General features: G+C 44.5%; 5 protein-coding genes across 10 annotated transcripts; 3 read left to right on the top strand and 2 right to left on the bottom strand.

Moving 5' to 3' along the window:
- Positions 1 to 15,879: 15,879 nt before the first annotated feature.
- Positions 15,880 to 37,623, top strand: THSD1 (thrombospondin type 1 domain containing 1). Its single transcript, XM_082305151.1, has 4 exons — positions 15,880 to 15,951; positions 21,380 to 22,345; positions 30,657 to 30,815; positions 35,022 to 37,623. Exons 1-4 carry the CDS (start codon positions 15,894 to 15,896, stop codon positions 36,395 to 36,397), a joined length of 2,559 nt encoding a protein of 852 aa, XP_082161277.1. The 5' UTR covers positions 15,880 to 15,893; the 3' UTR covers positions 36,398 to 37,623.
- Positions 37,624 to 39,109: 1,486 nt separating this feature from the next.
- LOC309600683 (fibrinogen-like protein 1) lies at positions 39,110 to 50,862 on the bottom strand. Its single transcript, XM_082333191.1, has 8 exons — positions 50,801 to 50,862; positions 49,381 to 49,465; positions 47,815 to 48,025; positions 46,559 to 46,718; positions 44,259 to 44,356; positions 44,088 to 44,176; positions 42,496 to 42,686; positions 39,110 to 41,437 (listed from the first exon to the last, which is right to left on the bottom strand). The coding sequence occupies exons 2-8, from the start codon at positions 49,453 to 49,455 to the stop codon at positions 41,248 to 41,250; spliced, it is 1,014 nt and encodes a 337-aa protein (XP_082189317.1). The 5' UTR covers positions 49,456 to 49,465; positions 50,801 to 50,862; the 3' UTR covers positions 39,110 to 41,247.
- Positions 50,863 to 58,294: 7,432 nt separating this feature from the next.
- LOC309601355 (phosphatidylinositol 3,4,5-trisphosphate 3-phosphatase TPTE2-like) lies at positions 58,295 to 78,300 on the top strand. 2 transcript variants are annotated; one of them, XM_082334305.1, is made up of 19 exons: positions 58,295 to 58,315; positions 59,126 to 59,194; positions 61,241 to 61,318; positions 63,633 to 63,680; positions 64,404 to 64,565; positions 64,981 to 65,100; positions 67,912 to 68,011; positions 68,847 to 68,910; positions 69,442 to 69,506; positions 70,098 to 70,158; positions 71,082 to 71,163; positions 71,246 to 71,334; positions 72,612 to 72,673; positions 73,642 to 73,722; positions 74,783 to 74,888; positions 75,549 to 75,646; positions 76,025 to 76,120; positions 76,596 to 76,666; positions 78,170 to 78,300. In XM_082334305.1, the coding sequence occupies exons 2-19, from the start codon at positions 59,145 to 59,147 to the stop codon at positions 78,270 to 78,272; spliced, it is 1,536 nt and encodes a 511-aa protein (XP_082190431.1). In that variant the 5' UTR covers positions 58,295 to 58,315; positions 59,126 to 59,144; the 3' UTR covers positions 78,273 to 78,300. The 2 variants fall into 2 exon arrangements, with proteins under 2 accessions (XP_082190431.1, XP_082190432.1); XM_082334306.1 differs by lacking the exon at positions 58,295 to 58,315 and adding an exon at positions 58,895 to 58,901.
- Positions 78,301 to 81,065: 2,765 nt separating this feature from the next.
- Positions 81,066 to 97,817, bottom strand: SLC25A15 (solute carrier family 25 member 15). 5 transcript variants are annotated; one of them, XM_082304198.1, is made up of 9 exons: positions 97,801 to 97,817; positions 96,771 to 96,882; positions 94,853 to 94,980; positions 90,738 to 90,996; positions 89,616 to 89,699; positions 86,001 to 86,138; positions 85,511 to 85,680; positions 84,326 to 84,484; positions 81,066 to 83,429 (listed from the first exon to the last, which is right to left on the bottom strand). In XM_082304198.1, exons 3-9 carry the CDS (start codon positions 94,905 to 94,907, stop codon positions 83,305 to 83,307), a joined length of 990 nt encoding a protein of 329 aa, XP_082160324.1. In that variant the 5' UTR covers positions 94,908 to 94,980; positions 96,771 to 96,882; positions 97,801 to 97,817; the 3' UTR covers positions 81,066 to 83,304. The 5 variants fall into 5 exon arrangements, with proteins under 5 accessions (XP_082160324.1, XP_082160325.1, XP_082160322.1 ...); XM_082304199.1 differs by lacking the exon at positions 97,801 to 97,817 and adding an exon at positions 97,532 to 97,642 and having other exon boundaries at positions 94,853 to 94,977; positions 96,767 to 96,882; XM_082304196.1 differs by lacking the exon at positions 97,801 to 97,817 and adding an exon at positions 97,532 to 97,642.
- Positions 97,818 to 104,154: 6,337 nt separating this feature from the next.
- On the top strand, positions 104,155 to 127,423 carry MRPS31 (mitochondrial ribosomal protein S31). Its single transcript, XM_082304867.1, has 7 exons — positions 104,155 to 104,294; positions 106,297 to 106,572; positions 107,240 to 107,398; positions 113,012 to 113,158; positions 116,268 to 116,341; positions 120,671 to 120,814; positions 126,021 to 127,423. Exons 1-7 carry the CDS (start codon positions 104,164 to 104,166, stop codon positions 126,230 to 126,232), a joined length of 1,143 nt encoding a protein of 380 aa, XP_082160993.1. The 5' UTR covers positions 104,155 to 104,163; the 3' UTR covers positions 126,233 to 127,423.
- The last annotated feature ends 5,696 nt before the right edge of the window (positions 127,424 to 133,119 follow it).

Raw genomic sequence — 133,119 nt, 5'->3', positions numbered from 1 at the left:
ACGAGGGAACCAGTCTGAGTCCGAGCCAAGCATATATCCTGTGCTAGCGTTGGAAAGGCGTTCGACACGTTCCCATGTGTTTTCCCAGCTGAAAGACGACAGAAATCATGTGTCCGATACCATACTGAGAGCCAGCTCTTAGGCGAACAAATGGAGTGACGTGTTTGTCATGGGTGTGTGGTATCGTGGTAGTACATCACGCTGTCCTAAACTGTCATTGCCCAGTCCTGTTTTCATTGGTGCTACCAGCAAAAAACCTATTGACTATCGAAGCAGGATTATAGGAGAGAGGAAAATACAGGAGTTGTCATTCTCACAGATCATTCTAGTTTAATACAGAAGGTGCCTATATGAACCTTTCATGTTTTGATTACTCCTAGAATATTTGTATCATGATCATGAACGTTATCTCATTTTGCCAGGGCTGCCCAATTATACAGTCCTTTGAACAGAGGTTTGTAACAGAGGTCTGTTCAAAAAGCGCTTGGTTTTTTATGCAGCAGTCTTAAATGATGATTATGTTTTTCATTTGAAAACACAGGCCCTTTTATACCTCGGACAGGAAAAGAACACTGCTCAAGGAATCTGTACATCTTTTCCATTTCTCCTTTGCCTTTGTTTTCAGGGAAATTATATTCCGCCTATGGAAACAGGGATCTAATATGAACCATATTTCAGAAGTGCAAACATTTTTTTCTTTCTCTGAAAGATACGCATGTATGTATGTGTATTTGGAAGTCTTCAGAAGTGTATCTTTAATAATCACTACTGGCTGCATATTGATTAGCTAAACTCTTCGATGCTCAGTTCTTCTAACAGGACTTTTACAATTTGTCCAAAGGGCCAGACTGTGCTTCTTGTAAAATCAGTGGCAGTATTGTCACCGAATTCATGAGGACAGTAGCGGGAGACAGCGGGAGCCTGCTCCCGACAGCAGAAGTTCCTGCTTCCTCAAGCCTGGGAGGCTCTCGTTTGCAACCAGACAGTTCTTTCAAAATACACACTGCAGGAATGGCTGACTCAAAATTACTTGTGGATTTGATATGAAATTGTCGTTTTCTTTGGGAGGAACCCCCTCTCTCGTGTTTGGTTGTTTTTTGTTTTTTTTTTTTTTCTGAGCTAGATTGACAAATCTGACAATTACGTTGCTTCTCCCATTCTTCCAGTTCCCATTCCATCCTAATTCTCGGTGCTTCAGGCATTCACATGAAATGCAAGACTGTCTAGTTCCAGGTCATCTTCTGCTGGGAAGACTTCAACTACCATTTTGGTCTCCCAAGAATGAGCTGCAAGTACTGACGCTAAGAGGATATTTTGGGCATGTCTGTTGGCAACATTAATCTTTTTTTTAAAGGAAGTACTTCAATACTCTTTGGAGCAGAGGCCCTAGTGCCATACCTCCCAGGTAGCTGTCCTGGCCAACAGGCTTGAGAGTCGTTTTTCTTTAGAATGGTTTCAGAATAAAAGTATTATTCAAATATTAAAAAAACACCAAAACACAAAAACTTCAGGAGTGAGAGAGAAACCCCAGTTTCAGAAAACCCCGTAGCCGCCTAGTTAGCACACACTCGTGAGAGGGAGACCCGATAGAAACCACCCTGCTTCATATCCCTGCTCCAAACCAAAGACCAGGTAGGATCTTGGGTCTCCTGCTTTCCCGCTGAACTGTGAACGCCGTGACTTCAGATTCCCACTGATGACAGAGCGCGTTGAACCCTGCTGTGCCATGCTCATGGCAGTGCTGGACAGCAAGTTCAAGGTCAAAGCGGCTGGTACTGCTGGAATAGTCGCAGCACTTTTGTGAATCTAGTCCCACTCTGAGCATAAGGCTCAAACTCTTTAGACTTTGTTTTCTTCAAAGTATGTTATGTACTTGGAGGGTTTCACTTAGCTGATGATGAATTATCATCAAAATGATCTCAGGGAGTAAGTAAAGGAGGGGACTGATACAATCTAAATGCTGTTTCACTGTATTTTTGAAGTCAACAGTCAAACAAATCGGTGCTCCTGTGTCCCTTGCTTCATACATGCAGAACACTCCCAGAAACTCAAAGACAGGACTTGTTATTTTATTTTAACCAAAAAAATTGCAGGAGGATACATGCTGTGTGAAGTACTCGCTTTTTGCAAGGAACAATAAAGGCAGGACAGTTGCACAGAATAAATTTGTGTCTGTTGCTGGTATGGCATTTGTACTGTGGCTATTTAATGATTCACTTCATGTAGGCAGAGTTCTTTCCAAATGTTGCCTAAATATAACAGTATTTGACACGGTATATGAGAAATGTCTTGTTTTTTCAGCCAATTGAGCAATTGTATGTGTGTGGCACGATTCCCCCGAGTTTCACTTCACATCAGATGGAGAATTTGAGGTGTGTCCTTAAATTGCAAAGATACTCTGGTTTGATCCACCCATCAAACGAGAATGGCAAAACTCCCACCGACTTCAAACCCAACCTTTGTTATAATTATCAAACGTTGATTAGTTAACAGCTCTGAAAATGGGTGTATTGAGTATGGCTGAGCTCTGACCGCAAGAAGGAAGAGCTTAAAAGACGCTCTGGAATAAGATCACAAAATGTTTTGGTCTCTTGAGTAGAAATACCAAGCTAGGCACAACTGTTGCAAAGTGACTATTTCTGATCTTTCTGCATTCCTATTGTTTTTTCCACAGTGTTTTGGGAAAGCCCGAGATAAGGATATTTTTTTTTCCACTGGGACTCTAATCTATTTATAGGTTACAAGGCCAGAAGAGACTATTATGACCACCTCGCTTGACCTCTTGGGTAACAGAAGCTGTAGGACTTCCCTTGCTTGATTTGCGTTTGAAGTAGAACTCCTCTTTCAGGAACAACAAGAGACCGCAACTTCTGGGAAATCCCACTGCAGCTCTTGGCAAATTATTCCAATGACTATTACCTGCTGTAAAAATGTTTTCAGTGTACATAATCAGAGTTTGTTTAGCTGCAGCTTGTAGCCACTGGACCTTATATTTAATAAGTCCTCTACTAAGGGTGAGTTCCCTTCGTGCCAGGTGTCCTGGAATGTGACTGTTTCTTAAACAGATAAATCATTTGGAGTCCTTCTGCCTGCCTCATTGTCCTATTTTCTGCTCTTCCCAAGGTTTTCCATAGTTACCTAATAATCACCTTAAATTGTGAACACCAGCACTGGACCAAGAAAAGCTATTGCAAAAGTACTAACTGCAGAGGTAATTTGTTTCTCTGCTTTTTATACTCCCAGCCATCACATACAGACTGCGTGCCCACGCTATCAAACGTGGTTGAACCTATGTCCGTGCTCAGTTCACTCCCCATCCACGTAGCTCAGATGCGAATGCGACTTAAGACGTCAGGCTTCTGCTGGACTCTCATTCCCGTGGTATCTTAAGAAAGAGGGAAAGCGGGGCTTGAGGGTGGTCTCCTGTAAAACCGCACTAGGCTAAGTGCACTGCAGCCCGGTTTCCGGGTGGGTGTCCAAAGCTAGACTTCTCCTAAGCACAGTATAAAAACTATGAGCCTGAACCACGCTGGGGTTATTAACCGACAGTGTAGATGGAAAGGCTCAGGGCTCCATCTGATTAAGCCGGCCCTGCAGCTTCCAGATGCTTTTCTGCAGATTTGCTTCCTCAGGGGCCGTCCTCCGTGCTATGGTCGTGCGATTATTTCTCACAGTGACAGGTGAATTTCACTTGGTCATCTCTTTATTTTGGTAAGATATCGATGGCCACTACCCTCTCCCCAGTTTTCCTCTAAGTTTCGTGTTTCCTGGTGGCAATTTGATCGAGGTCATATTTCTCGTGCTTGGTCATAATGCTTTCAGGTGGGATAGTGGCAAAAGACTTGTAGAAGTAAGGTAACATCTTTCTCTGCTCAAAACCTGTGGGCAGCAGCACGAACCAGCTGATGTGACAGTGGGAGCTCAAGATCAGCTAACAACTCACTATGATCTCCAGATCTTTGTAAAGTAATGAGTAACCCAGGAGGGAGCTGCACATCCTATAAAGCATGTCCTGCAGTCTTTGTTCCTAGATATGTAATTTTATGGGAGCTATATTAAAATACATATTGTATGCTAAAGCCCAGCTTACTCAGAGATTGCTCAGTGGTAGTGACCTGTCTTCAGGACTTACCATTCTCCTAATTTGTGTGTTGTCTGAAAACTTGAGCAGTGGTGATGTTACATCCTCTTTTAGGTCTCTGATAAAAGTTTTAAATTGCTAAATCCTAATCCATGCTTAAATCTTTTGGTAAATACATCCTGCATGAAGATGACACGTTAAAAGGACATTTTGAGACCAATTAGTCAACGTTTAATCCTTTTAATGCATGCTGTGCTAATTTTGCAGAAGTGTCCTTGGTGGAAATGTCAGGGGTTACCAAACCAAACATTCTACGGAAATGTAAAGTATTATTACATTAGAACATTCCTACCTTTACTCACCAAACTTGTAACTTTATCTAAAATACATTTTCCACCAACCTTTGTCAAGTGGCATTGGTGATGGTACTCTCCGTTTTTATTACCAGCTTTTCCATCCCTGTGTCTGGAATCAGGGTAAGGCTGAGAGGTCTGTCTCAGCCAGGGCTGCTCTCACTTTACAAACCAACCGAACCAATAAAACCCCACACATGAGTCTGAAACCTCCACAGCATCTCCAGGCTAACTGACTGGAAAAAACAGTATTACAAATTGTTGGATGCAAGTTTATCCAGAGCTGCTGATTTTAAGTTGTTTAACCGGAGCTGCTCTTATTTTACATTCTCAGACTTGCATTGGAACAGAAAGTAGTTTGTTACCATCCTGGAATATGGCTCTATCATGTTTTCCACCCCAAAACAGAATGGAAATATTTATCAAGCATCTGTGTTTCTTTTGCATTCCAATTGACAGGTCAAATTTTTCACATGCAGTAGATCAGTAGAATAGCTACCATTCTTTTGTTTCAAATATATATTAATATCAGAAAAATCTTTGTCACTCGACATCACTGGCTGCAGATCTCATCTTCTTTTAAGTTCTTTACCAGTTTTATGCTCTGATTTCTACCAGTTCCTGACAATTTTACCTTTGTCTACTTATTTTTATTAATTTAAATGCCGTCTGTAAATTACTCGTATTCTTGTCAGCTCTCCAGTCAAGACTATAGGTTTTTTTCAGCCAGTGCAACATTTCTTTTTTTTTCATAGCTTGAGAAATTTTCTTTAACAATGCAGAGGTGTCGTTTCCAAAATGACACGTTTCAGTTTCTTCTTGTTTCCAGCTTTCTGAAGTTTTCCCCTAAACCACCAGGTATTTATATTACTGTTTCAGCCCTCACCTTCTTCATCCGTAACAGATTACTAGCTTGTATCCCAGCCAGCACTACTTCGGGGGGGTTTCACAATTAATTCTTCTTTGCCAGTGCAGATGAGGGCAAATAGAGATTTCTCTTGCTTGCACGCTTCTCTTTCTGAGTCAGGATATTATTACTGCTCCCGTTAGGAAGCTTGAGGTCATTTTAATATCAGCAAGAGGAGACTTTTAGCATATTTTGCACAGAGAGAAATCACACACGATGTCGCATCTCTTCCCCCTACGCAGAGCAGAGAGAGAATTCGGTAGCCGGCCATGCTGCTTTCACACCTGGTGGTCTGTAGACAATATGTGCTACTCCACGATCTTGGTTTTATGCCAATGGAAAAAAAAAAAGACATTTTCTTCCCAACGCAACTGTGCTGGCAGGGCAGAGAGAGCCACAAACCAACACACCACCTTATGCCCACTGAAAACCACCAACACAGCCAGTCTGGTGGCGGTGCCCTGCCTATAAATACCCTTAATTTGCTTTGGGTGAAATCAGGCAGATCGGTTTCAGCTGATGGCTGGAGTCAATGTGGCTGCTCTGGCCTGGCTAAGCAGGGGGCAGCTGCCGCAGCCTCCGACACCGCCCATCACTACGCGTGCAAGTGTTTTCTGCACAGCTGCCAGCAGCTGGAAAACAGGCAATCCCGTTTTTACAGGCCAGGATGGTTTTCCCTGCCTGACCTTCCTGTCACGGCTGCCTTTAACGTTCTAGCCACGCGGGCCACCTCAGCACAGCGGCTAGCTGGGGTCTGCGCTCAGGTGGGATCCGTCTGCACGCTCCCCGCTTGTTTATCATACTGGCGGCTGGTGCTACTGATCAGCAATTAAAGGTCACTCTCTCTTCGTATCTTCAGTGTTTAAATTCATTTTGTTCTCAACATTACGGTTGTGGGCTAAATGAGTATTTGTCTGGTCCCTCCTTCTCCTGTCCCTTCTGTTATTAGTTTCTCACTCTCCAGGGAGACCCACTTAAATGGCAAGGAACCCGGCATTTCATCCGCCGCTAGCCAGATGCCTCAGAGACCAGCTCCACTGAAGTATTTTAATGAAAAATATGTTCCTGATGAAATTTGGATGGCACGTTAACAAAGACAGATCTTAGTCCTTAGCATCACAGCAGGTGTGTTATGTGCAAACATAATCCAGTGTGCTTCAAAGGGTTTAATAATGTAGCCTGTGTATTTATCCTGTGCCCATCCTCCTGTTAGCTGGGGCCTTTACAATTTCTATCATGTAATCATAGGGGCTGACTTGTGTTCTTTAATCACTATTTTTTGGACTGTGTCCCCTTTTGGATATGTTGACACAAAGGCGAGATGGGTCTAAAAGAAGGCACGGAGGGGGAGCACAGTGACCTGAGCTGCAGTCGTCGTTTTGTTTCTGGCTTTACAATTTGAGCATAATCTGAGTCAATCCGTTTACTCTGGCAGAAAAATGAAGACAAAGCCTTTTTCATCAGGAGTGGGAAACAAAAAGACCAAAGATCACTCATAACTCATAAAATACTCTAAGGCCATTGGATCAAAGGCACTATAATAAGTGCAAAATGCTGTGATATGAGTAAAACATCTTTCCACATGCTCCAGACTCTTTCCTGCTGTGTGGATTTCTTCACTTTCTCCTCTGTATTTGAATGGAGGAATGACATTTTTTTCTTAGTGATTAAATTTTTAAGAAGTTGTGGTCATAGAGGAAAAAAAGCCTGGCAAAACACTCACCGATATAAGATTTTTCAGATGTTAAATGTAGGCAGCAAGGGAGACGGGAGTTTCAGTCCCGGGACTTCAGCAGATGTTTCGAAGCAGGGAGCCGTTCACCACACACTTCCTCTCCTCTGAACTTCCCCATCATCTGTAATCCCCTTGCAGTATTATCTTCTTTATTACCACACACGATTTATCACCTGTTTCATTCAGACAAAACCTAGTGCCACGACACCTCCACTTGTGTCAGCTGGCACCTTAAGCGATCAGTGTGAAAGGAGCTTCTGCCATGGCCGCCTACCTCTGCGCCTTAGCACCTCCACAGCCGCACTGCCCGGAGCCGAATCCTTGCTGCCAGACGAGTCACGCCGACCAGGACCAGGCACGGGAAACTCCATGGCATTCAAAGGAAGGGCTGAGCTACGTCACCACGAGACATGGAAGATATCCTGTAGCCGCGAGTGTCTGATGGCAAAATGCAGTGATCTTCACTGATTAGACTGGACGCACACGTGTGTGTATCCCTTCTCCTCCAAAACATCAAACAAATTCTTACAGACACCAAAAAGACAGCCAAGTTAAAAAAACTGCACACACCTCTATTAAAACAAAACAGGAGAATATTAGGAATGTGGATTGTTCAAATTAAAATGTTTAAAACCAGCCTAGAAAATCTTCGTGACACATAAATACTTCACTCTTTGCTGTCCGGAATACAGTCCGAGTTCCTCAGCAAGTGTTTATCTTGCTTTCCTGAAGGTCTTGACAGTACTCCAGATGGCAGTGCGCCTGTGAAGCCTTAACCACCGCAGACCCCGGCGAGCACATGGAAAAGGGTTTTAGCGCAGGCTGATCAGAGCCGAGTGAAAGTGGGAAGGCAGGTGACGACGAGGGGACAGGGCGGGTGGCAGCCCTCATCTGCCGCTCAGGCTCGGCATTCACGTGGGGCAGGGATACTCAAGTTGCGTGGAAGCTGTATTTTCTTGGTCATGATGAAAGTGAACTGGGAGCAACATTTTGGTTTAATTTTGGACACCAAAAGCTGACAGTTACTTCCTCTCGGGCCTTTACGTTGTGCCCACGCTTATTGTAGATGAATGAGGGAAAGCAGGAAGATTCTTTACATGTAACATCAGTCGATTTAAATGCTCCTTGAAATCCTTTTGTATCTTTGTGGGCGTGCGGGTATCCATCGGTCTGTATTTAAACCACAGACTCCACAATAGGGAAATAAATTTAACCGTGGTTTGAGATAAATGGACGAGTCTGTTGCATAAAAACAGATGGAAACTTTTCTTTTAAAGAAGTCTCTCCGCAAAAGGATCGTTTTATCCTGTCACAAGAGTCCCTGAATATTATCCATAAGCACTAGGCATGACAAATACCCATGCATACATGAACTTTGGCTGCAGATGGGAGCGTTAAGGAGCCATGGCTGCTCTTCCCTGCTGATGAGGTTGTTTGATGCCCTGTCTCCACCACTGCAAGTTGACTCTGGAAAGCAGCCCCCCGCTGCTTTCTTCACAAGACGGTGACCAGCACCGATGGCCGGCTCGGACACACAACCTTGTGCGTGGATGGATGCCTTTACCAGCGCCCAGCAGGAGGGGACCCGTTTTGTGGTGAGGACTCCCTACTGAGCAGAAAGGAAGCTCGCGGAGAGGTGCAACAGGTGGAGACAGCCACGCATCTGCGGAGACATGGTGGCTTGGGCAGGTCCGAAAGCCTGGCCCGCGTCCCGAGTGTCGCCTCAACTCGCGTGGCGGCTCTCCAGCTTCTTCCCGACCCAAGGGCAGCCCGTGACCATTCACGCTGGGGCCATGCACACCGCACCGCGCCGCGAAGAGAAACGTCGGAGGCCAGGGGCCGGCAGGGCCCTCACCGGGGCCGGCCGCCGGCCCTGCGCGGCGGCTGAGCCCGGGGCGTTCCCGCCTCCGCGGGCTGCCGCGGCCGCCTCCCTCCCGGAGGCCCCTCTCCCGCGGGGGCCGCCGCACCCCGGCGGCGGGCGGGCGGGCGGGCGGGCGTGTGAGGGCGGCGCGGCCCCGGCGGGACGGGGCTGGGCAGGGCTGGGCTGGGCAGGGCAGGGCAGCGCCTCGGCTCGCCGCGCCTCGCCGCCAGGGGCGCGGGCTCCCCTCGCACGGCGTCCGCCGCCGCCGCCCCGCGCCCCGCTGACAGCCGCCCTGACAGCCGCGCCGCGCCGCCATTTAACCCTCCCCCCGCCGCCGGCCGGGCCGGGCCGGACGCTGCCGCCGCCGGCGGAGGTGAGCGAGCGAGCGCCCGCCCGCCGCCGAGGAGCAGCAGCCCCGGCGGCGTTTCCTCCGCGGGAAGGATCGCGCTTCAGCCCCGTCCCGCCGGCGGCGCCGGAGCGGCGGCCGCTCCGCCCGCGCAGAGCCGCGGGCAGCGGCGCGGAGGTGAGCGCGGGTCGGGCGGAGGGGGAGCGGCGTCCCCTGCCCCGCGGCCCGGCCGGGGCTTCACCCCGGCGCCGGGGCGGGCGCGGCGGCCGGGGGATCCCGGGCCTCGCCGAGGCGCCGTCCGCGGGGCGCGGGTGGGTTGCCCCGCCGCGGCGGCTGCCTCGCCTCGCCGCGGGTGGCGGGGGGGAGCGGCGGGGAGCCCCGGGCCGGGCTGGGGAGCCCCGGGCAGCCCCAGGCTGGCAGCAGGCGGGGTGGCGTCCAGCGGCACGGAGCCCGGTGGGCGCAGGCTGGGGACAGCCCCCAGGTCGCCTCCGCGGGGTGCTGACAGCACCGTGCTGTGCTTGCCGGAACGCCTGGTTATTCCGGTTCTGGGTTTGTATCCGTCCCTGGCGAAGGTTTTTGGCTGTGGTCGCCGCTCCCCTGGAGGCAGGGACCGTCCCGCCCGGGAGCCCCGGTCTCGGCAGCCCCGAAGCGCCGGCAGCTGACGCGCGGAGGAGCTGTGGTGGTTTCGTCCCTGGGAGCCTGTCATACCTGGGAGTAATTTTAGCGCTTCGCAGTCTGTTCGGTGATTTCTACTTCGTGTCGGTCGCTAGACGAAACCATGTGTGTCTACGACAAAATCGGTGTAAAGCGCCGGGGACGGCTTCCCAGTTGCCCTTTTAATACTGATACTTCGTGATGTTTCAGACCTGCTTCTCAAATATATTTCTAATTATTTCAGCTGTGCAATATATATTCCCCATACTGTGATCTTTAAGATAAAACTTCACTAAAAGGGGAATTCCAGAAACAGTGAACAATATATATATATATATATATATTTTAAAAAATCTAGAGGGGAAAGGGAAGAATGGATGACTGCATTCCATCCCTTATGAGATAAGGGGTGATCTAATGTATTTCATTCTTTGCATTCATTATTTATTATTGCTTGGACACTTTCCCAAATCTCCTTATGCTTAATAAACTTATTTTCACTGTACATTTTCCAAAGTAAATCTCATCCATATATTCAGTCTACCGTAGCCCTTAGGTTTCAAAGGATGGATGTTGCTGGCCAGCTACCTTGTGAATTGCTGAGTTGGTATCAAAAGGAGCTGAGAAATCCCAGGGTTTTGTGAGATCAGACCCCAAATGTTGATGAAAATAGGCTTTACCAGCTAATTATTGTTTTTTTTCCTTGCACACAGAGAATCTGGTGCTGTCGGTTTCAGCCTAGTGAATTTAGATGCATAATTTTAATAAAGCCATTATCTGATAACAATGTAAAATTGTCTGATGTGTAAATAAGAATGAAAGATGCCTTTGAGGATGACAGCTCTAGCCCCCTGCTGTGGCAGACATCACATACATACTTTTCTTGCTAAACTCAGTATCTTCCGAGAAGGGGCATATTTTTGACCCTGACCACTCTGACTGGTCAGCAGTGATTAGATTTTGATAAAATGTGGTGCACAGCTGAGGTGCTCCCTCTTTAATGTCGAAGGGAGAGGATTATATGGGAAGTTCTGAAATTCCCAGCAGGTGGTAACGCTTCAATAGCTGCCTAATCCCACATTGCAATAAGCGAATGCCAGTTGAAAATAATTAATCTCTTTCCTGCCATACAGATAAAATATCGTAAATTTGCGGAAATGTTGCAGATAGGTACACATTTCTTTTTGCTGTTCATGCTGCTTGGTATCCCTCAAGTGAAATGTAGGGAGGATTTAGGGACTTTCAGGCTTTTCCATCTCTAGCCTATTTTACTGTCAGTCTCTCATGCATAACCAGAATTGTGCAAATTTCGGGTTGCAAATATGACTGAAAAATGTTTACTAATGGACAGCTATTAAGGAAACTGTTTTTCATCTGGGATTTTTTCCCCCCCCTTTACATTCTGGCAACATTTTGCTTATTTTAAATTCCAGCAGACAACTTTATTTTTCTGACAGCATCACTCCAGACCCTGGCTGGTTCCCTGGGTCCATTGAGGTGGCTGGGGTACATGCCACTGCTCGGAGCGGTGCTCGGGGGGAGGCGAGCTGGCTCCAAGAGGATCAGTCCTCAACCTGACCCCCGCCACTTACTCCTTCCTCCAGCCCTTCTCCCTCCTCACCCTCACGTGTGCCCCGAGTCGTGGGGGGTCCTGTGCCGTGGCTGGGTCCACCTGCACCTGGAGCTGCGGGGTCTGGGGGACAAGGAGGGAGCAGGGCTGCGCTCAGGGGAGAGATGAGCGAGGACAGGCCTCTTCTCGATTCCTGAAGGAGGATGGAGCTGGGGCAGGGGAGGGCTCAGCTCTCACGGGGGATTTGCGAAGAAGAAGAGGACTGCGGGTACCCGTGATGAAAGACGGGATCCATCAGTGGCACTCCCCTTAGCGTGAATGAGGCTCCAGAGCACAGAGGTTTCGAGTGCCCTGAGTTTGTGTTCTCATTAAACTCAGTGCTTGGTCATGGAGCAGCTGATTAATTCCTGATGGCCCTTTCTTAACTGCAGGGCTCATTTGCCTCTCATCTCCCTTGTGAAGGGGGAGTAGCTGCTGGATGCTGTACTGTTGCAGCTGATGAAGCTGGTGACTGGTTAGGTGTGCTAAATCGGCAGGTGACAGCACTCGGGACGGGTGGCTGGGTTGTGAGATGTCTTGTCTGCTCTGTGGCCTTGGATGCTGCTGCAAAAAGTACTGGGAGTCACAAATCCAGCTGGCTTGTGGTTTGGTGTTTTGGGTTGGTTTTTTGGTGGTTTTTGTAAAACCAAAATGGTCACAAAATACGTTATGATTTTAACAACATAGAGAAATAGGGACGTTATTTGAAGAGACGAACATATGTAACTCTAATAGTGTATATATAATCTGTTCCGTTACTTATTTGCAAAAAATACTGTAAATAAAGCTGTGAATTGCATCTTTGGTTCTTGCATGGTTGCTGACACTGTAGTAGTGCCTGTAAGCCTCGCAGCTCATGGTGGATTCATTCTCATAATACCCGTACCAGACAGTGAGGTGCTATTTCCAGCGGAGAGCTATGACACAGGAAAACTAAGTGATGTGACCAAGATCGCACAGGAAATCTGTTGCAGAGCAGGGACTTGAAGTTTTCCTGTGTCATTTGTGTTACACACAAGCCTCTTGGTCTTCATTTCCAAGGCCCTTTATGGCTTACCCCCTCCTCATCTGTCATTTCCAATTCCCTTTGGAGAGGAAGTCTTGCACTTCCAAGCAGCCCATTACACCGTCTCTTGGAAGAAGAAAGCATCTTTTTATGTTGCTGTGCTTCTGCTGCCTCTCACACAATAGGGCCTCAGTCCGTGCTTGTCCACAAGAGCAATAAATTAAAAAAGCTAATTATTCAAAGTCGGATAGCCTTCTCTGTTCGATCATTTTTCATCTCATTAAGTTAATGAACTTGAGGTAGAAGATCTCACTAGAGTAGAAACCACTTAAGATGTACTGTCTGCCTTGAAAAGCAAAATTTCATATGAGTATAAAAAGTGGAAAAATAATAGAGTGGGGGGCAGGAGGCAAAGATGTGGAGATTTTTGAAGACGACCTAAAAATGAGAAGAAATGTAGAAAGAAGTTGGCTTAGAGAAGACTGATGGGAGAAGCCTGAACTGAGCGTAGAGGTCAGCGTGAGGCCTGTCCAAAACCGAGGTGAGGCGAAAGGAGGGAAAAGTGAAGGAGGCGAGAGGAACAAACCTGTGGGGAAAGAGGAGAAGGAGGGGGGGCAATACTACACCAGAAACGGGCCGGCAGTTCTTGCATTCAAAGTTGCTATTAGAATTGAGCTAGCAAAGGCACAAAAGCTCAGGGAGACCTCATGGAGGCACTTTAATCAGAGCAAAGGTAGGGCCGTATTGCAGCTGGTAGCCTAAGGTCGCTCTGTGTGAGGTGGGAGGGCTCCCGCTGCAACGCAGTGGTGGCAGAGGCTGGCGGAGAGTGCCGTAGCCCCGGGCTAGGCTTCCAGAGGTACCTGATCTCACTAATTGGAAGTTAGTTTTGGTACCGTTTCAAATACTCCGGTTCTAGCCTGGGTGTTGCCCGTGCTGCACGCTGGAGTCTTTTCCCAAGCGAGCCAAGATAACGCAGAGGGAAGGGCGAGAGGGAAGGAGGTTTTGGGCTGGCGAATGGTCGGTGTTACTGAAACACCCCAGGGCCCTGGCGCTGGGCTCCATCCGTGGGCTTGGTTAGGAAGAGTCCCTGTCCTGAAAAGTCTGTGCTGTAAATACAGAGCAGCAGAGATGGGGTGGGAAAGAGGAGGGCAGATTAATGCTGCAGTTTGCTGATGTCGTAAGCCTGGCGACGGCAGGGATAGGAACAGAAGTCGGGTCTCCCGTGCCTCCCGCCGGCACCCTGTCTCGTGAACCACGCTGCTTTTGCCTGGGTCGGGCCGACGCGCAGGAATCGAGATGCACGGTGACCATCTCGACTGAGAGCGTTCTCCCACGCAGGCTTTTTTCTTTCTTCCCGAGGATTTGTTCTCCCTTCCGTAGCTTTGTTTCCTCTCTGCAGTGTGTTGCTTGTTAGACTGAGATTAGGATTATTTGGATTTCACCTGTCTGAATGTGACTCTCTGAAAGAAGTATTTGTAAAAGCCGTTTGAAAAATACCCAGCTAGGAAAGCTCAAAATGGAAAAGACCCGCTAAATCGTCCAGCACTATCACGGTTGTGGTCCGCAAAGCATTTTTTCCCCTCTTTATTTCAGAGCAGTTTACAGCAACGCCGCGTAACTTCTGCTGTTATGCTAGAGGCCACGGCATCTATTGCAATTTTTTTTTTTTTTTTTTAAATGAAACCTGCTTTTTCTTCCTTGGACCGCGTTGATTCTGTGTTTCGATTACCCAATTAATAATCAGTAATGATAGATGAAAAGAACGATGTCCCTGACGCGATGCCGTGGCTGCTGCCGGTAGCCAGGGGCAGTTGCGGAGCGGCCACCCCGGAGGCGGGCTGGCTCTCCACCGCCTTCAGCTAGCAGCCCGCCCCTGTCTTGAGGCATAAGGTTTGTCTTCCTGTAATTTACGGCGTATCAAGTGAAATTGTGGGTGGGTGTGGTATCGCTGTCCCTATCTAATTCTTTCTGGAGCCTTGTCAAGTTCGTGGGCCGGATGATGATTATTCCCTTCAGATATGTACAGCTATTATTGTAATGGGCTTTTACTAAGCAAAGCCACGCTGTTAGTCTTTTCTTAGAAATTATTCTCTCCAGCCGCTTGGCACAGAGAACAGTTTAAAAAGCTTTCAAATAACACGTCTGCTGTCTCTTAGTTCAACAAGTCTAGCAATGTAATTGTTGAGATATCTCATTTGTGATTCCTAAAGACATACCTGATCTTTGCCGTACCTCCTTCCTACATTTTACCTTTATGCTCTGCAGTTTTTTTCGCTCATAACTTCTGCCTGCTCCAGTGCCAGATTTCTCTCATAAAATTAGGTTGTAAACTTTATGGAACAAGAACTTTCTTGCACGTTTGCGTGACGGTGAGCACAGTAAGACCGACTTGCTGGCGCTCCTATGCAATACAAAAGAGCAATTCTTGTATCTTGAGAATGGTTCTCTTGAGCTAGATCTTCTCTTTTTAGATCCTCCCTTACTTCTGTTTCTGAAGCAAACTGTTGGTTTTGCTGCTATCATTGTGCTTCCAATCTGTTTTATGTGATTGTTATGAGACTCATAAAGACTAGTTTAAAGCACGTGGACATAAAATTGTGAAACTTGCCAAAAGGAACTCTATTTTTTTGTTGGCTTAACCAAGGCTGCAGAGAATGTAAACTTAAAAAATTATGGAGGAAAAAGTGGAAGTTAGCACCTTCTCCATCTGATCAGTCTGAATGACTTAAAAGGTAGTTATACATCTTCTATAAATCTAGTAAGATAACTAAATATATTACTAGGCCTGAATAACAGGGCAGTTTGAGGACCAAAATGGTAGTTTTCTACTGAGTCTCTTTCATGCTTGAAAGCAGTTGACAGTAAGTGATATGAATTGTGTAGCAGCAATAAATCTCCAATATTGATATGTGCTGAGATCAGAGTTACGTTTTATATTAAATACTTGTTATTTCCCTATCATGCGTCTTGATCTTAATATAAGACATGCACAGCAGCGGTTGCTGCAGTGCAAAGGTAAATTGTTGTGACCTGTCTTTGTTGTTTTGGCTCAGCAGCTGACGTTTCAAGAGGGAAAATTTATTGTACAGTACGTTGTAGTTGTGCTTGTTCAGATCCATTGATACCGTATTAGTAATTGTTAAGTAAATGGGAGAAAAGTGTTAATTAGTAGTGTATTTTTTTTACTTAATAGTGGCATGTCTTCCTTCTTGTATTTTATGAAGCAAACTCAACACAGCTGTAATTTTTTGACTTTCAGGTGTTCTTGGAAATAAGTGCCTGCACTTTGGAGCTGAAGAAGGACATGAGGAGTAAAAAGACCCAGGATCTCACTGGTCAGAATGAAACAGATGTTGAAAGATTTTTCAAATCTATTGTTAGTAGTGCTCTGTGACTACGGTGAGTATTAGAGCTATCGAGGGAAAACTGTGAGGTGTGTGTTCACAAGGTCGTTTTGGATGGTGCTGTGTCCAGGTGATCTGTTGAAATCAGATGCCACAGAAGCTACCACTGATATCCACAAAATATAGTCTAGATCTTATGCAATATTTAGGTGGAAAATGCAGCTTGCATAAAATGCCCCTGTCGATCAGAGTGGCAGGAACCTTTCCTGCTGTAAATTTGCTCAGAGAAATAAACAAGATAAAGGAACAGATTTCCGTGGGCATCATCGAGGGACTGGCTGTGTTAGAAGCAGTAACTGGAACTCTGCTCTCTTGTAAGACTCATATTTCATAATATTTAATCAATGTCATGGACGATAGACCTGTTTCAGGTATCCATACCAGGATGGGGAGAACTGTGCCGTGCAACTACCTGCTTCTCTCCATTAACTATAAAAGGAACCTATGGTGGTTGGCTGAGATGTAAGCATCTACCGTGCCGGCAACCTCCTAGGATTGAGTGAGCCCCCATCTGATGGACCTAAGCTGCCACTTAGAGAACAGCAGAGGTGTTCTTTCCTCTGACCATATAAGAAGCCAAAGGATGGTATTCATACTCAATCAATCAATTTTAGTCATGTAAAATTAGGCAGCTAGTCAGAGGCAATCAATCAGTCTTGTTTCAGCAGTCCACGCACAAATCAGCACATATTGAAAGCAGCTTCAACCCATCTGGAATCTGAGATGTGTGGAATGAGAAAGCACTTCCTTCTCACCATCAGCTGCCAAGAAGGGAGGTTAGACATCTAAGTTCAAGTTAGACAACTGTAAGATGGCTACAGGCTGAGGGGCATCCTGTGAATGGCGTCTTATCTTTTCCAAGACTGTACTAAGTAGAAAGTAGATTTGCAAAGGGAATTAATCCCTTATTGCACAGTGAATTACAAATTTTGAAAATGGGACTCTTAATTCCTAAATAATACATATGTTTTCAAAAATTACATTCCTAATTTAAAAGCGGGTGTTGTTCTGACAGCTGCAGTACATTGTCAAACCATGCTAACGGGTTAATCCATGCACTGCTGAAATGTCTATAGCATGGAAAATTGGAAAAAGGTTTGTTTAGTCCCCACTTATGGAATGATCTGCGGTAGCAGGTAGTTTACACACCAAATGCCTGAAGATGTCTTACAAAGGAGAGAAATGGACCAAAAATGGATGCAGTTTGCTTTCTTTGTATGAGTGAGAAAAATCTGTAATGACTGAATGCTAAGTATGCTCAGCTACTCATGCCTCTGTGCTTGCTCCATCTCTGCTCTAGAACAAGGGGTCACTAGAACATGTAAAGAACCTAGAATTGCCATCTTTTAGATGAACTTAATTCCAGTAGAAGTGGAGACACTTGTCTATGGCTTTTAGTACCAGTTCTTTTAATAAGACGTTAAATAGCCAACTTAGGAACACTGCACTGAGTGGGGAACACAGTGAAGGCACGTATTAAATTCACTTAACCCAAGAATTGAGGTGAATGATTGCAATATCCACTGGTTCTTGGTGAGCCAGTCCTGTAGGCATTCACAACTAGTTGACTCAGAGGTAAAAACTATTATTCCTGAACTTTGTAGAGTGTGACACAGTAGGTAATTACAAGGTGCAGTTAAAGAGCTAAATCCCTGCTGCAATCTTTAGGTGCGTCATCATCGTTTGCCTTATTTCCAGTTAAAGAGTAGTCCGTAATTCATAAAATGACTTCCACACAGTTCTGCATATACACATTTGAGTATCATCACATGTGTACATAGTTTTTAGATAACTATTTCATTCATACTTCTCTGTTTCAGACCAAGGCTATTTTTTAAGTGATCCAGTATGCTCTGGAAAATTACTGTAATGCTAAAAAAAGCCCTAACATACAACAAAACAGTATTCTCATTTCTTATCAGTTTTTCTGATGTGTTTGTTCTTAGCTTTGTGCTACTGGTGCACAAATCAAGTTGGCTTAAACAACAGCAGCACAACCCAAGTTGGCTTAAACACAATTAAAAATAAATAAATATCAGAATAGCACCCTGAAATAATTCTTCTCGCACTTCAGTGAAAACGAGGATTTTCCCTTTGATGTTTCTAAGCGTGAGTTCTTGCAAAGACTCCTTTGGCAGGTTGTTGGTGCCCCAGCCAGGCTCCATTCAACGGGAGACCATTGTAGTGACAACCAAAAATATACAAATGCATTGAAAGCTGCCACTGACTGGCTGTCCAGACAACTGGGACCAAGTTTTGGCATGTGTCACAGTCATGCGCACACAGTAGGCTGGAGGGCAGCTGAAGGAGCTTGCAGTGGAAGGTGGCTACTTCTGACTGGTGCCTTTTGGAGCATCGTGAAAAACTGCTATGTGGGCTGTCCAACAGTGCAGAGTTCTTGTGTTATTAACCAAAGGTGGAGGAAAGGATGCTGTGAGCTGGGGTGCGCCAGCTAGAGCTGTGCAATGCTGTAACGGCAGCCTCCAGTAATGCTCACTTTCCTCACTTCCCAAGTGATCTGCATTAGGGTTGATGGGAGCTACATGGCAGTCCCCTGGCCTCTCTCCAGTGCTCCCACAAACGTACACAGTGATGTTAATTCTTCTCGTCTGAGCCATTCCAAATAAAAATAGTGCAAGAGTCAAGACAGTTGTAAAAGAGAGTAAGGACAATAGAGCAGTAGGTACAAACATCAATGCTTTTCATAACTATGACCTGAATGTTTTTGCTGTAAGTTTAAAGCTTGATGTTGAAATTTCTTATGCTGGGTTTTTGCCATGGTCTGATTTCTTTTTCCCTTATAATGTTTCAACTAAGTTGAATCTAGCCGATTTCTTTGTAGAGAAATGTATCATTTTGTCCATGTTCAAAGGAACAAAAACCCAGCAACTTGCAACCATTTCAGTGGGAAACTCTAACGCAGCTGTGGGAACTTCATGTTTGTTAGAGTGCTCACGGTGGCCTGGGACATGCTTTCTGCTGTCCTTACGAAGATTTGCCCAGACTGGTCCAGATCTAAGTCCTTGCAGGTGAGTTAGTGATGAAGTTCTCTGAAGGGTCGAGTGTGCCCGGACTCCTGCTGGCTCCTCTTGCCAGCCCCGCGCAGTACTGTGTGTGCTCCAGCCCAGGGCAGCAGAGTTCCCCCACATTTGTAATACCGGGCACTAGAGTTGCTTGTCCTGTGCTCTCTGCTGTCATGCTAGCAGTGAGCAAGAAAGGTGGGAACTTGCTGGAGTTAATTGCAGGCCCAAGGAACAGGAGAAGGTAGAAGAGCTGTAAAGCAAAGAGACGAGGCCAGGAGTTTGGAGAACCATGGTAACGGTAATGGAGTTAGGTTAGTATCCAAGAGATATTGACTGTAGGTGATGGTAGGAACAGGCCTGGAAAATAGGGGCAGGCACAGATGACAGAACCAAAACGTGAAGAGCAAGGAGAATGTGTTGCTGAGCAATTCATAGAGAGCCATTTTTCACAGGCGTTCAGGGTCTGTTTCCTACTCTCTGAGTGTCTGAGTGGAGATCAGGTTTGCTGGGGTGCCATGTGCTCACCACAGCTGGGATCAATGGGATCCTGCTTTGGATGTCTGAAGGACCAGTGTATTTAAAATCAGGTCCTGGGTTTCTTAGGGCATCCGCAATTAGTTGATACTTGACAGTTTTCACCTTTGTGCCTGGGCCTTGGTTCCTAACACACTAAGCAAGAACAGTGACATCCTCTCATCTTTTGGGGATATTGGAAGGATAAACTCATTAATATTTCTAATGCACTAATATACTATGATAAGAGCACAATAGAAGAGTCTGTGGGGGAAATGAATAATTCTGTGTTATCAGGATGGATTTTGGATGGTGTGCAGTCAATAATACATGGGACCACCCATGGAAGAATGAGAACACAAGAGCCCTCTGGTAACGAGCACCATCCATCTGCCAAATGAAGCAGCGTCTTGTGGAAATGCAAATTAAAGACTGAGTAATAGTACATACATGTAAGAGTATATGCATGATTTATATGTGTAAGGCTGTGCGTGCCACCTTCATTCAGACTTTATGGATGTGGTTGGAGCTGGTTATTTTAAAGGCATGTTATAGCTGGTGGAGAGTAATAGGCTCCTTTAGTGCACAGTGCACCTCACCCTGATGTACATGTCTATAGCTGGTCAGATGAATTTCTTCCTGAAAATCTTCCCTGCTGACAAGAAAGTGAATCCAAGGTGACTAACTCAAATTGAAGCTTAGAATGGTAGTCGTCTAATATTATGTGAGATGAGTCCTACTACTCCTGGCTGCTGAGTGCTTACCTTGGCAGTTGCAGTGTTTTTCCAGCAACGCTTTCTTTGAGGTAATCTTAAGACATGTGTAACAGATTGAACAAGTCAAAGTACTGTTAGTTGATACTACTTATGAAAGGATTGCTTTAACTGAAGTTTTACACTTCCGTAGCACCTTCCAGCCAAGACTCAGAAGCCTTTTCCCAGACAATGAATTAAATAAAGATGTCTCACAGCACATTCTGTATCTGGAATAGATGTATGCAGTTCCCATTTTTCAGATAACCTTTCTATGTCTGAAATGCTTAAGTTTCAAGCAATGCAGAAAAGCTAGCTGAGCTGAGAATGGAAATGTGATCTTCCCAATCCATTGCTTTAGATATCATCTATCCCCACTAGTTACAACACGTCTCAGGATAATTTGGCAACTTGCACAAACATGGTCATGCAAGAAGTGCATTTAAAAAGACTGCGCCATTTATAATGAAATGATGTCGTTTAGACATGTTGCACCACATCTGAGACAAGAAAAGTGCTGCAGTCACCATCACTGTTATTTTCAGCTCTTTCACTCAAGTGTCTCTGTGATGCAAATGAGCAAAATGAAAGATTCATAAGACAGAGCAAGAGAAGAGGCTTCAAAAAGCATCATGCAGACTTCCTATTTTATTTAATTTGAGGGACATTTTTCATGTTTCTGTATTAAGAAACTACTGTCCTTTTTTTGCTAAATTATAGCTGAAGTAAGTGGAACAACAGCTGGCCACTGTGAAGTGGACTTTAAGAATCTGTAAGTGAAAGAGGTTGAGAAGTTTGAGAATCTATCCTGATAAATAAAGTTTTCTGTGAATCTTTTGGGGGGTTGTTTTTGTTTTGTTTTGTTTTAAAACCTTGTTTTTAACCTTCCTGAACACGTTACTGCAGTGGACTTTGAGCTACTCCAGACCATGTCCCTGCACAAAGGAGAGGTGGTGAGCTTTAATTGCTGTAACTAGGACCCTTTTTTTTTTTTGTGAACTGGTTCACTTTAAAAAGTTGGAGAACTACTTCTTAAATAGCCACTTTATAAATCTTTGTTTTCTTCCATAAGGTAGATAAACAATCAGTTGTCTCTTTGGTTACTAATACTGTTGTGAAACTGTTTTCCTTTCAGTTCTCGGGGAAGCGGAGTATCTCCTGTTGGAGCGCCCAGGTCATGTAGCCTTCAGCAATGACACAGTGTCTGTGGAGTATCAGTACTATAGTGGTGGTAATGTGACAGCAGAGCATCTGTCCATCGTGTTGCTGGATGCCAGCACCAACGAGATAATTGCAAGAAAACAGCTTCCAGCAAATCAGTCCCAGGGGATGGTAGAGTTTGAGTGCTTCCACTTCAAGAGTGCTGGGAACTTCTTGTTCAAAATGGTCTCTCCCAGCGATAACGGCAGTGCTGCCCAGTGGAGCAGAAGCAGCATGTCCACCCTCCATGTGGAATGGCCTGTATTTCACATTGATTTGAACAAGAGTTCGGAGGTGCTTGGGAGCTCCCTTCAGGTTGGACTTTTTACAAATGAGCAGTTGTGTGCCATGAATGAGACAGTGGTTTCACTGGATGTGATATTCACCAGCACCCTTTATGAATTCGGAAGAGTAAGCTCTAATGAGACTCTGGGCATTAGAACTAGCAAAGGAATCTCACTCTCTAGGTCCCAGTGGGTAGAGTTTGATTGCCCACCCGTTGGTCAAGAAACATACATCACGGTGTTACTGAAATCGTTAGAAACACATTCCATCATTGCCTCCATAGGACCCATAGATCTCCTCCACAAATTTGGATACAGACTGGTTGTGGCACCAGAAGCAACATGCAAAACTTGGGTTCAGGTCTTCGTAGTCTCTCCACCGTGCACTTCTGTCAGCGGAAAAATTGTCGTCTATAAAGAGGCTCTCAAGCATCCTAGTCAAAGAACAACTTGGCTGTATGAAAACACCCTTCACCCAGGAGACAACAGGACAGAATTTAACTGCACTTTGTTTGATGTGGGGAAGAACAAATACTGCTTTGACCTCTTTAATTTCTCAAACCGAAGCCATTTCCCAACAAGAGTTAAGGAGTGTATGATGATCCAAAGGAATATGGGTTTGTACTGATATTTGTCCTCTTTTAGCCAAAATCAGCACTTTTCCCAGCCAGCATGGGTAATGATAAATAGGTTTGATTGTGGTGTCCCCTATTGAATAGCTACTTTTTGGGTCTCCTACACCAGACTAAATAGTTGTAATGTCATATGCGGATGGGAACAAGATGTTACGTACTACTGTCATGTAGAGGCATACACAAGGACATTTGGTAGCAAATGCCACTGTGGTAGCTTAAAACTGCACTAAGTTAACACTAAGTACCAACCAAAACCGTTTGGGCATTCTGAATGATGTATCTATCTAGTCGAGGTAAAACTGAAACTTGGCCCTCCCAGTGAGGTAAGAAGCTACTGCAGTAGATCTAGCCCATTGGAGACACTAAAGGTAGGATTAGTCTTACCTACGTTTAAGGGTCTCAAAGCCAAGGGCCTAACATTAAGTAGTTGTCTAGCTTTTTAGTCAAGAGAGACAGGCATTTCACAAGGGTGATTCATGGGTATAGCAGATACATGGTTGTCTTTTTCTCTAGCCCATTTGCTGTAGGAGTTTAGAATCCTACCTGTTAGATACACAAATTTTGGTGAGATGAAGCAGGATTTGGCCATAGCGAAAGACACTGTCGTGTCACTTGGACAGCTTGCAGGTTTGTCAAGCAGCCTTTCAAGACATGGCTCTGCTGCTGCTTAAAACAGACCAGGGTGCATTTTCTGACCCATGAGGCCACCTGGCAGATCATGGGTCACATTTGTATAGCTAAACTTTTCCTCTCAGAAAAGATTAGAATCATACAAACTGCCAACTAGGGACGGTCTGCGGTCCATATAGTCCTTTGGGCCATGACCAGGCATGGTCTGGGAGAGTGCTGGTTGGCAGAAGCCAAAACCATGTCCAGGAGCATGAATGATCATGGTTAAGGAGTGATCACAGTTAAGTATGATCACAAGACACAGCTTGAGCCCATTCCTCAGCCCTGTTTAAGGAATATCTATACGTTCTATTTATATCTATACATCTTATGCAAATGTAGCTTCAGAGGTGGTAGTCCGTGTTTTCACAGAGTCTACAAATCACAGTAGCATGGCAGAGGAAGCAGATGACCCAAATGTCCTTCTCATCCCTCATTTGTGGAAGGCAACCACAGTGAGGAACGGGCTGTATGTGCACGGGGGGATTGGGGTGGGGTTGGGTTAGGTTATGTTCCCTACACCCTGGAACGGAAAAGTAAATGCTGTCATTTGGAGCAGGCTTGTGTCCATACATAATGAATTAGTCTTTCCCATGTAAACACTTCAAAGGTTTTGGGTTGAAAGGTTTGAGGTGTACACCATTTTCTACACCTCCCCACACTGGTCTCCCTGAAAAGGTAGTGCAGGAACTTGAGCCAAAAAAGGGTCATTGTGCTTCATGGGCAGGTCTCTGAGTGGGGTCATCAGGAGACCAGGAGTGTGGGACATGTTCCGTAGCACACGGTCCAGACACAGCCTACGTTAATTAGGTTCCTAGTGTCATGTGGTCTTACTTTGTACTATTGCATAAATTCTAAAACTGTTAGCTCTTTTAATTAAGACTCTGTACTAAAAATGACCTCTATTTTCACCATATGCCAAACTTGGTACATAGTTCTTCTCTTCATCTTAACTTCCCATCTGCATTCTCTGTTGGCACTCTCTCTCTTCGTTTGGCATAAGAAAGTCTATCTAAAAATGAAAGCATGTTATTTTCTTAATGGAGATAATTCTCAAGGAAAAAGGAAGAGAGAGTTTGAATTCTTTCTCTGTGCTTGGGTGGTATGTTACACTGATGCGATCTAGATAATTACCCTGAGAGATGAATACCTAGGATATGACATAGATATGTTTCTGTGCCCAGTATTTGACTGTTTTAATTGATGAGATCCACCTTAAGCACTGACTCCCTGCAATCTGCTTTGTTTCCTTGGGTTCCCCGATAGACCATCCTTACGACCGCAGTCGAAAGAATCAGGCTATGCCTGAGAAGAAGAGAGTTAAGTCAATAGCTGCCAAGTTAGAAGTGTCAAATCTACAAAGCCGATGAAAGCAAACCCACACCGCGTAGCCGTAAATAAAATGTCAACCTGAAATTAATTAGACTGCAGCACATCTGACTTTGTGCCTGTATCCGCGAGACTTCAAAGCCCGCAGGCAGCGTTTGAAAGGAGCCGGGCGTTCTGGGAGGGGCGCATCAGCCTGAAGCCACGACAGGCAGAGTGAACCTGCGCTGCCTGCGATGGCCGTCCGCCTCCCGGCTGTTTCGGAAAGCCCTCTCTTGGGCTCAGGAGCGTCTCTCACCCTGCTGCAGGGCACCGTGCACAGACCCGGATCGCTGATAGCTGTTCGCGTAAAATGTGCGGTTGCTGCACAACAGACGCCTCTCCACAAGTCACTTATTTTCTGCTTTGGACTTCCTGAACTCACTCAGTTTAAGGCAAGGAGAGGTGATAAATCCTCTGGTCTGGGCTCCTGTGCAGCATGGGCCATCACTTTTCATCCAGTTACCCTGGTGTTGAGTCCCACAACTAGTCTTTGCATGCGACTGCCGCTTATCCTCCAGAGAGTTATCCAGTCTTTTGTTGAAGGCACCACAAAACAGAGACCCTTCTGGTAATTTCTCTCAATACTCTTCTCTGATTTTTTTTTTTCTTTTTTTTTTTTTTTTTTTAAGAAAAAAAGAGAAACTCTGTGTGTTTCATAATTAAAGCTTATCTAGCTTCATCCTCTAGTGACTCTCTCTTACTGTGCTGCTCTCTGCTAGAGGAGACAGCTGTTTCCTATCCACTGTCTTCCCCCTGCAAAGGTGTTTGCACATCCAGATCATCTCAGTCTTTCCCCATAATCTCAGTGTTCTTTTTAATAAACTGAGAAGATTAAGTCTTTAGTTGAAGGTATTTTCTTCAGGACTTGATCAGTTTTCTGGCTCTCATTTCTATTTTTTTAAACAATCCTTTTATTTGATGACAGGGTTACCAGCTTTGGGTGCTGTGTTCTGACATCCTCCTCACCAATGCCCCTTGAGCAGCTACTTACTGCTCTTCTGCTTTAATTTCCACAGATTGCATAAGCTAATTTTGCCTTAACTTTTACCTTGTAAATTCCTCTTTTTTTTTTTGCATATGACCTTTCAATATGTAGTCTACCATCCTGCAGGTACAATTCGTATTCCTTCTTCCTACATTTTACATTTTCCTGATTTACAATCTACTTTGCTCGAGTTATCCTAATTTACAAGTAATCTATGTTGCTCCATACAACTGCACTATCTACTTATGTCATCACAGGAGTGACATATTTTCTCAGTAATGGCTTTATATTTATTTTCGTGTCAACTAGGCAAGCATTGTACAGCACTGAGCCTTATATTAATCCTTTTGGAATCTCTCCAAATGCATTCCCACTCGGTGATGGTTTTCTGTTGACAATTGCATATCAAATCTGTCACTCAGCCAGTTCTTACTTCATTTAGCATGTGCTCTATTATTATGAAGCAGAGATATCGTCTTGTAAAAGATCAAAGCTCCTAAATCGTTAAAATTATCTTCATCCAAACCACAGAGGATGAGATAAAAGATTATTTTGCCACACCCATTTTCCATAGATCGGGCATCAGTTATATTCCTGACCCTTTGTCAATCCTGCTCTTTACTCCTCATCCCAGCCAGGCTTAGTGCAGCCTGCGGAACAGGAATCTGGCCTGTGTCTGGAATAGGAAGGAGGAGGCTCCCGGTGGGCTTGAGTGGGCCAGGACAGCAGCTCTTCCAGCCCAGGCCATCAGCTTCAGAATGAGTGTCGCAAAAAACCTTGTGCTATCTAAGACTGTGAATATATCTCTTAAAGGTGGCGAATATGTCTATTAAATGTGAGCCAGCGCTTGTGCAGGTTTCTGTAGACTCCAGCTGGAGAACCTGTGAAAAAATAACAGTGAGATGTGAGTCACTTCATTCATCAAAAAGTGGGGTGTTAACTGTTTCACACAGGTGACTTAGAGTCATTCAGCTAATTTTTCCCCTCTGTTTGATGGGATTATTTGAATGTCTGAGGTAGGAAGCTCTGTTAGATCATCTTACCCAGCAACAAGACTCATTGCAGGCTCATTCTTTTCAACGCTTTATCCTGTGCTTTGCACATCTGGGATTTAAGTGTCCCCAGCAGTGAGGCTTCTGTGCTCCTTAGGAGGATGTTCCATGTCCTAGCCTGTATCCCACTTGAAACATTCGGGATGAGACTGATAAAATTAATCAGTAATGCTACAGAGTAGAAATGGGCATATTTTCTTCATATTTCCAGTGTTAATTAACTTTCTTTTACAGTTCTTAGTTACGCTCCAGAGACCGGTTTCAACTTTGGTGTAACTCCCAGTGAAGTCTCTTGCATTTGCCGACAGCAGAGATGAATTTTGTTCATCTGACTTTTGCTAACTGTCAAAAAAAAGCTATTGGGAGGTCAGCAGGGCATAAGTGCAGCTGTTGCCAGCAAAGGGAAAGAGGAAGGTAGGGGATGACCTTCTGAAGGGAAAAATGGTCAGTAACGGAGGAGAGGACTAAGTGGAGTATCTAGGGGTTGGGCACAGATATACAACTTGCATCAAATTCTTGCTCCCTGAATAAGACTGTGTGAATCAGACCTGCCTATCTGAAGGAAGATCTGGGAACCAGTTAGCTCTATTGCCTGAATCTGTACCTGACTTGCATTTATTTAGAAACAGGCAGATGCAGGGGATCCGGGTATGCCAGGGCTGGTTTGTGCCCCATCCACTTCTTCTGTGTCAGTGAATGCTTCATGTCCCCCTCCCCCCCAGCATTTTAGGAATAAATCAGGTGTTACGGACTCACTGGGATAGCGCTTAGCTTCTGAAAAAAAATGTTTAGGCTGTGCCTCCGCAATTCTTAAAGATGCCTGTTTGTGAGGAAAAGACTGTAATTTGCCCAGGTGGAGTCTAGGTTTTCTTCCTTGAAAGGGATCCTCGTCCTTTCATTGTCCAAATTAGTAACCTGTTGGAGCATGCCACCGTTTCAGTGCACCCAGGCTTCATTTCCATGGAAATAGAGAAACACAGAACGGGTGAGAAAGAAGGGTGTTTTCCCAGGTCTTATCCAAACACCAGTACAATGTGTCTACACCCAATCTCAGGGCCTAAAAACTGATCTCAACTTCCACAAATACCCTGCAATCCCCCAGGCTAGCATAGGCGTTAACATGAGCCTGTAAATAATTAGTGATTTTGTCCCGTATCACTGGTCTTGTTGAAGTGCCTAGGACTATCATCACGTGCATCAGACTGAAAGGATGATGCTGAGCATCCCTCGCTGACTGCACTATTGGATAGCACTGCGTGCTCAAAGTCTTAGAAACACAGAACATTTGAGGGGAGATATTTATGCAAAGCAACAATTAACACAGTTAATTGCATTTATCTTTCATGTTGGCAGATCTGCCAACTGTCAGCTATTTCAAACTAACTCATCAGTTAGATGTCTTCACGTTGATAATTGATTCCTCAATTGTATGTGAAAAAATTCACACTTATTAAGAGCTAGTTCACAGTGCAGACCTTCTGGTTTTTCCCCCGGCACTCTGGATCTGTTTGTCTTAAATGGAGGTTAATCATTTCATTTCCTTGGGGGAGAATAAACTATGCTTCATTTTCTTTTACATTCTGGTAATTGCAGGAGGTTGCAGATCAAGTTGCAGGAGTTTAAATCTCCAGTCTTTCATGGAAGCTGGAGCGTTTTCCGCTCTCCTGCTGCTTAAGGCGCATATTCTTAGCCCCAAAGCTATGGATGCCAAGTGTTTTTGCTAAGGAACTCTGTGCCCTCAGCTGAAGCCGAAGTCAGTGAAAAATGCCCTAGAGCAATGGGCACATCATAGGTTTGACCTCAAAGTTAGAAAATTACTCATCCTATATGTTCTTGTACATTGAAGCCCACAGGCATCAACGCGGAGGCTGCTGAGCACCCTCCACTATCGCCAGCGTTAGCACTGGAGGCAACCAGAACCTTTCTGGGTCTGGCTCTATATCAGACTGTAGTTTACAGCAGTTTAAATGAGCAGGGAATGTGGAAAGAGGGAAATGAGCTAGCTCACGCACTGGAAATTATGGCAGGGACTCACCAAGCTGCTCACATGAAGCAGTCTGCGAGGAGGCGGGTGCCTCTCCAGCTAGCCTACCTCCCTCTGCCAGTGATGAGGGGCGCTGCTGGAGTTTTTAAGGATACTGATATGAAGAAAAGTGTCGTGAGATCCCCAAATACTGTAATACCATGAAGCGTTTTGGAGGAGGGATCAGTGGGCCCTTGACTGACTATTGATTATGGCCATTTTTCTTGCTGCCCTCATTAATAGCTCTGCTTGCTAGCTGATGTGATTTTGCAACTGTCCAGGGTCTGTACCTTTGAGGGACTTACCCCAACAAACTTCCCCAGTTCCCCCCTCCTTGGCATCCTCTGACTCCCTTTCCTCCCAACACCACACACCATCCAGTCTTGCTCCGTTTCGCACTTTACTGGGAACTGGCGTGGCTGCAAACTGGAGGAGGAGTTTGAAAGCTCAGCCTGCCTCTGGGCTCCTCTCCTGTGCTGTAGCAGCTCTCCAGCTCCAGAGGCAGAGGGGTGAAAGCAGAGAGGTGCACAAAGAGCACGAAGTGAAAGACAGCCTGGGATCGTGGATATCGCAATATTGTGGTAGAGGCAGTGGCAAATAGCCGAGGAGGTCACTTGGTTTTGTGTGGGCTTAAAACTGCAGCACCGCTGGGGTGTCTCGCCATGTCCATCTCTAGCCTGCATTAGGCGAGGCAGATGTTCTCGAACATGCATGCACACGGATGTGCCTGAGTATGTGCCCACACACGCTTCGCAGCCTTGGCTGACGGCACAAGGGTAAGCTCAAAACCTCCAGGCCTCATCCTGCAATGCAGGTGAGTACCTGCATGCGGGAGAGCAGCCCCGCTGGTTCTGTTACGCTGCTCACATTAACGTTATTCATATTGGCATGCTCACAAAAATTTGTAGGACAGGGCGCAAAGCAGTTAAAATTTCATGTTTATTAAAACACAGCTGTATTTATTTTTGTTTGAGACTTTTAAAAATAATAACACACTATGAACAATACAGCAACCAATATAACATGAAATCATAAAGCCATTTGCAGTCATGCAACACTGTCTAGTCCTTTAACATCATAAATTGTTCACTGCTCAGGAGCTCGGTGGCATGCTAGCAGCAAAGCAACAGTGTAAGAAAATTAAAGATCGAGACCTGTGTTGGCAGTAGCAGCACCATAAATTATTTGACAGAGCAAACTTTAGCAAATCTAATCTACATTTTGTGATTTAGCTGATTTTCCACTTTATCTGTGAGCGGTGAAATGGAGTAAGTGGTCTATTGTTTTTCTTTCTGGCACATTTCAAAGCCAGGTCACTGAGTCAACGGACCCATAGGAGGGTGCCCAGGGTATCTGTCCATAAAAGTTGCACCTGGACTCGTGCATTGGTTTGGAATTTAAAGTTGTGGTCCAGCTGTCAGATACGGGCAGGAACGGTCCCTTTCTCTCTCTGGGTTCTCGCTGCTGTAAAGTTTGAGTGTTGAACACTGCATGAGGATGTTGTCTAAGCAAAAGAGGAGTTCCATTATATATACTAAAAATGATAATATTTGAGGTAGCATTAGAACCCGAGCCTGCCTCCACTTAAAATAAATAAATGAACCTGCAAAATTTCATCTTGAGTTAATTGCCTAACCATAAGCAATAAAACAATAGGGACCTGTAAGCTGTCAAATGAATGATGCCATAACATGTTTGTGTGCTGAGAAGATAATAAAGAGAAAAACCAATACTGCTGTTTCATTAGGCCTTGTAGGCTTATCCTCCTTCCACAATCATATAAATCAGGAGTAACTACACTTAAGTCAATGAAGTTATCCTGCTGTAAAAGCACTATTTGTCAGGCAGGAATTGGATTAATATATAAATTACGAACCCGTTCCAAAGACTTGTGGCTTAATTTCCATTTGCTGTTGTTCCAGGCAGGTCCTGCCAGCCTCAGTTAACTGACTGACTGCTGTGTCGCTGGCTGGCACTGGAGTGAAAAAAGGAAAAAAAAAAAAGTGGGAGCATTGCCCTGGACTCTGATGGAAACAGGACCAGGTCCCTGGAAGCTTCTTGCTCATTTGGTGTTGCCATTTGCATTGTTTGGTTATTTATTACTGGTTTTCTTAAGTAAGAGAAGACATATGCGTGTGTCTTTAAAGGTAAGGAGGCAGACGTGTTTCTCATTGCTGTGAGCTTGTGTGTTTGCAGAAACGTGGAGCCCGTGGCAGCCCTGGAGCCCCTGCAGCGTCACCTGCGGGGACGGCGTCCGGGAGCGCTTCCGAGAGTGCCTCACCTCCTTGCCGGCAAAACCAGGCTGCGCTGGATCACCGAGGGAGACTTCCTTGTGTTCGCTGGAGGAGTGTTTGTGTACGTAGCTCTGCTGTCCTCTTCCCTGTGGTCGCGTGTGCGCCCTGGCAAAAGCAAAGGGCCTGTTATTAGAAGGGCTTTGTAAAAGGGAAGCATCCGATCTCTCCTTCAGTCACATTGATTTTGGAGGGGTGTCACATTCCTGCGGTTGATGGAGTAGGGCAGGAGCCTACATGCATTTGTGGGACAGCTGGAGATAGGGCTCCAAGGATTAAGAGGATTTCTGCATGCTGTGAGTGCCATGGTAGGGGTTTAAAATCTCCAGCATGGCCAGGGGGTGGGGATGGGCTGGAGGAGAGATCTCAGGGCAGCTAGACATGTTCATTATTGAAGGCCAAAGACTCCATGCAATGGAAACCTATTAAAAAGTGGAAACCAGTTAAAAGAGGACTGGTTCCAGCTGGGACCCGTGGTGTGGGGTTCCCATTCTGGGAGTTTTTTGAGGTGGCAGTGCCAGGTCGCCCCCTGCTCCAGCCTGCCACTGCTGTTTGCCGGTGACAGGGCAGGCTGGCTGATGCTGACGGTTGGCAAGTGGGTGCAGATACAGGAGACCTGAGCCTCCTGTAAGGCGAGAGGGGGTTACAGCAGCCTCATGGCCCCCAGTGAGGCTGGATGAGGCTGTGCCAGCACCACAATCGGGTGCTTGCAGCCAGCGTGAGGGACAGGTCCCTTTTAATGGGGTGATGGTGCTCAGTCCGTGCAAAACTTTTGCTTCTTGCAAACTCCCTGCTGAAAAGGAGGGTGCTGAGGTCTGTCTGCTCAGAAACTGGCTGATCTATAAGCTCCAATGCCTTCGTGTCCCACAGGTGCCACAGGTGGCAGGGACGGGGAGGGGAAGGTGCACAGGAACCATGCAGGCTCCTGGGGTCTCAGGCTGTAATTTAACAGATATTTTAAGCTATTACAAAGTGAGCAATGCCTTACCCCTTGCTTTGGCTGCTTCCATGCACTTCATTGTGCTGGCAAAAGTGGAGTGTGGAGAACTGAAATGGAGCCAGCTAAAAAATGGAAGGTTTGGGGATGTGGGGAAGTTGCTTATCACACGGCGATTGCAATGCTTGTAGCACTGAAAAGGGAAGGGCAGCAGAGGGGGAGAATGTGTCGCTGGAGCAGGAAGAGGGCAGGACTACTTTTTTGATGGAGGTGTTGGCTTGAACCAGCTTCAGGGTGTTTGTTGAATGAAAGCCTCAGAAGTACACAGGCAGGACTGAAATCTATTGTGGAGCACTGTAAGAAATGGGTTGGTATTGAAAAAAAGGTCGGGTGAAGGGAAAATATTAAAAATTACATTCCATCAGGCCAGGTATTGCATTTTGTCAGTGTTAGTGCAGCACTTGGGATATTTTAACACTTTGTTGTTAAGGTATCTAATGTTTTTAATGACTGGAGTGCTGGCTCTGTGGGTTTGCTTATTTCATAAAGCTGTGAGTGTAAGCACAGAGGAACAAGTTAGGAGCCCAGTAAAGCTAATGCCCTGCTCTGGGGCTAGTTGTCTTCTCTATGCCAAACTCTGTCAGACTGCTGCGGGCAGTGATGCCACCAGCAAAACGCAGTGGGGTAGTTGGTGTTTTTCTAAAGCTGATGCTGAGCCGTGCTATTCCGTGCTTCTTGTTACCTGCTGGAGGGGTATCTCTGTAAGCACAGTGTTTGGCTTGGCTCCTCATGGGCCAGTTTCACCCCACTCCTCTGGAGCTGAGAGAGCAGTCCCGGTGCACAGAGCTCCCCGGAGTGGGCTCTGCGCATGTGAAGCATGTGCTGGACACATGATTTGGGTGTGCACCTTGCTTTACACGCACAGAAGTGACAGGCCTCTCTGGTGCTTCTCGGAGGTGCCACTCTTTCTATGCAGGTGTGCAGCTGCATAAGGGTTATGGTGGTTTCCAGAGAGGTCACCTGTCCTGTGCATACACGGTGCACATGGCCGAGGCAGTCTGGTTGGAGTTACTGCCTGACAGTGCTCAGCAGCTCTGGACAATCCTCAAATTGCAGCAGGGTCTCTGGGTTAATGAAGAGGGTTTATATATAGAAAACCCAGATGCGCAGGAGACCTGCATCTGCACCCATTGCCGTGGGATCATCTGGAGAAACTACCTTGCTTCTCTCTTGCACATGGTTTCTAATCCTCCTGCTCCCACATCAGGCAGCTTCCTTACAGAATCACCTACATGATTTCATCTCATTGAATCTTAGGTTGCTCAAAAAGTGGCTTGGCACTGTGATCTTACAGTGTTCATCTGCTGTCTGATCTCAGGCTGGGAGTGTCATTCCTCCCCACCCCCCAACTGTCCGCACCTTTCTGAAGCAGGCAAGCTTTTTTTCAGCATAACTATGTCTGCAGTCATTAGTCCAGCAGATGGAGCAAATAGCTGAATAAATGAAACCAGCATGCAGTCTAGGGGCAGAGGTAGATGAGGTGGAGAGAAGCAAACCTAAGTGACTAAGTCTTGTTTCAAACCTCGCTCTTTGTTAGCTTTTAGCTTTCTACTCCAAATGATACAGCACGGTGTACATTCCAGATAGATAGAAAACAGAGTCTTTAGAAAATAGCTGTGAGACTGGGAGAAGGAATTGCTCTGCTGTGGTGGTTCTGAACAGGGCAAATGCTGGTCCTGCCTTCTGCCCTGGGGTCAGCATCTTCATTTCCCGCTCAGGCCCCCAGAAGGGCAGTGCTCCATGCTTTGGGCATGATGGTTTTGGCCTGGATGCAAGTTTTAGTGATCCTTCGAAAAAGATTCAGCAGGCAGTGGTCTTGTTCTTTACGCTGATGTCAAGCTCTCAGAGTGACGTGAAGCTCAAGGTTAATGCCATGGCAGGATTTTTCAAAAATCTTGGGGCTGCCAGGTAGCCCTGAGTCAAAGAAATGGGTCTCTTGCCCACCCAGCACCCTGCACATCTGTTATCATAGCAGCCTGAGACCTTCTGGCCTGTGTTCTTCAGTGCCTTTGTGCATCCTGCACACCGAATAGCTGTGCTACCAGCTCACTGTTGAATGAGTGTTCTTCTGGATTGCGGGAAGTACACGGTGTCTGCTTCTTGTTATTCTGCAGACGCATTGCCTATGGCTGGACAGGACAGTCACTGTGGTGCAGGCAGGAGCACCTGGCAAGTTTTACAGCAGACTGTCCATCATCCCGATGGAAGGCTCTGGGTTCTGGATAAAACTAGAGACTGGGAGAAGGTTGTTAAGTGGTTCAGTTCGAGCTCACAGCTTTATGGCCAGCTCTTGTCAACCACAACTGAGCAGCCTTGTCCTCCAACAGCATTTTCATGGCCTTATGAAGCTGATATTTGGCCACAAGAAGTTGGGAAGTGAGTGCTACCTGACACTAAAATTATCTGCTGGACCAATTCATCCATCAACCATGCTATATTCTGCTCAGGGCTGCCACTGAAATCCTGGAGACGTCATCCAAAAAAAGAACTATTAATCTCTCATTGGTTCAGCTGTCTGTAATGTGGTACAACGTGCAGGTGAGAGGTTTAAATAGGGCTGCGGAAAGCTCCTAGATGTTCACATTACAGGTTTGCAGGGTATTCTTTGCCATTTGAAGGCCCATCTCCAGTCTGCGACAGAAGAGTGTCAGTACCAGAATGCCAGGGGCTGCAGAGCAATGGCCTTCTTCTCAGTTAGGAGCCTGCTGTGAAGGGGAAGGTTTTGTCCTCCGGGGCTGTGATGACAGGCAGTGGTGGAAGAAGCACCCTGGGAGGACTGCTTAGGAAAGTTACACTGCTCCTGCTAGTGCTGCCTCCCTGCTCTTCAAACTCACTGCAATTCTCACACCCACTTAAGCTCTCCTAAAAATAATTTTAAAGTGATACCTGAAGTACTAGCCTGGATTGGGTTATTTTTACACCTTTCATGGCAGTTTTCACCAAGGGATCTTAATGTACTTCATGAAGGAGGGCAAATAATGTTATCCCATTTTACAGGTATTTAGGAGTGCCTTATGGAAATGGCAGAACAGGCAAAAGTAATGATTACATTTAAAAGGTCCATGGGAGCCTTGGTTTAAAGTAAGTAGATCTGTTTCTGCCAGTTTGAAGTGATCAGTAGGAAGTCTTCTACAGTAAGCAAATTTTAATTGCAGACAACTTCCTGTACTGTATTAATTGGTTATTTTTTCTTTGTATTGAAGTATCCATCCTAAAATAGCAAAATGCTGATGACAGTGCAACTCTGACAGATGTGTGTGCTCTTTCTTACAGCTATCAAGCCTCCCACCCCACCTTCTGTCCAGCCAGGAGAGGACCAGAAAGCAAATAATATCGTCACCATCACAGGTATCTCCCTATGCTTGTTCATCATCTTTGCCACCGTTCTCATCACCCTCTGGAGGAAGCTCTGCAGAGCTCAGAAGTGCAGCACCGCCGTCCGCCGAAACTCCGTCCATTCCCCCGGCTTCCGGAAGAACTCCGATGAAGAGAACATTTGCCAAGGCAACAAGCAGCGGGACAGCTTCGCAGAAGGAGGGGATGCCCCTGTTAACATTCCTCTGACCTACAGGCGAAGCCTCCAATTTGCCCAAGAAGGTGATGCCTCTGGAAGTGAGAGCTTCCAGCCAAACGCCCAAAAAATAATCCCTCCGATTTTCAGCTACCGCCTTGCACAGCAGCAGCTGAAAGAGATGAAGAAGAAAGGCCTGACTGAGACCACCAAGGTGTACCACGTCTCTCAGAATCCCCTCACGGACACGGTTGTTGGTGCCACCACGGTGCTTCCCCTGAGTGGGGAAAACCAAGAGGAGGCAGCAGCAAACAAATTTAGGATCAAATCTCCATTTCTGGACCAGCCAGCCAGTCAGCCCAAATTCCCAGGGGAAAGCTCTCACCCTAGGTTGGATTTTCCATTCTCACAGGCTAATCCTGCAATGAGCCCTACCCAAACCTTGATAAGAAGAGCTCATTTCAAGCACCAGGATAACAGAGGGGAGTTGTCCGAGAGGGGCTGTCACAGAAACCCGCAGTTTAGAAGAACAGCCAGTTTCCATGAAACTAAAAAGGCCAGGCCTTTCAGAGAGAGAAGCATGTCCACCCTCACCCCCCGACAGACTCCTCTCTACAACTCCAGGACCAGAATGTGGGACCAAGGTTTGGAGGACAGGACGCGGCCAAAATCGAGAAACGCTAATTCAACTTGTGAAAAGCTGGATCAGCCCCACAGCACTGTGCCGGGGTGTGAACCACAGGGCCACGGCCCAAAGTGCCACCACAGGGCAGGTCCCCCGGTGAAGAAGCTGGACCTGACCGCTGACCGCCAGCCTGCCAGTCAGGAGAAGGCAGCTGATAAGGCTGAGCCCAGCCGAAGTAAGAGGGGCCCTTCCCCTAACCCCAGAGGCACATGGCGGAAGGAAACGGGCTCAGCTGGCAAAGATAATTCCCAGAGAGGCCTAAGTGTAAGCCCTGCCCAGTACCGAAGGGACAAGTGCCAGAGCTTCCCCTTGGACCCTGAGTTTGCCTTTTATGATAATACTACTTTTGGCTTAACGGAGGCAGAGCAGCAGATGATTGACCTCCCTGGGTATTTTGGCTCAAATGAAGAGGATGAAACAAGTACTTTAAGCATTGAGAAGCTGGTGATCTGAGTGACTCATTGCAGCCCTGCAGGAGGGGCGTGCGCGGGAGAGGATCTGCAGGATCTGTTGGCTTCTGGTGGAAGGAGCAGCGGGAATCGCGTTACCTCCACATGGAGCAGGAGGGAATAATGCCCAAGTCTGGCTTGTGGGAACACATTCCTTTCTAATTACTGGAAAGTGCTTCCATATCATTATTTTTTGTCTGTATGTGTGTACAATACACACAAAATACCCTGGGAAAGCATGTGTTAGTGAAGGCGTGACGCAGGAATAGCCAATAGATTTTATTGCATAAAGCAGTCACGTTTCGTGCATCGTACATAATGAATGCCACTGATCTAGCCTTTCTCACCTTGTGGACCGTGTACTAGTAGATTATGATGTCCTAAAGCAACCATCTGTCCATGTGAATCATTTCCCATTTAGAAAACACAAACCTCAAGTTGTGAGCAGTTTTCATCGTTTTTTTGATAGTTGTTATTGAACTGTGTTAATTTGTTGTAATTGCTCAAATAAGTCATATAGTGGTGTTTCTTTTAGCTGGTTGCATGGAAGTGCAAACAATTGATGCTGAATACTTGGAGAGAATTTAAAATTGAGGGGGCATTTTTCATCATTCAAGACTGATATTTTCTTTCTGCCAATATTTATATCAAGAAAACACAGTAACTTACAAATATTTGCATTTGCAAAATGAGTAGAAGAGGGCATGCTCCTGGGAGGGCAAAGAAAATTGATGGTCAAATTTTAGCCCTCAGAAGCATTACTGGAGCATTCAAGTACCTGTAGAAGGCAGTGAGAGAACTGTTGAATCGCCCATCTGTTCTATGATCATCTTTGCCTTTGTGAAACATTTTCTTTTTTTGTGTGTAAATAAATTGACAATAATGCTACTACAGTAAGTTCAAAATAAATTATGAACAGAACCAGCGAACAACACATTTATTTGATGAATACCTGTTTTGCAGACAAAAAGAAAAAGTAAAATGGCTTGACAACATCTGGTGATTCCCGGATAATCTTATGGTGAAGTACAAAAGTGACATTGTGGTTTTTGTAATGCTTTAAAACCACAGATCACAAACTGGCAATTACACAGGACTGCAAGTATTCAGAGCTGGGTTGAAACCCCAGTTAACAACAGAAACAGAGCTCGGGCCAGTGAGAATGACTCAGAGACTTTGCTTGCCATTTGTTAGGGTAACCGTCTCTTCAGGGAGTTTGCAAAGACCAGGGGAGTGCTGTTGGGCAACAAGAAGAAAAGAGGAGGTGCTGCCCGTGGAGGATGGAGTGAGAGAAGGTAGGTTCAGGCAGAGGGCTGTCAGTCTTAAACCAACTCTCCCATAAGGACCCCAACCCTACATGCCCTTTAACCCACCTTGTGGGTGTGAAGGAAAAATTAGCATGTGCTTAGTTCTCCAGCAGTAGGCTGCTGTCTTTCTCAAAACTGGCTTTCTGAGTGGAAAGCCAGATTTCCCAATCCCACACTTTTTTTTTTTTCCTCTCCAAACCAACAGCCATTTTAAAGGGAGAGCAGCATTGCCGTGCGTTAGCCAGTTACCGATGGCACCCCACTGAAGTGTCCAAAGCGTGCACAGGTAACTTGACAGGCGCACAGCGGGAGGGCTTGCTGTGACCGCCTAGGAGGAGCCAGACGCTCAGCATTCGGCCGCCAGAGTCAAACCCCGCCGTTTGAAGGGCCTTTTTGATGGCTAGCATTTTGCAGCTGCTGCTGGAGTGCCGGATCTGACTCGCAGGGTGATGTGAGCTCCCTCTTTCCCAGGAGCTGCGCCAGCACGCTGTGTTGTCTGCGTTCAGCCCTTCGGCCCAGCACCGTGTTCGTACCAGCTACCCGTTCCCATAAGCTGTCATCCTGAAATGCTGTTTAAAGCATTCGAGAACATGTCCGTGCTTGAGGTGTGATCCAAAGCTAATCAACTGTAATGAGTCTTTAAATTGACTTAAATGAGCTGGAAATCAGACCTCTGAAGCAATTGCTGCTCAAGTTACTTACCACCCCTGTGCTAGGGTAAACTCCGTTGCGTGAAGCGTGTTCGCCCTGAAGCAGTGGTCTGTCAGCATTGGAGCTACAGTGCTACAATATCTATTTACAGCTTTGGTGAGCCCCTCAGCACGGGAGACCCTGGAGAAACAGGAGATCAAATGTACAGCACAGCAACGTTCAGCAAGCATTCCCCTAACCTTCAGTGGGAGTGAATTGAGCTTGGCGGTAGCACTCAGATCAAACAAGTACTCGGGCTAGTGGCATTTTACCCTGTTTATTAAGATAAAGAGGGTTCAGAAACACTTCCCGGGGTTTGCTGTGGGAGTTGCAGGGTCCTGCACAAAGCCCTGTGACCCCTGCATCTCCAGCGGGGTTCTCTGCACCGCAGGAGGGCAGAGGAGGGGGAGCCTTGCTCTAAGCCAGATGCTACTGCCTGCAACCTTGTCCCAATGTTGGGCTGCGTTCAGAACAGCTACTGTAATGCATTAGATGGACTTACGTACACCTTACATCTAAGACAGCAAAGTAGACCCCTTCCCTTCCAGCTTGTCAGATCTTGACCCCTTTTTCTCTCTCAGAGAGAAAAAAAAGCACCGTAACATATTGATCCTGGCTGAAGGCAGTCCAGCTATAATGCCTGCCTCTCCATATGGACACAGGGCAAAACAGGCTCGTACTCTGGACTTTTACATCGCTCACTGCTCACTCACTGGGGAACTGGCCTGGGTAGCAGTTGTCTCACTAAGCCCTGTTGGCTTTATCTCCAGCTTGATACTCCATTATCAGATGGGCTATCAGCTGCTCAGTGAACTGTCAACCACTAGTATTGTCCGTTTGGTGCTGTAGTTGATTTCCAGCACGCCGAGTTGAGTATCACCAGTCTGTCATCTATACCCTGCTTCCCTAGCCCTCTACTGAAGAATGGGGTTGAGCATTATCTGCCAGAAGTCATTAGCAAGACCTTATTTCATTCACATTTCTCTGTGTCTTCTGCTTACATGAAAATCGTCCTTACTGCCCTCAGCACTGCATTGGCGGCCACATGGTTATAACGTGTGCACAGTGATTCCTTATCTTCCTAACATGGAGGCAGAACCTTGCACTAAGGTTTTACCATTGTAAAATACAGAAGTAGTGATCGGAAAGGAAATAATAAGTGCTGGTTGTTCACACTCCTTTCTTCACCAGGGAAACCTCATTTCAGAGATGTAGGTGCAAGTTTTGTTCCACGTGGGTACGTGCCAACGCTTGGGAAGAGGGCAGCAGTGCAGTCTTGCCAGGGCCCAGGCTTTAGGAGCACGGCTCCCTGGAGTGCTGGCCCACTGCGCTCTGGTGTTCACGTTTGCAGTCACTGGGATGTCTAGGAAGAAGTGAGAACAGGGTTTACCTCTGGACAAAGCAGAGGAACCAAAACAAGGTTTACACTGAACCTTCACATGTCTCTGCATTGTCTCCAGGACAGCTTGAGCCATGGAAATTAAACTTACCTTGCAAACCCTCTAAACTACCCAGGACAGCGGGTGTAAAAGCACCAGAGCCAACACCAAAAGAATGAAATTCTCATATTACGAGCTTTCTCAAGATTTTCATCCATATTTCTGTTCAAGTTCCTACTGTTGAAAACCAGATACAAAGTGTTAAGTCCTACTCAGATGGTTTTATTTCACACTTTATGGATATATAATACAAATTACAATGTGTATGGATCTAAAAGCAAATAAATGGAAAAGAACTACCAGTTTAAAAAATGATTGTAATTCAGCAGAAAAATAGGCTCATTCTACAACATGGTAGTTAAGTGATTTGCATCAAGCTGATATTACTGTTCATTTTTAACTGTTGTTTAACAACTTGTGGAAAATAAATTTTCAGTATTCCATTTCTTTCAGTCATTTGTGTTGCTCTTTCATTTCACTCTGATGAGACAATGAAAGCAGTGTGCCTTATGGTTCAATCACTTTCCACTTTCTGATTCCCCTTCACTAACTCAAAGTCATCTGGTACATTACACGAGAACGTACAAATAAATCATGACTGCATTTTATGAACTACTAAGAATATCTGTGCTCATCTTAAATTTAGTAAAACCTGCCTAATTTTAATCTGGGACTTAAGTCTGGTCGGCAGCGTTGTCTTTGTCTGCATTAATGGGTCGCGGTGTGCTGTGGAAGTGGATCTGCAGCGGGAAGCTGTTGGCACTGAAACCCGCTGTCCGCACTGTCCGTGTTGTCGGGGTTCACTTTGACGTAGCCTTAGTCTGGATGCACGTTAGCAGGTGGAGCACGTCCATCCGCTGGTTTGGTTTCACACACTCCAGGAGCGCTGTGCAACTGAAGTGTGGCAACTGGGGACCATAGGGAGAGTCGCTTAAAAACATTCTCCTGATCATAGAGAAAAACATTCCCCTGATCACAAAGCACTAACGAAGGCACAGCAGATGAAGTCCAATTCCCCGTCACCTTGTTGTTTCTATTCTTACGTTCTCATAACTGAAGCACTGGCTGTTAAAATCAAGATGAGAAATATTTAGCCCTTGAAGAGTACAGATAGCTGAAAGAACATGCTTGATCATTCAAGGTCCAGAGAGGTTTTCATAAACACTCTCCAATGAAGTCCTGAAAATTGTTGAAAAAGAAAAACTCTGGTTTTTCCATGACTGACAACTGTATGTTTTCCATTAAATTGTTGGCTGGCTGTGCTCAAACAACTCGCAACGTTAGCTTCAGCTAGTAGAAACAGGTGCAGCTCCAGTTATCACGGTGCAGGTTTGGCGACTGGCAGCAGCAGAGGGCTGGCTATTAACTTCCACGATTCTTTTCATCCTGTACTTTTTTTCCTTCCAAAGCAGCAGGTTTCAGCTGCCCTGACTGTTCTCACCGTCGCCACTCTCACTGTCAACAAAGAACGGAGCCCTGATTTTCATGGCCGAGTACTTTAGCGAGTACCACATCCCACGCCACGTAGACCAAACCATGCCGTTGTCATGGGATCCATTGTACCTTCCTGTTCTGTAGTATCGTCCATTGAGGTTTACGGCATGGCACCTTGTAACCATGTAGGAGAGGGAAAAAAAAGGAGATTAGGCTTAGCATGGGAAGACATTGCATCGTTACAGTGAAGTACAATTTTCACACAACATACATTTAGAAGTACCAGGGTGGGATTCATTGACAGGTTCAGACACCTAGATGTATCTGTCTGTACTGAACTGCTTATCTAAAGTCCTCCAGCCTATGGAGATCTGGTTAATGCATTTAGTGGAACCCAGAGAAGTATCCTAAAGCAGACACCTTCGCTGGTCAGATTAATTCAACCTGTTGACTCCTTCAAGTGTATTAACTAGGGACATGATTCAGTTGCCTACACAGAGGGGTGTAGTGCCATTTGGTAGGCTCTAGCTCAAGTGTAGGCAGCTATGTATTGACACCTAAAAATGCAGATGTCTTTTAATTGAGGTAAATCCCACTATTGATGTACATTTTTGTAGCTCCACTGATTTCTATTTGTATGTGATGAGGGCCTGGTCAAAGAAGAGGCTTATCCTGCACTAAGGCAGATACAAACTGAGCGCGGTGTGTCCATGCTTCCAGGGCTGGTGAACCTGAATCCCTGTCTGTCGATGTGTGGGGTATGCCCAACTAGCAAACACACCATCAGGACTCTGAAGGGGTAGTTCACCCCCCAGACATGCTCCACAACAGAGAAATGCCTTTGTACACACTTCACCTTGCAGTGGCTACAATTGTCTTCTTTCCTGGGATATAACCCAAAGCACTTTTTAAGGGATTTTAATTGGGCTCTTTTCCTTCCAGGACATTCCCCCCTGTGCGTTTATTCTGACCCATTTGCTTAAAATGAATGCAACTTACCTGTGGCCCAGTTTCTTGAAATGAATGCAACTTACCTGCTTTGCTTCATAATGAAAGAAGCAGATTGCTTTCCTTCGAGGATCTGTAGGTGAACATCTTAGATTTGGCTGTGCGAGGTGGCAAACGCACACAGCAACCTCCCGCTGCTGTAAGGTAGGCAAGTCCTCTCGGCTGTATAGCTGTATAGCCACCCACACCCTACGCATCCGAGAGGAATCAACTGTTTTCCATACCTGTTAAACCACCAACCGCCCTTGTTTTCTAATGCACAGTTGCCTGCCAGGAAGCGATCGTGATCCTTGTCAGATGTGGTGAACTGCATCCCTCTGTGAGAGGCTGACCACTGATCTTCAAAATTGCTCCCACCAGACAGAGCGTCGCCAGCGTTACCAGAATAGGTGCCAAACCATAACCTGTAATTGTCCTGCAAGAATATGTGAAACATGTCTTTGATATCAGCTCTTTCTGCCATTTTTGAGATCAAATTTGCTCTGGCCATAGTATCCACTGTCAAAGGCAGTGTTGAAGTCCTCAACAGTTGACTGTTGAAGTCAAGGGTGACTTCTGGCCCCATGCTTTAATGATCCTAGTGTAGATCAATACGGGATTTAAACTTCCAGAAGGAACTGCTAATTACTCCTGCTGCTGCAAAGGGCTTCAGGCTTTATTGTCTTTCAATAACCATTTGATACACTAGACAACAAGCTGGAAGGCTCTTCCTAGCTCATCAAGAACAACTTGGCAGGAAACTATGCCAAATAGTTGCCTTCCTAAACTGATCAGTTGTTCAGCTAGAATAGCTCCTTAGGATTTTTGCTCCTCCAAGAACTAGAAGACATCCGATTACTAGCTAAATGGTCCTGTCCTGGTAGGAATACTTAGACGAATAGTTCCATTGTGCACAGCTAACAGATCTAAGAGACATTTGATATGAGATGGATGATTACTTTTGTGGTGTGGGCTTTTTCCTGTCATCATATTCCACTTTTGTTTATGAAAAATAGCAGTAAGGTATTAAAATGAAGCTGTTCAAATTTTTCATAAGAAAACTCTAATTGCAAACTGAACGTAACACGTACATTTCTGGAGCAGTGATGGAGTTGGAATTAGGACTGGTTCATGCAATGGAACTCGTGTCCTTGGGTATTCGGGCTACTTACAAGTGGTGTTCAGAAGGGCAAGCCTGCAAAGAACAGCACCTGCATTGAGCAGGACGCTGTCTAGAGCTAGAACGCAAACAAGAAAATACAGGGTTTTCTGTCCTTGGGCTTTCACTACTAAGTGTAGTGCCACAGGTACCTCTCTTCAAGATAGGAACTTACAACCGCTCTTTCAAAGCTTTGATTAGAGTTCAATGCCTAACTCAGTAAAGGTTTTTTTTCCTGGTGGTTGCCTTTTATATGACAGCCTGAAACACCCTCCTAGGAAGTAGGAGAACGGGGTTCAGTTTCCTTGCAGAGGTTCAAACCCTTATCTCCTCCCTCAGGGAAGACTCTTTTAACCATGAGGCCAGAGGCAAATGCACATGGGAACCCCTGTGCTCCGCGGTGAGAGCTGGCCTCCATGCAACAGCAGAGTTAGCAAGAGAGCACGCGTGATTCTGTGATCCGGTGGCTTGGGTGCTCATGAGGAAAAAGTCCCAGGCTTATATCCCTGCTCCCAGGGCTCTTTGTCAGTCAGCCAAACCAGGAATCCCAGGGAACCAGAGCAGGTATGTTTTGCAGAGCTGTAATTACAACCCTGATACTGAAGTCCGATGCTGCACATGCAGATGCCCCACCCTCACGGATAAAACAAACAAATCGCCACTCTCTCCATTTCTTACCTGCTCATTTGCAAGCTGGAAATTTTCATAGACTGCATAACGTCTTTCCCCATGCCAGTCCATCAGGTCAATCTTTAATGAGTTCTCTCCTAAACACAAAGCGGCGTCCTGTTAAATGAACTATATTGCATGCGAATTGGAAATAAATCTGTGGAGGGAAAATACTTGCACCTCTAGTGAGCAGGTCATAGATGTGGTCGTTGCCCAGCCAGTATTCATCATTCTTGCCCTGGAATTTCCCAAATCCCAGTTTGTAATCATCCCATTTCCTGCAGCGAGATACAAATATCAATTTCAGCATGTGAGGGAATTAGACAGTTTGTGAGACTTAGCTATGGTAACAAGTAAAACTTCAGCTGTATCTCTAGACATTGTTTTCTAAAAGTATCTGATTCATTGCAAGCTGAGCTGAGATTTGTCACTCTGCCTTAAAAGTAAATACAACTCACAGCTTACTTCTTCGCCTGCTAAACCTGTGCACACACATATATTGGGATCAATCCTTCAAACTGCCAGATGCAGCACGCGCAGAACGAAGTTGTCAGTTAGATGGAAAGGGAAAGCAGCAGCTGTCATATTGATCTTCAGCAAAGCATCGGATACTGTTCTTCAGCAAGTCATATGCATTCCTGGCTGGAAATTAATGTTGCAGTTTAAAATATGCTACAATCTTGGATGTAGGATGTGGTATAGTGAAGAATCAGAAACTGAACAGAAGCTGCAAACAAAAGCTTCCAGATCATAGAATCACAGAATCGTTAAGGTTGGAAAAGACCCTTAAGATCATCGAGTCCAACCATTAACGTAGCACTGCCAAGTCCACCACTAAACCATGTCCCTGAGCACCACGTCTACCCGTCTTTTAAATACCTCCAGGGATGGAGACTCAACCACTTCCCTGAGCAGCCTGTTCCAGTGCCTGACTGCCATTTCGGTGAAGAAGTTTTTCCTAATATCCAACCTAAACTTCCCCTGGCACAGCTTGAGGCCGTTTTCTCTCGTCCTATCGCTTGTTACTAGGGAGAAGAGACCAACCCCCACCTCGCTACAACCTCCTTTCAGGGAGTTGTAGAGAGCAATAAGGTCTCCCCTCAGCCTCCTCTCCTCCAGGCTAAACAACCCCAGCTCCCTCAGCCACTCCTCCTAAGACTTGTGCTCTAGACCCTTCACCAGCTTCGTTGCCCTCCTCTGGACACGCTCCAGCACCTTGATGTCCTTCTTGCAGTGAGGGGCCCAAAACTGAACACAGTACTCGAGGTGCGGCCTCACCAGTGCCAAGTACAGGGGGACGATCACTTCCCTGGTCCTGCTGGCCACACTATTCCTGATACAGGCCAGGATGCCATTGGCCCTCTTGGCCACCTGAGCACACTGCTGCAGATGAAGTTAAAAGGAAAATATCTGGGTCTGATTTGTGCTCCTGTTCCACTTAAATCTATTTTTGATTCATTGACTGCTCTCACCTCTGTGTTTTTGCAGGATCACTGTTCAGATGTGGCAACTTGTCTTTCAAAGATACACACTTATTTTTCATCAGCATTCTCTGGTTTCATCTTTGTAAGAGAAATCTCCTGCTGTTACTTTCTTCTCATCATTTCATTCTCTTAAAATCGCCTCTGTTGTTTATGTATTATCTTTGACATTCATATATACTTCCTGTGTATCAACATTTCCAGTTTTACTAACCCTGTGTTTATTCCCTCTCTCATGTCGTTATTAGGGATATTAGTTCTGTCTGACGTGTATACTAGTCAGTGCTCCTCTTCAGGATGTTTTTCATTCAGCTGTGCTGAGAGATGAACTACCATGGCTAGACAGCTCCCACTCTCTGGGCAAGCCAGCTTAGAGCCAGTTGAGGTAGCTTTGCAACAGACTGCACTCGCTGTAAGAGACACTAGACATGCCCTGAAATTGTGTGTGCTTTGATAGTGAATTAATCCACATGGGAATGTTTCTTCTTTACTGTGCTACCAGAGCATCTCTCTGCCTGGAGGTTTCCAAGTGAAAGTCACCTCTCTGGGATTTTTGCATAAAGAACAATCTGGACCAGTGGTTTGGCATCTTTTTGAATGATCTAAATAAGGAAATAAATGTTGCACCATGCTGAAAATTATTCCTGATATGAGAACAGGTAATATGTTCAATGGGTCTCAGTCTATGTGCTGGCAGCAGATACCTGCCAGTTTGGAGCCTTCAACAGTCTCCAATAATGATAAAACAAATATGCACACACGTACACACTTACTCAAATGCAGGAAGGCATGGAAAAGGTGTTATAGGTCCATTTTGAAAATGGCCTCCTGCTACCAATACGTACCCCCACATTGTCCTAATGCACAGAGTTATCATCATTAAAGCACAGTCTTGCATCTTCTGCTTCTCAAATGTTGGGTTTTGCCAGGCAGCAGGACGGGGGGTGGGAGCAGGAGGCCTAACTGCAAGCCCTGTTGCTGCAACCGTGGTGCACCTACCTGTTGAAATTCTCCTTGCCGTTACTCCGCCGCTGAATGACAGTCCAGCCCCCGCCGTCAGACATGTCACAGTATGCCAGGAAAGGCTCTCGGTCTGCTCTGGGCCTGATCCGGTAGTAGCCATTTTTGGTCTTCTTCCGATTATACAACGCAGAGCAATCTAGGCAGAACAGTATCGGTTTGTTAAACGGGGCAGGGGGAAAGCAAGGGGGTATGTGCAGCCAAGCGAAGACATCGCTGAGAGGCTGCATGGGACCAGGACACTTGGCCAGCCTGTGTAATAGCTCTGCAAGCCCTGCCAAAGCCAAAGCAAATGGTTCAGTCAGGTAGTAGCAATGCTGGTTTGCAAACTGCTGGGCCTGACAAAGAGGAGCAAGGCTTGAGAGCCTTTACAGCCATGCCCTCTGAGGGAGTCACTCCCACTTTTGGTGAGATACGGGATGGCTGCAGCTCAGGCTGGGGCTATAGCACAGGAGCAACGCAGGACCAGGACTGGCTCTGTCAGCAAGATCATTTGCAGGAAACTAATTTCCATGTGGAAGGTAACCTCAGCTGTACTTCAGATTGGATCAGGGCCCAAAATTTCTAAAATAAGAGGCTAAGTTCCTGCGACTAGCTCTACCAGGGCTGTATCAGGAGAGTGCCTTTCAGGACCTCAGTCCTTCACACTTTTAATGTAACACCCATGAAGGAGAAAATCTTGACCACAGGCCACAGTTCCAGTTATGACCATGTTCTCAAAGTGACACCAAAGAACAGAGTATGCACGCCTGCTACTGTGCCACAGAAGAGATGGAGGAGCCGAGGAACAGGGAGGCTGGGCTCCTCCAAGCCGTTTTCAGTGCCTGCTGCTGAGCCAGGCATTCTGGGCTCCCAAGTCATTTGGGGAAAAAGGGCTCAAAAGCAAGACCCATCTCTTCCTAAAGCAGATGTCCGATGGAAAATAGCTGAGGTGCCTGTTCCTCTCTGCACGAGAGTCCCAAGTGAAAAGCCCAGCTGCAGGTGTCTGCGTTGTACCCAGGCGGTAGCTGCCTAAAGCTGGGCCAGCTGACTCCAGCCCCAGGGAATGCCTGCTCGTACTGGGGCCACCAAGCTGCCCTACTCCTTCCTATGTATCTGACTGCATTTTAAAGCACAAGCCACTTTAAAAATTCTAAAACTTTTACCAGAAATAAAATATGACACATGGGACACTGCAGGGAGAAATAAACATTGTGGCAAGCTGAAATTTCCACATATGCTACTGCAAACCGTACCTTGGTCATAGACTATCAAATTTCCACTGGTTGTGGGTAAAAGCACCTCATGCTGCACGCTCCTGTTGCCTGAGAACAGCCCACTTTTTGTTCTATGGTAAGTGTTCTCCAGGATGTCCTTCAGCTGCAGTTCATATAAGTAAAGCAAGTCTTGAAGCTGTTTTAACCTTTGTCTTAATTTATTGTTGTCTAGGAGGCAGATATCTTTTTCCTATGGAGAAAATAAAACAAAAAAAACCCTCGCTTCAGTCAGTGGTAAGAACAGGGAGGCAGAAAGAGAAGGAGTATCTGTCTTCTCCTGATCCTGACATGTCACACCACCTCTGTGGATCAAGACGATCCGATGGTGGTCTCTGTCTAAGAGACACGAATAGTGCACAGCGCTGGCTGTTGCGTTGAACCCAGTGGAAAAGGGTTTTCTACAATGATCTTGCCACTGCTCAGAGCATCCCAGAAGATGATCAGATAGGCAGAAAATTACTTTGGACAAAAATAATTCGTCTCCACTCCCATTTAATGAAGTCAAAGGGAGTGTTTGCAGACTATGAAACTGCTCAGGTTAGTAAGAGGGGATGAAAACTGGCTCTTGCAATGCAGCCAGGCCAAACCAGCGAGGTTCCAGAAACATCTTCTTGTAAAACTGGAAGATAAAAGAGCTGATATTTGGTGCAAATCAGCGGAAAGCAGTGAGTCTACCAGGATCAGCAGAGTAACTTCAGAGCTGCATTGCCATAACTGAGACCAGAATCTGGGCCACACTGACTGGGATAAGCATTTCAGCAACAATCTAGTCTGTGACTGGTATTACTCCACTAAAAACATAACAAAACAGAGCAAAATCTCTTCCAACACAACCAAGCAAACCCATGCAATAAGAATCAGTTGTTATTTTTGCTCTAAGCAAGCTGGCTTGAGTGATACCAGGTCAGGACCAGTTCTAGGCATAAGCAAAATAAGCAGTTGCCCAGGACAGCAGACTGACAAGTGTGCTCAAACGTGGCCTCCCAGCTGCTTCTTCCTTCTCCTAGGCCTGTTGGTTTTCCTTCACAGAGGATTTCCAGGCTGGAGGCACACAGGGACCTGCTGCAGACAGCCCTGAGCTCGCCAAACTCTCCTTGCCAAGCTCTGTACCTCCTTGGGATGGCCCAAGAGTAATTCGCTCATCAGAAGAGTATAGATTGCCTCAGACTATGCCTACCACCTCTTCCCCTTCCTGCTTTTTAAATTGCAATGAATAAATGAAGGCAGTTTTCCCTGAGGGAATGGAGCAGAGTATTTCTTCCGTGGCCATAAAATCACTTTTTTTTTTTCTTTAAGGGGCTTTTGTCGTTGTTTTTAGTTCTTGGCAACCTCAGTCCAGCCATCCAGAGAGCTGCATATCCTCTAATGCCATGAAACTCCTGTATTATCAAGACAGCAACAGTGACCTTCCTTTAGCTGCAGGCAGACGCCTTTTTGCTGTCCTCTTGCAGGCCCACGTCCCTTTTGTGGGGGAGCACCTATCTCTACATGACTGGGAATGATAAATCATTGAGAGGTTGTACAGACACTGGCTGAGATACGCACCGAAAACCTGGGTGCAGGTGAGCTGAAGCCGACCAGGAGAAAGAGCAGCAGCAACCAGGGCATCATCACGCTCATTTCTTATCACCTGAAAAGAAGCATTGACAGGCCGCACTGGAGGTTTCTTTAGTTCCTCTCACAACTTAATCCCTCCTCACAATCACATTTAATTCCCCAGAAAATGCTGAAGGATTTGTTAAGGAGTTTGCTTGAAACTACAGGCAGGACAAAATCGGTGATGTTGATCCCTAAGATGCATGTTAGGGAGAAGCTGAAGCACCGGTGCAGTGTGCTGACAGGGGGACCGAGGTTTGGGTCCAAGCTCCTGCTTCCCTGGAGAAATAAACACCCGGCGTTACTCTCCAGCAGCCTCTGCCCCTTCTCCTGAGTGCCCACGCAGACGGGAGGTTACTCAGCAACAATGCCTCCTTGGAGCACTCCTTGCCAAAATGGTTGGCCAAACTGGTTGGCCAAAATCACACAGTCCTTATTCAGTCCAAACTCCCCAAAGTTAAGAGGAATTTTGCCTCCTGGTTGAGTGAGCGTAGGCATTGCCCCTCCTCGGTCCATGGACTGGTCTGTCAGGACAGGATTACCTTGGAGGCCGAGGGCAGAAGTGACACATGGGACAGAGCGGGCACGGGATAGTTTTTCCTTGGATTTCAGTGGAAAAGAGCTCTGCTGCCGACCTGCCCCAGCATGCAGATGGAGCATTGGTTGGAGAGTCTCAGCTAGAAAAAATGCTAAGCCACCACCACTGGGAACATGCAGCTGAACGTGAGCGAACAGTACAAATTGTTCGCAGTGTGCTTGCATGGTGCTTTAAAAAAAAAATCAGAAAGAATTTAAAAAATCTGTGAAATAGGCTAAACCCAACTCCCCCGCTTCACATCTGGAAGTGCTGCAGAAACTTGGCTACCCAGCTGTATGCTCTCAGCGACGTGCTTTGTTTCGGCTACGGCTCTATTAGCATCCCCGCAGCGGCTGATGCTAGGGCTGCTTCCAGAGCCGACAAAGCTGCCGCGACAGGGGAGCTGCCTGCCAAGCTGGGCAGGCAGGGCCCAAAGCGAGCCGAGAGAAGCAGCGCCCTGTGGAAGTCACCCATAAAGATGTCGCGCAGGCGGGTGGCCCAGCACACGGCATTTTTCCAGCTTGTAGAGAGAAGAGCTCCGTATTACAGCAGGGGACCCCCCAGCCCGTGAGCGCTGGTGCTCTTCATTCACACCGCCACGCAGCAGCCGTGCCGGTGGCTGCAGCACCGGCGCTGAGGTCAGAATCAGGCCCCATAGCACGTGGGTGGAGGCAAAAGGCTGACAGGAAGAATGGGTTTGAGCAATGGCTCCCGAAAACCAGACAGTGCAGACCGGAGGGAAAGAAAGCAACTTCACCTACGCCTTTATCAATGTGTATTAAATGCACATACCTGTAACTTGCCTTTCCTTCGGACGTCCTCCTGATAAGATTAATCTCCCTTAGAAGTCAACTGCAAAAGAAAGTGACCATAAACCTGGCTGCATTTCTAGAGGTTGATGAGATTTTCCTCTCCAGATGGCCCACATCAAGGGCGCAGACGAAGAACATTTCACAGCACTAGGCAGTTCCACCGAAAAGACAGTTGCAATTCCTCTCCTGAAAGAGTTCCCCAAACCCCGGCTTATCTGTTCTTACCCAATACTCATCCTGCTGCTTCCCAGTGAGGATAAATAACATTTAGGTTTCTATATCAGTAGTGGTCTCCAAAGGAGAGGGGCTCTGCTGGTTGTGCACCATTACCCACCTTATTTGACCAGCAAGCTCAACCAAGACTGACTTCTTTAAGTGTTTATATGAATCGCTCAGACTAATGCTCCCTGCGGGAGTTTTATCTCACGTTTAATACAGCCAGGCTCATTTCAGTAAGTCCTGCAAGGTGGAAATAACACAGCTTTTCCGTTCAGCATTCCTTTTGCTGTTTAATCTGGTTTATATGTAAAAGCACAGCACAGCTGTAATGCCAAAGGAGCTGCAAATCTGAAGCAAGAAGTGAACATGGGGGTATTAAGCAAGATTTGCTATTAGTCTGAAATCTCAGGAGGTTTGCAGTTGTGTAACTCTCCTCTGAGACGGATGATTAAGATTTGTTAGTTAACACAAACAAGGACATTTGTGGAAGAGAGAAAAAAAAAAACAAACCAAACAAACAGATGGGTGCCTCCCTTTGCGTTATGGCCAAGGAATTACAGATTAGTTTAAAGAAAACAGTGGGACTGTTCCATTTTACAGAGCTGTGTTTGGAGGAGAGACCGTGGGGCAAAAAGACAAGGCATACAAGCCTGTCATAAACTTCTGTATTACTCTCCAGGAAAGCAGGACTGTCCAGCTATTACCAAGTACAGCGATGCTGTTTATTTCTTAAAAACTGCATTCCTCTTCTCCCGCAAGAACCGCTGACCCATTTCACTGCCAAAGGATTATGTAAACAGTGCCTTTCTTCTCACTTGTTCTCTACCCCCAGTTTTAGGCTGGTTTTGGAAGCTGTGAGATTAAATGAGTAAAATGTCTCCTCTCCTCCTTAGTGGGTCCTCGGCCCTTTCTTCCACCCCTTCGGCCAGCGGCTGCAGCTGACAGCAGGGTGCTCAGGTACCACATTCCCGAGCACAGGGGGGCTGCACACCATCCCCTGGGGCTTTCATCCACAGCAGCCCCTTCCTTAACTGGAGCCAGCCAGCCAGTGCTTGAGGCGCTGCGCACCAATTTATGCTCTTGCCTTAATGGCCAACAACCTCCTTGACCGGCGAGCACCTGGGTGGGATCGACGACGGGCCTGGGTCTGCAGTGGCAGCGTTGGAGGGACGGTGTGGGCAGCATGGTCAGCCCCCGCAGCTGTCTGCAGGGTTGTACAGCCAGGAAGCATCGGGCCGCACGTATCTAACTCCTGCTGGTCCCCGGGTAGCAGGGGCGGTGGAGCTGCAGTCCCCGGTGGGACTCAGGCGTGTATGTTATGTGACTGCAGCTTTGCAGGAGCAGGACTCAAAGTCCATTTCTCCTTCAGGGACCCCCCAAACGCCTCTCAGAGCCAAGACACCTGGAGCACTCTCATGCTCTCGCGAGGACTCCACCAGTGCTAGCCTCACCAATGTCTGCATGTGAAAAACCCAGTCAGCCAGAATGTGTTTCTTGCATACCTGCTTCACAATGAACTTAATTTTCCCAGGCTAGATGAAGCTTTAGGAATATCTGAAGCACAAGAGAGGGATTGCCATGAGGTTGAGTTCACGTGAGATGGGGCTAGCAGGAGGGTGTGTTCATGTACTGCTCCGCTGGCCCAGAGCTAAAATAATCAAGTCATCTTAAAGAACGTGGACACTGTGTGATCACTGGTGTTGTTTCCTCACAGATGTTGAAGTCCCTAGGCAATGGGACTGTAAATGCTCTTCTTTTTTTTTTCCTGGAATACACATGCTTCACACATATACTGCAGTGCAAATTCCTGTTTAGTTACTTGGAAGGAGATCAAATTCCTTCTTCTTAAGATACTCAGTGATCTTGTCAGCAAATAATAACAGTTTCATTAACTAAAAACCTCCCCACCCTGCCCTCCTCCACCCTCCTTCCAGCAAAAGTACGTAGGTGCTGAATAACAGTCATAAAAAACTATTATTCAGACATTAAATGCACAGCCAGCACCGCAAGAATGCAAAATGGTGGTTAAACGTGAATGAAGAGAGTGGCTCTGGGGCGGCTCTGGACATTGCTGCAGTCACGGGGTTCTGGGCTCCCCCAGAAAGAATGGCCCGGGATGAAGACATGAAGATGACACCTGATGGACATTCACCCCCCCAGGGCCCAATGGAACATCACTGCAGCTGGAAGACAGTGGTGGCCTCTCAAAACTCTCCCAAGAGCAGTTCCTCATTGTTTGTTCTTAAAGGGGCAAGGGAAGAAATGAGGCAGACTGCTTCAGGCTCCAAAGGAGGTACAGAGACCTGAGGTTTTCACAGCAAGAGTCTGACTGCCTAGCTGTGCCCTAGGAAAATTCAGAGTAGTCTAGAGCCAGCTCCAAGCAATACAGGTCATTTGCACTGAATCCAGGTGCTTTATGCATTTGCCATTATATTTATACTTCTCTATCATGTCCCACCTTCCATGAACACCCCGCTCACTGGGAAAGACCCTGGACCAGGCTCCTTTGCAGGCACTGCAGGTGTGGAGGTACCAGGGGCCTGCAGGTTCTCCATGTGTGAGCTACTATACATCTTCTGTAGGAAACTGGGCTGCCAGTTTTTTTAAAACAAAGTTAATGTATGAGATCTGAAACAAATATTTTTTTTTTTTTTAAATCTAGCAAAAAAGGGTTTCATCAAAAGTAAGATAAATTTAAAAGATCAGGATAACATCAGCCACCATAGTTTCAATCTATGAAATAACCGAAACCAGCATATGCACATTAAAAGTCTGTGGTTTGTTAGCAAGGAGTAACCACAGAAATCCGTGTACAAAGAAGGAGTAATAGTGGCAGACCATGAAACATGCTAGATCTGAATGTTTTGATAACGTTCAAAGAGCAAAGACATAATTCAGCCTAACTAATGAGTCTGCATGCACCCTATGAGTATCTAATGGGTTGACACAACAAATGTAATTAGTTCATAAGTTCCTGAGGGCAAGCACAGGTCCGAGCGATCTCACTTACATGAGGAGTAGCTGTACCAAAGGGAATTAGTCACAAGGCCAGAGGGAGTATGTGGATTATCTGCGTGATCTTCTACCTACCTCAGGTCAGAGAACTCCCCTGACCTAATTCCCTCCCATTTGAACTAGAGCATCTCTTTGAGAAAGACATTTTGGTGTAAAATATTCAGCGTTGAAGAACGAGCCACAGACCTTAGCATGCTCTTCCTCTGCTTAATTACCCACATTGTTAATTATTATTGGTTTTTGTCCTGAGTGTGAATCTGCCAAGTCTCATCCTGCAGCCTTTTAATCTCATGATGCCTTACTCTGTGAAGGGGAAGAGCCCTCTGCTGCCAAAGTCTTTTTCCCTGCTTAAGGCTAGGTCCCAGCACATACAAGCCGTGTGCCTGCCCCTGCCTGGGAACCCAAACCCCGGTAGCTGCAAATTCTGCTCCTCGGGTGATTTTATTCAGGGTTGTTTAACGCAGAACGCGTACATAGAGGTGAGAAAAGCTGTAGGTGGTGTATGGCAGTGTGTGGTGGAGGTGGTCTCACTGGGCTTGGTGAGTGGGCTCCAGGGACGGCAATACTCTTCTGCCTAGATTCGGGATCCTGACCCACCCTCGGCAGGGACAAGCAGCAGAGATATGTGGCCAGGATAGTCCAGGGCACGCACAGGAGCAGAACTGCAGGTTCTGGGGGGATCTCTGTAGCCCAACAGAGAGGAGCCCAACCAATTTAATTGCCTCTAGGGTTAGGCAGCTGCTGAACAAGTACCTTTCTGTATCTAAATTTTGAAGCTTTAAGTCTGCTTACACCCTTTTTGGGGCACCTAGACCTTTTTCCAGATCCAGCCCTGACCGACTGTGGTTAAGTCACTCCTTATCTTTTCTTTCAGAAGACGGACAGTTTTGAGGTCCTTGACCCAGGCGTGATGAGACGCACTTCATGGCCTTTTAGTCACATCATGGCTTCTGGAGATGTGGTTACCAGGACTTGGGACCTGAGAGGACACAGGAGCCAAGTAAAGAGCTCAAGCAATATTTCTAACCCAACATCTTTCCCGTTTGTGGATCCAAGGATCTTGTTATTCATTTTGCCACAGAGCCACATGCCACAATCACCTGTGGCTGGCTACTCCCTGCCGCTGCTTCAGGACTTTCAGAGTTACGTGTTTTCATAATACAGTCACTGATGCTCCAAGAGTGACCTGCCATGGTGTTAACTCCCTGCAGTCAGGATGACTGTGATTTGCAACACATGAGAGCTTAGTTAAGAAATGCTTGCCAGCTTTTTGACATGTACACACATACCCCATGCAGGTGGCAAGTGCGTCTCAGTCAGTAGGACTGTAAGTAGGCCAAGGATTTATTTTAAAGATGTTGCATGGTCCTTCAGGTACCAAGGGCTGGAAAGCACCACCCTGAGGTCCTTTGTTCTGAGACTGACAGCGGATGTACGGAAACGCACGTTGCTCGCGCATCTGCATTTACCAGATGTTACAATTTACTCAGTGCTAAGCAGCCGTTCTTCTGTCTGACCACTTTTCCAACCTCTGTGTCAGCTGCAAACTTCATCACTCGCGATTTTTTCTGGGGCATGGTTTAAAAGAAAACAACGCAACATTACACAGCGTACAACAACACCCAATCCCTGCAGAACCTCTCCAGAAAGGAATTGCTGAAGGATGGTTCTCCTTTTAGTTATTTTAAGACTAATGTGCTGGGTTTTCACCAACGTGAACCAGATTGAGTTTATATTCTTCTACATTTTTAACCAAATGTGATTTTCTAGCCAGACAGCTGCTTACAGAAGCAACAAAATTATTTTATCAGTAAAATCTGTCATCTTTTTTTAGAACTACAAATTAGTTTGACAGGAATTATTTTCCCTAATCCCACATTGATTGGCATTTTATTATTATTATCACTAAGCTTCTTTAATATTTTATTAGTTGAAGCCTATATCTACTCTGCTCTCATCTGGGAGCAAAGCCAAGCTGACAGATCTATCATCATCAGGTCATCTGATCTACCTGCTTTTAATATTGGCAGAGAAATGATTTTTTCCCCACTTATCTCCATATTTCTGCTATCCCAAAACTTAATAAAATTATTTTTCTTGGCCTTCTCTCTTGAGAGTATCACATATAAATGAGCCATACCTACCGATTTTAAAATCCGTCAAGTTAAAAGATTCTGTTTACCACCCTCTCTGTTATTTTTGGAATGTAAAGTATGTCATCACCCCTCTGAGATATGCATACTTCATCCTGCTCTCTACCCAGTATGTAACTGGATTATTTACTGAACATTTCAATCTTTTCTGCATTTTGTTGACAATGCTGCTATTTTACACTGATGAATAATTGTCAGGGATCAGAACTGGATTCCGAGGGGTTTTTAAATGTCAGTATCATGAGTTAATGAGCAAAATATAATGAAAATTATTTACAAGTCTTGAATTTAAAAAACAGAGTATTTTCAATGCTTCCTTTTTATTTTTAGCTTTATGAACCTTGGATCTTGTTCCCATGCTTTTCTCGACCAGCTGAGAGCTAGAAATTTGATTTTATTCATAATGAAAAAATGGTGGGTTTAGTCATCTGACTCCAGAAGTTAAGGTTTTAAGAAAACAGATCAACCACGAGGAAACTCATGATGACGCATGAGAGCTGGCAAATCTACAGCATCACCAGTGCTCTGAGATTAGCAACACTGAAAGGAACAGTTACGGTGTTATCACTGGCAGTGCGGTGCCTACCTATTTGATGAAAAATGGGAAGAACTGTTTTTCCTTTTTAAGTGCATCTGCAGCCTCTAGAAAGCTGATTCATTTACGGCCCTGGCATTCAGTCTGAGTGCCAAACTGGAAGCCTCCCCGCCTCCAGCTCCCCCTTTGACTGGTTGTTACAGGTTGTTCTGTGAAAAGTCCACTTCGATACCCAAACTGTCTTCACACCTTGGTGCTTTCAGAGCCCCGTACAGGGGCAGCCGGACTTCTGTATTTCTACAGTCTTCTCCGATACGGTCCTCCCCGTGAAGGTGCTCCACAGGCATAAGCTCCTGCTGAGAGTAACTCACGGGATACTCACACGGCCCGCAGGACCAAGCCTGTACTAAATAAACCTGCACATGTAAACTTTTTCTCAGAACTAAGAGCAAATTAATGGAATGCTTCTTCTCATCATCCAGTTTAGTTTCCATCCATGTTTAGCTGCTTCTCGAATACGTAATTATCTGCATATACCAAACATATTTAGCTCATTATTTGCTACCACTGTCTGTACTAGCTACTCACCCATATATTTTTATATATGTCAGACTTGAAAGGGAAACTTTCTATGTCCTCTGCTGCCCAGAAATGCTCCCTATTCTCAGCATTCATCTTAAAGGTTTTATTTCTTTGGGGCAAGACGCCCAGGGGAAGGCTCCTGCCGGCTGTTAGGCGCACCTCCCCCGGCCGAGCCCCGGCCGCCGCCCCAAAAGCTCGCTCCGAGCTCCCCCTGCCGCCGGCCGCGCTGCGGCAAGGCCGGGCCGCGGCGCAGCCCCGGGCCGCCCCACGGCGCCCGCGCCCGGGGGCTGCTGGCCACTGGGCTCTTGGCAAGCGAGGAGGCCGGCGCGAAGCCGCCGCAGAGCAGAGGCTCACACGCCGTGTTCTGCCCTGCGCGCTCCGATGCTGCAAAAGCGTCAAGGCTCTCGCCATGTGTCGTGACAGACGCGTGCTCAGCGCGACGCGCCTCTGCCCTGGCTGGCGGCGGGGGCTGTCGCAGGCCGCGGGGGCCTGCCCGGCCCGCAGCCCCCGGCCTGCCCGCACCGACCCTGTCCCCCTCGCAGCCCCACAAGCCGCCATCCCGCGGGAAACGTACGAAGCGGCATCGAAGCGCAACGTCCACACCAGGCGAAGGGCCCAGGCTCGGGAGAAGGCGGCAGGCGCTGCTGGGGCGGGCCGGCCGCCGGCCTCCTCGCTCCTGCGGGCCTCTGCGGGCCCAGCGCGGCGTGACCCCGGGGGGGACGGGCAGGCCCTGGCCCGGCTGCCGGCCCGGCGGGCCCCGAGAGGCGCCCGGGGCCGCGGCGCCCCGCTGCCCACCCGCTGCCCACCGCCCGCTGCTGCTGCTGCTGCTGCTGCTGGCTGCGAGGCGACGGGCGGCGGCGGGGCCGTCGCCATGGCAGCGGGCCCGGCCCCGGCCCAGGTGCAGCCGTGCGGCGCCGCCGCGCCATTTAGCCGCGGCCCGGCGGGGGGCTGAGGCGCGTTCCCGCTCCGCGGCTCGGCCTCGCCTCGGCAGGTGAGCGGGAGCTCCGCGGGCCGGCCGGGGCGAGGGAAGGCGGGAGGGCCGGCGGAACGGCCCTCAGGAAGTTTAGCGCGACTTTCCGCTGAGCCCGCGGAGCGCCGGGGGCGGTGTCCGGGCTCGGCTGTGAGCCCGGCGGCAGGAGGTGGGCGGCCGCGCTGGGGTGAGGCGAGAGGGAGCTCCCGGGGGGCCGGGGCCGCCGCGGGCTGTCCCCGCTGGGGCTGCGGAGCCGCGGGCTCCGTGTGGCGGCCGCCGGGCCGGGGCTCGGCCTGCGGGGCCTCCGCCGGGAAGGGGTGCCGGCGGCTTGCCGACGCCGGGGCAGCGGGGAGGCTGCTGGCGGGGCCGTGCCCGCCGCGCCGTGGGAGCCGGTTCCCGCCCCGGGACTGCGAGGCTGTGCCCCAGGCAGGCCTGAGGGAGCAGGGGCGCAGGGGGACGAAGCGCGGGCCTCCCGTCGGAGCAGCCGGCGTGTGCCGGCAGCCCTCGGGCCCGCTCCCCGCGGCTTCCAGCCGGGGCTGCGCCCCTGCCAGCGGCGGCTCTTGTGTGCTTCATAGCTTGAAGCAGGGGAAAAGTGCTTCATCGTCAGGTAACGATGCTGTTTTAAAGTTATTGTCGCTGTGGCATATTAGGTATAGTTAAAAAAAACCTTCATCACACCACTGAGTGCACTGACTCTCGGCTAGCCTTATAGATAAAGATTGTGCTTTGTCAACCGTCTGCTGGTAACGGGTGAGGCTGCTATAGGATGCTGGTATTCACTGTTTATTGTACCGATCTCTCCGTAACTTGATGTGCTTCTTTTAAGAGCAGCAGAGCAACAACAGGCAAGATGACAACTGTGAGGTATGAACAAGGGGCAGAGCTGAAAGAAGCATCCGGGTGAGTGAAATCAACTGCACCAGCGTATGGGTTTGGGAATGGAGTATGCTGTGTGTGGTCCCCTGTCTAGAGTTTCTTAGTGCTTTAAATATAACAAAGAGAATAATGATGGAGCGCTTGAAGTTTATATAGGATATAGTCTTTGTATTCCCCCCTCAAAATGCTGTTGCCTGTGAGGAGTGATATCTTTGAGAGAAATGAGCTGTTGTGATTGACTTCTTAGAGGTAGTTAAGAACTAACTAAGAAGTACAGAGCACCTAGCCCTGGTATAACAAGCTCAAGGCAGTAAAGCCTCTTCTTTTCTAGACTCCAGAATCACTGTCAAGCTCTCTTGTAGAGCAAGATGCTCTTGCTCTGCTATCTTTAAAAGCTTCAAGTCTAAAGTTCAGAGTGTGTGGGGAGGAAATAGGTTTTTCTAGTATATCCTCATTTTCTTCTCTTCCACCCCGGTAGTCAAAGACTAGATGTAGTAGCTTGTGGCAGAGAGCTTGGTCTAGCTTGGATAACAAGTGGAGGCAGAGTGCTCAGCAAAACAAACTCCTTCTGAGGAAAGCATTATCTAAACTGAATTTTTGTGTGAGAGCACAGTGGAAACAGTGTACTCGGACTTGGCTTCTGTTTTCTTTTTGTGTTAAAGATTGGCTTCCTAACCCAAAACACTACTGTTGCTCATTCTTGTTTTGGCTTATTTTAATCGCAGTAGAGGATAAGAAGGTGACATTTGGTGCACTTCATGTGTCTACAAGTATAAGCAAGTGACCTGCAGCAAAACTGCTGTAGCAGCAGTAACCTGCTTTAATGATTGAAGCATTTCGGCTGTACATTAAGTGGAAACTCCCAAGTGAATATTCCATAAGAATAGCTGGGAAGCAAAGCTGAAAGGTGATATATTGCTAGAACTTTGGCTCAGTTTTAGGAACAAAGTGAGGGTACTGCTGTCTGGAGATACTGGAGCTGGAAAATTAGCTTTAAATACAAAAATTGTTGCGGAGGGGTCTGGGCTAGGAATCATTCCTCTTTTCAGCCTGATACTGAGTGCAGGTGGTGAACCATCAGTACTGATTGCTGACACTGTAGGAAATGAATCATTAAGCTTTTTGCTTAAAAGGGGATTAGTCTACACTGCAGAAACAGCACTGGTGCATGGGCCCATTGTGGAGGGTGAAGAATACTTGGATCCTCTGAGTGGTTACACTAACGCTTCAGCCATGCTAGAGTACCTCAGAACAACATGGAAACATCAATATTGAATACGTGTATGTAGTTGCTCCTGCTCAAGAAGCAGTGATGCCAGAGACAGAGCCACAGCAAACGCTGTGGCTGTGCTATTATGCAGCACTATTTCTGTGGTGAAGGCTGAATTAGAAGCTCCTGGATTTGGATGTTATGCTTTATTTTCTCTGAAGACGTCATGTGGCCTTCAAAGCTTCTCAGGTGGCTGAACAAAAATTTGATCTAAAGAGACCCTTTTAAGGAAGTTATGGCAAGCAGCCACTATCCCCAAAAAATGCTGTTCTAGCGCTAGCTCAGCTGCTGCTGCTCTGGTCTTCCAGTTTCCGGTCTGGTATCCTGCTCTGCACAAAAACATCTCTGTGCTATGGCTTTTCCTGGTGAAAATGTTCGTTTTCTGAACAAGTAGTTTACTGTAATAGCATTAATGTCTTTTGGACTCTCTGAAGCAATTTTGCATATGCCTGTTTCCAGCACTTCCAGAGTCTGGACTGGACTGTCAAGTCCTCAGCAGACTCTTGGATGCACTACTTCAAAGCCCTTTATGCTATTGCTGAACACATCTGTTCCCTTTCTCCCTCAAAAGAGAAACTTCTGAAAGATGGATTGCTAACAGGAACTTGGTCAGTACAAGCCAGGGGGTTCTGCTGTGCCAATGTATGGGAAGTCTGTCTTCCCCTGGTGCGATGGCCTAGGCTGCTGCTCACTGCTCAGCTGATTGATAGTTAATAGTCTTTTCTCTGGAACAGCGAAGGGTAGCAATGTATAGAGTTGACATCTGTATCAGTATGTGACTTGGGTTATTCCTTTGCCAGCTCTCCAACAGCAGAAGAGCCCACAGTAAAGATTGATGATGGTCGTGATGAGGATAATGAACCAGACAGCTGTTCCAGGTAAGCCAATGATATACTAAATGTGTTGCTTACCCCCAAAAGTGGAAACTTTAAGCCAAAATAAGAAGGCAGATGGCTTGCTGAAGTAGAGATAAGCCTGGTAAATTACTTGATATCGACATTTGTTCTAGTACATAATAAAGACAAGTAAGTTCAGGAAGCTTCTTTATGCCTCTAGAGATGAAAGCCCAACGCAAGAACTAGCTGCAAGTCCATCATATTATGGAGAATGTGTAGTCCAAACTGCTTTATTTAAATTTTCCCAAAGGAGTGAGTTTGGGGGAGCACAGAAGAACAAATGCTGATGAGAAAATGAGGTGAACAAGTATCTGAGGCAAATAATAAGCATCAGGCCCTTGTCAAGACTAAACTGAACTTGCTAGTGATTAAGTCTGTTCTTGAAGCAGTTATTTTCTAACAGTGTGTAGCTCTTGTCACCAGATTACTAACTCTTACAGCATTCTTAGTCAAGTCAGTGGCAAGTATTGTTTCTCTGTTTCTGCAGCTCAAGAACAGTAAGATTAAGCCTGTTATCTCTGTTCCTCTATGTGACAACGTGTCTTCCTAGAATTCAGAAGTTGGCATTTACTTAGCTTAAAGCCTTTGTGAAATGCATTTGTATGTGAGCAAATGTGCCACATTCTTTTCAACTGATTTAAGATGTTGGCAGGCCAAATTGGAGTGGTGTGTATATATTTCAGTCTTTAGTGTACCTAATAAAGGTACTTGTCCTTAGACTTTGTGTCTACTGTGTGTGTAGTCTTTGTGTACCTACTACATTTGCATTGTAGGATTGACTGGGCAAAGACATAGACCAATAAACTGTTAGTGTAATTATTGCAGTGCTTCCTTAGATAGTAGGTGTGCTAAATGCAAGGAGAACTTCTTATATGCTAGGCTGCCTTCAAGATGACTTGTTGTCACATTCTTGACTTCCATGGGAAAAGTGGGTACTACAACCTCAGTATCTCCTTCCTGCTTAAGGATGCAAATGTTTGCTGGCTAGACCTTGTTTCTTAGTTTAAAGTTTGAACTTACTGAATTAGCACACACTTCTCATTAAGCCCAGCAAGATGCTTCCTCATCACTTTCAAGATGCCCAGCCTTGTCTTAAACAGAGTTATTGAGGTGTTAAGGGTATGCACCAGGTGGAATGCAATGCTCAAGTTACCTTAGAAGAAACAAGTAGCTCAGACAAGATCAGTGGGGTGCAATATGCATTATTGAGCTGACAATACTTCCTGTAACAGTGGTATCTCTAAAGGTGGTGGGGAGGGGAAGTGTAGGAACTGTATGTAACAGGAAAGATAGGGGAGGTATGTGAACAATACAAAAGGAATTTACCAGTAGTTTTGTCAGTATGTCAGGACTTTTGGTAGGTCCTACTGTTAGTGATATACTTGGAGAAGGTGTTTTCCTTTAGGTGTCTAAGAAAAGACTTGGTGGTTACAGTAGTTAAGTAATCCCAAGATTACTTAACAGACTGGCAATATGTTTTTCAAACTGTCAAAACTTGGGGTTTGCAAATAATTGCTTCTACCTTAGTTCTTGGTGTAGCCTAAATAGACTTTCAGCTAGTAAGGTAGTTACACAAAGGCCTAGCTTTAAACCAAAAGGCTTAAAGCATACCAAAGAGGCAACAAATCTGTAACTGAAAACAGGAGCTGAAACCCTGCTAGGGCTGGAGATAATGCTCACCACTGGAAGAACTTCGCTTCAGTAATTCATTTTCTTAAAAGGCACTTGAGTCTTCAATCTGAAAGCCAAACCACCATTTCCTTTTAAAGGTAGAAGAGGGATTTGTCTTCCTCTATTACAAGAGCACAGAAGCAGTAGTGGTGCTATTAACAAGTGTAGGTTTTTCCAGGTCTGGGGAAAAAAAAAATCTTCTGATATAATAAGTTAATATCTTGAACAAGATACCCTAGAGATGTTTATCCTTTAATCTTCCTCTTGACCAATAGCTATTATATAAGCCCACTTTTTAAAGCTTATTACTGGGCATTAAGACAGACTTCTAGTGTCACTGGAATTGACACTGAATAGTGTCATGCATAAGTACGTACTGCTGTACTTCTAGGGTCTGTAACTGATGAATACTACTTCTAACAAGTGGTCAAAGTATTTCTTTCAAGTACTGTCTTAACCTGTATACTTCATGAATGCAACTGAATAATCACCTCTTAAAGAAATCAGTACTTTACAGAATTCTCAAACCAAAAGAATGTGAACAAAAGAATATAACAGTGCTTTTTGTGGCTAATATCAGTAGCAAAATGTCACTTGTCTTGATGCCAATTCTCTTCTCTTGCAGTGCAATTAGGAGAAAAATTTCCCCATTTGTGATGTCATTTGGATTCAGGTAAAAGATCGTGCTTGTAATGATATGGGCAAGGCAGAAATAGTCCTTATTTCTGGTGTAAGAACTTGGAGAATTCCTTGAACAACAGTGACTCCAGCCTGCTCTGTCTGGAAAGTACTGAATCCCCTATCACGCCCTGGAAGGCTGACTTGAGAAAAGTACTTTGATTGGGAAAGAAGTCTTAAACAGATATGACTACATTCTCCAAGGAGAGCTGAAAGTCAAAACTGTAAATGCCATTGACTTGGATAAAAGCTCTTTAATGGCTTACTCTAGGCTGTGGCAGCCTTTGAACAACCAGTTGGTCAGTTCTATGCAGTCTAGGTGCTGGAACAAGGCAAGCCATTAAAGATAGTTATTTTTAAGGGACTATACTAAGTCAGGAGTGGGAGGGAAGGTGAGCTGAAAGACAGCACTGACACTTGTGTGCCTTAAAGCATCCAGGTTTGCACTGCTTCTGGGTAGCTGGGGAATTATGGGTTAATAACTACAGCTGAGTCAGAGGTAAATATACCATTCCCCATGGATGATATACTCTGCGCAGATCACTTCAAAAATGCAATTTGAATCCTTCAGCTGCTTATACAAGCAGACCTCAATCTGTATATAAGAAAACATACTCTCACGGGAACAGCTTAAAACAAAAATCTGGGCTTGTGCTCTTCGGTCAATAAATGTCAGCAGTTCATTCCTACCTCTCAAGTTGTATTTTTCTTTTTGCAGAGTATTTGGAGTTGTGCTTATCATTGTGGACATTATAGTTGTGATTGTGGATCTGGCTATCAGTGAGAAGAAGAAGGGTGTTAGAGAGATTCTTGAAGGTGTTTCCCTGGCAATAGCACTCTTCTTTCTCATCGATGTTCTCCTGAGGGTGTTTGTTGAAGGGTAAGACACGGGCAAAAGCTAAGTCAGTGTGGCAAGCCCTCGGGCTAGTAAGGAAGCAATACTTCAAGCTTGGACTATGAGCATGGATGCCCTGTAGGCTAATTTTCTGATCATAGACAATGGCCATATCTTTTCTTGGCTGTGTATATTGGCTGTTACCCTTCCATAGAATAATCTGTAAAGTGCTTTTGGTATAAGTGAGCGTTTGGAAACTGCATCAGCTTTGCTGTGACTTATGTGTATAGGCCAGGTGTAAGATTAGTTTTATAATGAGTCTTCAGTGCTTAGTGTGAAGAACTACTTCAGGAGAGCTTGTCTTTAGCAGTAGTTCTGTGTAGGTGGTTCTCTTCCTGAAGATGTGTTTCAGTCTTTGCTATCCATATGGACATCTGTCTAAAACTCTCCTTTCTTTCAGCTTCAGGAACTATTTCCGGTCCAAACTGAATATTTTGGATGCATTCATAGTGGTGGGCACTCTGTTAATTAACATGACATACTCCTTCTCGGACCTTGCTGCAGCAGATCAGATACCAAGGTAAGAATGGTATGGCAGCTGTTAAATATGAGCTCTCTTTTCTTGGTAGTCTTCTAAGAATTTTCTTGGGCACCTCTGAGCTAGATGCGTGCATACTAGATCATGAATATGGCTGTGATAGTATTTCGTGGAACAGACTAATGAAGGATAGAGACACCTGACTTTGGTCTACAGTTACACTGTAGACTGTCCCTGTCTCGAAGGCAGAGATGATCTAAACATATCAGTTGGGGTAAATAAAAGTGAATAGTGAGGCCATCAAATGCTCTGACTCAAGCATTTTGGGGGGGAAGGTGTGCAGCAGCTCTGATAAAGAGAGGAGAGTCTGAAGAAGGTTAGAAAGAAAAGATGGATTATAATAGCAAATGGAACAGACAACTGAGGGAGGATCTCCATTTAATGGATCTTGAAATAAAGAGTTGCTACACTGTCTTATTTTCTCCACCTTGCTTTCCCAAAAGCCCCATGGTAACGATGTTGCATTTTTCAGCCATGCCCTGAGGAGGGGAAACATGCTGTTTATGTGCATAAGTTAATTCAAGTCATATTTCCATCTGATTTCTGTAGCTTGATGAGGTGATAACCTGTGAGAGGAATCCATTTCTGATGGAGACAGAACTATAACTTTAGTTTATCTTCACGAGGTTTGAATTAGTGAAACTTGCTTGCATCAGACAGGGAGAGAAGTTGAGCTTTTTTCTTAAAAAAAAAAAAATCACCTACCCAATTCATGTGGCTACAAGGGGGGGGAAACATTCTTCTAGAAGAAACTAGCTCAAAGTCTAGTTACTGAAGAATCTGGAGTTGGAGAAACATCTGGAATTATTATTGTCTCTTGAAACCTGAGTTTAGCTGGCATTTGAAAAAGTAGAACTGTCAAAGGAATAGCTTTTACAGCCATAGAATCATAAAAGGCTGTTTCCTTCCAGGTCTTTTTAAACATTAATCTGAGTTTAATGATTACTTCCCATCCCTCTGGCCACATTTTTCTAAGGCAGCTTTCATCTTATGGCAGCATCCAATTAATGGTAGGATAAAAAGGATTGGGACAGGGTAATCTGCACTGCTATCTTTACTGGGCTATGTTAGTAGTAGGCCTGATACTGCACTGACCCATCCTGTTGTAGATTGGTGGGTGCAAGTTCCTTGTATTCTGACTTGATCAAGTCAATGGGAATTTAGAATAGGCTTTTGGGTCACATGAAAAGGAGTTAACACTGATGTTCTCAGAAGATACTCAGCTGGGGCCTACCACCTCACCCATGCAATTCTTGAGGCCCTTTGTAAGGTGCCTGTTGTTAAGGGCTCTTCAGTCCTGTTCTGACCAAAATATTACTACCTGGCACTAGGTGATACCTCAGACTTGGCCAGATCTTGAGAGGTCTTCCCACCTAATGCTCCAGTAGTGTCCACACAATCCAACGAATTCCCAGTGGCCTACCTGGGGTTTATTACTTTTCTTTCCTCATAGACCTTCTTCCAGAAGCAAACAGCAGTCTTAAAGCACCTGATATATCTCAGAATAATTGGAATCTGAGCAGCTTTTATGTGGATGAGAGTGTATATGTGACAAGTGAAATTTCAGTGGCAGTACCTAGAGGTAACATACCCTGATGGAGGGGTATGGTCCCTGTTTCTAATCTGGTCTAGCTGGGTGTGCACTGGGGTGAGTTACCTGTTTCCCTGAAGTCTGACCTATAAAAGGATAATGAGGAATGAGAGCTGGGTATCAGTGTGGGAGCTAACGCTTAACTGGCTGACTTCCTAAAGGGCAGAACGCAAACTGCTTTTATCTTGAAGAGCTGCTTCTCACAGTTGTGGTTCAGGCTGGGGAGAGTGGCTATGGAGTCTTCACTCCAGTGTTGGTTCGCCTCCTTGGCTTTTAGCTCCTTGGCTGCTAGCTCCAAGGGAACTCTGTTTTGAAAACAATAGGGTGATCCTGGACTAGGAAGGAGCTGGGGACAAAACTGAAGCTTTCTTCCAGGTGTCCAGGACAACCCTTTCTTGCTGACTTTAAGCTCCCCATCAGTGGAGAGCAGACTGTCTTCAACTGGAGGTGATGGGATAATGTTTCCATAATATTTGTCCCCCTTACTATAGGTATTCACCAGGATTCTTACCTAAGTGATCAGGATCTGGAATATGTGCATGTGCTCCTTAAAAGTATATGCTCACATACCTCCTTAAGGAATGAATGTTAGTTTGCCCTAGTGCCTAAGGGTATGTGAAAGCAGCTGCCCCTGTTCAGTTTTTTCTGTAGAACCACTCACATAAGCATCTTGCCTGCTTCAAAGTTCAACAGCAGTTCAAAGTTCCTCAAACCAAATCATCTGCTCAAGTTGCTGAATTATTAAACAGGGTTTATACTGATCTGTTCTCAGGTTTCTTAATCAAGGCATGATGTATATAGCTTGTCTAGCTTCTCTTTTCAGCTATTTTTAGGTGGCTAATTACACTTAAATGTATACTTGAGAACAAGCTTCAAAGAACAAGAATTTTGGGATAATAACATAGGTAGTGTTGCTTGCTGAGCAGAGGTGCCTGTGAAAGTCTGTTCGAGCAAGTGGGGGTTTCCTAGTTCTGTTAGCTGTTCAGACCACATACTCCCCAAAAAAACCTCAATAAAACCATGGTGTTCTTCAAGCATAGTATTCTTTCTCCAAAATCAGCCTGAGAAGTCCTAGTTCAGTATATGAAACAAAGCTTTAAACTGTCTCTGAAACAGCTTTTTAAATAGCTTTAAGCTTTGCATCTAAATTTAATTGTGTTCACTTTCTTCTTTCTTTCATGGTGAATCTGACACTCGTCTAGAATGGTTACTTTCCTCCGAGTTCTGAGAATTGTCATCTTAATAAGAATATTCCGCCTGGCTTCACAAAAGAAGCAACTTGAAGTGGTGACCAGGAGAATGGTAAGTTGGCCTCTTAATATATCTAGGCTACTATTACTGTTTCCAACTATGTCTTTCTCTGGGCAGCCATCAATGGTGAGCAGCAAGATTGCCCACAGCCTATTGATCTGCAAATGATGATATTGCCTAAGCAGCAAGTCTGGTCAGTGTTCCTGACAGGGTACCAGAGCTTTGCCTCTAACTTCAGTATAGCTAATAATTCTTAACTCTACGTGAGTAAGCAGCAACTTGACCTCGAAGGCCAGCATATTAAAGTGATTGCAACACCACCATGTGCCTCAATTGATAATTTCTAGTTTGTGTGATACATAGACTGTTTTTCCTCACATGGGGGAGGACAGGAATTTTAATGCTTCTGCTGCTTACTCCAGGTGAAAACAAAACAACCTAGCTGTTGAAGCTCTATCCATTGTAAATGCCCCTTATTTTCGTCAGGGGCACTAAAGTGGTACTTGAAGCTTCAAGTATGTCCTCTTGCTCAGGAATAAGCAGTCTTGGTTATGCTGCCCTTAACTTTCTTCTTCCTTCCCTCAGCCCCCAAACACTCAAATAGCAATGACAGGTTCATGTTGTAGTCTGCAGAGAATCTGCAGTGTTCTTTCCACTAGAATAAACTTTGATACTTCAGGGTAAAAATGCTGTATGGAGCTTCTACCTAAAAGCTAACACAATAAACATTATTCTTGGCTAATGCTGTGAACTTCATAGCAAAATGAGGCTCTGCTACTCATGACTTAACTTCAGAGTCTAGATGGTTGGTTTTTCCTAGTAACAGGCAACACTTGTTGATCTTTGGCATTCCTTTGGAAGACTAACTCTGCTCTTTTTTTGGCAGGTCTCTGAAAACAAAAGGCGTTATATGAAAGATGGCTTTGATCTGGATCTCACTTATGTTACTGGTTTGTAGAAGCAAATGACACTTTGCAGCATGTTACATCCTGCTAACACTAGTTATTCAGTTAATAAGTGCTTGACATGAAATACAGGCAATGTTTTAGACTGATGAAACTTAAGTATGAAGTCAAACCAGGCCTACTCCTTTTCTGTGGTATTTTGAGATATGAATTCCTGACTCTGACACTGTTCTCAAGGATTAGCCTTCTGGGAGAGAGGTTATACATGCTGTATGTAATGATAGAAATCCTCCTGAAGCCTAGGGAACCAGAGCTGAGAAACTATTGACTAACTCATAGTATTTCTGCCTGTGCTTCTATGGAGACTGACACTTAATGGTAGCTGATGCTTCAGGAAGCATTATTCTCCTGCTTTAGCTATACTAAATGCAGAAGAAAGCCTCTCAGAAATGGGTAGGTGGGTCTTATAATTAGGGTAGAAATCAGCTGTTTTGTAATCATGTTGCTCTCAATCATGTAGTTCCTACATAAGGGGAGGGTTCGCCCTGTTACCTCTGATTGCTGTCTTTTCCACAGATCGCATTATTGCAATGTCATTTCCATCTTCTGGGAAGCAGTCTTTCTATAGGAACCCTATAGAGGTAAAAATCTCTCATCTACCAAGTTCAGTATTTCTGAATGCTGTTTTACTTTTAGGTTCCCACTGATTTGCATGTTGACTAGACTGTCAAGTCAATCATAATCCTGCTGTCTTGGCTGGCTGGAATAACTAAATGGTGGTCTCCACTGTGCTGTACTGCTTGTGTTGTAGTCTCGTAGCTAAGCCTAGTGGGATGTATCTCGCAGTGTGCACACACTGGTGCTCTGATGCTCCTGCTCCTTGGGAATGCTTCAGAGAACCAAGTCAGCTCTTTCCCAGGCTAGTAATAGTATGAGTGATGAGAGCTGTATACTCATCTAAATAAAGATGTTTAAAAGGTCTGCATTAATGTCCTTTAGAGCTATGCTGCTTGATATTGTGGAAATATAACTATGTAGGGCAGGGAAGATAGTCACAGTAGTACTCTTATTCCAGACAAGAACCTGAGCTATTGGGCTGGAAAGACCTGCTGTCCAAGGGCTGTTTATGAATGTAGTTGCTCACCCTACTTGGGGAGTGGGAGATGAGGTGGCAGTGGAAATAAGGAGTAGAACACTAACTACTCTGAACTCTTATCTTGTTATTGTTTTAGGAAGTTGCAAGATTTTTGGACACCAAACATGCAGACCACTATAAAGTCTACAATCTCTGCAGTAAGTATGTTTAGCTGCTGGCTGTATTGAAATACTGCTAAACAGAAAAACATCTTTTCAAGGTATGATGCTGGCAATACTAGATCTCCAGTAATTTAAAGTCTGTCGAAAGTACCCAGCTGCCTCTGTCTGCCTTCTGTCCTGAACACGGTTATTGACGTTATTGACTTTGAGCATCTAATATATTGTACCAAAGCTTGTGAAGGAGGTACTGGATGCCTTGCCGTTTAGACTTCCTTACTCATGCTGAACAATTGCTTTGGTGTTTCAAGACTCTTACTAAAGAAGTGGAAAACTAAACCTGGGCTAAAACTTGGGGTGATGTTGGAGGATTTTTCTAATGAAGGCATAGAAGAATGAGATGAATGAATAGTTAAAAGCTCTCCTGTTTAGAGGTGGCTAAAACAATGAAAAATACTTCAGGAACAACTATCCTGCGGTGTTCTCTCATAGTATAGCATCAGAGCTGGAAGCAGGCAAGGTGTGATATAGAAGCATTGATACTGAAGTCCTGAAAAAGTAAAACTGTTTTCTAGCCAGCAGAGGGGTAGATGAAGGGTCACAGATGAGGAGCATGGTGTTAGCAGCTCCTTACCACTTTGTAGGTGGTGGTTGCTGTGATTGATCCTGCCAGTACATCAGAACATTAACTTTCAGATCCCTAAATAACCCCTATGGAACAGAATGGCCATCTGGGCCTGGAGATTAATTTTCACTTAAAAGTGAGAGGTGTGAAACTAGAAGCTAAGCAAGCATGTTTTTAGCCAAATTACCTCGTAGTTTTTCCACTCTGATCTGTCTATTTTTACTACTGTACTTTAAACACCAGTATATGCTCAGACCGGCGGTTGCGTGTCACAAGCCACTTTCTTTGTTGCAAGTCTATTCCCTTTCCTGGCATAACTCCAGATCTTTCTTTGTAGGTGAAAAAGGTTATGACCCCAAGTACTTCCACTACAGGGTGGAAAGGATCTTTATTGATGACCACAATGTCCCAGCGCTACAGTGAGTCTTGTCAGGAAATATGTATATCATCATAGTTCTATGTGGGCATTTGCTTTGATCCACTAATTTTCCTCTTATCTAGGGACATGCTGAAATTCACTGCCAGTGTCCGTGAATGGATGAGCCAAGATGAAAAGAACATCATAGCAATTCACTGTAAAGGAGGCAAAGGTAGGACTTCTCATGTGTAATCTGTGTGCTACAAATTACACATTATTGTGGCTTCTTTGATATAAGCATGGCCTTAAGGCATAGTATGAGATGGGTTTAGAGTGTAACTTGACAAATTCTGCAGACACTGTGATGACTAGCAACAGTGTTGTTCTGTGTGTTTAGTATTACATGACCCCATTTCTAGGTAGCCCAAATTGGTTCTTAATCTAAGCTGGCATCTGATCTCTTAAAATGGTCTTCAGTAACTTCCTGCTGCCCTGACTGCTGGGACAGCAGTCTCCCAGGAGAGGCTGGGGATGGGAGCTACTGAAACTGCTACTGTCAAAAGTTAAGCTGCTGCTTTGGCTTCCTGGCAGCCAGTCACCCACACTGAATATCCTGCACTGTGATATATCTCAAGCTTTTTAATTTCTTGTGGTGGTAGGGTAGAATGTTGTAGGTACTGCTGGATCTTCAATCAAGATACACAAGGTATTATGTGACAGAGTATGATGTAGTCTTATGGGAACAGACTAGTCAAAGCTACTGCACAGGACCTGACCTGTGAGTGCTATCTACAACCTGTAGTAGTGCAGGAGCTGTTGAAGTGTATAGATAGCTCTGCAAATAAGCCGAATTTCTCTGCAAACATCTGCTGCATCTTTAGCTGCCTGCTGTTACTACTGCAAATATTTGGCTTAAACCAGTGGTTACTTGACATAAAGAAGGCTCTTTCCCCCACTTGGAACCATAGCTTAAAAGGTTTTGCAAAACTGAACATTGAAACTACCTGCAGGCCAAAACCAGCTTGAAGAACAAGTGTAGGGAGGGGTGACTTGACCTCTGAGATTTTAAATTCAAAACTGAGACTATATTTGAATCTTTGTGCTAGCAGGCATGATGCCTTCTTAGTAGGGTTGGGGGGGGGGGAAAGTTGGACTAGAGAAGCAACTCTTGAGGCTTAGAGCATTGGCAAGTGCCAGTCTATAATCTGATCTAGTAGTGTATACTTGACTCTGTCCTGTGCTAAATGGAGTATGTAGATGCTGGCCCACTTACTTAAGTATCTCTAGGAATACTACAAAGAAATGTGGGGACTGCTTTCAAGGAACAGGTTAACAAACTGCAGTATCTTGTCTTTAACTCATTCTTCCCAGAAATACAGGCACTTGACTACTGTAGTGTCACTTATCTCCTGTTATCTCTTCTATTTCAAAAATTATAACTTCATCTTCACAAAAATAATTCCAAATAACTTTGAACTCCTGTAGTTCAACCTGTCTCTTCTAATACAGGCAGGACTGGAACAATGGTGTGTACCTGGCTCATAGACAGTGACCAGTTTGAGAGTGCAAAGGTAAAAACTGGTGTTTATTTTTTGATTCTTCTAGTATTCAAAATGCCCCTTTAGAAACTACTTAATTGGTGAAATGCACTAATACTCTGCAAAAAATCTATACTGGAAAAAGGATACTGTGAACAATCTGTTTTAAAAAAAAGTTCTTGCAAATCTTGCTAGCATGTAAATTCCTTTCTGATGAAGACTATTCTTGACCAGGAAGAACTGGGAGACTAGAATTTAACAGGATAGCAACTTGGAAGTGCTTTTTTTTTTCTGGAGGCATAATAGACCTAAGATCTTGAGCAACAACTTTCTTAAACTGTAGATGGCTTCTGAGCATGCTCTACTAAAGATAGTGTCACTGTTTTTAAGTGCAATTTTTTCCCCAACCTCCTTCCAAGTAGTGTGAGGCATCAAGAATTGTCTTGTCTTGACTGCCAGCATTACAGCAAGAAGTCCTTCTGGGGAAAGGAAGAAAGATCAGCAGGTCCCAGCTAGGACAGGTGAATGTGCTGCTTTAGTATTCCAGGTTTGGTATACCAATCTGGAGACCTGGGTTGCAGAAGGCCCAGGTCACTCAAGGTAGTCTGGCCAGAGTGTGTATCCATTTAATCACTTGTTTTTCTCTGAGCTTGGCTTGTGAAGATCTGAGCTAATGTTCAGCTTGGTCTGCCACAGACCACTTGAGAAATATAGAGGGTTCTAAAGAAATTGCTTAAAAAGCATATTGCTTTCCTCATTCAATGAGCTTTATTAACACTCTTTCATGGATGACAAACTTAATGTATCTAACTTCCTAATTAGTACTTTCTTATTCTAGTTAAAAGCCTTCTTTAGAAGGTACCAAAACAACTATTGCATATTTTCACTTGTATTTCCTTATTGGAATTCAATAGTGTAATTCTAGTTTACTATCCACTTCTCAGGAAGGGGAATGGTGGTGGGATGAATATCTTAACCATTGAAATTGTCTTCCTGTGTAGGAAAGTTTGGACTACTTTGGTGAGAGAAGAACTGATAGAAGTACGAGTACTAAGTTTCAAGGAGTTGAAACTCCATCCCAGGTAAGCTTGAGCAGGTCCAGTAACAGTAGCCAAACCAACACTAGCCTTGTGAGCACTGACACTACCCCACCTCCCCTGCCTTGTTTCAGAGATGTAGGTTCCTACTAATGCTTAGCTCCTGAACTTTCCGTACCCTTTCTTTAAGGGTTGGAAGACTACCAGCTGGTAGGGTTGCACTGCATCTTACCCCCCTCCCCTTTGTCCAAGCATGTTCCTTATGACTTGCTCTGTGTAATATCATAAAATCTGAATTATGGTATCTAAGATACCAGCATTGTTGAGATTAGAAGAGCTTTCAGTCCAACCCCACTGTTCAAGCAGGGTGAGCTAAAGCAGGTTGCCTAGGACCGTGTCCAGTCAGGTCTAGAATATCTCCACAGATGGAGACTCCACAGCCTCTCTGGGCAACCTGTTGCAGTGTTTGCCCACCCTCACAGGGGCATGACCCTGTAAGACAATTGGGCTATTTATCAAGGATGCACTGAAGCCTGCAGCCTGGCCTGGGGAGGGCTATGGCACTGATGTGGCTGGATGGAGGAACGCGTTCTCTAGAGACTGCATTCACAAGGAAATACTAAACAAGTTATTGCCTCAGACCACAGTTTGGGGCTTTGCTCGCTTTGATTCACTGCGTACTGTGAGATTCAGAGGTGTGAGATGAAGCTGGTGACAGAGGTACTTCAGTTGCTGGTATAGAATAGAATGGAAGTACAGCTGTCCTTCAGAATGTGCTTCTATAAAATGAAAGTATCTTGTACACTTAAACGTTCTGCCACTTTAAAAAGTACAATATAAAAGCTCCTTGCTGAACTCAGAAGTAAAGAATTCCTCTTAGAACATGAAGTTTAAATACTGCTTAAAAATGTAGATATTGAATTTTTCTAGAGGATTGTTTGAACTGGGGAGGGGAAGGAGAACAAATGGCTACTTTCTTCTTAGCTTTAGACTTAGGAGAGCTAAGAACTTGGTGTAGAAGATCTATTTAATCCTACTTCTGCCTAGAATTAGTCTGTGTGGGGTACAGAAACTGCATAATGTGTCTGGGTTTTTTGCATTACAGAGTAGGTATGTTGGGTATTATGAGATCCTGAAAAACAAGTATAACTTGAAACTCCCACCAGAGAGACAACTCAAAATAAAAAACCTCAAAATCCACTCTATACATGGTAAGAACTCTTGAATTTGGGCATTCCTCTATCTGGTAATGGTTTCCTAGTATAGGCAGCTGATCTCTACTGTCTCTCTTGCTAAGCCCATGATAGGAATGTAAACTTATTTGGGATTTGAGAATTCAAATGGCACAGTTAAAATACAATGAAGAGCATTTTGGAGTACAACTGCCCCATGCATTCTGTCACTTTCTGGGTGTCCGATCAGATGGTGGTGCACATACAACCTGCTCTCTTTTGGGAGGGGAATCACTTTTCAAGTAAGATTAACTCCACATGTGGAAATGGATCCACTAATGTTTCTCAGCTTGATATACACACCGGTTTCTGTACATATGTACTGGTAATTTTGATAAAAGGCTGGAAGTTCAGCACTACTTGTTGAAGGGGACTTCAAACTGCTGTTCTTGTTCAGTCAGTGGAATTAGACTCTACATTAGCCTGTTCCTGCTCCACTAGTAGGATTTACTGCTACTTCAAAATACAGCTTTCAACCACTGAATCTTGAGCTACCTTTAGGATTTAAGTTCTCTAAAGTCTATAGCAAGGCATTCTGAAGAGAAGGCACTTCTGAATAGGATTGCGCTTGGTTTTCATGACCACTTGTGATTCCTGCTAATGTATGCACTATGATATAATGCAACTCTTTCTTCCTAGGAGTTGGGAAAGGCAACGGAACTGATATGACGGTGCAGATAATAGTGAGGAAGCAAGTTGTACTAGAATGTGTATGTGCCAGTCAAGGAAACTGCAAGGTGAGAGTACTATGAAATTGTGTCAGTTGAGTCACGGAAGCTGAAAGCTGACTTATAGGTCAAAAGTGTCTTCCTGTAAAAGTTGAATACGGGGCATAAAACTATAAATAAATGGATGTTGTAAATTCTGAGAGAATGAAAAAGCTAAGCTCTGCTAAATCACAGGAAAAGTAGTGGTAAGATAGTGAAAGAATTCCCTAGATGTCAATTAAACGCAATAGCTCACTCTGACCCAAGTAGTTTAAATTGTTGGCTCTTATTCTAGCATGGCTATTGCACTTGTATACCATGCATGAGTAGTTAGGTATTGTCATGAATTGGTCCCTTGTCTCTCTGCAGTAACTCTCCATAAAAGTAATACTTTATTCTGTTATCCAGCTCTTCTTTGATTCTGAAAGTGACTCTGTAGTCATTGGCTTGGAAGACAGCCCTGTTATAAGTGGTGATGTGAAAGTCAGATTTGAATCGCATTCTGTAAGTATAACAGCATGAAGATCCTCACTTGAGTCTGGGGAGAGGCTGCAGTGCAAACAGCAGCTGGGTGCTGGCTGTGCTGTGTGGGGCAGAGTCTGTGTTCCTCCCTGTGGCAGCACTGTAGCAGCTGTTATTCCACCTCTGCGGTGGGGGATGCAGCAAATGTTGCTACATCAGCCTGTGCAGGCGGGGGAGGCATCGGGCTGTTCAGACAGAACAACCAAGACATCTTATTTGAGTACCTGCTACTTCTAACATGGGTCTCTTACTTCGTTGTGTTAAGTTTGAGTGACCTAGTCCTGAAATAACTTCAGTGAAAACAGTGATCTTGGTGTGGTATTGGGCTCTTCAAGTGTACTGATTCTGGCACTGTAGCTTTGTAAACCAAACTACTGAGGACAGGTGGGTACTCTTGCTCTGCAAAAAATGAATCGTATTGTCTAATGGAGTCCTTAAACAAGGTCTTTGTGTTTAGGATCTCCCAAAAGGCTATGATGCCTGCCCATTCTTCTTCTGGTTCAACACTTCCTTTATTGAAAATAACAGGTAAGTGATTACAGTGACTGCCTACAGATCCTAACTTCTGGTGTCTGAACAGAGTTGAAAGTTCCTAAACAGGATATGAAAGCTGAGATAGCTGGCTGATCTTGCTTCTGCGTGGGTACTGGTCTCTGACTCTCAATTGTAATTTGCAAGCAGGCAGTTGGCACATGCTTGCCTGCATTGTGCCAAGTGTTTTAAACATATGTGAGCTCTTTATCTTAATCAGCTTAATCCATTGGACTCTTTCCTCAGCACTCTAAGTGTTGTTAATGAACTTGAATTCAAAAAGGTAATGCTGACTATTCAAACCTAAGGCAACTCTGCCATCCTTCATAGCGTGGCTGACTGAGAGGCTGGAACTCATTCAGCAGCTTAGCAGGCAAACATAAAGACCAGAGTTAGAGGTACTGATGCTTGGGATCCAAAAGAAAGGCTCTTTAACAGAAGCATGAGAAGCAGTAAGTTAAAGTTAGAAATTACTGTGGTTTAGTCTTGTTGAGACTAGAACTCCTGGGGGAGCTCCAGCCAGCAAAAGTTGTGCTTGTCTGTCTGGCTAGGGGAGTAATGTAGAGATGGAGAGACAGGAGATCCTTCTCTTCTATCTACCAAACTTGACAGACTTAGACAGAGGAACAGTGAACTTGATGTATGAGATGTAATTACTGCTCTCTCTGTGACTGGAATAGGAAGGAAACAATGCTTACTTAATTGATCCCATCAGAGCATGTGGAGAGTCTATGTTCATAACTCTAAACTTAATATGCTGAGCCAACAATGCACCTTGCAGTCTAGGTGCAGACATCTAGTTAGACCAAACCGGTACCAGGAGAAATGTATGCCTGCTGTCTGACAGCCCTGCAACAGTGCTACTCACAAGTTTCACACCAGTGCTCTGTTTCCTCCAGGGTTAGGGAGAATGCCCCACCAGATGACCTCTTAAACGTAATTCAGTAGAGACTATTTCCCTCTCTGGCCAGAGAATTCTGGCAGACCTTAGGTGAGCTAGGTCTGATCAGAAGTGAAGCAGCTGCTAAGGCAGTGTTCCTGTCTCTGTGTCTCTAATTCAGCTACAGCTGATGTGCAGGTGCTAGTAAGTGAGAACTAGACATGAATTTGGTAAGCATTAAAAGTGGAGGACATGCCTGATGAGCTTGACTGAGTACTGAATCAAATCCTTGCCATTAGGAAGGTCAGCTATTAAATTCCTGCCACTTGCATCCCATCAGGAGGCCTTCTGCTGAAGGTAACGCTAATTTTACTCTAACAGTCTTGCATTGTGGGGCTCTGGAAAAAAACCAAACAAACTGCAAACCCATCAGGCTGATTGTATGTTTCTCAGACTAGTTCAGATCCAAAGCCCTGTGCAGGCATGGCTGATGTCTGTCTAAATTGAAGATTTGGGGCTATATTTAATATTCCAGGGCTGAGCTTGAAGTTCTCTTGGCTAGCTGAAAGGAAAAGCATGTCTTAGGCTGTAAGATATGCTACTGAATTTTTGTCTTTCAGACTCTACCTTCCCAGGAATGAGCTGGATAACCCTCACAAGTCTAAAACGTGGAAAGTCTATAGTGAGACGTTTGCTGTGGAGGTGAACTTTACTGAACCATAAAGGAAAGCCGAAAGAAGGGAAACACACAACTTACCTCTCTTCCTGGAGAATGTCTTGCTGCTTCAGTATAAAGTGAAGCAGTCTCATTTTGATGTACTTAATGTATTTCTGTGTAGATACAGCTTCTCAAATAAACTTACATGAAGTTCTGTTGTGCAGAGCAATAATACTCTGGAGAGTTACTTAGTGTCAGCTGACTGTCATGTCATGTTAATGAGCTGTTGGATCCTTTGGAGCTTAGCTGTCTCTACATCCAGGTAATCCCTACTTTATTAATCTATGACAATTGTTTGTCTTTAAGCAAGAGCATTAACATGATGGTGGGTGGAGACTGCTGGAAGAATCTGACACACCTTCCCTCAGCATCAGGGTTTTGCACAGGTCGGTAGAATATAGGAATTTGGAGGGAGGAATTAGTAATCTGGCACAGTCAGACTAATAGTTCTTGAGTAGAAGTCTTGGTATTGAACCACTGTTCGTCAGAAATCCATGATGTAAGGTTTTGAGCAACACCTGGCCTGGGAGCTGACTGTGGGGTTGGAGACTGTGTGGGTGCTTCTCTGTCACTGTACCTCCCCGCAGAGGGCTGAGACGGCGCACCAGCTTGTGGGCATGCCAGCTGCCTGGGAGCAGTTAGCCAGGCTTGCCTCAGCGCCTGCGTGGGATGGGCTTGATCTGTGCGCTTGCTCCTTGAGCTAATACTGCAGGTGGTCGCTGATGCCTCTTGAGCTAGACAAAGACCTGTAATGCACAGACAATGCTTATTCTGCTTCCAGCTGTTCTCAGCAGCGCAGCTCTTCTGTGGAAACTGTTCAAGCCTTCCTTGATGTGAAACGTGTTGAGGTTACTTCTTGGTTTTGTTGCTGCTTTAGTCTTTTTATTGTTAAGAACCAAGAGCAGAAGGGGACTGACAGAGCTTTCCATAGCTAATAACTAGCTAATGGAGTAGGCAGAGAGATCTCATACCTTCCAGGTGCTTTCTTGAGGGTAGTGGGAGACCATGAAGTACATGTGTGGACTCAAGTTTTGCTATGGCTGTGTAATTACTTGGTATTTAGCAGCTGGGCTGTTGGAAACTCCCACAGAGTTGGAAGCTGCTTCTGTCAGTGCTGTACTTCCAGGTGTGGAGGCTGAAACCTGTCTTCAGTGACAAAAAGTGTTCCACCAATTGTTTGCAGTTGTAGGTGCAGGACAGAGCGAGCCTGGGTCACTTCAGTGGTGTGAGTGGAAGTAGCTGGAGGTTGTGTAGTCCGAACTCCCGTGTGAAACAGGCCCAGCTAGAGCTGGTTCACACAAGCTAGTTCAGATCTATAGATCTCTAAGGATAGGGATTTCATACAAGCCTTAATCTTGTAACTACTTTTCCCTCCTGGCTGGAATTTCGCATGTTCCAAGTTGTGGCTGTTGACTCCTGTCCTGCCCCTTTGTGTCTCTCGGAAAAGCCTGGTTCTGTCCCCTGCTTGAACAAAGCAGCTGCAGACAGCAGCAAGATCTCTCCTCAGCTTTCTGTTACGGGTGAACAAACCCAGTTCTTTTCACCATCCATCCTGGTTGCCCTCTGCTTGACTTGCTCCAATACGTCACTGCCTTTCTTGTAGTGGGGAACATGAAATTGGATGTGGTATTCAGGATCTGCCCTGACGGATGTGCGAGGTTCAGAACGGCCTGATGTGCTGGCTCCGGAGCCTGCTATTGCAGCCTAGCCTGTGCTGCAAGGGGTGCTGGTGCATGTGCGACTTCTGCGATGCTGCAGTGTTGCTTCGGGGGCTGCACGTGTTATTGCACATAAACTTAGTAAGCTGCCCCTCGAGGTTAAGGGGTGCTGGCAAAGTTCAGGGCAACCCCTGCACCTCTGGCTTGAGAAAAGGGAGGAATGCCCACCTACAGAGAGGCGACCGCAGCTGCATCACTAGAGGGCGAGGGAGCAAGCAGGCGGCTCAGGCCTCCGCGTCCACGCTGCACCTAGCAGGAGCTGCAATAGGATGCCATTTTATTGCAGCTGGAAGTGGCTGATGACTAAGTTCCTTTCGGCTTAGCTCTGGCAATTGGATATCACTGTCCTAGGGTGCCCTTTCTAATTCCTTGCAGGGTGAAAAAGGTGAACCTTCTTCCTGCTTATGAAATAAGCTGATCTCATGTAGCAGCAGCAGCTAAGAGTCAGAACAGCAAGAGTTAGATTTTTTCTAGTGGAAGCATGCAGTTAAGTACAAAACTATTGTATAAGCAGGAATGAGTAAGGAAATAGCTGTATGAGGGAGATGACAGATACTGCATCTCTCTTCAGAAGATGGTAACAACAGTTCCTAACCTCCCTGCAGCAGTGACCTTCTCTGGCTACAGGGTAGTGGACGCTTATGCCTTGCACATGTGGAATTTAGGTGACCTGTGCTGGACTCCGGGCATTCTTCTGGCAGGAAACTTACCTTTACAGTGTGTATCATGGCAATCAACAGTCTAGAAACTTGGAACTTGAGTTGAGCCCTAATATTAGAACTGACTTTGGTACTAACAAAAGCACCAGGCCAAGGGCTAAACTATGGGCTTTATGTAAAAATTATGTAAAGTCTGTGTTGTTGTGTGTTTTGGTTTTGGTGTGTGTTGTGTTTTTTTTTTTTTTTTTTACAGCACCTTGTTATAGGTGGTATCTTCCCTTCAGTTTTGAGGCCTTTATACATTTGCTGATTGTAAAAAGCCTTTTCCTTTTAATGCTGGAGGGGTGGTGATGCTGACTTCAACCTCTCTGCTCTTGGCTAGACAAGCTTGGTAAGCGTTGTTGCATAAATGATAGTCAGGCACTCAGTTAATCAAATCAAACTTTATTCCCGTGAATTCCTACACCAACATTTAAAGTTCTGAGCTGAACCACTGATACATGTGTACAGCTTAAGCAGCTGTGAATGGAAAAATTACTCCTTGTATAAACTTTAAATGGTAAAACTCCCAAAATGCATGTCTACTTCAGCCACCAGCTTCTTGCTATAGGTTCAGGTCTAAATATCCTGCTTCTCTTGAAGCTTTGACTTTTATATTAAAAACTGCAACCATCAGCTTTAAAAAATGAAAGCAAAGACAAATCTAAGAAATAGATTGAAATATTCCACTGCTGTGGAGTCAGTCCTCACTTTTTCATAACTATTAGAAACATATACAATTTCTCTTGGGTAGACAAGAGAAAAGAAGGGGAAGTCTAACAACTCTTAAAGCCTCACTGTTGTATCATCTGAATTACTTAAACATTTAGCATAAATTCCTTTTGAAGTACTCCTGATACACAGTATTACTACCCCTAGCGTACTGGTCAATCAAGGTAAATTAGTGCAACAGACACTGGAAATTCCTCAGCCATGCCTTGTTTGTAACTGCTTTTTCTCAGGGGTGCATGAAAGGGAGACGAACAGTTCCTGCTGTATACGAAGGCTGGGGGAAGCAAGAAGTTTGTGGAACTGCAGCAATCCCCTTTCATCAAAGGGGATGTTAACAGTGCAGCAGAGTAGCCAGTTTAAGTGCATGCTGGCTACACTGCAAGAGGCAGCAAGTACTGAGATGATATCATCTATGCCTAAAGCTTTTTCCTCTTTTTGGGGTCTGAAATGGAAGCTGTAACATCCAAAACAGAGCTGTGCCAGCTGTGACTGTTGGTCACTCACAAGTTGTGGTTGCTGTGACAAATAATTGCTAATTGCTATGTAGCTCTGGTGATCTTTGTGGGTAAAAGAGCTCTGTTACCCCCAGAGGGCAGCTCGCCTGCACCTTCCACAAGGGTGGGTTGTCACTGACAGCATGCAGACACCATCCCTCTGTACAACTCCAGGCCCGGGTCATGAATTGTGTCGTTCTGAGACCTGCTTTGCCTTCTCCCAGGATAGGCTTCTATAAAGAACATCCTACTTCAGGAATAAAAGTGGCACCTACAAATAGGTGTTATTGCATCATTTTGGAGAATACTGACTAGCTGCATGTTTAATCAAGTAACATGACCAAGCAGGTACACCCTCCAGGCCTGAGGGTGATATAAACTATCCAGTCATATGAGCTTTTTCCACTCAGCTGAAGAGACACCGCAAGTGGCAGGACTCCAGCCCAAGTAAGAAAGTGCTAGACCATGGTGTCAGTTGTCTTTGAGAACTCAGTTCTGGCTTTCTGCTCCTCTGTGGCTTCCTGTCCTTCAAGCACATGGACTCATTCATGTCAAGGTGACCCAAACGGGAGCCTGCACCAAGTTACAGTTCTGTGCTCTGAGCCAGCAGCTATTTCCAGCAGTCTCCCTTATGTTAAGTGTTTAATTCAGTGGTGCTTAGTGTACTCCAGCACTTCCAGGAAGGATCTAGAAAATAATAAAAGGCTGCCATCCACTTGTTAGAAATGCTGTGTGGACTCCTTAAACCCTGTAACTATACGTTTTTATCTCAAATGCAGGCATATCTCAGCTGTAAGTCATACAAGGTGGGGGGCAAACCCTTCCTACTTTTATAAGCCCATTCACTGGGACAGAGTACACAAGTCGGACACCAACTGCCCTGACCTTGAAAAGCCACAGAGCAGAAGGGAGCTGGAGAAGGACAGGGGCCTGGGCTCTCATCGCAGCAGGATTAGACAGGACTGGTTATTTTGAGTCAGACACTTGCCAGCCAGCAACTGGGAAAGTTCACCACCACAGCACAGATTTTAAAACAGTGCTTTGCCTTAAACAAATCACAGCCTACTGCTGCATGTTACATTAAACCCAACAGGTCAACATAACTCTCTTTCTTTAGCACCATTACAGGTCAGGAAAATACATTTATGACATGCAATGTACCTAGCGCAGAATCTGCAAGATGGAGATAGTTCTGCTGGTCCAATTCAAGCAGCATGTACACATCTCTATAAAATCACCTGAATTTAAAAGGTTACAAATCCTAAACTGGAGTTGAGTTCCTAAAATTAGGTCACTGATTTGGCCCTGCTCAGACCATAATGTGATCTACAGGTTTTTGATCCTTTATTTAAATGATCCTTAAACAACCTTTCGTTCTCCATCTGCTAGAAGGTATCAGTAAGAATCTATTTGTTTCATCATAAGTTTCCGGCTGTACTCGTAGGCAAGGAACAGTGCCCCGTTGGCCAGGAATGCTCGGATCATAGTTGGCTTTAGTCCAGAATACAAGGCAAGTACACCTGGAAATGAAATCAGAGCCAGTTAGCAATTTATTAAAATGCCTATCTGCATCAACCACTGCTTTTACCTTCAAAGGATACTGAAGTAATGCTTCTGCTTAGAGGGGCACGCACACACAGAGAGCTGAACTCACTGGTGTAGCAGCTAACCGCAGGGTTACTGGATACTGATACAGAATGAGTATCTAGAGTTGTCAGGTGAGTTTAGCCCTTTAAGTGCTTATGTTAGAAGCTTATCTCGGGTATGAGAGAGTCTTCAGAAGGCTGCCTTGGTCACCCGAGGGTACCGTTCACAGCAGCTGTACCACAGCTAGCAAGGGGGCAGACAGAACAGCAGGACTATGTTGGAGCTGTGCCTCAAGACAGGCTCCTGCTCTGATGAGCATCTTCCCTAGTAACAGGGCCACGGACATTGTTACACCATCTTCTGAAGTGCCCGGTGCAGGCCTTTTCCCGAGATAAGACCTTGAGGTAGATGTCCCAAGTTGCCAGGATTGATTTATCAAACAGCCCTCAGTCAGCCATACATTAACTTCTAGAGGTGAAGAAAAATTCTGTACTGAACTTAACGGATTCCTTCAATTTTCATGTATAGGTTTGGTCATGGGTAATGGAGCTCATTCCTTTAGCTGCTTTCAATGCATACTGAGCTTTTGTTAGCTTTAAGTGAATTGTCTCCTGAGCCAAGAGGCATGGCAGATACAGTAGGTCTCAATTTCTAGATTCCAAGCTTCGCAGACTACATGAAGCATCAATATTTGTTTGTTTGTTAGAAACAGTTATTGTCTGTCTAACACATTATCAGTGGACTACATTTCTTAACCAGTCTTTGGTATTGGAGGCTATAGATTTCAATCTGCAGCCCTACAGATTCAGTTGATATGCCGCGTACCCACCTTCAGTTCTCACAACAGTTACGAATGTTCCCATAAAGCCTGCCTGTTTTCCAGCCATTGAAAGAACCTGAATTCTAGATTTGACACAGTCCACAGGATACACAGCAATCCACAGACAGCTGCCTCCAAAACCTCCGCTTAGTAGCAAAGGAATGGGACCTAAAGTTAAGAAATAAGCTTTTATACACACCACAAAATATTCACCAACATAAATATCACATTATTTCATCTACAGAAGTCAAAGAGAACACAGAGGAACCTGCTTATGACAAAAGAGCAGTTTCTGCTTCCCCACAAACCTTTAAGTTAATTTTAAGCCACTGCTAAGTTGTGAGTCTAACCAGAAGCTCAAAGGTTATAAGGAGTGCCTCTTAGATTATTGGCCATGCTAAAAAAGCATAATTCAGAATTTGGTTTTGACTGTATTAACTAAATTAACGCCACTCCTTTCACACTTGTAATCACTTTCCAATGCTAATTATGAAATGGTTTAGAGTAACATCACATAGTGTCACTAATCACCTATAGAGATTTATCTGGTACAGTGAAGTTGCTTTGTGATCAGTCATTTTTCATGATGCAACCTCATTTTGTGTTTCAGATCAGATGTTTATAAGCATTTTGCAACAACAAAGACCAGAATGCATGCAGCTGAGATCCTAACTCCCAGCAAGACAAAGTATAATTGTGCAGTCTTTCAACAGGAGACAAGCAATCTTTATTCTGGCATCTCCTCATTTTTTTCATGTCTAATTTTCAATCTCAGTGTTCTCTTACTATCATTGTAATGACAACTAATGGTCAGCGTACATTTCAGCACACACTTGAACATACAGTTCAGGAGAATACAGCTGAAGATGTCAAAATCACTCTAAACAGCCGCTGAAAGGAAATAGTTTGGAGTTGTGTTACACTGTAGAGTCAGATCTTTAAGTAGTTTTGTAATGTTACTGTTAGCTCGCTGTATTTATTCTCCATCTACAGTACATCCTGCTCCATTGGAAAGTGGTCACTTCGATAATTCATTACTATATATACACAAAATGCAGAACTCCTTATACTGTATGTCCAGTTTCCTTCATTTTACATGTATTTTACAACTGCTGCGCATGACTAGCGTAGCTCCCTCCCTTATGTCCCCCAGGACAGCATGCTAGAATCAACCTGGGAAAAGGGGCACCGTACCTAATTCATCTTTTGATCTCCCAGAGGCAAAGAACGTCCGGCTCAGTTCATATCCTCCAAAGAAGAAGAAATAGCCTGGGACTTCCCGCAGCAAAGTGCTTGACAGGCCACGGTAAAATCCAAGGGGACCATCCTTTTGAATAACACCCTTCACTACTGACCAAACTGTACTGATAGAGAGGTTGATCCAGTTAGTGATGCTTAATAGCCAGATAATAAGAAGGTTACAGAACAATAAGCAACTGCAGCTACAATTAAGGGTTAGGATGCATTGTGCAGACAACAGGACTCAGGTAAGATCCTGCCAGGAGCCCTTCACTGGCACCCAGCTTTACTAGTGCCTGAAAGGCCTCCAGGCTGCGACCCTCCCAGCCACAATTCTTCTCTGGTTAACAGCGGACTACAAACGTTACGCTGAGCCAATACAGAATTGAAAATAATAAATACACATAAAAGAGTTTTAGAGAAACTGGGCACGGTGTATACTTACTTGTGTCCCTGGATTATCTTTCCTGACAGCTGCATTTCATGCATGGCCTGCAGCCGGCACTTCACCAGCTCTGTAGGACAGAGGACAAGGGTGGCAAAGGCAGAGGCGAAGGAGCCTGCAGCAGCGTTCTGCAGATCACTGCAAGAGAGAAACTGCAGAAGGTATTTGGGCACTGACCTTCAGTGCAGTGGAGCCACTGCACCAGCAATCAGCTTCCTTGAACCTGTACTCTAAATATCAAGAAAATCTGACGGACAGTCTTGGGGGAAAGAGTCTCAAAGGAAAATGGCAGTTACTTGAACTAGGAAGATGAAAAACCTAGCTCATCCCATCTTCATATATAACTCAAATACATCCTTTTGACACCTGAGAATACACATTGCAACCTTTACCCTTCTTGCTATACTTTAGTGATTGCAGCAGAATAAACACTATCAAATCTTCCTCCTCTTGGCTTTTGTAAAAATTTCCATAGACTTGTTTTACTGGGCAACTTTTGGGTACTGCTTACTTCCTCAAAGAGAACAGGAGCAATGATCACCTCATACAGATGTCAGTGTTCTCAAATTCACCTCACCAGTACTAATACAGGTTTTCAGTGGAAGATGCTCAAAATCTGAAACCAAGGCACAATGGACGACTATGATCTTTCTATGGATGTGCTGCCATGAATGCAACCATGTGAATCTGAGATAGTGCAGACAAACATAAACCACGCCACTGAACAGGACATCACTGTAATCTGCATTGACTCACAGTATTCCAAAACTGGGAATTTGCAGGGATATTACACATATCACAAAGTCTAGGCTGCTAAACTGCCAGGCCTCAAAAGGCTGGTACTCTGGGATCGTACTGCTTTATAATACACTTCAAACGGGCTCCTACAGACATTGGTGTGTTGGACAGGAGCTGCACAATAGCACAGAGCAAGCGGAGCTTCTCTCTTCTTTCAGAGCCTGGGGAGTCAGCCCAGCGGAGACCGACCTCACTGCTGCACAGAAATTCTTTCTGTAGAAAGGAGATGTTTGCCCTGTGCCCAGCAGTTTTACACACCTACAGTACCAGAGATTAAAGCTACAACTTTTCGTCTTACGGAAGCATCACGGAACTGAAGTTGTGACACAAAGCAAAGCTTGTGACATATTCAGATATGGCAGTGACAAGAACCATCAAAGTGGAAGAAATTAGTAACTGGCTGCAGAGCAGCAACGGAATAATATGCAGTAAATAAATGGCAACATTGATCGCACAACCCTCTTGCAGAACACAAAGCTTGGCTTAATAGGGATCTGAGATGCAACCCAATAAAGCTCAAGACAGAGCAAGGCAGAGTTAAAAATACAGTATGTGGCTGAGCCCTGCAGTCATTAAGCTACGAGCTAGAGCAAGGTAATAAGGTTACACATTAGGATAAGAAAATATGGAAGAGGTGTGTTAAAACTATGCACTGAAGGGTGCACAGGATCCTTTCTCCTTTGGGGGAGAAAAAAACCAGATGCTATCAGACTTGAAAAGAATTCTGGCACATGTACATAAAGGACCAGATTTAGCCATAATTCAGATCTTTCCTACTTTTGCCTGTTGATGTTTAGTTCTACATACAAAAATTCAACTGCACCCACTGTTTAGGCTTTGGTCTTTAATACAGTGAACCTCACTGCAGAAGTGATAAGCCTTGAACCCTGTTCAAGTGTCCTCTCAACTCAAAATGCCTAATGCAGTATTTTTTCTGGGTGGGAGATTTTTGATCACACAGCACAGGAGCAAGAATCCTCTACTCTTACACTGCTGCTTCCTCTATAAAAGGCATTTATCTTGTTTTTCAAAGAAAATAACCTGCTGAAGATGACTAGTCACGTACTGAGAAAGTCAAACTGAGGTGAACAAGGATAATAGTTCTCTCAGTTTAGACTTTGGCACGGAACGAAATCAGTTTGGTTGGACTAAATGGACATTTAAAGACAAATGGAATTTAGCACTTCTCTTTCCATTTGGTTGTCTCAGTTTAGACTTTAGCATGGAATGAAATCAGTTTGGTTGGACTAAATGGATGTTAAAAGATAAATGGAATTTAGCATGTCTCTCTCCATTTGTTTTCTTTTTGACTCCGGTACCAGTGCCATGTATTCCTTTAACTAGAAAAAGTGTTGTTTTGTAACTGTCCTTGTAACTGTTTTGCAAGGCACTGACCAGGGTATCACTAAACACATGCAGACTAGGCAAGTTTATTTCCAAGCCATTTAAAAGGTATTACTGAAAAGGTAACTTAAAGCAAAACCAAACTACTATAGCTGGTTTTGAGAAATCTCAAATGCTACAAAATAAAGAAAAAGTAACAAGCAATTGCTTAGATACAGGTAAGAAAAATGGTCAGGTTCACCTCAGTTTGCGACTTCACGCATTTTGTTCTTCAGGCTAAGACACTATGACAGTTTTTGAACAGTAGAGGCAATGAAGGTAATTATAGTTCTTGTCATGTCTGGAGGATATCCACCCCATCAGGGTTTCTTCCGTCCCCTACAGCACACTACAAAGGCTTCCCGACTCTTCCACAATGAGAATGGGTGGAGACGTCCCAGACAGACCACGTGTACGCAGGGCACCACTGCAGACCACGTCAATACAATTCTCTCATACATGCACCTCATAAGATGCCTCCACAATGATCCAGATGAAGAGACCAAGGGAGAAATCTTTCAAGTAAACCTAAATTCTTTAATGTTTTGTCCTAGTACAGCCATGCAGTCACACTCTTTGCTCTTCAACCAACAATGAATTAAACAGCCATCCTGGATCTGAAAAGTACCAGTACCTGACCAAGGAAAGAGGGGTAAGATGTCAGAGGCACTTGCTATCGCTACCTATTCAAATTACATTCCCATTCTGTATCCCACTCCAAAGGCTTGGAGTAGCACACCTATGTATACTGTTTGAAAGTTTCCTGCGCTACCTCCCCTACATACACCCTAAACATGCTGTCTCAGTCACTTGAAGAGATGATCCTAGGACCTCTGCAAGTCTGTGGTCTGCCCCCCAGGAGGATCGCAAAAGATGGTTAAGAAGCAAAGCACGCTGTAGGTAGGCCTACCTCCTACATTTTAGTGGGCAGAAAGAGATAAGGCGTCTGTAAGCTGAGCAAGCAGAAAATCCCTGATCTAAGAAAGCAATAAAAAAGGTGGAAACAATTTTGTCTCAGCTGAGAGGTCTCAACTGAGAGAGAACAGTGAAAGAGAACTGAAGTAGAGAGCAATTAATGTAAGTTTCTTCATTGCTTCATATTCCCTTATAGCAGGCCTCAGTCTTAAGATACATCACATCCAGGAGAACACCTCATGTACCACCACTTTTAGATACTTGTCTTCCACTTAGGTAGCTACCCATGTCATGTCAGAGATCTCAAATGCAGAATCATGGCCTCCTCAACTACTTCCATTTGGAGACAGACGCGACAGAGGCAGAACAAAGCTATTAAGGAAAAGCTGAATGTGGTTAACCTTGCGTTACTCTCTGAATGAATGGAGTTAGGACAGTATGAGAAGTCTTTTACACACCGTGGGGCAGCACAAGGATGGAGAAGGTGCAGCTACTCTCAGTGCTGCACAGAAGACGTACCTTGAGAAATGCGTAACAGTAAGGCACACTGAGACTGCCGGACCACTGACAGCTCTAAAGTGATGCACCTGGAGAAAAGCCATCCTAGCTAGAAAGAGATTATGATCATTATGCCAGTGCATAAATCCACAACTTGTTCACACCCTGAATACTCTGCACCGCTCTGGTCTCATGAGCTCAAACCCAGATGCATTAGAATTACAAGAGTTTCAAAAAAGGCAACAAGAACAGTTAAAGGAACAGCTCCTGAGTGTCCACTGACTAGGGGGGCTGGGATCCTTTCACCTAGGAAAAGACTCAGGTGGGGAAAAGGGGCACGAAGCAATGGATAGAGGTCTACAAAACCCCAAGTGGCAGAGAGACAGTGGCTAAGGACCAACTGCCTCTTCCAGTTACAGAATTAATGATTATCACCTGCAGAACTCCCTGCCAAAGTGTACTGCAGATGCAAGGAACTTACAATAATTTGAGGGGAGACTGGACAAGTGCTTCAAAAGGGATCCAAAGTCACTGACCAGATCACTCCAGGCTCAAAAAATCCTCTGAACTAAGAATGCAGCCTGGCAGAGGACTCAAGAGTAAATATCAAACACTTTCTCTCTTCTTTCTCATTCCTTAGGCAACCACTTATTACCAGTACTACAGGAAACACATTGTGCAAAATTAGACCCTCGGTCTAACCACCATTACATTCAAGCTTTTGAAACTTAAATAAATAAATTTTAAAAGTAAGGCACTATTAGAAAAGTGTCCTTTCCCCTTAGTATGCCTCCGTGTAAGAGGAACCATTACCTCCCCTGCAAAATCAGAACAACCTAGAGATCAAGGGAACACAGCTTTCAGGCATTGCAATGCTCATGCCCTTTGGTAAGATGTTCCAGGTCTTGAATATTCCAATTAAGTTGTGATTATCTAAACCAGCCAGCTGCAGTGACAAGTAGATGGCTCTGTTGTAACATATCCTAGCACAAAGGTCTATATTCCAAAAGTTACTACACTGCATACTGGCAGAGGGGGGCCTGGGACATCAGTTGCACCCTGCCAATACAGTATTTGCAAGTAGCAGTTGCGTGACTTTTTATTTATTTATTTTAAAATATGAAACAGATTTCTATTACTAACCTGAGCTTTGTTTTCCTGTCTACTCCAACAATTCTTCTCACAATTTGTTGGCAAAATCCATAGCACATGAACAGAACGGAGTTCTCCGCGATGTTGGCTACAAGCGCTGGTGTGGTTCCCTTGTAGAAGCCTCGAAACCCCACTTGCTTATAGGTTTTCACAAAACAGTCAACAATTCCTTTGTACATGTCGGGGAACGTCTGCATCTTCACCTTTGCGGTGTCAAAGGGCTGGCCAGTCACCACGCATGCTGTCCCACCTAAGCAAGCAGTGGAAGTTAAGAGGGTGGCTGAAGGTCATCACAACTGAAATGCCTATACACGAGCAGCACTGTTAGGAAAATCACACAAAAAGCAGAGATGAAAGAATTCTCTGCAGGAAAAGGCAACTGCACTGATTTTAGCACAATGGCATCAATTGTCAGTGGTGAATTTCATTACCTGAAGAAAAAAAATCATGCATAAGAGCAGTAACAGCTTGATTCTCATTAAACATTTCTTTACCTTACTAAAAGCAAGCATCTAAATGAGTCAGTTCACTTACATGAACAGGTACTGAATTAGAGGCATTGTTCTGCAATCAAGTCACTTGTGTTAATGAGTTAAGCAACATTTTCCCTTGCTCATCAATGCAGTGGTTCAGAAGCCATCTGATTTTACGTTCCAACAATAACAAAAAAACTGAAAGATTTGTAATCAAGCGAGACAAAGGTTCCCCCAGGACAAGAACACTGCTGAGAGAGTGCTAAAACTGATGATGCATTATAAATTGATAACAACAGACTCAAGCTCTTTACTTCAAAACTCCAGATGATTCTTATTTACGTTTATTCCCACATACTGGAAGAAAGCGGCCAGGATAAGCTGAAAAAGGGCAAAAGGGCAAAATTTCTCAATGTGTTATCTTTTCCAAACTGAACTGCAAGGTCAATACCCTGAAAACTTGTGAGATATTTCCATCAATGTCATCAATAACCACTTTGCCCACAGCGCAGTGTTCTTCCACAAAATCTAACTCAATTCAGTGGTCTGCAGAAAGAGCTAACGTTACACTTTCAGAAAGAAATACCAGCATACACTGACAGCAATCTATTAGGAGCCAATACCTAACAGGAAGCATATGATAGGTGTACCTTATATAGACTTTATGGTTTTGCTTTTTTAGCAAGAGAGAAGAACCATCCTAAAACAGAAGCTGATCTTTAACCAAAGCACAGTTGACATGCATACATCTTAAAAAGGGCAACTTAACAAGATGTTTTTTCAGCTATGAAACGGAAATAATTATCTGTAAATGCAGATAATGTAAAGAAACTTAAATAACTAATCTTAATTGGATTCACATATTTGTTTTTCTTCTAAGTGGGGAGTAGAAGAGTAAGCAAGTGTTTGTTTAACCAGGGTGATTTTCAATTGATTTTACTCTTTGCAAACACATTTGTGTTACATTGTTGTCGCCCCTCTGCAACGAGGTACTTCAGGTCTTTAACAGGAACTCAAGATCCTAGCTCCCATAAAACTTTATTCTCAACCAGATGGATCATTAAAAGCTTCAGAGCAAATCATGCAAGGACGCATGAAGAGCTGCTTGCTGTGAGAGGGATAACCAAGGAGAAAAGTAGCTGGCTTAGACCAGTAGCATCCATGTAAGCCTCAGATGAAAAGCAGAGCTGGAAAGGCTCAGCCAATGCTACCTGCAGGCAAGTCAGGTAGATATTAATCTACAGGACAAATGCTAGGTTCCTGTGTAAAGGCAGACCTAAAACATCCACATGTAGTAAAATAATGGCTGTTGGAAGAAGCCCAAGAAAACCAGGAATGGTCTTGGGAATGCAAAGCTGAAAAATTGGGAGTGGACTGTGAACAGCTGTTCCAAAAAGAGAAAGGGCTCTCCTTACACTGTCATTGGAGGTGGCACAAGAAGCCCAGTAAACTACAGCGATGAACTTTGTAAGCCTCAAGGTAAAGACCAAGGGTCCCAGTTAATATCTAAAGTATTAAAGAAAAAAAATTCTTCCAGCCAACAGTAAAGAGCCTAAAAAAACCAACAAAACCAAAACAAACCAGAAAAACAAAAAAGTCAACCCTGCTTGAACATTTAGACAAATGTGGTCCTAATAACAACATGGGAATGGTGGAGAAGAGAGTCCTACTTAATCAAAGAAGTGATTAGAGGTTGCTTAGATCCTAGGCAAAGGACTATGACCCACAGGCAGCTAAATGACTTATTTTTTCTTGTTCAGAATTTACTTGCCCCAATACGTCATTACTTAACGGCTAGTTAAGACTGTATCTGATGAGGAAGGTAAAACCAGGTTACGCATTTGCTGGAGGACCTAGTTGTTTGCCTAGGTAAATACACTTTCTAAAGGATGCAGAGACATATGTAACACAGAAACAAGCACTACCAATGAACATAGTCAATACAAAGCAAGTATGCCGAAAGAATATGGAAAATAAATACTAGAGGAAGAGTAAAACTATCTATACAACAGAAGTAGCAAAGAAAAAGAATAAGAACAATGATTTAGGATTACTGAGGTCATGTTGAAAAAGGTCTGAATTCCTACATCTTATCTGAAGGAAGGAGAACTATACCAGAGACGAAGACAGCACAATTAGTTCTAAGATCCTCTAAGCTCTACTGCCAAAAACCAAGCAAACTGCAAGTGCACGCCCTGTTAGCCTGAATGTGGGCATGGAACAGTATCACCAAGCAATGGATTTCTAAGCTAATGCTACTTTCCAGCTCTTGTAGTAGGCAAGATGAAACACACCAGGCTTTGACTCAGAAAGACAACTTCCTAAGCCAGCGTGCTCCACTGCCCTGGATGTGAACAGCAGTATTCCTGAGCTGAAGTACCAGGAAGGAAAGGAATCATACCTCCCATTTAAGCACCTGGAACATGCACAAAACTGTCAAGAACTGCACAGATACTAAGTTGCTACTTTGGGAAATAGAGCAGATATAACAACTGTTCTTTACTGAGCACCCAAAACCAAAGGAGAATGAACAAACTAACAGAAACATATTTTTTCTAAGGCAATGAAGGAATAATAGCAGAAACACTTCTCTTCCCTTGCAGGGAAACAGGGTGTTGTCTAGTCAATGACATATTTTGCAAAGGCTAACAAAGCAAGTATTCACTGGGCAAAACGTGGTGTCAGACGAAATGCTTTACGAAGGTGCCACGTTGGACTCCTTATCTGTCACCCCTTGCTTTCTCACTACACTAAGGTTAACTCCACTCTGCAAATGACCTCACATAACTACCCTTGAATGCACTTAACACCATTAATACTGTCATATTTACAGCATTAACACCGTCATAAAAGGACTGACTGTAATAGCTATTGTATGGGAAAGAAAAAATTAAATTGTTTAAACTGGTTACAACAGTACATTAGACAAATCTTTTCTTCCACCTTCTCTGTATAAATATTGCCAGCTTAGAAATGTCAGAAAGAGACCATTTCCCTGGTAGAGTTAAAAACCGGTTCACCCTTAGCCACAGACATTACCAAGGTGGTAATGTCAGCGTGACAGTGCAACTGTTTCCACACTTGTGACTGTCACAACTGGTCCAGCAAAACTTTATAGCACAGACTAGACCGAAGTGGAAGTTAGTTAAGTGAATTCATCACCATCAGTCCTACCGCTGAGCTTCCCAATGATTCACACCGGGATGCTGTCTGAGCCAATAACCCTTCAAGATAGCTTCTTGCGTGTTTCAATTAGAGAGGGTTCCTGTGACAAAAGCAGCACCTCAATCACTGACACGCTGTTTGAGTTCATTCCAAAACTCTACTCGTGACTGATTCTTAAATTCATGTGAGCATGAGAACTAACACTAAAACTTAAACCTCCTTCTGGAAAATTATTAGTCTGAAATAAAGGTTACACCTTCACTGTTTGGCAGGGGTTTCACCAGGGAGAAGCAATAGTTACAACAGTTGCACCTACAACACTGGCTGAGGTCAGCTGCCTCACCTCCATATCCTTAAAATACAGAAGGCGAGGCTTTTTATAGCAATGGGAAACTGCTTTTACATTTGTCACAGCTATTAAAACTGCCCCTCAGAAGTTTTGTGCAATTAAGTTCTCTCCAGCATTACCTGCAGCTCCTGCTGTGAGGTCAATAGCAGCCTGAATAGCAGAGTTGATCCTCATGCTTCACACTTGTTTATCAGTTACTTCAGAGCAAAGTCTCCCCTTTCCTGGCAGGTGTCGAGATACTTGTCTCCTGAAGGAAAAGAAAAATGAAGCATACAGGATGTACAACAATAACTCCCACAGGCAAAAGCATCCCATGAATGCTTTCACCTCCACTCTTCCATTTAGCTTGTTCTCAACCATTTAGAGACAGAAAATGCTTGTCCCCAGGACTGAGACACAGCATATTTTGACTAATTAGTTGTGCCACCTTAGGCAAGCCTGTCTTCAGATTATTTGGGCTTTCCAGCTTCTAGTCTCCCCGGATCTCTCAAATGAAAGCAAAGAGTACCTCCAGGGAACAGCGTTGAGCATTACCTTTCTACTGATTACAGAAGCATAGTCTCCATCAGGTGTCTAAGGCTAGCTGGCAGGAACATTCCCCCGCCCCCCGTCTCAGCTCCTCACCCATAAAACAAAACAGAGAATTGCTCTCCTCATGGTGAACAGCAGCTAAGAAAACTTATTCATGATGATACAGGCACATTAGGTATTTCTATGTGGCTCTCAGAAGATATAAGTAGAAAATGAATTAATATGAACATCTAGAGTTGTGTCTGGCTGTCACGTTCCCAGTGCTAGTCCCCCCCCCCAGCATATAAATAAGAATTACACCTCATCTCTCAGGAAGGCAGCTGGAAAGCAGAAATACAAAGGTGACACTTTCAAATAAAACATTCAAATGAATTCAGTTCTCAAGTTTGCAGCAAGGCAATTTCACTGGGCAAGCAGTTAAAACAAGCTTCCTTATTCGCAGTAAGATCACTGAGCCAAAGATCTCCCACTGTTTCAGAACCATGTTGCTGAGCTAGACGCTTGGCTGGCACTGATGTCAAGAAAGTTGCATGAGTCTTAAAAAACACACAAACACACACATGAATCAGTCCTTCATTGACTGTTAAGCTTGTCTTCAAGCAGAATACATCAGTAAACAGAACAATTTTCACTCTTCTACCTACTGTAATGCTTCTTTTGAAGCCTGTTGTCTCCCAAAATATACTTTGGAGTGGTATGAATGGGAAACATAAATTTCCAGTAGGCTACATTGAAAGAATAATTAAAAAACCCCACACTGTATGAACCACATCCTTTTTACCACTGTTACATTACAAGCACAGACACTTGCATAGAAGCAGGCTTTAAGAAAGCCTGTCTCTAAACAGATTCATTATTCCTGAAGCTTAAAAAAAAAAACCAGTAGGCCAAATACTGTCACTCAGTAACTTCACATGTCCAGTCTGTTTCAGATGTGTTGCAGGAATCTGAATATAATAGGTTTTAAAAAAAAAAAATAGTCACTACTCTTGTAATAAATGACACTAATACATACTATTTCCAAATTGTGGTTACAGATTTGAACCATTTCACTGCTGACAGCATAGTATGCTAGGTGTTATTACAAAACAGAGGCTCCAAGACCAAGTTACACTTCATTATCCTATATACCTCATTAGTGTTCACACAGCACTCTGCAGTTTTGCTTCTCGTTTAGTGAAAAAAAAGAACGACAGATCAGCGAGAGAGCCTCTGAATGAAGGGAATTAATAAAGAGCAACAATTGCCTGCCTTCAGTAAAATGTACACTGCTTGCATCATGCTGAGTGCTTATCAACTTGTGCCAGTCCCCAAAGGGAGCACGTGCCAAATCACCCACAGACCCACTGAAAGCCTGGCAGCAGAAGGAAAAACAGAGATGCCTATAAAAATATGGATGTTTTAAGAGCCAAGGAAGTTTAGTCTCCTGACCCATAAGAGCACACTGCCACTTCCAGAAGATTTAAGACTTAGTCAAAACTACACGGGTATTATATATGTACATACCTTCCCTCCTATTTTTTTTCCTATCGGTAATAACAGTAGCAGATAAAAAACTGCTTGTAGATAGAGCAAGGCAACAACGCTGTTACTTCCAGAGCAAATCCAAGCCTCAAATCTGGAAAGACAGAAGCATTAGTTAGCGTAACAGGTCCCACAGAGTCCTCCACCCGCAGCCCCAGATGTTATTCTCTGCTGATGCCTTCTCCAAACGTAAATACAGCCAGGAGGTAGCACCGCTCCTTGCCGGGGCCCGCGGAGGCCGGCCGTGGCTCCGCTCCCCCGGGCCAGAGCAGGCCGGCACCCCGGCAGCCGCAGGGCGACGCCGGCCGCCACACGTGCTCACGGCTGGGGCGGCGGGGGCTCCTGGCTGGCCCGACCGCCAGCTCCAGCCCGGGCAAAGCCGAGGCAGGGCTTTCCGCAGGAGGGGAAGGCCCGGCCTGCAGCGGCGGTAACCCCCCGTCCCAGACACCCACCCCTGTCGAGCAGGAGAGCCCCGGCCTGCCTTGGCGGGGCGGCGCGGGGAGACGGCAGAGGCCTGCCGCGGCCGGAGGCGGCCTAACCCCGCACCGCCCCCGGCCCGACGCCGCTCCCGGGCGGCTGCGCTCAGCCCCCGGCTTCCCCAGGGGCCGCGCACCCCGCGCCCGCCCGCCAGGCCCCACGGGCCGCGGGGCAGCCCGGCCCCCGCCCGCGGACCCCTCCGCTCCGAGCCACGGCCGCCCGGCCCGCCAAGGGAGAGGGCAAGGCCGCCCGGCGCCACCGCTCACCACAGCACGCCGCCCGCCCGGGCGGCTTGGCCGCCCCGCCGCCGCTGCCCCTATATAGGCGGCCGAGGGAGGCGGCGCGGCCCCCCCGCGGCCCCGGCGAAGACGCGGGCCGGGGAGGCGCTGGGCGGGCGGCGGGGCCGGGCCGGGCGGCGGCCTCCGGTGTCCCCGGCGGCGAGAGGCGGTTCCGGGCGGGCGGGGAAACACCCAGCGGCCGGCGCGGCTGCGGAGCAGGGGGCCGGGGCCGGGGTGTGGGGGTCCCCGGCAAGTACCAGCCGCGGCAGCGGAGGCCCTGGCCCCGGCGGCCCGCAGGCCCCTGCCCGGCGCTCGGGCTCTCAGCGCGGCACGGCCCGCGGGTGGGTGCGGACGCGGTGGCCGTGAGGGCAGGACGCGGGCTGCTGCTGCTCGGGTCGCGTAGCACATCCGCCTCGTTTTTTCCCCCCAAAAATCTCTGATCAGCGGGCTGTGTTTAAGCTTACTGAGCAGGATTAAACTGAATATATGAATTAGAACCACAGTATCTTTTTGTTTTGGTTGGTTGGGTGGGGTTTTTTGTATTTAAAGGATTTATTTAGGAATTAAGTACCCTGAAATATCAACAGTGTGTACCTACAGGGGATCCACAGCAGAGCTGCCATAACTCCTGACACTGGTATCTATCCACCAGCCGCAGTCTGACTAGAGCTTTTTTTTTTTGGCCTCCTGCTTAGTTGCAGTGTTTGACACATTTTTTCAATGTCATTCGAGCAATGCCTGAGAAGGAAAATTAACCTGTGGCTATCTTTTTGTACCACATGCCCGAAAAACAGTTATGTCAAACAAAAATGACTACTCGCCCTTCCCTAAAATACAAAATTCCCCATTAAGTTTCACATACATGTTAGAGGACTAAGCCATACAGGTATGGAGCTATTTTATACTTAAAGATACAGCAGCCTAAAATCTTATATCTAAAGGTATAGAGTTATACCTGACATCCTGGATATTGACTAAAAGAAGAAGGATTTTCTTCTGCCTCTGTAGTTGAGTAGTCAGATAATTATGGAGATACAAAGTAAGAGGTGTTCCTCTTCAGACGTCTGCTAAAGTCTCTAGCTTTGCTTGTACAGAAGAGGCAGTGACCTGTAGCACATTAATGTGCTACAAATTGGACATGGACAGAGATTGCAATTGTGAGCAATTTGTAAGCAATCTGTAAGCCATTTGCTGCAGATCAACAAGTGACTTCTGCTAAGCTGAGATGTCACTTTCGTGGTCCTAACTTTTCGGCACTATGAAGTGGAATATGGTGGCTTAAACTGCTGTGCTGAGGGTTAATACCACTTTCCTCAGCTGAAACTGTGCAAAACTCGTTTTTTTTCCTTCTAAATTAATAGAAGCACTTGCAATAAGGCTTTTCAGAAGCAATGCCCAGGTGAAAGCAGTAGGACACTGTACAGCCTGTGGAAAGATTAGTGAGCATTATCTATAACGTATATCAGTGATCGGTAATACTTGAGATACTCTGCCAGACCAGGCAGTGTTTCTGGGAAGTGCTGTATGCCTGCAATCCCTGCTGAGTTGCATGTGTTTGCATGGATTGAAACAACCGGACCTACATATTTGAGCTTAGATCCATCGTGTTTTCCCCAAAATAAAACTTACCATTCCTACTTTTGGAGCCCACACCAAGGAAAAAGCATTACAAATACCAGAAAGTTAAATGTACGTTTTTTGCTGTCACTTTTAATTAATCATTTCAGATACAGCTGATTTTTCTATGTGGTTATTTTCTTGAAACATTCCTTTTAAATGGTTTGGGGCTATTCTTCAAAATATGGCAATTTTTAAGGAAGAGCAGGCTAGGTTATAAATGGTGTTAGAAACAATACATCAAATTGTAAATTACTTTATTGCTTTAATGTAGAAATAATTGCTGAGTCTGTAGTAACAATTAGTGATGGTGAGTTAGTTGTGCATCTCAAATGATCTGAAATACTTAAGAGATTACTGTTTAGTCACAAAGAATTTTGACCTGTGTGCCAACTTCTCTTTTAACAGGACTGCAGCATTTTTGGAAGATTCAGTTGGTGAAAAATATCTAAGCCCTAATGCAACGAAGCTTGCAACTAATGTGCCATTAAATCATGTGCTGCCTGCTGTTGCCGTTTGCCAGCTGAAACAACAGGCCTTGAGTATTTCAGGATGCTTGTTCAGAACCACGTTCCTCGGGCAGAGCACCAGGCCTGGTCTGCTCTTGTTTGGACCCTGTACAAAAGATGGAGCTGGTGAGAGTACTTGAAATGTTGCCTGGGAGATTTTATAGCCGTGAAATGCAGCACTACAATGAGCATATTGCCACCACATGGCTATTTCTGCGACCTGCACCCATCTCTACTAAGCCAAACCGTACTTTTTGCCCCTGCACTGTGCTGGTGTGGAGGTCCTGAAGGGCAATTTGTTTGGGGCTTAACTTCAAGTTTCCCCTCAAAGGATTAAGGCAGGTCAGAAATGGGACACGTGTGCAGAGAGCTTGGCTTGCAAGTGCTTTGCAGGAACATGGAAGCGTTTTCTGGGACTGAAGGGGTCTGGCTTGGGGTATGGGTGATTGGCCTTGGATGTGATGGCCCACTGTGTGATGGGAGGGGCACAACTGCTCTTAAGCAGAGTGTTTTGGCACTGGAGGGATGGGTAACTTCTGGGAGCTGAAAAGGTGGGAGGGGTCTGCCATGGAAACTTGTCTGACGCAGGAAAGGAAAGGGTTTCCTTGCAACGTGCTTTCCTTTCCATCTTGCAGGGTCCCAGCAGTCCAAGCCTGTCTCCTGAGCCCACCATCTCCAGCCAACAACAGGCAAACCATTTTCTCCCTGAAAGCCATTTTGCCTTTCCTAATTCTTACGGAAATCCTCATTGCACAGGAGGATGAACGTCAGTTCTTATCGTGCCAGAATAGCAGCCAGAGCTGCAGAAATGAGACCATCAAAACCTTGCTGTGGATGTTGTCCAGACTGTTTGGAGACGTGGGTCAAGCAGTACAGTACCACATCGGGGTTGTACATGGAGGAAAAGTAAGATGGCTTCTGCATGTAAGGCCTTACACAGGTGATAGTGATTTGGGTGCTGAGGTACCACTGTCAACTGCAAGTGAGAGGACAGTGTTGGCCTTTTCGGATTAGGTTGCAGTCAATGAAGTGAAGGTTTGGGGGACAGCTTTGAACCACATATTTCACAAGGATGTTTGGCCCTAACTTAATGCAAAATAGACCCCCCATGTCAGAGGTGAGGAGCCTCAGCACTAGACATTTCAGTCTGCTAGCCCATTTCTGTTGCACCAAATTAATTACTAGCGTAGATGGTCCCACCACCTTGGGAACTCCAGAACTTCCTGGACTGTGGCATCTTCCTAGTAAGCGTGGAGATTAAAGACCTTACTACAAATCCATCTGGAAGCACAGGGATGAGGTGTAGTGCAAGTCTGAGGGAAAAAAAAGCTCATGTTCTTGCTATAGGGGTCATTCTGAGAGAGAAGAGACTAGCTGCAGCCACCATTTTATCACTTGGTATTTGCTCACTGTCACTCTAAAACAATGGAGAACATGCAGGTAAACGGTGCAGCCGGGCAGCGCAGGATGCATAGCTGTGTGAAAAGGCAGCTGAAGACCACCAAAATAATTCGGAGCAGATTTGATGACACAAACATTGCTGTGCCTACTGATTCCAACAGGAGGGAAAACATTAGAGGTGTTCAGCTGTGGTCAAGGATTGCATTGATATGGTCTGATTTACAGCAGAGTAAACCACCCCCAGAGATAGGTCTTTGGAGGAATGTTTCTTTGCAGTGTAAGAATTGTACTTCCAGGTTCTGTTTTCTATACTTTGACTGCACAATAAATAATTTTTCTTAGTTTGCTTAATATTCTTGACAACTACCAGTTGCTATGGAGTTAATGGTTCACCATGAGCCTTTTCTGCCTGTATGTTAGCCAACTGCAAATACTTGCCCTTAAAATCTCGTCCAAAAACAGCAACCCAAAAGACCAACACACAGAGCTGAAAATGGTATGTTTCTTGGACATCTTTGTGAGATTTCTATCCATTTTTTTTTAATGACTAATGGTTTAGGCATGCAATGGAGTTATGGAGAGTTAGTTACTGAATATCAACCAAACTCTGGGAATTGTCTTGGTACATTGCCTCAGCCAGGGCAATGTGATACTACAGGGCAGCAGCTCACGGGGAAGGAAGGCTGTGATACAAAAGAGTGGCTTTTTAGGAGTAAAAGTAGTTTCATAGTGAAGTTATCTAGATTGTGTGGGGGAAATACGGGGCATTTGTACATCAAAGGTAAAAACGTTACTTGGAAATTGCTGTTGCATACAATAGGAAAAAAAACCTTGGAGGACAAAAAGCACATGGACGAGTGAGCATTGCCAAAAGTCAAACAGAGTTTGAGGAAACTGGCCAACAGCAGCAGTTCCCAGTTAGTTGGATTTTTGTTTTCAGTTTGGTTTCAGACTGATTTGAGCCAGACCTAATATTTTCCTTCCATTTCTGGTACATCTGAAGTTCCTCTGATCCTTTTCAGCTAGATCAGCGTTCTCATTAGTATTTGCGCTCACAGCAGGAAGCCATTTTCCTCAGCAACAGCTAAAGGCCTCCAGCACGTCCTCTGTATGTGTCTGTCCCCACGCTGGACACCCCAAAGCCATCACGGGCATGTCCTGGAGCAGAGACTGGAAAAACACCAGATTTCATCTCTTTGGTATTTGTAAGCCCAGTTATTCCTTAGTTGTGGACAGATTTTGTCCAAAAAAAGGTTTGTCTCCTTTTTCCCTTCCCTTACCAGCTTGTGCTTCCTACATGACACCTCTGAGCCGTGCCTGATGTCTGCCACCCAGCTGGAAGGAAGGCACAAGCGAAAAAGCACAGCAGCCTTGCTGTGCGCAGAGAGGGGCTCCACGCTCCTTGGGCACCTGAGCTCCCTCTGAAAACGGCAAGAAGCGAGGCAATGACCAGGAGCTGGGTGCCGAAATGCCGCTGCGGAACCAGCCACGCACCGACAGTGCCGTACGGGCTGAAACCCGAGGCCTGCTGTTCTGTATTTAATGGTTTCAGTACCACAAGCTCTAGAGAAAGGTGAAAGGCGCTTGAATTAGCTGGCTGTCAAGGAAGTTACTTTTAAATTTCTTGAAACAATTTATGCTCTGAAATACAAGATGGCTTGGGGAGGAGTGGCTGGAGAGCTGCCTGCCAGAAAAGGACCTGGGGGTGTTGGTTGATAGCCGCCTGAACATGAGCCAGCAGTGTGCTCACATTGCCAAGAGGGCCAATGGCATCCTGGCCTGTATCAGGAATAGTGTGGCCAGCAGGACCAGGGAAGTGACAGTGCCCCTGTACTCGGCACTGGTGAGGCTGCACCTCGAGTACTGTGTTCAGTTTTGGGCCCCTCACTCCAAGAAGGACATCGAGGTGCTGGAGCGTGTCCAGAGGAGGGCAACGAAGCTGGTGAAGGGTCTGGAGCACAAGTCTTAGGAGGAGCGGCTGAGGGAACTGGGGTTGTTTAGTCTGGAGAAGAGGAGGCTGAGGCTGACCTTACTGCTCTCTACAACTCCCTGAAAGGAGGTTGTAGTGAGGTGGGGGTCAGTCTCTTCTCCCAAGTAACAAGGGATAGGACCAGAGGAAACAGCCTCAAGCTGCACCGGGGGAAGTTTAGGTTGGATATTAGGAAAAACTTCTTCACCGACAGGGCAGTCAGGCACTGGAACAGGCTGCTCAGGGAAGTGGTTGAGTCTCCATCCCTGGAGGTATTTAAAAGACGGGTAGACGTGGTGCTCGAGGACATGGTTTAGTTGTGGACTTGGCAGTGCTAGGTTAACGGTTGGACTCGATGATCTTAAGGGTCTTTCCCAACCTTAATGATTCTATGATTCTATGATTCTATGATCGTCTGTCCTTTGGAGGGGTAACTTTGGTCTTCAGATACCATGGCAGCACAGTTCTGGATGCTGCTACCTGTTTTGTTTATCCTCATCTGTACTGCTGACAAGTCAAAAAAAAGACTCATTTTGGAACTGAAATTTATGGATTCTATTACATCTGTTTCTTAAATATCAAGAAATATGTACTTAGGAAACTTATGTACTTAGGAAACTTAGGAAACTTACATGTACTTAGGAAACGCTTGGGAAACTGGCATAGGTGAGCCATCCTCCCGCTGGGACAGGACCGGTGTCCCTAACGCAGAGCCAATTTAGTGAGTATTCAATGATGGAAATAATAGGAACCATCTGACTAGACATGTGAACTTTATTAAGACACATATTTTTGTTTCCTCCACAAAATCATTAGAACTAAGTGCTTTGTGGCCCTGAGACCCTTGCAGGTATCTGGTCTTCTGCAACGCTTCACAAGGGCCATCCCAAGACTTGGTTTACGTGCCTGCAATTCCTGGCACCGAGTGAAAATCTGTAAGAAACCGGCTGTGACTGGGATGGTTTTGGCGGGGGAGCGGGCACCCTGCGCCCCGCCGGAGCCGAGCCCAGGCGGGCGGAACGCTGGTGCGCGGAACGCTCGGCGCAGCTCCTGTTCCCGGCCGGCAGCGCCGGGGGGACCGCGCAGAGGGACGGACCGCCGCGGGTGGCCGCGCCGCGGGCACGATGTGGAGCCGCGTCCGGGGCTGGGGCGGCGCGGCCGGCGGCTCCTGTCGCCTCACCGCGCGGCTCCTCGCCGCGCCAGCGAGCGGCCGGGAGGCGGCGGGGGTAGCGCGGCTGGCGGGGAGGCCTCACAGGTACCGTCGCCTCCCGTAAATCGTGCACCGGGGGGGCGGGCGGTGTCCTCACCCCGCGGGCTTTTGGGGGACGGGGTTTGCTCGGCTCCCTGGGGAAAGCTGCTCCTCTCCGCCGCGGGTGGGGCCGGCCCGGCTCGCCGTGGCCTGTGCCCCGAGAGCGGGTTGCCGCTCTTCGCCGCTGCCTTAAACGGGAGCCTCGTGTTTTAGCGACTTTCTCCCGTGACCGTGGCGCCTGGACCGGGCGGGCGGGCTGCGGGGCCTACCCGGTGCCCTGCCGCGGCCGGCCCGCCCGCCCGCCGCCGCCGCCGCCGCCGCCGCCCCCCGGCTTCGGCTGCCCTCTCCCCGGGTCCCTCGGGGTTGGCAGCAAGCAGGCCAAGCCCGAGTCCGTCTGTCCTGCTGGGGCTGTGTGCTGTTGACACCGGTGGGCAGAAGTCATTGGGAAAGTGAAGTCAAGTAGAGGGGAGTGGTTTGGGCTGTGCTTCTCCTGTTGCTTTCCTTGCCCGTCCTTCTCATCTTCGAGTGGCGTGAGCGACATGCATATATGACCTGAGCATAATTTTATGGTGTGGGTATCAGTAGAGCGGTGCTGCCTGTACATGCCCAAAGCACTGGCTAAAAGTAGTATTTGGAAGTTCTCTTTTATTTTTCTTAAAAGATTTTAACTGCTTTTAATGAAAAGTCAGTTGTGTGTTTACTTTTTTTGTTTCAAAGCTCCTCGATATTTTTGAACAAGCTCCGATACTGTGATAGTCTCATATATAAAGCAGCTTGGTTTCTTTTGTCACTGTTTGCTTTCTAAGGCTACGCTTCTGAGCAGAAGACAAACCCAATGGCAGGGGAAATACAGTAATGCAAGCTGCAATGTACTACTGGCTTTAAATGTTTAAGGCTTGCAGTCTTGCTGTGTTTTTCTGGTGCTGTGAGCAAAGATCTCTGAATGGATAAATAGTTTTAAGGAGCATGCAGCCTGAATTAATGAAAAAGGTGTTTGAAAAAGGTCTGTGGAGAATAGCTGTGTGTAAAACAGCAGGACTCCTACCGTCTTCTCAGTAATGTGGTTCTGAAGCTTTCCTTAACTTTTCCTGCTGCTTTTCAACATAGAAATTTAGGGTTTAATGCTGACAATTTATTGCTGGCAATTTGTTAAGTGCAGAGTGACTGAAGTAATAATGTGGTGCCTGCTAGCACTAGCAGAATTTTCTTCTTTAGCCAGAGAGAGGTGTGTATAAGGGGGGGAAGTATTTCAAAATTGTTTCAGATCTGTTGAAGTGTTTTATTTTTGAACCAAAATCAATATTTAATTGTAAGGTTTTTTTCTTTATTTTAGTAACCTGAAGGTGTTTTTTAAAAAGTAGTTATGAATTTAAAGATTTAAACATTTCATTTTAGAATGTTAAAGAGAACAGGTCTTTGAATTTTATGATAGTTTTTCCAGAGTATGCAGTTGTGTCTGTGTTGCAGCAATATCCTAAGCAGCTCCCTGCTGTCCCTGGCTTCACAGCCTCGCCTGCACTGTGCCAGTTTTAGCTTCTTTGCAGTGATGTGTTAAACTAGGTAGAGAAGCTGTTCCAGATGGAAAAAATAATCAAAATAACTTTTTTGTTTCTTACTGCGTTATCTTGCAGCAGGATCCATTTCCTCATAAAGCTGCAGAAATTCAAGCTCTCGGTCTGCTACCTAATGCAGGGATACTTTACAAGTTTTAAGTTCTTAGATTAAACACAATTTATTGGTGGAGGAAATAAAGTTGTTGACATGATTTTTGTGATGAAGAAACCATAAGTAATCAAGAGTTTTAAATAGTGCCCTAGCCCTTCTCAAAAGTTGAAAGGTACGTGTTTGACATGTACTTAACATACTCAGTTTGCACTCCATTAGGCCTAGACAGTTGTAACTGATGGGGGGTTTTTTGTAGATTTACCAAATTCAGCCTTGGACCCTATTTGTAACTTCTGATTTTTTTATGTATTTATTTTTTTAAAAAACTTTGTATATCATCTAGCAAAATACAGAAACTCTTCAGCACAAGCAGCGTGCTTTCTGCTGAGAAAGATGAACCTGCTGCTTCCAAAGACAGCACCGCTGGAGTGGCATCAAAGAGGCGGGAGGCTACAGCAGAAACACCAAAGCAGAAGTTGTTAGACCTTATTGGTAATATGAAAGTAGAAGTGAGCTACAGGAAGAAACTCCAAGAGTTAAAAAAGCAAGGCACAGACAAGCTGGAAGGCCTGGACAGTGAAGGTAGTATGCGTCAGAAAACTACCGAAGACACCCAGCGGTAAAGTATAAGAAACTTTTCTTAGACTGTTTTCTCTTTTTTTTTTTTTTTTCTTTCTTTTTCATTATCTAGGGCAAAATAAAGCATCAAATGCCATTTCCAAGTATGGAAAAGAGTCTTGTAAAGGAATGTAGTGTAGATGTAGATTGCAGTAAGTCACAGGGGAGAATCTGGATAAAAGATGTGTGCTTTCTATAATGTGTTACCTTTTTCTGCACTGAGACTCTTGAAAGGTAGTACACTAGCAGCTGCCTGTGGGAAGTTATTTTAATGGGAGGGGGAAAATACTGTTCAGATAAAATACAATAAAGCTGAGGAAAAAGGGGGGGGGGGGGGAACCAAACCCAAAATTAAGAATGGCACCATGATTATTGAGACTCGTGGATGGCTCCCTACCACGTTGTGTTTATAATCTTGCAGGTCTGTGCTGCCTGTGGTCTTTGGCCACCTGAGTACAACAGCTTGTCAGTGTCATTTAGCAGCTGATAATTAGTGCAACACAGGGCAAACCTAGCTTTCCCTCTGGACAGCCGCACCCCCATTTGGGATAATGTCTAACTGTAACTTCTGAGTTATTAAGACATAAAATGACAGTATAGAAATGACAATTTAAATAGATTAAGGCTTGTATTTTTTCATATTTCCATATCTGTTGTGTCTCTTGCAGAGGCAAGCCTTTAAATCCAGAACTGGTGGAGGCTGCTTCTGCAGTCGCATCTTCCCTACCACTCAACAAGAAACAGACAGAATCGGAACTGCTTGCACAACTAAGACGACACGAAGAAACCACAGATAAACAGAAAAAGGGGGGAACTATTAACCTACGGTCTGTATATTGAATGTTATTCTCAGTAATGTTTGAAATTCTGATTTTGCAGTGTCATCTTGAAGGTGGCTGGGTTCTGTGTTGGAAAGATGGCCCTAAAAGATACATTTGGACAGGTTATACTTGGAATTAATGAATAATGGGAAAATCATTGGTCTGGTTATACCAAACTCCCTAAATTTTGCCATCCTCATTCTAAAATGGTTTTGCAGAAATGGAATTGTTTTCCTGCCCAGGATCATTACTTTCTTGGACAGGCTAGCAAAATAACAGGTTTGGGTGTTGTTTTTTTTTTTCTTCCAAGCTTCTGAAATTCTCACACAATGGATGGATTTGTACATGTTTCAGACATTCTGTCTGGACTGGTGAAATTTCATGACAGCTCTGCAGAACTGAACTAGAGCAGCTCTATTTATAGTCCCACCCTTCCTTTCAAAACTTTCCAGTCAACCCAAGAAACTCATCTCTTGGCTTAACTCCATTTCTAGTGTGGCTTTCAAACAGATGAGAAACATTTGTTTGGAAACTCAGTTGTGCATACTGCTCTTTTGGATGCTGGCTAAAGACAGATTTTTCGTTCTCTTTTTTTTCAGCTAGTAGTCCGATAACTACTCAGAAAAAAAGGCATTAAATCCAGGTGAAATGCTGAACTAAACAGAAAATTGGATCTTCAGCAAAATAGGAATGTGAAACCTTTATTTATGGCTGTTTGCGGTGTGAACTGCAAGCTGCTTATCATCTTAGTTTTAATTAATTCTGTGAAAATGAATTTGTCCCAAACCAGGATTTAAGTTTGACCTATGAATTATTATTTATAGGTTGCTCAGTAAAGGATCTGCTTTGTATGTTTATCAATGACCTACAGAGTAGCCAACAAACTAATGATGTTTGTGGCTGATGTCTGCCCTTTACGTGAGTGAAAACGAAGGAGGAACGTGACAGATGCTTGCAAATAAATTTAGTTAGATGGTTGCAAATAGATTGGGAAGCACAATGCTCCGTGAACAACTTTGTTGAACAAAATGCATGTTCTTCAGAGGTTGTGAAGGGAAAAGGGAGTAACTGTCCTAGTTTTCCTTTTAGCCTATATTCACGATTCTCTCTACCAAGAGCACTAATGGTGGTTGTGGAGAGTAGAATGAAATTCTCTCCAAATGTGGGAAGTGTGTGCTTTTTGAGGAGGAAGTGTGGTTTTAGGTAGTACACGCAAGCATCTCCAAAGGCTCTGTGTGTGCTCTGTTTTCATGATGTCTTCTCAGCCTGAATACAGATCTTGAGAACTTGACAGAAGCTAATCTCTCCATAGGCTTTTGGAGCCAAAATGAATAGCTTTAAAGGTTAGAGGTCTAGCTGTTTTATGTAAAATCAATGTGTTTCCTTTTTTTTATTCTTTTTGTGTGCAGTATTACAAAAAAACTTAAGGGACATTTACTAATGTAAGAAGAACAAATAAGGAATATTTTATATAAAGAATATGTTCATTAAACTATTAATTACCAGTGAGGTTTTTCCATCTCTGTCACTTGGGTTTTTAGAAGAGCAGAGCACACAAATGTCAATAATGGCATTGGCTGTGGGTGGCCAACTTAAATGTAATCGGAACCTACTTCAGTTCCTGGTAAGATATTGGAGGACCATGCTGATACTGATCAAGCTAATACCTGCAGTGGCTAAACCTCATATGGGCCTGCGTCTGTTCCTTAAGCCAGACATACTCTTCTCTAAATGTGGTTGCTCTGCCTACTGGCAACAAGGGCTCGCTGTCCTCATCACCCATTGCACTTTCCCTGAAGCACTTACCCAGCTTTGGCTGCTGTGGAAGAAGGAAGGCATCTAAGGAAGTTGTAGTCTAAGCAAAAAGGCTTTTTTTCTGTTGAAAGAGAGTTTTTAAGTTCTTCAAAAGTTTAAAAGCTGAAGTCCCTGCAACTGTGCAGTGCCTGTGCAGTATAGTTGGTCAATGGGTTAAGATGTGCTATTACAATATTTTATAACATGCTTGTGGGTGAATCACTATGGTCAGAAAAATGCATTTTCCTCAACCAAAACCAGCCTTTTTGGTTGGCTTGGAATGTCATAGCTGGCTTGCTTTGATTTGAGTTGGTAAGCTCTATTCCCTGAGGCAGCTTTGTGAACTAGCTTTCTTCTACCTGCAAATATATGTTAGTATTTTATATTATATGCTGAAGAGAATCATAGAATAGTTGGGGTTGGAAGGGACCTTTAAAGGTCATCTAGTCCAACCCCCCTGCAATGAGCAGGTATGTCTTCAGCTAGATCAGGTTGCTCAGGGCCCCATCCAGCCTGTCCTTGAATGTTACCAAGGATGGGGCATCTACCACCTCTCTGGGCAACCTGTCCCAGTGTTTCACCACCCTCATCATAAAAAATTTCATCCTTATATCTAGTCTGAATCTACCCTCTTTTAGTAAAACCATTACCCCTTGTCTTATTACTACATGTCCTTGTAAAAAGTCCCTCTCCAGCTTTCTCGTAGGCCCCCTTCAGGTACCAGAAGGCCGCAGTAAGGTCTTCGCTGAGCCTTCTCTTCTCCAGGCAGAACAACCCCAACTCTCTCAGCCTTTCCTCATAGGAAAGGTGTTCCATCCCTCTCACCATTTTTGTGGCGTCCTCTGGGCCTGCTCCAACAGGTCTGTGTCTTTCCTGTGCTGAGGGCCCCAGAGCTGGAGGCAGCACTCCAGGTGGGGTCTCACCAGAGCGGAGTAGAGGGGCAGAATCACCTCCCTCGACCTGCTGGCCACGCTTCTTTTGATGCAGCCCAGGACACGGTTGGCCCTCTGGGCTGCGAGAGCACATTGCTGGCTCACATCCAGCTTTTCATCCACCAGTACCCCTAAGTCCTTCTCCTCAGGGCTGCTCTCAATCCCTTCATCCCCCAGCCTGTATTGGTACCAGGGTTTGCCCCAGCCCCAGTGCAGGACCTTGCGCTTGGCCTTGTTGAACTTCATGAGGTTCACATGGGCCCACTTCTTGAGCTTGTCCAGATCCCTCTGGATGGCATCCCATCCCTCAGGTGTGTCGATCACACCACTCAGCTTGATGTCATCTGCAAATTTGCTGAGGGTACACTCAGTTAAACTCTGAGATGAATTTGGTACTTTCAGCTTTCTGATCAGTGTTAAAACTGTTGATTTTAAAAAGTCCAGCAGAAGGCACTAAAATGCTTTATATATATTAGAAAGCAATTACTTTTATTCATACATGATTATTTTGTGTTGATTTTTATTTGACAACAAAGAATATCGGCAGTTTAACTTTTCATTTTTTTCCATAAAGGTTTTGCATTCAATATACTGACACATTTAAAAAGCCAATATATATTCCTCTGTTATTTAAAACTATTTAAAAATGAGATACCTTCACAATAGTAGAGCCATATAATGCTCAACTGCAGAAAATTGGGATACTGCTATTGAGATTTGTGAGGGTATGAAATAAATTGTACATTGTCCAGATCTTTTGGTTTGTACTAATTTTTTTTCCAGGATTGTGGCATGGCCTCCAGAGGTCACTGTTGTATGCAGTTGTTTCACTGCCTTGTTTTGTAGACAGCATGAGGACAGCATGTTCACTAGAAGAGGAAAATATTAACAATACAGGAATTTATTTTTCTTAGTGTGGGATGAAGTTTCGCTCAATGGAAATTACAACAGCACTATACCAAAATAGAATCAGCGGCACTACAAGTTGAAATTTCGGCTTCTGTTTTGGGTGAAGAAGAATTGAAGTAATTCAGAGCTTAGGCTAAAGTATATCCAAAGCTGTTTGGATCTCTGTTTTTAGTGGTATCATTATTGATTGGTGATCAGGAAGGAGAGAGAATCTGTGCTTATTACAAAAGCTCTACCTCTTCCCATCTCTGGAAGGCAGAAGTATCTAGGAGCTTATTTTGTTAACCTCATGTTGTGACACGAGGTAATATGTAATATGGAACCACTGTAGGTACACTGGAGTTGGAGTATGAATTTGTAATCTGATGTTTTTCATTACAAAAGACATTAAAAACATCTTTGTAGTTTTATTTTTAGTTAATAGAGGGGCATTTCTAATGATGGAGCAATGAATGTTGTTGTTCATATACCAGTGATGGGGTGACATTAGGACTTTACAGTGAGAGTATAAGTACTATTGACTGCATGTTCTGATAGCTTGATACCGTAGTCTGTGCAGACCTACTGTGTAAAACCACAAATAACTCAAGGTGGGCTGTGAGAAGAGCTGCTCCAAGGAAGCCTGATCCCCCTGTAGCACAGGAACACTCCAGCCTTGTAGGTCGCAGCCAAGCCAAGCAGTTGGGCTGGGCCGCGTGTGACTGACGTTAGGAATTATCTGTCCTCAGAAGTGTGTCAAGCCTCTGGCCCAACACCAGCTAACTAAAGCTGGTAGGCACTTCGTAGAGTAATTTCTAGTGTGAGATACGCAACAGATCTGAGATTGTTTTTTCTTTAAGATCAAAATGAAATTATTTCAAATTTGTTTTCAGATGCCTTTCTTTCAGAGCACGTACCTGAAGTGCTATGCTATTCTTGTTCTGCCATTGGAAACCACATCTAAGACTGAAGAGAAAATCCTACTATGTTGCTGAGGCAATTAGCTTTTACAATCTTCTAAAGTATTTCTTTCTTGTTAAGAAAATCTCTTTTGACTTAACCTATCAAAAACGTAGTTTGAACTTCAGTCAGATTTTCATAAAATGGATATGCAGTGTTTTTGACTTGGCCTATTTTTGTTTTTTGAGACCATATTTTTCTCTTAAAACTTGTGCGCTGCAATTTTGGATGACCGCATGTTGCCGGAAGCGGTTGGGAGGAGAGGACAGCTATGAGGAAGAATTATCAGCTTGGTCTTTACCAACCAAGAGACTTACCAGTTAAGGGGAAGAGGCAGAAAGGTGGTGTTTTTTTGCCCTTTACATTCAGAATGAGCTGCAAACCATGCTGGAAGAGATCGGAGCATTTGTTCTTCACGTATGATTTTGACTACAGAATTGTGAAGGAAGATGTGGTCTGTTAATGCTGTAATATGATTATGCAATGCAACAGATTGCAGTGGATCAGGAAAGGTGACCTACTTATTAGGGTGGCATGATTGATCCATGTCAGCTGATGTGTGAAGGCAAGCTTCCTTTTGCTCTGCAGCAGCACAGCTCTGTCCCTGGGCAGTGTTGGTTCCTGTCCAAAAAACTGGTGATTTTTACCTCCCTATTTCAGTGTATTCGTTGTATACAGAGAAATTCCCCATTTAATTAAGCAACACGCACCTAGCGCACTCTGTGAATATCGGTATGCAGATAGATGAAAATTTTCTTCTAGTTGGAAACTAAATAATTTCAAAGAAAGCATTCATTGTAGATTTAGTAGGCTAAAATAGCACTTTTCGTTTAATCTATATAGAATGTAACAACTGAGTTGGTTTAAAAAGTAAGACTTGAATGTTTGATGACTTAAAAATGGGTGTGTTTTGTGAGGTATGTATAATTCTGCCTTATGGAGGCTTATGAAAACAATTGAGAGTAGAGTTTCTGGTTAATACATGTGACAAACTTCCTTGCTTTGTCAATTTGTCGAGTTTTTACATTAATGTTTTTTATTTCAGCAATGTTATTTCAGAAATGGCAGTTAAAAGGCAGTCCCCAGCTCAGAGAGGTGTGAGGATATCCAGTCACATTTCCTTGGAGTTGGATGAGGATGGTCAAAGAACCAAGCCTGGAAGATTGTCACCTCAGTCTTTTGACTCCAGAAGGTATTTTTGTTGTGTTCCCTTCCAATAGAAGGAGAGTGCAAAAAATTACTAATGGATAATATTTTAGATGTAGTTGTGAATATTCATGTTACCATGATACTTCAGAGCTTAAAGAAATTACTTAAGTATTTTTCAAAAAAAGTGCTGTTAGCATTGAAATAAACTTCTGTGAGAATACATTAGTTAATGTTAACCAGCTAATCAAATAATGTGCACTTTTAATATTAAATTTTAGATAATTAAAAATACTTGGTGCTGAAATGTAATTGTGCTTGTTTTAGCTAGTTTAAATTATTCTCGCTTATGCATAATACAAATTTATATCACTTAACTTTTGGGGAAATGGAGGCTTTGAAGGCTTACTTTCATCTCATGGAGAACTTTGATTAATGTTCTGTGTTTAGAAAAATTTCATCCATTGCGTTGGGGTTTTAAAGGGATTTTAAAGTTGTTTTTTTTTTTTTTTTAAATTTTTTTACTACCTTGTTGCAACTGCTAAATCATTCTGTAATTGATTTCTCTATTGTCTGTGACATTATAATTGTCTATGAAATGTACTTTATAATTTACATGATGATTTCAGGGTGCTGCTTAAGTTTATCTTGCTGCTGTTTATGTGGCCAGTCTATTTCTTAATGAACTAAGGAGTGCTCTTACTTTTTTTTTTTTTAACTCTTGTAAGCTATGCTTTCTTGCCTGTGGTCTTTTGATTTTCCCATGGCAGCTCATCATGGCATTCCTTCTCAGTATATTCTTTCTCTAGCAGTTCTGTTTTTAGTAAGATTAAGTTCTCTAATAATTAATTTAGTTTGCAAATTAATCCCCTTTTCTTGGGGTTGGGAGCTGGAAGTTGAGGGAATCATTTGGGTTTAGATAGATAATGCTGAAGGCAGAATTTGGATAACTAAGAAGAAAAAAAGGGCATAAATTTATGGGGGAGTAGATGTGCAATATTCTGCCTTCTTTGGCTGAGACATCTATTTCAGTATATCATAAACGGAGAGTTGTGACTTCCCATAAGGAACAAATTGTAATATATGCATTGAGCCATGTGGATCATGCAAAAACCTCCAAGAAGTGGCTATAGTCAGTCATTAGAAGAACTTAGCCTGCTTGCTGAAATGTTTCTGAGTAACTTCCTTGTTCTTGAACTACCAAACTGTTAAGGTGTGTTAGGGAAGTATCTCTTGGGCCTCTTCAGTGTTAGAAGGCCAGCAAGCAGTGTTTTCTTTTCCTGATGCAAAGCTTGTAGAAAGTGCAAGAGGGCCTTCTTGTAATGGAAGTTGAAGGGAAAAAGTGGAACAAGGTTCTGGACCAAGCCCTCCTGACTTAGATATTTCTGTACTGGGATTTTCATTCAGCTATAAGCTGCCGGTTTGAGGACCAAGGGAACTGACTTCATTATCAGTTGCTGAATAGCTCTATAGATATTTTCAATCTGGGGATAATTATCAGACAGAGTTGGTGGTCACATGAAAGTAATTTTGTTATTAGGCTATGATTCTTGACTGACTATGAGAAATACTTTAAGGTGTTGGATTAAAAGTTTTCTGAAGTTTGAAATAATAGAAATAATATGATCTAGAAGTATAAACTGAAAACCTGAGCTATTATGTGCTCATACAGTATATATTATTTTATATCTTTGCTAAACTTTTCATTTGTTAACATACTGCAAAGTAAAGTGAATTCCACTTATGCTTGAGAACATTTATGATACCCGAGAAGCTGTCTCACCCTCTTTATGTGATGAAACTGCACTTGGTATATAACTTCAGGAACAGTACCTTAAAATAGTTTTTAAAATCCCTGTAATGAGCAAACTGTCTCCAGTTTCAGTCCTAAGTTTCCTCCTGCATCCCTGAAAATCTAACTGGTATACTTATCTATTGATAATGTGAAAAGAATGGGTAGGAAGAATATCTAAGTTTATATCGAGTTAGTAGATTTCAGTGAAATGAGTGATGTTGCTTTATAGTAACTTGTACTAGTAATTTTAAAATAAATGTTCTTCCAGGTCATGCTTGTATCTTCGGCCAACGCTATTGGGAGTTACACACAGATAGGAAAATACAATCCTAAATCAACATTCTTTTAAGGCTCTGTAATTAGATTGCTCTGTGCTGAAATAGGTCCAGGGTAGTTACATCAGTAAAATGTAATATGACAAGAGCAGGTTTGCAGAAGCAGTTGTAGCCATGAGAAATCTGCAGTAAATGCAGAGAGGTGAAATTTTAAGGTCAGGAAGGGCAAGTATTGCCAGGGTAACAGTGAATATGTAATAACATAAAGTAAGAACTATTAGAATTTCAGTGGAAACCTGGAAGATTGCATGATTAAAAGAATCCTTTGTTCTAAAGATAAGTGGGTTCTACAGTAAAGGCATTGGTTTTTCTTTGTTTCCATTTATAAGAAAATTGATTTTGATAATAAATGAACTCTTGTTCAACTCTTGTTGAACTCTTGGATTTTTAATTTTTTTTTTAGCATAGGCTTATGCTAAATATGATTAAGAATAGATGATTGGAGTGAAATATTTTTATGTTCAGAAGAGAGAGCGTCAGGGTGATGCTATTTAAAATATATCATACAGATATACTTTGAGTGTTTGCCATATGGCAGAGAAGGTGGCTGTGTAATCTTCCAAAAAGGCTATTTATGTTATAAAGCAGGAATTGTTTGATTTAGCTGTTGCCTTTTCTCTTCCTGAATTGCGCAATATTTTTATAGGGAAAAAACCCAAATCACCAGATTCACTTTTTAGTTGCAACTTTGTAAAATTGCTTGAGTACAGTGGTTTGATACTGTTTAGCTTTGTTCAGATTCCTAAATATTTCAGTAAAAAATGACTGCAAATATGATGTTTGATTTATGCTCATTCTTTCACACAGAAGTGTTTTGGGAAGCTCTGTTACAGACGAATAATGAAGTCATAAACACTTTATCTGGTTAAAAGCCTGAGGATTTAGTGAGAGTCACTCTCTCATATCTTTTTTTCCTCCAGAGATCTGTTAGTTCATGAGAATATTTTGTGCTTTTAAATTTGTTATCTGGCAATGTTGTGAAGTGTTGTGAAATACTAAATATCGTTTTTCCTTTTTGTTTATAGAAGTCTCAAAGTAGGAAGGAGGCTTAATATATTCTCTAAGGCTTCTACAGAAACAGAAAATGCACTGGAAACAGGTTAGTGGAAATTCAATAATGAAAAACCCAGTGAAGCCAAGTTCTGAAGTTTTAGAATATCAAGAGATTCACTGTTGTGAAGGAGACTTAAACCTGTTAACTTCCTGCTTTCAGACCTATGAAAAAAGGAATACTGTAATGTAACTCTGATTTTTAGTAAACAAGACTTCTATGCAGTGTAATAGATTAATGTTTTCTGTACTAATCAGGACATTCTGTTACTGAACTTGAAGGGTAAAACTGGCTTTTTGTCACTAAGGCCAGTCTTTCTTCTGTGAGTGTAAAACCAGCCTGGAGAATGTGTATGTTGGCCCAGCAGCTTATTTGGTCAAGTTGCAAACTTGCTGCGTTCATTTTACGGCGAAGAAACACAAGGCTGTGATCCCAAGGAAACAAGCATGCGCTAACAGGTGGCTAATCATAAGCAGGGTAGGAAAAAACCAAGACCATGCATTCAGTTGCTGTGTGGACTTCTCCTGTTTTGTGTTGTAGATGTAGCTTGAAAGATCCTATAAGTGGCTGACAAATGACACCTTGCTTTACCTACTGTAAAGCTCTTCATGTATGTTTTGAATCATGCAGTGGTTTGAGTTGGAAGGGACCTTTAAAGGTCATCTAGTCCAGCCTCCCTGCAATGAACAGGGACACCTTCAACTAGATAAGGTTGCTCAGAGCCCTGTCCAGCCTGACCTTGAATGTTTCCAGGGATGGGGCATCTACTGCCTCTCTGGGCAACCTGTGCCAGTGTTTCACCACCCTCACTGTAAAAAATTTCTTCCTTATATCTAGTCTGAATCTACCCTCTTTTAGTTTAAAACGATTACCCCTTGTTCTATTGCAACAGGCCCTACTAAAAAGTCTGTCCTCGTCTTTCTTATAAGCCCCCTTTAAGTATTGAAAGGCTGCAATAAGGTCTCCTTGGAGCCTTCTCTTCTCCAGGCGGAACAACCCCAACTCTCTTGGCCGTTCCTCATAGGAAAGGTGTTCCATCCCTCTCACCATTTTTGTGGCCCTCCAACAGGTCCATGTCTTTCCTGTGCTGAGGGCTCCAGAGCTGGATGCAGTACTCCAGGTGGGGTCTCACCAGAGCAGAGTAGAGGGGCAGAATCACCTCCCTCGACCTGCTGGCCCCGCTTCTTTTGATGAAGCCAGTTGGCTTTCTGGGCTGCGAGAGCACATTGCTGGCTCACATCCAGCTTTTCATCCACCAGTACCCCTAAGTCCTTCTCCTCAGGGCTGCTCTCAATCCCTTCATCCCCCAGCCTCTATTGGTACTGGGGTTGCCCCAACCCCAGTGCAGGGCCTTGCATTTGGCCTTGTTAAACTTCACGAGGTTCACATGGGCCCACTTCTTGAGCTTGTCCAGGTCCCTCTGGATGGCATCCCATCCCTCAGGTGTGTCGATCACACCACTCAGCTTGATGTCATCTGCAAATTTGCTGAGGGTGCACTCAATCCCACTGTCTGTGTTATTGATGAAGATGCCAAACAGTACTGGTCCCAATGTGGACCCCTGAGGGTCCCACTTGCCGCTTATCTCCATCCAGACATTGAGCCATTGACCACTACCCTCTGGATGTGACCATCCAGCCAACTCCTTATCCACTAAATATACCTGCCAAAAGTCATGTAAGATAAAACCAAAAATCAGTGGCGAAACAGGTATGACCCACCTTCATATTCACTGAATGGCATGGCTCTGCAGGAGCAGTCTGATTGCCACGTAAGGGGGATAGCTTCCACGCATGAAGGCTTAGCCTTACTACAGACTGGATTTTGCCTAAGAGCGTGTGAATATCGGCAAGTCATGTAAAGAACTCCCTCCCTCACTTTTCTTTCTGAACAATGAAACTGCATTTTTAGCATCTTTAATACGCTGATTTCCCTAAGCTATTCTGAGGCCCTTTGGAAAAAAGACTTTATTCGAGTGCAGTGACTTAGAACTATATATAAAGCCAGCAGCTGCAGAAGAAACAGTATTCCTCTCTGATATCTTAGAAAATGATACGTATTTGTTTCCGTTTCGAGAGTGGGACTGTCAGTTTTTGCCAGATTCTAGCTGAGTAGTTTTCTCCTTTTTTTACACTTGAAATTGCAGGGAGAAATTAACTTGTTTACTTAATTTCTTTAGTAAAATGTCAGATAGTGCTATTGACATATTTTCAAGCAGCTGTGAGCTTTCTGAATGCAGCCACCTCTGGGGTGGACTGTGAAAGTTGCTTATTAGAATGGGATTCAATTTGCTGTATTTTAAGACTGCAAATTTCCTTAAAATTGTTCCATTTTACATACAAAAACATAATGAATGATGCAGCATTTGTTTTTACTTATCTTTACAAATGTGATGTTCAAGTAACTGGCGTTTGTGTTGAATCAAATCTACTCAGGTAAAATGGTGAGAATTTAACCTGTCTTTTTTGCATGAGCACGATGCAGATGCAGCGGCACATAGTAGTCATCCTAGATAAAAAGTTGAGATACGCTTTTTTTCTTTAACACAAAACTAGAATGTGCACAAATTGTGCAAGAGAGCAATTGGACTTTATTTGATTTGTAATTAGATATTAAGAAGTAAGCTTCTTTCAGCTTTTTATGTGGTGTTTCCTTGTTTGATTCCAGGTAGCCTTGAGGAAATCTACAATATATTCTAAGCCAGGAAGCTTATTACTTGGCTTACTGACTAAGCCTGATGACAAATTTTTTTTTTTGTGTTAATCTCGGGGAAATACCAGTGTGATACTTGATATCTTGATTAATTTGCTTTCACTTTCTTGGTTCATATTAGTGGAGATAATGAGTTAAAATATTATTTATACATGACAGAAAAGCAAGTTCTGTGTTTTGTATTGAATATTTATTTTGAAAACCTGAATGTTAACTGGAATGTAAATTGACATCCTGAAAAAGTTATTCATAACTGTTAACATAAAATATCAGTATCTGTTAACATAAAATGTCAGTATTATTTTCTGTTTCACAGAGGTGAAAATATAATGTTTATCACCTTTACTGCAAGCTTGAAAAAAAATTAGTTTCTGCTCTCTTCTATTAGAAGATTTATTAGTAGCCCATTATTAGAAGGTATTCTTTAAGATGTGGACAATAATTTCATTCTGGTATGGTTTCTCATGTTGTCTTTTATCTGTATTTTATTCCTGCCTTCAGCCCTCAAATCAAAGTAGGCAGCTAGGAAACATAGTTCTGGAAATTTCCCTGCTAAGTAAGAAATAATTTGAAAAAGTATCTTCTGATTTAACACAAAAAATGAAAACACTTTTCAGTATGTAAAAATACTCTTTGCCCTTTTCATTTTGTTTTTTCTTAAAGGAGGGGGGAGATTTTTTTTTTAAATCCAGTTGAGTTGTAAGCCACTGAGCCAAAGATGAGATTATATCTTAATTTCAAATACTTACACTTATGAGTAGTAAAATAATAGCTGATTGGCCATGATCCACTTCAAATGGACTGTAACATTTGAACTCACATAGAGAGCTCTGTTCCAAGGAGCTTAGGGTGAACTGATATCAGGGGGAGACAAGAAAACAAAGGGGAGCACCACTTAAGCCAGCACATGAGAAGGCGGCCGAAGGCACTCCCAGCAGCTCCTCCCTGTCCTCTGGTAACAGCTTGTTCCCTTCACTTCAGCGATGCCGTTCAGTCTGGGCTCATGACCAGTTCTCCTGGGTGGAGGGGCAGGAACTCCTTAAGAGTAACTCTGCTGCCATATGAGCACGCTTCGATTAAAAAAAAAAAAAAAAAAAAAAAAAAAAAAGCATCAGGAAAGATGCATCCCTAAAGGGACTGTTTGACTTTGGGAGAAGAATAGGAAATCTGGATTTCTCAAGCCCAAGAGACAAAAACTGGGATGCTTATGAGTGTTGGGGAAGGAATTGCCATCATTTGTAGATTGAGCTGTCTCCCTGAAGGGGAGTATAGTTGTGAAGTACCTGAAAACTCCTGTAGTAAGCAAGATTCCTTTAGCAGAGTGCACCAGTCAAGTTCAGAGTTTGTCATATGTACAATTTGTGAAAGACAAAAAGGAAGAAAAAAGATTGTGGAAAAATTAAATTCCTGCTCTGTGTGAAAGGCTTAAAAATAAATTGTCCCCTAGGAGTTCAGAATACGTTTTCACCAGACATTTGAGAATTTAATGGACTTTCATTTCAACAGAGAATTCTCATTTGAGAAAGGTGATGCTGGCATCTAAGGTAGAAAAATTTGCACAGCTGAAAGTATTAGTCTCCATAAAGGTTAATGTTAAAGGACTTTGTTTTAGCTAGTGAGATGTCTTTGGCATGCTGACAGATCTTTACAAAATTTCTATTTTAGTATCTTCACCAACAATTTGGGATCTGGAATTTGCAAAGGAGATTGCAGCAATAACTGCACAGCCTCCCCGAAATGGTTTTGAGGAGATGATCCAGTGGACAAAAGAAGGAATACTGTGGGAGTTCCCAATTGACAATGAAACTGGTATGTGCACTGTTAACTTTTATTATCTGTCTATCTTTTTTGAGAATTAGAGCATGTTATGACCTTTGACTGTTTTAACATAGTGTTTCAGCTATGAGTCATGCATTTGATAGTAAACTAGTATAACTTTCCAGCTGTCCCAAATCAGAGGTGCTTCAGATGAACTCATTCTGGCACTCTTCAGGTGAAGTTCTGCAGGTGGTTTGGCTGATCTGAGGACTGGCTGCTGCCAAAAAGGGGAGAACTCCTGCCCTCCCTCCCTCCCTTTCTCACTCAGCCCTGATGCTTTCAGCACCAAAAGGCCATTCAAGTCTATTACATAAAACCTTTTCCTGTGCAACTTCTTTAAAGAAGCGTCTAGCAGAGGATGGAGAATCTTAAAACTGCTGTGTGTGTTTTATAATGCTGATTCTGTGTTTTAATGCTGATTCTGTTCTTTGGTGTGGCTCTCAGCCCAAGTGGCTAGCCAGATCCTGATCAGCTATCTGCCGGTTCCATATCTGCGCTGGCTGAGTGTTAAACAGGTGTTTGCTCCCTTTGTTCTATCTGTTTCGTAAGAATAAACAGTCCCAATATTCACTCACTCTGGGCATCTATCTTAACTAGACATCTTTGTGCACGGTATTTACTTTTATTACCATTTAAAAAAAAAAAAAGAAAAAAAGCTCCGTGTGAAGTTAAGCCAGCAGAGAGAGAAAGCGCGCATGGTAAGGAAGGGAAGAACAACTACACAAAGCAAGTGTACACTTTAGGAAAGGGGACCTCATAACTTGAGGGAGAGCTTGGCTGTGTTTTTTTTTTGTTTTTTTTTTTAAACTTTAAAGACATCAAACAGAACTACTTTAGAATGATTCAGTCACTGAAAGCAAAACAGGTTAGTATCTGAAGCTCGGAGTCTTTGAAAATCTGTCCTATACTGAGTTGCAAATTGCATAATGTGGTTCATCGTTTCTTGATGTTTATTCTCATCCTATTTTGGCAGTTTCTTCACAGAATTTAATCATGCTCCCAGAATTGATCTGTTCCATCATGTAGAAATCCAAGTATACTCTAGTCATGTTTTTGCAAGCTTAAAACCACTGTGGCCAATGGTTTTTCTGTTGTTGTAATGTGGCTGGAACCCTGCTGTCTGGGGCCGTAAGTGGACCAGGCGTCTTTGGCGGCCAATGGTTTTTCTGTTGCAGCAATGCGGCTGGAACCGTGCTGTCTGGGATGGGGTGGCGAATGGACAAAGAGTCTTTACATATACTTAAACAAGAATCTGTATTGATTTGTCCACAAAGACTAGTCATGTGGAAAATTCCAGTGGAGTGTTCCAAAATCTATCACCTCTCAGGCTGAAATATCAAGTCAGTAAATTCCATCCTATCAAACTGCCAGCCACAGGCTATTAATCAGGTCAGGTATGTCAAAGCACAGTTAAAAGCTTGAGAACCTTGCTCCAATTATATCAACATATGGTAGTTTCAGTGGCTCTGCAAAAGAAAGATGCCCCTTCCTGCTGTTAATTTTGCAGTTTTGTGACAGTCATCTCCCTCAATAGGAGGACATTACCTCAGCTTGTTCTGTGTCAAGAAACGTGTGATTTTTCTTTTCTGCCACAAGCATGTGGCTTTAAAAACATAAGTGTAATTCAATTTTCTATTGAGGAAGCATGTATACTCAACTTCTAGCAGTATGAAAGCCTTTAAAGTTTTAAATATAAAAAAAGAAAGAAGACCTCTTATAACTGTTTTTCTTGGCTCCAGAGCATCTCCGGTGTTCTCATTAGAGTGCTTTACCAAGGCACTGTGCTGTGCTTTGAGGCATCAGGGCAAGGTCATGATTTTTAAAACTTTGCTGGCCTTGGTGCAAACATCTGAAGATGTGGCTAGACGTACTGGCTTGCCGCAGTGGCCAGTAGCAGTCTTCACTCCCCACCCGCTGCCCTGTTGTCTGCTCCTGACTGCATGTCCTTTCCCTTATCTGATGCAGTTGAAGTCACTGTTACGCAGAAACCTACCTTTTTTTCTCTCCATCTCTCCAACCTCTGATTAATTTTTACCAGATTAGCAAACCATTAGTATAGTTTGCGTAACAACGTTTTCGCTCCTCCTCCTTTCTGCTTGTCTCTTCTGCTTCTAGTAGCTTTAGTTCTGCTTCGTGACTTGCTATGGCAAAAAGTTGGGAAAAACACTGATTTCTGTCCCTTTTAAAAATTATTTCTGTGCGTTTATGCTTTGATGACTCAAATCCTGAGGAGTGCAGTTGTTAAAAAGGACAGTGCGGATTATTGGTGCTACTTTGCTTTAGCACCTCGTTCTGAGGAGCAAGTGCTTCTGGTTGGCCAGAGAGTGTTACGGCAGAAGTGACAGGCTTAATAGAAGTCTCAGAAAATTAATGCCTCGGTTGCCCCTGATGGCTTCTGTCGGCAAAACTTCACCAAGTCCTGTTCTGGCTGTTTTGCTGACATGCAGAGAAGCATTGGATCAGTTTGCCACGAGAGGTAGCAAATGTTACACAACCGTTTTAGGGGGGTGTTGCTTTACTAATTCTGGGTCTATTCTAGGGACTTACTGTAAGAACATGATTTATTCTAAAAATCCTAGAATCATAGAATGGTTTGTGTTGGAAGGGACCTTTAAAGATGATCTAGTCCAAAGCCCCTGCCATGGGCAGGGACATCTTTCACTAGATCAGGATACTTGGTCATCTTTATAGCATGTCAGCAACACTCCCTATAAGGATGGACATCTGCATTTGAGATGTCATCTTTAAGGCAAGGTTGGTCATGTCTTGGAAGGGTTAGTGTTTGAGCTAGAGAAGTTCCCCACATTTTCTGCTTTGTAGTATGTAGGGGATTGGAAGTAGGATATTGAGAGTGGGTGACTTCTTGCTTTGAGGTTGATAAAGAAAATCCTCTACTTTAGGCTCCCACCATACATGTTCTTTCAAATTAGGTTTCTGAGGACAGAGCAAGAGCTGAGGGACAGGCTTGTTCTTCCCATGCAGCTGGAGTTACAACTTGCTGGAGGTGGGGGGAGTCGTGCCAGCATATCTCATCTAATCAGTTCCCACCAGAGGTCTCAGCCTCTGATGCTTTGGGCAATTGCGGTCTCTTTTTGTGATGCACACTTTACTTTTTTGAGGACTGAAGTATGTGGTCTAACTGAAATGTTTGGACTTAACACTTCATCCCCAAACCATACATCATGTCTTTGACAAATGGGAGATCAAAATACATGATGTAATATTTCCTTCTGACCTGCATTTTTGTGAGACTATAAATGGTTTAATTTCTTTTGGGTTAGAGATGAAAATTGGTGAAATTGTTAATTAGCCACAATCTCTCCTAATACCCTGTATATCCCCAAAAGAAGAGCATCCAGAAGGCCGAATTTTACTGTCAGCATTATTCACATTCTTTCAGTAGTGGGTTTGTTGGTTTAATTCTCTTGGATTTTTGTGACCAGCAAAAGTATTGAAATCTGGAAAGGATGTTAGCTTGTGAAAGCAACCAGCAGCATCCAGGTATAGTGAGATTTCACCTCCTCTTGGTGAGGGAAAGTCATGGGTGGCACGGTAAAAGGATCATCTCTGTGCTTCTGTAAGTGGACATATATTTCTACTGTGCTTGGAAACCTACCTTCTGAAGCTGATGTGACCTTTTTGTTTCCCTTTTAACGTAAAAGAAAAAGAAGAGAGCTTCTGAAGAAGGAAACGTGCTTTCTTTTTCAAGGACAAGGGAGATAAATGTGGCATGTAGCTGGTATTGATATACTCACGTATTTCTGGGAAAAATCTGTGGGAAAAATGGAGGTATTCCCCAGCTCCTTCAGCTGTTGCAGTACCTAAAGTTTAGAACAGGAAAGAAATAATGCAAACTTAACGAACACAAGCTGAGAGACTTCTTCATCTCAGAGATGTGCATCATTTCTTCTGAAACTGTAGAAGCTCTAACACAGGAGAAAGCCTAGGACTGACATGGCTTAACTACCTCAATTTTAATACTCCTGATTTAATGTTGCCAAACATTGTGGTATCCTAGCTAGTATAGAAAAACATGTACACTTATGTCTATGGTGTAGACATCCATTTTTGTCATCTGGAAATGTTCATAAGCAATATTTTTCTCTAATAACAGATTTTTACTTAAAGGTGCAAATGTATTTACAAATCTATAGCAAATGGGGATCAAATAAAAATTTTCATGTATCCCTAACCGAAGAAAAATCTTTCAATTGCAAATCCCAGTTTGCTGTGATTTTTTTATCTCGGAATTGGGAACTGCAAAAGCAGCCTTTTTTCTGTATGTAGGAGTTTGTGTTCTGAGTCTGTCTTGTGCGTGCTAGCATCGTAGTACAAACAACAGCAAAGGAAATCCACAGGACAGAGAACAAAAATTTACCGTAGGGTCTGAGCTGTGCTTGGTTGGAGATCTACAGTAATCCCTTGTCCCGTGTTCCTGTGGGTGCTTTTGATTGCATCATCTTTTGCCCTGGTTATGACTCAGAAGTAGTAGCTGGTGAGATACACAACATTTTTACATCGGCATACACTCACAGATTTAGAAGGTGTTAGAAAAACAATTTTCTGTGCCCATTTGATAGCAGTAGGATGTTAAAACCATGACTTGGAATGAGCATGCAAGTGTGTGTTAGCTGTTCAGTATTAGATACTTCATGAGGTTGCCTCATTTGTTCAAGACTACCTTGTATTCTTTAATCCTCTGTGGAATTTAGGCAATCAGTGTTTTCTTAAAGAATTTATTAAGAAAATGTCCCCAATCTAAAAGGTGGTACCCATGATGAATCAAAATTTTCACATATTGAACAAACTGGTTTTTAGCAAGAAGATTGATTTTAATTTTTTTAGTTATTCCCCCCGCTCCCGCTCCGGCATCAGCTTTCAGCGAGATTATCAGCCAGAAAGTTGATTTAAATATTAGATATTCTTATAAATGAGAGCACAAAATGGAAGTAATAGGGTAGACAGGAGTATGATCTATGCTGACGTTTTTTGTGTGGAGGGAGAAATTAATGTCTTAAAATTCTGCAGTTTCTTCTAGTTCTGTGTGGTTGGCTTAACTGTGCAAAAGAATTAAAAGGCACAGAACAATTAATTTTACTAATTTAAGATTATTTGCAAACTTTATCACTTTTTCCTTTGTTAAATTTGCTGTTATATTATGACAATAACTTTGTCTTTTTTTTGTCCCTTCTCTTAGGGATGGAGGATGATGCTGAATTTCATGAACATATCTTTCTGGAGAAACACCTCGAAGACTTTCCCAAGCAAGGACCTATTCGCCACTTCATGGAACTAGTCATCTGTGGGCTTTCGAAAAACCCATACCTCAGTGTTAAACAGAAGATTGAACACATTGAGTGGTTTCAGAAGTATTTTGAGGAAAAGAAGGAACTTCTTCAAGAGATTTGAGACTTGGGAAAGTGCTTAACCTTGAAATGAAGAATCATTACATCAAAATTGATGATTTCTTATAATGGAAATACTGTCAGTGCATAGTAATCATGTGACCTGAAAGTTGTATTTTAAATAATAAACTGAAAGGTCATATTTTCATGTGTGTATGTCCATGTATATGTAGATATTTTCTGACAACAAAAGAAGGTATTGAAAATTACAGATTTTGTAGATTGTGCATTTAAAATCTAGTTTATCAAAATTGTTGTCTTTTAAATTTGAAACTAGTCTTTGACCATACAAAATATTAGGCCTAATTCCACTTCTTACACCCCTCACACTTGGTGTGTATCTTGACAGGTTTGATGATCTTTCCCATTCTGGCAAACTTGAAATGCTTTCATTTTTAAAAACTCCTGATAAAACTTGAAGTTTGAAAAGCTGTTACTGAGATAGTAACAGTTCATTTTGGTAATTCATTAAATACACTGGTATTTGGATGGTACTAATCCTTTCTATCCTCCTTTCACTAATTATCTTTATTGGTTCATTTTAAAATTTTTGGTAATGACTAAGTCATTTGAATTGAATGCTTGTTAGTTCATCTGTTCAGTGAAGGGCTATTGTATTCCTGACGTGTGCACAGCATAATACCGGTGAGTTATATAGCATAATAAGCGAAGTCTTTCCTACCATCCATACATCCATTTTGAAGCTTTTGACCAACTTCCCATCAGTATTTATTGTTTAAAAATGGGTCTGGTTGTCAAGTAATCCATAAAGTTTTGTTTCGTTAGAGCAAGCAGTTTTATGATTGCTACAGTGTTCGGAGCTGAGGCCTTATCTCCTGCACCTGCAGGGCTAGAAACAACTTGACGTTGCTGGCAAGGAGAGTTGTCGCTTACAGACTGTTGTCGCATGATGCCACTACTGTTTTCTATCTAGTCCTCTGATGTTGGTGAAGTAAGTTAGCATTTTCTAGGTGATCCTTTATTCTAATTAAATGCGTATGGTCCTTCGTATCTGTTAAGCCATTGCAATATATTTTACTTCAGTTGTCTTTTATTAAATTTTCATCCAGAATTACTCACTTGGTCATTCAGAATCCTGGATCACATCTTGCTTCATAGGCAAAGTGATTTTTAAATCAGAATTACAAGAAAGCAAATGAAAAATAAAGAGTTGGCCTTTTTCTATGAGTTGGAATATTGTTGCTGTGGTCTGCTCATCTGCAGGACGTGAATTTTCCTGTCTGGCAACGAGCGAGACCTGGGCTGTAGAAGGGAAAAGCAGCTTTTTGACTTTCTAGCTGTAAGAACAGCAAGGTTCAAATTCTGCAGACATTTTCAGAGGCTTCCTGTCTTTGTGTCCTGGTTTTGGCTGGGATAGAGTTAATTTTTGGTTTTTTGGGGAGCTGGTATAGTGCTGTGTTTTGGATTTAGGATGAGAATAATGTTGATAACACACTGATGTTTTAGGTACTGCTGAGCAGTGCTTACACAGAGTCAGGGACTTTTCAGCTTCTCATGCCCTGCCAGCGAGAAGCTGGCAGGGAGCACAGCCAGGACAGCTGACCCAGACTGGCCAAAGGGCTATTCCATACCATATGGCGTCATGCTCAGCATATAAACTGGGATATTCCAACCGTACGAAGTCATGCTCAGCATATAAACTAGGGGGGAGTTGGCTGGGGGGAAACTGCTGCTCAGGAACTGGCTGGGCATGGGTCAGCGGGTGGTGGGCTTGCATTGTGCATCACTTGTTTTGTATATATTATTATTATTATTATTATTAATTATTTATTATTTTCCCTTCCTCTTCTGTCCTATTAAACTGTCTTTATCTCAACCCCTGAATTTTACTTTTTTTCCCTTCTTTTTTTTTTTCCCAGTTCTCTCCCCCCATCCCACTGGGCAGAGGAGGGAAGCGAGCAAACGGCTGTGTGGTGTTTAGCTGCCTGCCAGGTTAAACCACGACACTTTGGAATGGAGAGAGTGAGAATTATATCGAATATCTACATTTAGTACCAGGATAGTTTTAATTTTCGGTTTAATGGCCAGATACGTTTTACTTCAAAAATACCATTCTTCCCAAATTTCTACCAAACTATGATGCCCAGCCTGTGTTCTGCTGTATTTCAAGCCTTTTCTAAAACAAGGTACAGTGACTTTGAATTCACCACAGGCTTTTAGAAATAGCTCCTCTGTGTATTTGATCTAACCTGTGTTTTGATATGAAAGACGAGACACTCGCAGGCTTGGCTCTTACTGGAAGACGTTCGGGAGCGTTAGCTGTGCAGGAAAGTATTGGATTGCGCAGCACTGGGAGCGAGGTGAATGTTAGCATTTAAACAGATTCATTAGGAGGTCGGTACTTCGTCAAGCTCTTAACAAGAGCTCTTGGTGCTTAGGATCTTTGGAAAGCTGTAGTAATTCCTACTTAGGTGCTTAAATATAGATTTGAGAGTTAATACTAGGCAACAGGATTTGAATAATCAGACCTAGCTGCACATACATTTGGATCCTTACTGGGTCTGGTCAAGGCACGTTAAGAGAGCCCAAGTGGCAGGGCTTTTATGTGTGTGGATTTTTTGGTAGTTCCAAAGGAGCCAGCTCGCAGGAATTTAAAGCATTGCTTACAGATTAGTCACTTAGAAGCAGAAAAATCACCCCTTTTCTTTTGCAGCCCAAAGGATAAAAGCTGTCCGCTGTTGTTCAGAGCAGAGCGAGTGCTGCAGCTAGTAATTCCCACGCTGGAGTCGTTCGGGCTTTTCTTGTGATGGTTGGTTTTCCCCCTCTTGTAACTGGTTAGGTGGTATTACGTGTAACTTAATGGACTCAGCATTAGGATCTGTCCAAGGCGAAATAGTGTTTGTTATCTTCTGCGGTCTTACATTTCCTTCTTTATGCATGAAGCTGAGGTCTTGTTAATGCGCTGCTAATGCTATACCTCCATGACACCTGCGTTGGAAAGCTGTCTGGCTTTGGGAGGGCTGGGGCAGTTGATGCTGCCCTGAGAAGAGCAAGAAGATGGAGCCGACCGACCCAGAGCCATGATTTGGGGGAACATTGTCCATGTGCAATTTTTAGGTGACAGTTTTTTCCTCTGGGATGGCTACAACGGGTATGTAGCAGAAGGAGAACATCTTGTTAAGCGAAGATGGCTGAGCTACTGCAAAGCTGCTTGCAAAGGCGTAGAGACTCACTGGTGGTGACAGTGGTAACTGTTGATAGCGCTGTGAATGATGGTCATGGCTTCCCCAGGTTGGCTGCCACACTGTGAACAAGTCCAAGCTCCTTTTCCCTCCCTTTCCATCACACCTGGGTAGTCTCCATTTTCCACCTCTCTGGTGCTGCCGCGGTGGTTCCAGAGGGTCTCTGGCCATCTTGGAGGAGATGGAGGCACTGGTGCGGGTAGGAGACCTGGCAGAGGGCAGTGACTCCGCATTGACAGAGTGAGGGAAGAAAGGGGGCAATGAAAAGGGCCCATGTGGTTTGTAAAGGTGTAACGGAGAAGTTCAAGGCATAACATCTATTACCTGCCTATCTCCGTCCCTGTAATGTCTTTACTTCTGCTTCCCAAGGGCTGATCTTGCCGTGCCCCGCCAATGGTCGAACTGATTATCAAAGTTAAGTTAAATCCAAAGCACTTGCTCACAACCCAGTATGAACCCAGCTCCGTGTCTCCCCCTCCTAACTGGGCAGGTCAGAATTTGGGCTGGGAAAAAAACAAACTTCTCGGGGATTGTCCCTTGTCCAAAGGGAAGGATGGGAGTGAGTAGGGTGAAAACCCTATGAAGGGCTGAATAATTTATGGTGTTAACGCAGGGGCTCTCAGTGAGGTGTACGTGCCAGCCCCTTGGGTTGTACGCCAGCCCAGACCTTGTCTCTGACATCTGACGGCACCCTTGGTCTTCTCCAACCGATTTGGTATGAATAGTTTGCTAGAAATCAGCCTTGATGAAGCACTTTTTCCCCCGCTATGGAGCAAGTGTGAGCGTTTGCTCCCCAGCGTGGTATTAGGAAGAAGCTGGAGTAATGATTGTATGGTTTGGTTGCAAGGTTATCGGTGCTGGGACTTCAGCTCTTGGCGTTAACCCCTACCAAACAATTACACCACGACACTGATGTGGCCTGTGCCTAACAGGGGGGTTGTACTCCTTGAACATTTACCCGAGCACTGGAAGAAAGATGGCAGTGGCTTAATTTAACCCTTCTGACCCGGCAGAGGAGCTAAAATGAATGGGTTGAATAGAGAGGAAAATCTTGCGCGTGTTCCCAAACTGCAGGTGGTTTTTGCTTAAACCATGTATTTTTAGATGAAGAGGAGCATTAAAGGAGTCCTGGAGTGCTACTCAGGTCCATTTTCTTCCAGCGCTTACAGAGATAATAAAATTCCAGCATGAAAATAGCTCCTCATTGGAAGCTTGTGTTTTGATGAGAAACCTGAAGCATCATGGCATTTATGCAAGAGGGGCCATGGTATTGCTTTCAGTGAGGGTTTAAGAGTAAAAAGTCTCATTTTAGTTGAGTTTGTGAGGATCGCTTAGCAAAACGGTGTTCGTGGACAGAGAATGATCACTTCTGAGATTGCAGGGCCTGGTTCTCACCGTGGGCACACCTGCGGGTGCTTTGGGAAGCCCGGACACCGCTGCGATGGTGTCCAGCAGGACACAGCGAGGGTGTAGATCCCACCCCGCCGGGTGGCTGCGGCATTCTGGTCGCACGACCTCCACAAGATGTCAGTGTAGATTTATTGGATTAGATATAAAATCCTTGTGCTGCTCCCCCCGGCAGATAAAAGCAAAAACTGTTTTACAGCTGCACAATAGGTTTGATTGTGCTGTGGAATGCATCGCCCATGGAGGAGCGACAGGGTGAGCGCTGGCGTCCGGGGAGGGGTGCGAGTGACACCCCGAAATGGGAGCAGAGCTCCTGGCAAATAAGGGCAAAGCTTTGCTTATATCAAGGTGCCCTTACTCCCTTGGGGACGAGTTGCATATGTGTAATATGCAATATTGCACTTGTGCAATTAAGTGCTCTGTATTTTACTCAAAGAAATGCTGGGAGCCTGAATTAAAACCTGAAGGGCCAGCCTGGGTGGCAGGAAGGATCTGAAGGCGATTGGGTCAAGTCATGTATTGGAGAAGCTTAATTGCTGGCTTGCAGTATCCAAAGCTTGCTTTGTTTCTTTACATACAAAAAGTGGTCTTGCAACGTTGAGCAATGAGCTGTGACCCTGCAAAGAAACGAGGACAGTGTCCAACCCAAGAGAGTTCTCCTTCACCTTTTAGCTCTTTTGCATAGCAGTCCCTGCCTGTCAGAGAAACTTTTTAATGCTTGTCGAGGTGAATTCAGATGGATGTCAGCAACCGAGGAGCTTTTCCATGGAAGAAGATTCTCTGAAGCACTGGCAGTGGTGGTGGAGATGCTGACCCAAGCCCAGGTCTGGCCCCGTGTGGGAGGGATCTTCCCCAGCCAGGCTGGTCTTCTCCATGCCCCTGCGCTGCCCAGCCTCTCCTGGGACTACCCTGCCCTGGGCATCGCTGGGCCAGCTGAGCTTCCCCTGGGCTGCCAGCTCCCAGCTGCTGCAGCCACGGCGAGGAAAAGAGGCAGCGTGGCCAGCAGCCGTAGGGATGTTTCAGAGCCAGCTTCCCTCTCTTCTCCCTTGCAGCCCCTGGTATGTATTCCTGTTTTCCCAATAAAAGCCAAACGCAATGCAGACCCCCCGCCCCAGCCTCTCCTTGCAGCTGGGGCTGCGGTCCTCCAGCCCCGTGGCGCTGGCCTGGCGTGGGCGGCCCCACTCCCACTGCCGTGCTCGAAAGCTGTGGGAGCCACCGAGCGATGAGTCATTTATGGTCCCCGGCGCTGCACCCTGTCACCCGCGAGGGAGGGGAGGGAGCGAAAGGTGACGGTATTTGTCAGCAGTGGCAGAAATAGCCACGTTTCAGATTTCACTGGGGAAGTGGGGAGGCAGGGAGGGAGATCAAGACCAATGCGGTGCTCGGCCCCGTTCCCAGGCCTGCCTCGCAGCTGGGAGGGAAAAGCAGCGCCCCGTTTTCTTTATGGGCAAGCATTTGGCCACCTAAATTTGCCTGAGAGGATCCCAGCCGCTCCCAGCCAGCGTTTGCATTGTGCAGACCAGCTAAGAGATGGGGACGCAAACTCCCTCTCCCCTCGGTGCGTTATGTACCAGCTCACCCTGGGGACAGCTGAGATGACTTGCTGGGGTCAAGAGGTTCCTGAGGAGGCACTTGTGTTTTCCTGCCCTCCATGCCACGGCAGCCGCTGGGCTCCACTTGACCAGCGGCCACACTGGAGAATTATTCTTATTTTTCTGCTGGCAAAGGGTTTTTGCCTGTTCAAGGGCCGGACTCTGCCTCTGGCATGGGCCAGCAGCTGGGATGTGCTCCTGGGCTGCCCGGGACAGGGGATGCTCTGCAAAGCCGGGCAGTTTTCAAAGATAAGGGATAATCTTATCTTTAGAGCTGATTTTTAAATAGAATGAATCCTGATGCTCAGCACACTGCAGCCACGTTGGATAAGCGAAAAGGTGCAAACAAAACAGCCGCCCGGATTTAAGGGCAAAGCTGTGAGCTTGTTCCTCAGGTTAGCGATTACTCCCTGAAATCAATGGGATTGCTCAAGCAGATTGCCGTTTTGGGTATAAGATGACTTTACTGTGAACTCGCCCTAAGCCTCCCTGGCGAGGGGATGTTTGCTTAGCGCTTTCCGAGGGGAAAAATGGAACTGGAGGCACATACCAACGGCTGCTCCTAAAAACCTCCCAGTCCCTTAGGCCAGGGTTTATTCCATTATACGTATATATGTTAGATATGATAGCCATAACATAGCAGCAAATGCAAAATTGTTTTATAAAGCTGGATTTTATAAAGCTGGATT

This window comes from Platalea leucorodia (assembly GCF_965183815.1).
Source record: "Platalea leucorodia genome assembly, chromosome: 2".
Taxonomy (NCBI): domain Eukaryota; kingdom Metazoa; phylum Chordata; class Aves; order Pelecaniformes; family Threskiornithidae; genus Platalea; species Platalea leucorodia.
Note: the sequence above shows the minus strand (reverse complement) of the source record. Positions and strands in the feature narration are given on the sequence as shown.

Coding starts and splice junctions, on each gene's coding strand:
- THSD1 (XM_082305151.1), top strand. CDS start 15,894: ATGAAACAGATGTTGAAAGATTTTTCAAATCTATTGTTAGTAGTGCTC. Junction 22,346..30,656: donor GATGATCCAAAGGAATATGG/GTTTGTACTGAT, acceptor GTGTGTTTGCAG/AAACGTGGAGCCCGTGGCAG. Junction 30,816..35,021: donor TTCGCTGGAGGAGTGTTTGT/GTACGTAGCTCT, acceptor TCTTTCTTACAG/CTATCAAGCCTCCCACCCCA.
- LOC309600683 (XM_082333191.1), bottom strand. CDS start 49,455: ATGAGCGTGATGATGCCCTGGTTGCTGCTGCTCTTTCTCCTGGTCGGC. Junction 44,357..46,558: donor GGCAAGGAGAATTTCAACAG/GTAGGTGCACCA, acceptor ATCTCGCTGCAG/GAAATGGGATGATTACAAAC. Junction 41,438..42,495: donor GGCGGTTGGTGGTTTAACAG/GTATGGAAAACA, acceptor CATGGTTACAAG/GTGCCATGCCGTAAACCTCA.
- LOC309601355 (XM_082334305.1), top strand. CDS start 59,145: ATGACAACTGTGAGGTATGAACAAGGGGCAGAGCTGAAAGAAGCATCC. Junction 68,012..68,846: donor AAGTGGTGACCAGGAGAATG/GTAAGTTGGCCT, acceptor TTTTTTTGGCAG/GTCTCTGAAAACAAAAGGCG. Junction 68,911..69,441: donor GGATCTCACTTATGTTACTG/GTTTGTAGAAGC, acceptor TCTTTTCCACAG/ATCGCATTATTGCAATGTCA.
- SLC25A15 (XM_082304198.1), bottom strand. CDS start 94,907: ATGAGGATCAACTCTGCTATTCAGGCTGCTATTGACCTCACAGCAGGA. Junction 85,681..86,000: donor AAGATAATCCAGGGACACAA/GTAAGTATACAC, acceptor CCTCTCTATCAG/TACAGTTTGGTCAGTAGTGA. Junction 83,430..84,325: donor AACTGTTGTGAGAACTGAAG/GTGGGTACGCGG, acceptor TTTCATTTCCAG/GTGTACTTGCCTTGTATTCT.
- MRPS31 (XM_082304867.1), top strand. CDS start 104,164: ATGTGGAGCCGCGTCCGGGGCTGGGGCGGCGCGGCCGGCGGCTCCTGT. Junction 107,399..113,011: donor GGGGGAACTATTAACCTACG/GTCTGTATATTG, acceptor TTTTTATTTCAG/CAATGTTATTTCAGAAATGG. Junction 116,342..120,670: donor AGAAAATGCACTGGAAACAG/GTTAGTGGAAAT, acceptor TTTCTATTTTAG/TATCTTCACCAACAATTTGG.